Source organism: Paroedura picta, chromosome 10 (assembly GCF_049243985.1).
Source record: "Paroedura picta isolate Pp20150507F chromosome 10, Ppicta_v3.0, whole genome shotgun sequence".
NCBI lineage: Eukaryota > Metazoa > Chordata > Lepidosauria > Squamata > Gekkonidae > Paroedura > Paroedura picta.
Genome location: NC_135378.1, coordinates 23,750,509 through 23,866,242, shown reverse-complemented (window position 1 = coordinate 23,866,242; position 115,734 = coordinate 23,750,509). Strand labels below are relative to the sequence as shown.

At 45.9% G+C, this 115,734-nt stretch overlaps 1 protein-coding gene and 1 long non-coding RNA gene across 2 annotated transcripts; one reads left to right on the top strand and one right to left on the bottom strand.

The window, feature by feature from the left end:
* Window positions 1-5,795: 5,795 nt before the first annotated feature.
* NWD2 (NACHT and WD repeat domain containing 2) lies at window positions 5,796-76,384 on the bottom strand. Its single transcript, XM_077301658.1, has 7 exons — window positions 75,559-76,384; window positions 48,494-48,582; window positions 33,531-33,647; window positions 20,645-20,848; window positions 17,420-17,564; window positions 16,459-17,048; window positions 5,796-14,775 (listed from the first exon to the last, which is right to left on the bottom strand). Exons 1-7 carry the CDS (start codon window positions 75,707-75,709, stop codon window positions 10,837-10,839), a joined length of 5,235 nt encoding a protein of 1,744 aa, XP_077157773.1. The 5' UTR covers window positions 75,710-76,384; the 3' UTR covers window positions 5,796-10,836.
* LOC143819738 (uncharacterized) lies at window positions 17,042-20,692 on the top strand. The gene is made up of 3 exons (XR_013225071.1): window positions 17,042-17,305; window positions 18,866-18,947; window positions 20,126-20,692. It is a non-coding gene; the product is annotated as an uncharacterized LOC143819738 (long non-coding RNA).
* Window positions 76,385-115,734: the final 39,350 nt, after the last annotated feature.

Sequence of the window (115,734 nt, the reverse complement as noted above, 5' to 3'; positions counted from 1 at the left end):
TCTGGCATGCCTCCTCAAACGGATATGAATATGGACGTGGCATCCGTAGGGAGCCCAAGGGAGCGTGCCAGAATTGTCCAAGGCAGCTGGGGAGGCCAAGGGAGCACCCTGGCACATTGCTGCTGGAGGACCAGCTAGCAGCCACGCCACCCCCAGGGGCCCAGGCAGTACTTGCGCTGCCACCGGGGACTGAGACAGCAGTGGAGGTGGCCCAAGGGTAAACATGAATGGGGAGGGGGGGGGAAAGGAATTCTCTGTGTGTGTTTGCTTGGGACGGAGGGAGGTTGGGAAACCAACAGGTAAGGGGGGAAGCGGGAGGGAGGAAGGGAGTCTTTGTACGTGTATGTGTGTTTGCAAGGGAGAGAGGGGGCCCTGACTAAGTAGATTTTTTGAGGATTTCGGCACACATATTGTGGTTTCCTGCTCCTTTCTTTCTAAACGGTTTCTGTTTATGATTGCATGTATACAAACCTGAATGTTACTGAATTGCTTTCTATTTGTACATATTTCATATGCTCAGCAGACACTCATAAACGTGGCCATTTTAAAAAGGGACGGTCTAATAGGGTCAGCAGATTCACTTAGGCGAAAAGAAGTAAGTGCACAAGCCACGCAGGAGGGAAGTTTTGAAACCCATGGAAGAGGGGCGATGGGCAGAGGGTCAACATCAGGCGACAGATGGATGGCCTGCATGGATGCAGCTGAACATAAGGAATTCTGGAGACTGAACTAGAAAGCTCTCTGTCCAAAATGTGGCTTCATCAAAAAACTCACATGTATTCATGCCCGTCCTTATAGATGACGACTGTTATTGAGACATGAAAGTGAGCAGGATTTTCTGTTTGACTTCCCCATACTCCACCTGTGAAAACGCAGACCTATTTTGCATTGCTGCTATAGATAGTTTGGGCACTGACTTCCCTGGCAGGTGAAAGGCACTACTTCCTTTAGCTGCATCTCTGGAAAAGGCAGATGCCTGGGGAGGAAAACTGAGGCAAGGACGCCATCTAGCTTCAGGCTTTTACTGCTGTATTTCCCATAGAATCATGGAGTACCATTGAGAATGGCAAACTCGCAGCAGAACATAAGAGCCCTGCTGGATCAGGCCAATAGTCCATCTAGTCCAGCCACCTGTCTCACATAGTGGCCAAACAGTTCCTCTGGACAGCCAACAACAGGGCATGGCTGCTGAGGCCCTCATAAGAATATAAGCCCTGGTGGATCAGACCAATATCCTATCCAGGCCAGCATCCTGCCTCTCACAGTGACACGTTTGTTCCTCTGGAGGGCGAACTACAGGGAATGAAGGCTGGGGCCTTCCCCTGATGTTCCCTCCTGGCTCTGGGATTCAGAGGCTTAGTGCCTCTGAATGTGGAGGTTCCCCTCAGTCACCATGGCTAGTAGCCATTGATAAACTTATCCTCCATGAATCTGTCTAATTGCCCCTTAAAGCTGTTCCTGTGGCCATCACTGCATCCTCTGGCAGGATGCACATTTTAATGACTATCTCTGTAAGTATTTCCTTTCATCCATCCTGAACCGACTGCCCATCAGCTTCAATGGATGCCTTTGAATTCTAGTATTTTGGGAGAGGGAGAAAAATTATCTTTGTCAACTGTCTCCACCCCACCCCTCTCAAGTTCTCTCCTTTGTTGTATCTTTTCTAAACCAAAATTCCCAGACTATTCAACCTTTCCTTATAAAGAAGGTGCTCCAGCCCCCTAATCATCTTGGTTGTCCTCCATATCGAGATCTCTTATTTCAGTGCATCCCCTCCCCACCCTGGACAGAAGATGAAGTCTACAATTCCCTGCTTTATCACAGAGAACCAGCCAATGTAATGTTTGTCTTTGCTTTTGGTACATCTTGACCTACAACTCACTTCTCCATAACTCAGTTTCATAATCTCCCACAGCCAAGAGACTTACCATTATTTATATTATTTAAAACATGTGCTATATCATCTTTCTGACAAACTAGGGCTATCAAGGCAGACAACAGAACATTAAAAATCAACTGGAAATCAATTCACAGAGGCTGGGCATGTGTAAAATGCCACCAAAGCACAGCTGACTTTTCATAGGGTTTTCATGGCATGCAATTAAGTAGAGATGGCTGGCCATTGCAGTTTTCCTTTGTGGTCCCTCATCCAAGTACTGACCTCGCGTAGCTTCCGAGATCAGGCTGTACTATACCATCCAACATCCCTAATTCATGTATATAAAGAACCAATGGAAATCAACAGGAATGCCAATCGGAATGCAAATGACAAAGTAGTCTGGTGGAAGGCAACGATCAGCAGAAACATTTCACAAGACCCACCATTGGATACTCGATAATGAATGCCTTCCTGAAGTGCTGGAAGAATTTCATAAATTGTTAATATGAGGGCAAGTCAAAAAGTATTGCCACATAGTTATAGAAACCTTTATTAACCACCAGTATCGAAATGTGAAGCTATTGTTTCTCAATATATCTTCCTTATAGATCTATATACCTCTGAAGATGCTGTTTCCATCTCTCTAACTCAGGCTTTCTGAATCAGGGTTTCATGAAACCCTGGGATTTCTTGATGGCCCCAGGGTGTCTTGATGGCCCTGGAAGGGTTTCCTGAATGGGTGGGAGTTAATTAATTTTAATATATATATATTTACATTTGTTAAACACTTATTGGGTGATATGTCCATATATGGTCATGTCAACCCCCCAATGGTCAGTGATGGGCCTGGAGGGGGTGAGAAGGGGGGCACCCAGGTGGTCATGCACACAGCTCTGCTTCCCAACCCTCTTCTGCACGATCTGCTCTTTTCGGGGTTTCTCAAAGCCTGAAGAATGTTTCAGGGGTATCTCAATAGTAAAAAAGTTCAGAAAGGCTGCTCTAATCCTTCCCCGAAGAATTCTGCACTCTCCAATTTACACAACGACAAAACAGCAGTTTGTGCATCCTCGAGGGACTCCTTTTAAATGTTCTTTGAATTTTGGGAACAAAAAGAAGTCTGAAGGGGTAAGACCAGGGCTGTAGGGCAGATGGGGATAAGGTTTCCCAATTAAATTATCCTAGTCCAGCCCTTGTTGTCCTCAAAGAATGAACAGGTATATTGCAGTGATGGACAAATTATCCCCCTGTGCAACTTTCCTGGCCATTTTCTCCCCAATGCAGTTTTCAGTATTCTCCAAACTTCTTCATAATAAGCCCCCGTGACTGTCCTGTGTTTTCAAGAAAAAAAAATTGCTCAGTTTGGAACAAACCTGTGGACTGGAACCCCCATAGCAACACATTTTGACTTACCCCCTTATAATCTTTAAAACAGCTTTTTTTCAACCTTTTGACCGTGGAAGAGCCTTTGAAACAATGTTTCAGGTTTCAAGGAATCCTAGAATCTGTCAGCAGGCCACACCTACCTGCCACGTCCCCCAGAAGTGACAAGTAACCGGAAGTGACGTTAACACTCATGTTAACAGGCAGGCTCAGGGAAGACTGAGGGGGCGGGGCGACAGGAGGCAGTTTAAGGTGGGAGTAGATGGGCCGGCTCCACCCCCTCCCAGGCACAGAGACCACAAGAGCACTCACTCATGTTTGAGAGGGGACAAGGGGAGCCATGGAAGTGGCCAGCTCCCTAGTGTGTGGCCGAGTCCATTAAGGCAGGAGGGGAAAGGCTGTGGACCCCCTCTGGAGCTCCTGTGGCCCCCAGTTGGAAACCCCTGCTTTAAAATAAAACTGTATATGACAGCTGGCATGTTACAGAGAGAGGACTGCTGCAGGCCACAGGGTGAGCAGAGAAGAGCCCCTTTGCTCGCCCCAAAACCTTCTCTAACTCATAAATATCATTCGTGTTTAGCCGTGTGAACTGGGGAGCAAATAGCTGCGATAAAATTTGGGTTGGTGGATTGATTTTCAGAACCCCTTCAATGGTATTTCCTCTCTGCAACATGCCAGCATCCATATGTGGTTCTCTTTTCAAGTTTAATGTAGAAACCTCCAGAAAGGAACTCATTTTGGAATGCCAAATGCTGGGATGGATTTCACAGAGCTTCTCTGCTGAAGGCAAGTATTCCAGTGGCCGTCGTCAAGCTGCAACTCTACAGACATCAAACATCAAATATGTTTTGGGCTGATCCTGCATTGAACAGGGGGCTGGACCAGACCAGGGGTGGCCAAACTCTGTCTCTCCAGATGTCTATGGACTACAATTACCATGAGACCCTGCCAGCCTTGGAGTTCATAGTAATTGTAGTCCATGAATATCTGGAGAGCCACAGTTTGGCCACCCCTGGACTAGAGGGCTTGTATGGCCCCTTCCAGCTCTATGATTACTCTGGGGTCTTGCATCATCAGGAGATGCTCTTGAACCAAGGAAAGTCTGTTTGCATTAGAGGGAACTTAATGGGTAACTTCCATGGGATCCAACTCATTTGTTTTGTATTAGCAATTTGTCTATTATTATGCACTCGAGGGATTATTATGCTATATCACCCCTGGATTTCCTCTCAATGGAGTTCAGGCTTTTCGGGTATCTTTGAATGCTGCCCTTCCTATAGTAATGAACTAAAGATAAAGAGCAAAGGGCAGTAAAAAGTGTGCTCTCTCTCAGTTGAGACCTTGACCTTCTGTGTCCATCTGGCACCCCTGCTTTCTCTAGCACTGCAGTTTTACTAGTTGCAGCGTGGTGTATAAACGTTTCCAATGAACAAACGGTTCTGATGTAATGATAAACCATGGTTCGTCGTTACACCAATAGTTCTGTGGAATCTTTGGCCATGCCTGTTCTCTTTCTCCCTTCTCCATCTGCACATGGCATGGAAATCGTAAATTTCCGCTCTCACAAACAGCTCTGGTTTGTTCTTTCCCCACCAAACCATGATTCCACACCACGATCTAGTTCTCATTTGAGGAACATGTGGCAATTCAGTCAACAAAAGACTTAGCAACTAGTGGGCAAGGGAAGGTGGGAGAAAATGGTGACTCTGGACATCTGGTGGACGTTAAGACCGTTTATGCACTGGAGGTTTCATGCCTGGCTGCAGGCTGGAGTTTTAGTCGTGGCAGATTGCCCCACCTCTTCCTGCACCCACATAGGGGAGCATTTGGCCTGGTGCACCTCATCCGGCCCAGATTTGTGCTCCTGCACAGGAGCTGGGGCAGAGAGGTTCCCAGTGCATAACCGGTCTAAGTGGGGGCATGTGAGCAGATGCCCACCTCTTTGCAAATCTCTGTCTTCTGCTCAGTCTTGGGCTGCATCCATACACCACTGACCTTTTCCGCTCCAGGAATCTAGCCTGGCACATCGCTCATCCGGTTGCGGAGCTAATTTCTGCTTCCAGAGAACGACGGCACTAGTCTGGAGCAGTCCCAGGCCTGGCATGACACAGGCCCTCATTTGCCTCGCAAGAAATAACCCCATAGCCAGATGAGTGCTGTGCCAGGCCGGATTCCTGGTGCAGAAAAGGTCACTGTGTATTACACGATTGTTGCACTACGGTAATTCTTTACAAGCGGACTGCCTTGACCAAACAGGAAAATCCAGTTGCAAAGGTTTTTATCACACGCCAAGAGCACCATATCTGATGATGCGTGGATGAAGTTACTACGTAGAGTGTGATGGAAGCTGGAAAACTGGTTTTTGTCTGTAGTGGTTATTATTCCTACTTGCCTGGGGTTAAATGGAAACACCCCGCTCAGCAAAACTGTACAACCGAAACAGGCATGCAAATCCATTGACGTGGTGCTGTTTGTTCAGCTACACATTTTACATCAGAGGACAACTGGGATTTCCTACAATAAATACATAGAAAGCTGACATCGGCCACTATATGTGGTTTATATTTATTTATTCATACAAACAATGCATACACAAGACTGTATATTGTTTGAAGACAGCAATAGATTCCTAATTTAACAACTCTGTAACAAAAGTTAACTAAATTTAACATTTATGAAAATATAAATCTCTGCTTGGGTAATTCTTCCCCAACAATACAAAGTTTACATAAAAACATTCAGTATGATCTATTGGTTGCAAACAAGTTAGGAAAAGTCATTCAAGTCACTTGAGATATATATAGACATATATATATGTATATATTTATATATACTGGATTGGCTTTTACATAGAATATGCACACACTACAGTTATATGCTTATTTCGGTGTTCATTTTCCTGGGGAATTTGGTTGGCGAACTTCAAACTACAGATGGGCATGGCGGGCCCATTCATTGAAAACAAGATTTGCCCTAATCAGGTCTCAATGGTGGGGTGGTGAGATCCAATTTGGGACAAAGGGAGTACTTGGTGTGTGTGTGTGTGTGTGTGTCTGTGCGGGAGTGCCGGACTCCCCTGCCTCTTCCAAGGCACTTTCTGCCAGTCCACTTCAAGTACCGGAGTCCTGCTGAGGAAAAGAGAGACACTGGCACATGTACATGTGTGGGGGGAAGCTTTTGGGGGGAATGCAGCAGCCCCAATAGAGCACACTCCCTTTATTCTACAAGTCTAATCTCATTCTGTACTTTACCTTAGTTCAGGGGTGGCCAGACTCTGTCTCTCCAGATGTCCGTGGACTACAATTACCATGAGCCCCTGCCAACCTTGGAGCTTATGGTAATTGTAATCTATTGACATCCGGAGAGCCACAACGCTGGCCTTAATTCTTCCTGCCTTTTGTCTAAGGAGCCCAGGGCAGAACATGGGGTTTTCCCCTCCCTCCATTTTACCCCACAACAACACTGAGAGGTAGATTAGGCTAAGAGAAATGCAGGCCAAAAATAATAAATGAAGCTTTGTGGCAGAGTGGGGATCTGAACACCTAGTATAGGCTTTCAGGAAACCCTGGGGCTTCTTGATGGCCCTGGAAGGGTTTCCCAAATGGGTGGAAGTTATTTTTAAATATATTTTTAAGAATTGTTAAACAATTATTGGGTGACATGACCATATATGGTCATGTTGACCTGCCCCCCTCCTTCCCAAAATGACCAATGATGGTCCTGGATGGAGTGGAAAGGGGAGGGGCCCTGGGTGGGCGTGTCCACTGCTTCCCAACCATATTCTGCAAAGTGACACCACATCTGGTGTACCACAAAATGGTACGCAACTGAGGTGTGGCTGGGACTAAGCCAAATGGGTCTGCTGCTATCGCATGCAGCTGGAACCTCAAGGGTCAGTTTTCAACCACTGAAGAGAAATGAAAATGTTTTCATTCCTGTCTCTTGAAACTGGTGCCAAGGGCATGCTCGGTTTAAAACAAGTAGCAAGCAAACATCCCTGGTGCATGGTTAAGATAAAAAGTTTGCACATAAATCCACTAGCTCTGAAATCTGAAGAGTTTGGCCATGCCGTAGCTGCCTGAAAAAGCAGCACCATGCCCACGTATTGTGTCAACGTGCTGTTGTCTTTTGGGACATTAGGCTGCCACAGCATCTGGAATAACTCTTCATAAAGCACTTATTGACGGAGTAATATCCTAGGGCTGGTTTACAGATGGATGTGCATTGGTTAACTTCCCCGCTGGAGAACCAGTTATGCTCAAATTGTTTCTGTAGCTAACAGATTCTTGCCTTTACTGGAAAGTTATCCATGCTCCAGCAACAACTAGGCTGTGAGACTAAGGCGAGGTGACCTTTGGAATGGGTCTAACTTTTGTAGAAGTTAGGTATCCACTGATTTGGCCATAACAATGCTTCAGTGTTGTTGTTTTTAAAACTTTGCTGTTTTGTTTCTATGCAAAAAGTTCTGATCAGTCTGGGGTGTGGGATTCAGAAGTTCTTCCATATGGACTTGAATGCTAGTTCAGGGGACTTTCTTTAAATGTCCATGCCTCATTTCCCAAGAAGGACCATTTCTGGGGTGACACCCCGATTATGGGATTCTGTCCCAAAGCATGTTTGCCTGGGCACAAGTCATACAATCTTTTACGTATCAGACAAAGCCTGTTTATCCAGGCTTTTAAAGGGCATTAATAGCCTTTTATTGGCTTTTAACAGTGAAGCCTTCATGCTATTTGAGATTTTGATATTCTATTTTATTTGCAGTTTATTTTGCTGTCAGCAGTCTTGGCAATTTTAATCTTAAAAGGCCACACAGGAATCCCATAAACAAAATCAGTTGATGAATCAGTACATAACTTGGATTTTGATGACTCACAATTTTTGTGTGGAAAGAATTATATATTATGTCTGAATTGACAGAGTGGGTGATCTGAATATGCTAGCCCCAGAGCTTACTCTGATTATGGGTAATGAATACACATTTGTGTACCAGCCTTCAGGGTCACTGTTAATCACACTTGTGCATACTTAGACATGAGTATCCGGGCACAGAATACAATGCCGCCTGTCAAATATTAATGCTGCAGGTATGCATTTTCCACATGTTCCACTTCAGAACGCACAGGAACTTTAATGAACAGATGTGGCTCATTTGCAGTACTAAACTGAATCATACCCTTTTAAGCCCACTTCATTCACTGGGCTTCAGTTGCTTAACTCTCTTTAGCTTAGGATTCTGCTACAGCAACTTGCAGTGCTGGAGAACCCACACGGGTAGTGGTTAAGAGCCGTGGCCTCTAATCTGGAGAACTGGATTTGATTCCCCATGTCTCCACATGTAGCCACCTGGGTGACCTTGGGCTACTCGCAGTTCTCTTAAAGCTGCTCTTACAGAGCACTTCTGTCAGAGCTTTCTCAGCCCCATGTACCTCACAGGGTGTTTGTTGTGGGGAGAAGAAGGGAAGACGATTGTAAGCCGCTTTGAGGCTCCTTTAGGTAGTGAAAAGCAGGGTATAAAAACCAAACGTTCATTTGCCTTGGTGTTGCTATGGTTGACTGGACAGCAGCTCAGGCAGCGAAGGATATTTCCTGAGTTCTTTTAACTGGCCCAGGGGAGGATCGAACCTGGTGCTATCTTCAAAATAAAATTGAACCTGGTGCTATCTTCAAAATGAAACACAGACTCTACCTCTAAGCCATGGCTACTGCTGAAATTCATTCGAAAGGAGAATCACCGCCAACTGCCCACTGGGGTAAAATGAGGAGAATGTAAAGTCAGGAATTGAGGGGGAGCCAGGTTTGAATCGCTGTTCTGTCACGGAAGCTCACTGGCACGCGTCCTTAGCCTAAGATACCTCAGAGCAGGGGTAGTCAAACTGTGGCCCTCCAGATGTCCATGGACTACAATTCCCAGAAGCCCCTGCCAGCGAATGCTTCTGGGAATTGTAGTCCATGGACATCTGGAGGGCCGCAGTTTGACTACCCCTGCCTCAGAGGTTACTGTTGTGAGTACAAAATGGAGGGAAGAATAACGGCTGTAAACCACGTTGCATGCCTGTTGGGGAGAAAAGCAGGCTATAAAGATCAACATAAATAAACAAATGTGCTAGCCATACTTGACAGGCAGGACATGCATTTTGTAATTGCCAAGAGGTGTGGTCATATCCACCTTCATGTCAAATACTTCAGATTAATGGAGTTGGGGACCTGGGGTGTCAGAAAACAAGCAGCCTGTTTTATCTGGGCTAGCCAAGTCGAATTAAAAAAAACCCCACAGACTGTATTTCGCAACTTCTAACTTGCCATTGGTGATATTCTGTTTTAAAAGGCCGCAACCAGTCTAAAAGCAGGAAGTGAAGAGGCATAAATATCATTATCTGGAAGTAAGAAATTCATTACAAAGTGGAACAGTAGAGAACCCTTTGGGGCAGCCAGAATTTTCAGCATGGATGCAAACATAATGTTAGTCCCAGAGTATTTCGTCTTCTGATCTGTGTTTGACACAGGAAAGAATAGGAATGATAGTAAGGCAAACGCTACGAGATATCGAGAGCAATACACAGTACGTGTGGATGGATTCTGTTTAGTGGAATGTCCTGGGCTTTCCCGCAACAGAACTAACCAAACCCTTTGAACGTAAAAAGAGAGACCAGGGTTAAATGGTTTATCCTTAATGCCCGTTTTTTCCTTGGAATTCCCCTCCCTCCCAAAAAAACAGTACTGAAATACACCATGAAAGAGACAGAAAAATAGCACAATTAAGTTCCTTTCTTACATGACCTAGTTACGTAATTAGTACTTCACATTACTTGTATCTTTGTAACAGGAAAAAACTGTAACAAAAGTCCAGACAAACAACTTTAGTGATTTTCTGTTATAAATTGATTGACTAACTCGCAACTGCCTATCTTTAGAGGACCTGCGTTTACTGTATTTCCCACTGAATACAAGCACAAGCCGACCAAAGTTAAACATTGTTATTGCCCATTGATCTGAGAGATTGAAGCAGACGGTACTATGGAATCAATGGGACAGAAGGGCGAGACTCTGCACTGCCACCTCTTTTTAAAGAACATCAATAGTGGCCAGTACTTCTAATACGTATGGAATGCATCAAGTCTTCCAGGTTTGACATCTTGTCGTTTGCACCATTGTGTGAATAAAATTTGTTTTTGCAAGTGGGCGACAGCTCGGGGATAGCTGAGGGTTTAGGGTTTGCAGCTATCTAGGTTTAGAAATGGTTGGCCAACCTCATTCCAATATGAAATGTCACATCATCTTTTTTTTTTAAAAAAAGCAACCACCTTTAAAATATCTCCCTCCTCCCTCCCACCCAAAATTCTATAATGGCAAAAAGGAAATATGATCATATTGCTAGGAATATTTTTTTTTCATTCAAGGCTTTGGATCAAACCCTATATTTATTCTATTTTTTTTCTGTAAAAAACCCTGCAGCCCACTGAATAAATAACTATTTTAAATTTACTCCCTCCCCAATTTGTTCATACCTAAGCATCATCAAGATAAGCAGCGACCTCTTCTATGCCAAGGTGAATCAGTATCTCACTTATTTATGGTCAATTGTCAGCGGTGAATCCATGCCCTCTGCAGTCAATGGCAGAACACACTTTATCATAGCAATAGTTGTGTTTTTTGGTTGGGGTGGCTTCGCCTCCCTCGGGGTCCGTCACTGTGATGGGACTGTCCCTGGCGAACACCTCCGTGGATTCCCTCCAGATGCAGTCCACTGTCCCCTTGAAGCTATAATTATGACACTTTGGTCTAATCACTTGCGTTGTGTTGCTGAAAATCTGCCGGCTGTTTGAAGTGGCAATTTTTATTTTCAGCGCTGCATCCACTCGGTCCACGACGGTGTAAGTGCCCATGCTCCCGTCATCAAAGCCTACGATAATGTTCAAATGTCTCTGGGAAAGGGCGAGGAAAGTTGGAGTTTTGTACAGGGAACAAGCACCAATGTTTTTGCCGTCCGCCAGCCTCATCACGATTAAGATGGAGATTGCGCCATTGTCGTCGTCCTCGTCAGTAGTGCGGAAACAAATATATACCAGGTAGCGGCCGTCTCGAGACAATTTCTGCCTCCAGATGATGCCAGAAGCATGGACAACACGGAGTTTGCCACTGTGAAGGTCAAGGACATTGATATTTTCATCGCCACGAGATATGATTCCCAGCTTTCCATTGGGAGATATTTCAAAGTCTTCCAAAGTCTTTAAGAAAGTGTTAGGGAGCTGCACTCGCCTGCAGATGACTTCCTCTGTAAGACTCCAGATGTTCACAGTTTCAGTAGAAGTTATAAAGACTACGATATCAGGGCAATCTGGAATTAGCTTAATATCAACAATACTTATGCCATCATCGCAACAGTATTTCTTGGTTATACTCCCTGTCCAAAGGCTCACTGCCAACACTTTATTCTTTGTCATCCCGACTACGAAGGTGTTAGCAGTGGTTATAAATGCGTTCTGTAAGGCAACGAGAATATTGCACACTCTGTGACCTGTGGCCAGCCTCCAAACCCTTGATGCATTTTGCTCACAGAGCGAGATGACAAACTGGTCATTGTGTGTTATCAATAACTGACTGATTCTTTGTCCGCTGATGCGGAAGAGATTTTCTCCGGAACCTGTGTGCCACACGTACTGGCTGCATTTGTCATCGGATGTCACCATCAGCTCTCCAGTGGACGTCAGCACACAGTTCTCAACAATGCTCTCATGCTTAAACACAGCTTCAATGAATCCAGTGCCAAAGTTCCACTTGTGTATCACTTCAGACCCATCCAGCGTGTAAATCACTTCACCCCGGGCAGGCAAAACCAGTCTTTGTATAGGCTTGCCAGTTTTGTCAATATTCGACATAGCAGTTATGATATCTATATCCCAGATAGAAAGGACACCGCTGGTAGATAAGGATAGCAGCATGTTATGGTGGTTTGATTTAATCAATCGGACTATGTTTCCTGAGATTTCCTGTAGGCTTGCCATACACTGCCCCGTGTCCCGCCTCCAAACAAAAATAGCAGAGGTATTTTCTATAGAAGCAATGATGCAGTCCCCGTTTTTGGACAACACAGCTGATACAAAGCGCTCGTTGTGTTTGGCTCTAAATTTCTCGGCTATTTTCCACATGCTGGTATCGAGAAGCTCTATGCTAAGTGCCTTACATATTAATATTGCACTTTGGTCTTCAGCAAGCTCAAGGCTGACGAATTCACTGTCCCCTCGCTTGCAGTCAAAGTCATCTGTGAGCTGGGGATTGGTCATCTCCTCGGTGTTCCAAATCGAGAGTCCCCCCTCGTTGTCCACCATCACCATCTCCTGAGCTGTGTCCAGCACAAGAAGGAACTTCACAAACCCGCCAGAAAATTCAGAGGTCACTGTGGCCAGTTTGTCTCCGCTACCTAAATGGAATATAGAAGCAGTGTTCAAGTACTGTCCACAGAAAGCATACATTCCGTCTGGGGAACACTGGACACAAGTTACTTCGTACCAGCAGTGGAACTGATAGAGTGGCCATCCGTAAAGTAGATCTATCACCGTAATGTCTTTGCTAGCCTCTAGCCAAGAAAGAGCATGATTTACTGAGAGCGTAAATCCATTTATGAAACCACAGCCAACGCCAGCCCCACCGTGTTTTGATCCCTTAATCTCTACCTCAGACAAAAGGCAGGAATTTAGGTTATCGTAAATCAAGAGTGTGTTCTTTGTGGTGGCCACTACAAGATACTTTTCATCGCTTGTGAGCTTCATGCCTAAAATGACAGATTGAGCAGTTGTAATTTGCCGTAGGAGCTGCCGACTCTCTACATCCCAAGTACTGATGGAGCCATTTTCCAGAGCTACAATCACCATACTTGTATTAAAGGTAGGCAGGATTTCAGTGACTTGACTGCAATTGGATGATAGAGGCAGTCTCTCGGGGCTGTAAGTTACATCCATAGAAGAATGTAAGGGGACAATGGAACAATACTTAGGTCCATCTTTGTCACATTCCAGAAGAAGCTGTCTTAGTTTAGGCAAAGAACTGACCACAGGAAGCAGCCTCTGTTGCAGTTCTGCAGAGAGCGTGCCCGGATATTTTATCACTTTGTATTTTATGCCACGAAGAGTGGTTGCAAGGAACTTCAACTCTTTTTCTTGCGAGTAGCTGTAGGCCAATTCCACGTCGGCAAGAGCTTTGTCAAACTGCCCAATCTTGATCATGGTGTAAAGCCAACTGAAGTTCATAATGACGCCATATAACATGTCATCCGTTTTCCCACATCTTGTCAAATGATGCAAAAGCTCTGTCATTTTCCTGTGGTTCACAAAAAATATGTCGGGCTCCAAAGGGTTGCACTGGAACACCCAAGGCTGATCGGGGGACTGCCGGTCAAACGCTGTCTGATCCATGACATGTCTGTCATCGTCGTTCATGCTTCTGCTGTCACTGTCGAAGCAACCGTTCAGATACTGATCTTCTCCATAAAGAGATTTCCTTCTGCCACCAGACCAAACTCCAAGAAAATACTCGGCCATCACTGTGTGCATTTCATTAACTTCTTCCTTCTTGTGAAGATACATTTTTTGAGCAATCAGCTGCAGGTGCCTGTTTGCCCACACCAGGAGGGTAACATTTTTAACTTGACGCTCTACCAGGTATCCGGTTAGTCCCTCTTTCAGCCGCGCAATGTAGATGTAAGGTACCCTTAATGGATTATGTTGCCTGACACACTCATTTAGTTCCAACATAACGGTATTGTCAAGTGCCAATATATCTTCCAGTTCCATTTCACTTAAACCGGATTTGGACATGGTGATATAGCCCAGGGCTCGTGACAAAAGTCTCAGTCCGCAGCTTTTCTCTAGGGACCAAAAGGTTTGCTCTATACTATCATGAACGGTGGTACAGAGGGAGGTCTCATCAACATCTTTGTGCGATCTCCAGTTTCGGACCTCCCTGAAGGTTAAGTTCACAAACATCGGGAGAGTGCACTTAGAAAAAGCTTCGTTTACATAGATTTGTTGGCCTGATGTGACTTTTCTTTTAACTCGGAGCAACTGCTGCTTGAGAACCTGACTGCACATTTTTCTGTCCCTAGGCGTCAACTCAATGTAGTTGTCTTCATCGTGTATAAGGCACCTCAGTTTTTGCAATATTCCATGTTTGTTCGGCAGTGTTGAAATGATTATTCGCACAGAGCGGGGCAGATGGACGGGGAGCCACCACAGTTTTCTAGCATCGTCATTCTCCGACAGCTGTTCTATGGCGTCAAAGACCATAACCAGAGGTCTATGAAATGAAGACTCATTCAAAAGATTTATAAACAAGTCCCGAAGATCGTGGATTTTTTTGGGATAGCTTTGTACGAGGCATCGGTAGTTAATGGCCAACTGCTCACAAATACTTTGAAGCAGGTTCCTAAGGTCTGTGCTCATCTCGGTGGATCCTAAAAACCTTATAACTACCACAGGATCAGATTCTGGTCCCATTTCTTCCTTCAGCCAACCATAAGCCTACGAATAAAGAAACATAAATGAATGGAAGCCACAGAAACAAATGTGTTTTAAAAAATCACATTCAAGCAATCAGTGTGTTTTTTAAACTATTAAAATGTTAGCTTTAAGTGGAAAAGATATATAAACACTAACTAGCAACAGGCCTAGTACATATAACAAGGTTTTCTAAGCAGGTCAACAATGCTACATCAAATGGTTTACGATTACTAGCGTCCCTCAAGTCATTACCCTTGTCTGCCTCTTTTCGCTTCCTTCACTTATTACAAACTTCAGAAGCAGTAACAGGCCATTTCATTGGGATACTAAATCACTAAAGAAAGGTTACTACCATCAACAACATATTTGATTTCTCTTCCACTGAAACCACACTTTGCCATATGAGCCTGCCCATCAATTAAGACAATATTTTGGAGGATCTTCCCCAGGATAGTATGCTATGGAATAGCCTTATCTCTAGTGGCCTTATGGTTATAGGACTGTTTTTTACAGCCATATTCAACGGGCACCATCATTATTATTTTTAAAGCACCAAATGAATTCCATCCCATGCTTGTGGGATTTAAATGGAGGAGGGACTGTGGCTCAGTGATATAGCATCTATTTTCCATCCCTGGGTGACTGCAGTTAAAAGGATCTGGAAACAAGCACTTTGAGAGCCAGAAAAACCAGTTCTAGTCAAAGTCGACAAAAATGACCTTGGTAGAGACCAATGGCTTGACTCAGCAACTTCATGTGTTCATGCGTAATAATATTTTATCATCTCTGATATGGCATCTATAGAATTGTTGCCTGTTCAACCCTTTTGATTTGTTGTTGAATTTGATTACATATTTTTATCATGTTGCATTTTGTTACATTTTTTAAAGTTGACTTGGGAGCTTTTAAAAAAAAAAATTAAAAGACAAAGAGGTTGGATCCAACCAGCTTATCCATCACTGAAAAGGGAGGAGGGGTCCCTTTGATTACTGAAAAAAAAGGCTTTGCTGTGGATTGTGGGATCTTCATAGACAAAAGCCATGTGGATTAGGGGCTGTTTTTTTGCTTGTTTATTTATTTGATTTCTATACCACCCTTCCATATGGCTCAGAGCGGTTTACATACAACATGGGGGGATACATCGAACAAATTAATATATAACATAAACAAATACAACAACAATAATTGAAATAATACAATTTCAGTGATCTTAAACAACAATATAACAGGAACAGGAACTTAGCTAAGGCCCTTAGAGAGGATAGACTGGTTAAGGCCATGTAGGGGATGTCTGAGGGGTACCTGTGGCCGGTCTCAGGCAAATGCCTGGTGAAGGAGCTCCCTTTTGCAGGCCCTGTGGAATTTTGGGAGTTTGGACAGCACCCTGATCTTTTCAGGGAGCTTGTTCCACCAGATGGGAACCAGGACAGAAAAAGCTCTGGCCCTTGTTGAGGACTGACGTGCTTCTTTGGGGCCAGGGATCACTAGCCAGTTGGCGGTGGCAGAGCGTAATGCTCTTCTGGGGATATAGGCGGAGAGACGGTCTCTTAGGTACACTAGACCCAGACCACGGCCCAGATTGATAAATAAATTAAAAAAAAAACCCTGACTGGATCCAACCCATTTCTAAACAGACAAAGCATTTTCTAAGTTAAGATTGTGATAGCACAATACACAGAGGAGTTTGCACGAGTGTGGGTTTACCTTCTTTGCCACTTCTGCTAATAAAAAAGTTTTCCCAGTGCATGGTCCGCCGTATATGATAAGAGGGTTAATGTGGCCCATTTTCCTGGGCAGAATGTATTTGTGCATAATGTTTGTAGCATCACACTTGTACTCATAGAATGAAGAATACGTTCTACAAAGTGAGGAATGCTGAAGTATTTCATCATAGAGCCAGTCTGTCTCTATGTCAAAATTCTGCTGCACGGTTGCTTGGATGATATCAACCATGTCTTCGTAGAACTGTTTACCAAGCCCTTCGATGTAGTGGTTCTCCACTTCTTGAGTGTAGCCATATTTGATGTCGCAGTGGGTGACAGAAGTGTAGACTCTTAGATTAGAAGAAGCAACAATGGTAGGAACAAATTCATCCCTGAGTTTGATGAGTTTCTCAAGCGCTTCGGGGTCTCGCACGGATTTCCCACCAGTGTGAAGAACGTCCATGTATTTCTCCATCTCAGGGACTTTAACAAAACGTTCTATGTTGGCAATCTTCCGAATGTAGCAAACACACTTCTTTAGGAAAGCTGGGGTTTGTTTTCCTAAGGCAAAATCAAATTCATCCTCGATAGCTGGGAGGGGATAAAAAGAGTAAAAGGAAATCTAAAGTTCCTTTACACCACAGTGCCAAAGTGCTCTGGTGCATCTTAATCTGTGAACAGCCACATTGGCCTTCTCTAACCCTTCCTCAGTTTTCTGCTACAGGTCCTGGGTGCCCTGTTCTCTGAATTGCTTTCCCCTATCTCTTGGACATGCAAGAACATGATTAAGAGACCAAAACTAGGAACTGCTGCTTATCAAACGTACAGTGAATAGTTACAACGCAAATGTAAGTAAAACATTTTCCTTTTTTGAACATACTTGATTGCTCACTGATATAAGCTACAGCTGGTTATCAGTGTACAACTGTTTATAAACAGTATTCCTTCCCTGAAATGTTTACCAGAGGAAAGATATCTCTTTGCTTGGCTGTGTTTCATTTTTCCTTTTTCATACAGCATCTTCACAGCCGTCTTAAATATCATTTTAATCTCTTCGGCGATTTCCTGCCACTGGCTCTCATTCCCAGGGTTTGAAGATGCTTCCACCTTTAACAACAACAGCAACAACAGCACATTATTAAAATGAAGTTGTCAGCTTTACTTTGTATTTGCAAACAACAGGCCCATATTTAGGGAAGCAACTAACAACATATTACAACAAAACAGCTAAAACAATACAGTGAGGTTCCCCTAAAGCAGACTTCATTTACATTTTATTTTCTTTGTAGGTAATGTGACACAGAATTCTCACACAAAGTATCTGAAACACATTGGGGACAAAAATAATACCGTCTGTTATAAGGCACATCCAAGAATACACAAGGGCTGGTTTATTCATGCATGTTCCTGACTAGATAACTTGAGTGTGTTTTCAATCACAGGTATATTATGCAGACAGAATAGTGCTTTGAATCATTTGAAATGCAGAGCTTTTCAATGGAGGTAGTTGACATATTCAGCTGCTGTTGGTCAAGTGGACGATACTCAAAATTTGGGTTGATATTTGTAGAAGAACGAGCTGTGAAATCGCATCATGGAACAGTCTGTGTTAATTCAGACTACAGTGGAAGACACCACCTGAAAGCTCGCCACTTAACAAATAGCCCTCAGCGTAAAGATGCCTTGAGTAGAGATGGAGGGCGAATAATGGTGGTTAATCACTCTCAGCATTTCACAATTAAGAATACATCTGCCCGTTAAGCTCCCATTTTGACATATGTATTCCTTTCACTATGTTTCTCCTACCCTGGAATTTAACAGAAACAATGCAACCTTATTTAATTCAGCTTGTTATTGCTGTTTTATTTCTGTTTGGTTCTGGAATCTGTTAAACATCTTCATTGTGCTATATGTTAATTTACCGCTCACCGTCTGTTTCACTGAATCTGAAAAAGTGTGCATGCACATGAAAGCTTATACCTCGAACAAAACTTTGTTGATCTTAAGGATGCCAGCGACTCAAACTTTGTTCCACAGCTTCAAACCAACCTTTATTTATTTATTTATTTTTGTATTTATATACTGCCCTCCTCTGAGGCTCATGGATACCTACCTGAACTGGACAGTTATTCTTGCCCAGATAGTAAGAGAGCTGCAGCAGGAGGCTGTTTTGTGAGTGCCTGTCTAAAAACTGGAGCCATTTCTCACAACAAAAAAGAAGCATTTCCTTTGAAATCCAATGGGATTTAGTTTGGCGCTGCATGTTAAAAGCTCCCTCCCGTTTATATATGCTTTGGTGTGGGCTCCCATTCTGTGGTAAGAATGTGCCTCGTTGGTCTAGCTGAGAAAGACGATAATTCATTCTCATTTATGTCCTCTAAATTATTGGCTGTTCTGCTGAGTTCTAGGAAGGATGCCAAACTGGAATGGTGTGTATCTTTGTGTGCGTTGTGGACGCCGGCCAGCCTTGGACTGGATGACAGCTGCTAGGTACGAATGCATCCCTATCTCTCTGATCCAGCGCAGTGTCTGAACCTGCTTATTCGAGGGTGGTCAAACCCAGCCCCCTTGAACTACTTGCTGCTCTTTATTCCTGAGCCAGAACCAAGGGCAGGAGCTAAGAGGAAGCAAGGAGAGGGATGTAGACATATGGCTAGGCAGGTGCAGCATCAGATTAAAAGAGGACAGCAGAATTGTGAGATGTCTGTACGTAAGAGTACATCTGCTATGCTAACTTGTGCACTGGCTCCCGGTTAAATTCTGGATTTGCTTTAAGGTGCTGGTACTAACATTTAGGGCAGTGGTTCTCAACCTGGGGGTCGGGACCCCTTTGGGGATCGAACGACTCTTTCACAGGGGTCACGGCAGGGCGAGCAGCTTGGCTGGGGTGGATCGAGATAGAGCATTCATCTGTCTGGAGCAGCGGAAAAGAGCGAGATCGGCATGCTGGGACAAGAGGCAGAACTGAACTGAGAAACCCCGGGGGGAAAATTATTTGTATACAATCACGAGCACTGGATCTTCACTCCATTGGTCAGTTCCGGTTTAATTTCTGTGAAAGAACACTTGCATAATTCTATAGTTGGGGTCACCACAACATGAGGAACTGTATTAAAGAGTTGTGGCATTTGGAAGGTTGAGAACCACTGCTTTAGGGCCATATGGAGTCAGGGCCCGGTGTATCTGAGGGCCTGCTTGACTGACAGTGCCCCCAAAAGACGTTGAGATCATCCAGTTCGAATAAATTAGTGACCCCTGACCCAAAAGTACACCTGGCCTCAGCCAAGGCATTTTCGGCCCTGGTCTCAACCTGGTGGAATGAGCTCCTGGAAAAGCTAAGCGCAGTGACGGAACTGAGTCAGTTCCACAGGGCCTATAAGGCAGAGGTCTTCCACCAAGCATTTGGTTGGGGCAATGAACATCTGGACGACTTGGTTAACATCATCTGGGCTCCCTTTATATGGATACTCGCCTCTGAAAACCAAGACGCTCTGAGGTTTGCCGACACATTGGATGTGGTGGGTTTTATGGTGATTTTTAATAGCATGTTTTTATGTATTATATTCATGTAACAATGTTGGAAGCCACCCAGAGCCGGCATTGCTGGGAGGAGCGGGGTACAAATAGAAAAAAAATAATAAAAAAATAAAGATGCTTCTGTTCCACAGGTGTATCGCTTCAGGACGCACCAACACGTTCCCTCAAAAACCAAACCAAACAAAAAACCCCAGAGTTCTATTCACATTGCTGAATCCTTATGTGAATGGAAAATACATGAGTTGCGTCATTCCTACAAAATGGTGGCCGCTCATATTGGGAGGATTCAGCACAGGATACACTTGCATTACATGTAGTTGGAATGCCAGAATGCAACAGCTGGAAAGAGCGACTGAATGTATGGAGATACAGATTGGGCGTGAGCGTGCTGACCTAGATCCTCACCTCATTACAGGGCCGCACAAACAGACGGAGGAAGTGTCTACACACATGCCCCCTTGTTGTGACAGGAAACTCTCACAAGTTGGCAATCGCATGAAGGCTGGGTCAGCGCACTTGTCCTCAAATTCTCACTACACTCATTCAGTCAATGAGTGAAGGGGCCGAGTTTCCTAAGAGACTGTGAAACAATTGTAAACTCCCAGTATGCGGAGAACAGCTTGACCCTAGCTCGCTCATGGATAGCTTACCATAGCAGGATTGCTTTTCTGCGTTTCAGATTTCTGTTTGAGGTAATACGTTGGTGGCACTGCATTCTCGTCTCTGCAGTACCACTCTTCCAAAATCCTCGTTTCCATCTTAGCTTCAATAGCAGCATCCAGAATCATTTCAAATTCTGACGATTCCACTTCTCCTGGAATCCGGATACCTCCGTATTTTTCTCCTAAAAGGCCCTGTGGAAATGCAAGAGAGGAGAAGGTTTAATAATGCTGTTAAAGATGTACCGAGTGTCAGTCAGATACAAATAAATATGGCTGTAAACTTGTTTGGTTTCTTTCCAATTTCTGTAAAGGCATATAAACAATTATGTGTTGTATCCAGCCAATGTTTTTCCTCAGTAGCCCTACTTATTACAGCCACCATCACGTATGGCTTTTGAGAATGCAGGTCCCATCATCCCCAGCGTAGCCTTTTGGGTGGTCAAAGTCCCCACTACACCAATGGCAAAGCTAGCTGGATCCAACCCTACCATTTGCCTTAAACAACTGTATTTGTACTAACTGAGGTATCATTGGAAACCACTATGGGCACAGCTGCAACCCTGTGCACAATTATTTGGGATTATACCCCAACATACCAGAGCATACAGACATCTGATTAGATTGCTTGTAGTACACTTGAGACTGTACCCCCCTGAACACATTGACTTGAATCCAAGCAAATATGCATAGGATCTGAACCGAACGTCTGAAACGGATGTAATTTTATGAAAACTGCAAATATTAATGTAAAGGGTTTCTTTCCCTTAGTGCTAGTTTGGTGTTGCTTTAGGATGCTTTGGGCTGATCCTGCGTTGAGCAGGGGGTTGGACTAGATGGCCTGTATGGCCCCTTCCAACTCTATGATTCTGGTGTGGGATGGGACTCTTGCTTATTTAGAACTGGATTTATCAACAGCTTATGTTATTCAGCTGTTGGCTTGCAGAGTTCAAAGCTGTTATCCAGGAGTGGCCAAATGATGGCCCTAAACTGATTGGTTCATAAAAGCAAAACAGGGAAGAATGAGGAGGGGGCAGCAAGGAGACTGTAGATCAGTGTTTTTCAACATTTTTACTGTTGAGAAACCCCTAAAATATTCTTGAGGCTTCAAGAAACCCCAGACGTGGTTCCATCAAGCAGAATATGGTTAAGAAGCACAGCTGTGTACATGTCCACCTGGCTCCCCTCCCTACCCCTTCCAGGCCCATCATTGGCTATTTTGGGATGGGTGGGTTAGCATGACCATATATGGTTATATCACCCAATAAATGGTTAACACATTAATATATATATATATATATATATATATATATATATATATATATATATATATATATATATATATATATATATATATATATATATATATATATATATATATATATATATATATATATATATCCCCCTTCAAGGATCGCTGCCTTGTTGTGGCAAGGGGGCTTGCGTAGTTCAGTGAAGCTATGAGCTATACCGTGCAGGGTCACCCAAGACGGACAGGTCATAGCTGAGAGCTCTGACAAAAGGTGATCCACTGGAGAAGGAAATGGCAAACCACTCCAGTATCTTTGCCATGAAAACTCTATGGACAGTTCCAATAGGCATAACGATATGACACTGGAAGATGAGCCCCTCAGGTCGGAAGGTGTCCAATATGCTACTGGGGATGAGCAGACGGCTAGTACGAGTAGTGCCAGAATGAATGAAGCGACTGGGCCAAAGCCGAAAGGACGCTCAGTTGTGGAAGTAACTGGTGGCGAAAAGACAGTCCGATGCTGTAAAGATTTTTATTCCATAGGAACCTGGAACGTCAGATCCATGAATCAAGGTAAGCTGGACGTGGTCAAACAAGAAATGTCAAGACTGAACATCGACATTTTAGGAATCAGTGAACTAAAATGGACAGGAATGGGTGAATTTAATTCAGATGACCATCAGGTATACTACTGTGGACAAGAATCTCGCAGAAGAAATGGAGTAGCCTTCATAATCAATAAGAGAGTAGGAAAAGCAGTCTTGGGATACAATCCCCAAAATGACAGAATGATCTCAGTTCGAATCCAAGGCAAACCATTCAACATCACAGTGATCCAGGTCTATGCCCCAACCACTGCTGCTGAAGAGGATGAAGTTGATCAGTTCTATGAAGCCCTACAACACCTTCTAGAAGCAACACCAAAAAATGATGTGCTTATCATCATGGGGGATTGGAATGCTAAAGTAGGAAGCCAAAAGATAACCGGTATAACAGGCAAGTTTGGCCTTGGAGTACAAAATGAAGCAGGGCACAGGCTGGTAGAATTTTGTCAAGAGAATACAATGGTCATAGCAAACACTCTTTTCCAACAACCCAAGAGACGACTCTACACATGGACATCACCAGACGGTCAACACAGAAATCAGATTGACTATGTGCTCTGCAGCCAAAGATGGAAAAGTTCTATCCAGTCAATAAAAACAAGACCAGGAGCTGATTGTGGTTCAGATCATGAGCTTCTTGTTGCAAAATTTAGGCTTAAATTGAAGAAAGTAGGGAAAAGCACTAGGCCACTCAGGTATGAACTAAATCATATCCCCGACGAATACACAGTAGAGGTGACAAATAGATTTAAGGAATTAGATCTGATAGACAGAGTGCCTGAAGAACTATGGACGGAGGTTCGCAACATTGTACAAGAGGTAGCAACTAAAACCATCCCAAAGAAAAAGAAATGCAAGAAATCAAAATGGCTGTCTGAGGAAGCTTTACAAATAGCTAAGGAGAGAAGGGAAGTGAAAGGCAAGGGTGAAAGAGAAAGATACACCCAATTGAATGCAGAATTTCAGAGAAAAGCTAGAAGAGATAAGAATGCCTTCTTAAATGAACAGTGCAAACAAATAGAAGAAAACAATAGAATGGGGAGGACCAGAGATCTTTTCAAGAAAATTGGAGATATGAAGAGAACGTTTCATGCAAAGTTGGGTATGATAAGGGACCAAAATGGTAGGGACCTCACAGAAGCAGAAGAGATTAAACAAAGGTGGCAAAATTATACAGAACAACTATACAAGAGCGAGTTTAACATCCCTGATGACCACAGTGGGGTAGTTACTGACCTGGAGCCAGACATCCTGGAATGTGAAGTCAAATGGGCCTTAGGAAGTCTGAGCAACAATAAAGCTAGTGGTGGTGACAGCATTCCAGTTGAACTATTCAAAATCTTAAAATACGATGCAGTAAAAGTGCTACACTCAATATGCCAGCAAATTTGGAAAACTCAACAATGGCCACAGGATTGGAAAAGGTCAGTTTACATTCCAATCCCAAAGAAGGGCAATGCCAAAGAATGTTCAAACTACCGCACCATTGCACTAATTTCTCATGCTAGCAAAGTTATGCTCAAAATCCTACAAGCTAGGCTCCAGCAATATGTGGACCGAGAACTTCCAGAAGTACAGGCAGGATTTCGAAGAGTCAGAGGAACTAGAGATCAAATTGCCAACATACGCTGGATCATGGAGAAAGCTAGGGAGTACCAGAAGAACGTCTACTTCTGCTTCATTGACTATGCTAAAGCCTTTGATTGTGTGGAGCACAACAAATTGTGGCAAGTTCTTAAAGAGATGGGAATACCAGAGCATCTTATTTGTCTCTTGAGAAATTTATATGCAGGTCAAGAAGCAACAGTGAGAACTGAATATGGAATCACTGACTGGATCAAAATTGAGAAAGGAGTTCGGCAAGGCTGTATACTGTCGCCTTGCCTATTTAACTTGTATGCAGAGCACATCATGAGAAATGCGGGATTAGAGGAGTCACAAATTGGGATCAAGATTGCAGGGAGAAATATCAACAACCTCAGATATGCAGATGATACCACTCTAATGGCAGAAAGTGAAGAGGAACTAAAGAGCCTGTTGATGCGGGTGAAGGAGGAGAGTACAAAAGTTGGCTTGAAACTCAACATCAAGAAAACAAAGATCATGGCATCCGGCCCTCTCAATTCATGGCAAATAGATGGGGAAGAAATGGAGATAGTGACAGATTTTATTTTCCTGGGCTCCAAGATCACTGCAGATGGGGACTGCAGCAAAGAAATTAAAAGACGCTTGCTCCTGGGGAGGAAAGCTATGGCAAATCTAGACAGCATCCTAAAAAGCAGAGACATCACCCTGCCAACAAAAGTGCGTTTAGTCAAGGCTATGGTATTCCCAGTTGCAATGTATGGCTGCGAAAGTTGGACCTTAAGGAAGGCCGAGCGTCAAAGAATTGAGGCTTTTGAACTCTGGTGCTGGAGAAGACTCTTGCGAGTCCCTTGGACTGCAAGGTGAACAAACCGGTCAGTCCTAGAGGAGATCAACCCTGACTGCTCTTTAGAAGGCCAGATCCTGAAGATGAAACTCAAATACTTTGGCCACCTCATGAGAAGGAAGGACTCCCTGGAGAAGAGCCTAATGCTGGGAGCGATCGAGGGCAAAAGAAGAAGGGGACGACAGAGAATGAGGTGGCTGGATGGAGTCACTGAAGCAGTAGGTGCAAACTTAAATGGACTCCGGGGAATGGTGGAGGACAGGAAGGCCTGGAGGATCATTGTCCATGGGGTCGCGATGGGTCGGACACGACTATTAATTAACCTCTACCTATTTGGGAAACCCTTCCAGGGCCATCAAGAAACCCCAGGGTTTCATAAAACCTGCCATACAAGGGGCTGTGAGCTGACTTGATATGAAAGTGTCTCTCTACCACAAATGTTACACTGGTTTTATACCAATTGACTGTCATGGCATCCCCCAAGACAACTTGGATATTGTAACGTGGTAAGGGTATCAAGAACTCTCTGTCAGAACAGTGAACCAAACAGTCTCTGTAAGACCAGGGCCAGAGGACTAAGCAGAGGCCCCTAAGGGAATTTTTGCCATCAGGTTCTCATGTTTAAATATTATTTCTTAAAAATGCTTGAACTTTGCCTCTTGGTATGACATAGGCCAGAGGGAATAACAAAAAAGTAATATGAGATGTTCTGTATAAAATACAGAGTAAAATTTTCATTAAAGGAAGGAGGGGGCAGATTTTTCTGATTCCATTGGCCCGTTATAGCCCTTCCTGCCATGTTGTTTCTCAGGGTCCTCCATACCCCCCCCCCACCAGCAGAATTTTAGGGAGGTCTGTGGGCTGCAGAGGGAAGGGAGAGGCAGGAAAGTTCCGTACCACTGATGGACAATTTATGTTGGTTCCAACAATATTAAAAATAATTTAGGATCTGTAGCATTATGAAGTTTCAACTTAAAACAACACTAATGAGATCAATATTGATTTATTTCAGAGTCAATTGACACCTGCAGCAGAAGAATGTGATAACAGCTTTCCCCAGAATCACCTATATGAATGCTTTGATCTTCTAAAAAAGCTACTTATTACACGTAAAGAATGAGCACCCAAGGGAGAAGTTTAGCTTGGAATCATTTTTCTCATCTTGTTTGATTGTTACATGCAGGGAAGGCCTTTTAAATGGGGTCTACAGTCAGAGTCTGCAAAAATGGCATGAGGTTGAAATTATTCAGGATAGGAAGACACAGTGCAATCCTAAAACAATTTATACTCTGTTAAATCCATGGAAGTCAATGAACTTAGTAGGGTGTAACTCTGGTTCGGATTGCATTGTTAAGAACATGCAAAAGATTTATAGCACCAATGCATTATTTTAATGAAATGTCGAAAACCCATCCGAAAAGTATGCATAAAATAGAGGTATTTTATGCATGCACCTTCCCTGATGTGCTCAGATGATTTATATATTGAGAGCAATGGGCTCTTTGCATGCCTTCCTTAATGTCCCTTCATGTCAAATATTTAAATTTTTAGAGCATTTCACTCAAGAGGATTATTTATTTAATCTTGTCTCATTTCTTCCACCTTGCAAACATTAATCAGGCCAGAGAGCTTTATCTTCATTCCCGTTTGCTGCAAATTCTCAACCATTCTTTCTGTCATCTTCAAACACTGGTGAAATGGTGGGGAAACGCAAAAATTAGACAATGCAGAGCTGCAAAAATCCACTTGTCCCATTGGCTGTGGCAAATAAGAAGTGACAACTGGGCAGAGCAGATTTCCAAAGCTCACCAGGTCAAAGAGATATTGAGCCTCCCATTTGATATGAAATGAACAAATAATACAAGTGATGTCACAAAGAAGGAGAAAGAAATGCCTCCATAACCTCTGCGCAAGAGAGTTAAATTTGGTTAAAATAGATGAGTAGACAGCTATGTCAATGGCATATTGGTGTAGTGGTTAGAACAGCCAGTTTGGTGTAGTGGTTAGGAGTATGGGCTTCTAATGTGGTGAGCCGGGTTCGATTCTGCACTCCCCCACGTGCAGCCAGCTGGGTGACCTTGGGCTTGCCACAGCACTGATAAAGCTGTTCTGACCGAGCAGTGATATCAGGGCTCTCTCAGTCTCACCTCCCTCATAGGGTGTCTGTTGTGGGGAGAGGAAAGGGAAGGCGACTATGAGCTTTGAGACTACTCCTTCGGGTAGAGAAAAACGGCATATAAGAACCAACTCTTCTTCTTCTCTTCATATCATGCACAGTTCTTTCGTTGTGCAAAGTAGCGTGTGAACAATACCATTGGTGATTTTTGTCATAAGCTAAGTCAGTGAAGTACATGCGATATGGTGTTTAAAACTTTGCAAATGTTATTCCAGTGTAAATGTATTTTTCACATAAAGCTTTGAATTTGTTTGAAAGATTTCAAAGTGGGTTCTTCAAATGACTGACAGGTGCCCTGGGAGCCCGGCAGGCTTGTCCAGTACTTTGAAGAAGACACTTGTTTTTTTTGTGAGGGTCAATTCAACCTGGAATTTCAAAACTATATCATTTAATTTGAAACATTTTAGCTGTTCAGATTGAAATCTGGTTGGCCACGCAGCTGCTTAAATAGGATTGGGGAAAACCTGCAGATTTTGAGGGTGGGGCTAGGTGTTCTGTTGGGCTTATGGTTGAGGTCCCCAGAATAACATACAAATATTTGCTGGCCTTCCCATCCCAGTTTATTTATCGAAGTCAACTCATCAATCTACATCTTGGAGACTATATCTTGTCTATTGTCCCCCTCCTCCCTATTTTTTCTTGTTAAAGGAGGTAGTATAGGGAATCTAGTTTTTAAATCCATTCTAAATTAGTTTTCCATTTGTATGTTCTTAAGATATTGTGTTCCATCCTTAGCCTCCAGGGAAGGGCCTACTAAAAATGCAACAATAAACAAATAACTAAAAGGACAGAATGGTCTCGAAGTACAGCTTTCCCCTGCTCTGGCTGCCGGGCAGAAAGATAATAAACAAGATAACCAGTCTTCCGGGCCTTTCAAATGAAATTGTTGTTATTGTCAAAAATTCAGGTGCAGGTGAATCGAAAAAACAAAGTTTAAGCTTAAATCTTTGAAAATGCCATTTGATCAAAGTGAGCGATTGCTAGCCATGAACTTTCCTGCTGCAAGGAAGAATGGAAACCATGGTGACTCCTTGTGACAGATGGGTGACACAGATTCTTCACAAATGGAAAGGACCCTGCTGGAAGACTCCTTGGGGCTATGTTGGATAGACGGATAATGAGATGTCCTATCAACAACCATGTCCCGAAGCCAAGAGGAAACAGCTGGTTCCTTTGAAGGCGACTTGGGCAGCCTTGGGTACCGTCTGAGAGCATCTCATGTTTTGGGAGACCACGTGACAGCTCTAACAGCAACAAACAAGCTGTAACTAACATTTCTCACTTAGAAAAGAATGCACTTCATGTAAGGCAACCGGTATAGATAGTCATGATTTGAATAGTGAGGTGGGCTGTCACTTAAGAGCCAGCATGGTACAGAGGGGCCCGCTCAGCCCCACCTACCTCACAGGGCATCTCTTGAGAGATAGGCAGGGAAAGAAGTTTGTAAGCTGTTTTGGGACTCTTTTGGGTAGTGGAAAGTGGAGTATAAAAAGCCCAGTTCTTCCTTCTTAAAAAAAAGAAAAGAAAAAAAAAAGACCGGTGTTGCGAACAGCATGCATGGCTTGGCAGCATGTTGGCTTCCTTTTTAAAGTACAAATTGGTCCCTGGCATACCATCAGAACTGACACTCTCTGGTTTATTAATAGAGCAGCTAGTCTGAGCTCATCGGAGCTCGGAAGCTAAGCACGGCCGGTGATGCTTCGTTCTTGGAGGGGGACCACTAAGGAAGTCTGGGGTTGCATACAAAGGAAGGGAAAGGCAAATCACCTCTGCTCATCTCTTGAGAACCGGCGTGGTGTCGTAGTTAAGAGCGGTGGTCTCTAATCTGGAGAAGCGGGTTTGATTCCCCGCTCCTCCACATACAGCCTTGGGCCAGTCACAGCTCTCTCAGCTCCACCTCCCTCACAGGGCACCTGTTGCTTTAGGATGCTTTGGGCTGATCCTGTGTTGGGCAGGGGGTTGGACTAGATGGCCTGTATGGCCCCTTCCAACTCTATGATTCTGTGTGGAGAGGAAGGCAAAGGTGTTTGTAAGCCACTTGGAGACTCCTTTGGGTAGTAAAAGGCCGGTTATGGGGGGGGGGGAATCCAGCTCTTCTTGCCTTGAAAACCCCGTGGTCCTGGGGTTGCCTGGGGTTGTGAACTGATGGCACACAATTATTATTATAATATTATTAAAGAGGAAAAAATCTTTCTCTGTGTCTCAGCCAAGAAGCTGAATAAAGTTGGTAGCTTGGGCATACTGCAGCACAGATGGAATCCCGGGGACAGAATGCTCATCTCCAGTCAAAGCGGAGATGCTTAGCAACAGAACGACACAAAAAACCTGGGTTGGATCCAACATGGTTTTCTACTGGTTATAATGGGAGGAAGGGATCCCTGTCATTGACCACCCGAAAGGCGATGCTGGAGATTGTGAGAGCTGCATTAACAAAACCCATCTTAACAGGGGCTATAATGAGGAGGTGGGGGGGGGGATCGGGTGAGACTGTGTGGAAAAGTCGATGGGATGCAACCCACTGAATAAACCTAAGTATTATTTTAGGCTCCAAAGCCACAGAGACACAGATTGGGAACTTTCCCCCTGAAGCAGCAAGTGGCTAACCGCTAGCACCATACTTGGAATCAGGCCCATGGGACCCTTGAACTTTCACCAACAAACCTGAATCCCACCCTATCTCTTATAACAGGGATTTCTAATCAGGGTTCTGGGGAACCCTGGGGTTGTGCAGCGTTTCTCAGAAGTCCAGATGACCGCTGACATCATTAGGCGTCACTGGAGCTACTTCCCCTGTTGCTGTACAGGCCTCGTCTCTTTCTCCACAATGGGAATGGGAAATGGATTGATTGGCTGGCTGGTTCCAGCATCTTACTTCTGCGCCCACTTCTATGAAGGGGCATGGCACCAATTCCAGGGTTCCCCGAAGCCTGAAAAATACTTCAGGGGTTCCTCCACAGTCAAAAGATTGAAAAAGGCTGCCTTATAGACTAGACTTGTGCTTTCAACTAAGGGCCAAACTGGGTTTTACAAGGAATTCTGTGATTCTTTCCTACAGCTGAGTGGTGAGAGGACAGTCAACCATAAGGGTTTGTAGCCATGGTTGTTCTTCATCTCAGATCCCCAACCAGTTCTTAAAAAAAAAAGTATGGAGGAAAACTTATGGGGGTCCTATAACTTATTACCCACCACTGAAGGGTTAATCAGCATTTCCCTACCCACAGTCGCCTGTTCAGACTCACAGTCTGGTCTCTCTCTCTCTCTCTCTCTCTCAGAGGAAACTATCACCCTGACACCTTTTGAGTCTAGTTTAGCCCTGTGATACTGCCTTCTTCAATATGCTTTTGCTGCTATGAATAAAGAGGGGTAAAAAAAATCTGTTACTGCTTTCAAATAATTCTCCGGGCCTTGGAGAGCCAGAAATAAAATCACAAACAAGCCCTGCACAGAACTGTATTAACTGCTTATTGGAATCTTTGGACAGCGAAGATTCCTACTGTTTCTGATCGCCGTGTTCTCGGCGTGATTTTAATTGCCTACGGCCGTGTCCAAGACACCAGCTAACAGATCTGAGAACAGAATTTTTTTCCTTAAGAGAAAATATGAAATGCCTCCACCAGAGGCTGTGTCTTAAAGAAATACTTTCAAGATGCCATTGTTACCATTTTTTTGAGGAAAAAACCCCCACTGTGATTCAGCACTCACGTCGGCTTTCTGAACACTCAGTTTCTTCTTTGAAAGCCAAAATGCGATTGGAAAATTGTTAGCAATGAGCTGCGATTCAATTCCCAGGAATAACCAGCAATTAAGAGCGAACTGCAGGTCTAAATAACAGAGAAACTGCCAACAAGTGACAAAGACCATTCATATATTTTTCTTTCAGATCGAAAAGTGCAGGAAACGGAGACACAGACGCACCCAAAACATCCCTGTGAAGATGTACATGGAGATAAGGTGCACAGGCCACCTTTACCCATTCACTGACAGACTGACTGTTAACAATTATTTTAAGATCAAAAGCAGAGTGAAGTTTCTGCTGGGCACAAAGGGGAGCTCCTCTTTCTTTGCTCTTCCAGCCCACTTTCTCCCTGGCCTCTCTTCCTCCCACTTTCTCTCCCATCTCTCACTCTCTTAGAGATTTGAGGGTGCAGCCTGTAGGTGAGGCTCGGAGAAGGAAAGGACCTTGAGAAGATGCAAGGCCATGCCATAGGCTTTCCAAAGCAGCCATTTCCCCCAGAAGTGGAATAAATGGTTTTAATCAATCAGTCAATCAATCAATCAATCAATCAAAGTAAGTCAGTGATTTGTGTGAACTGTAAAATCAGAGTCCATATTTAAGACCAACAAAGGTTTATTCTGGGCGTGAGCTTTTGAGTGCAAGCCCTCTTCGTCAAACTAAGTGGAGACTGGAGATCAGTTGTGATTCCGGGAGATGCCTATCCTGGAGACTGGCACCCAAGTCTCTCCACCTCCTTGCATTTTCCCGTCTTTCTTGCACACTTCCGCAGCTGCCTTGCATCACCCTATCTCTCTTGTCTCACTTTCTCACCCTCCCCTAATACATGCGTTATGAGGAAGCGTCATTGCCCCAATACAAGATGTGAATTCCCAAACCTCCCCTAGCATGAGAAGGATTCGCGGCCCTTTCCTGATGCCCTGCTGCATCCAAGGTGTGCCCACCACACTTTTTAATCACATTTCTTTAAAAATTAGGAATGATAACCCAAATAGAGAGTCACAACATGTGTACACAATGAATATTCCTTGCTGTGCAATTAAGTAGTCAAGCCAGAGGTGACTTCTTGAACTGCTTCTTTTGCCTTTCCACTAAGTGATTTATGGCTAAACAAGTGTGGGCTTTGGGGGAGATGAAGCTCATTCCCTTTCCCGGGTCCTCCTCCCCATGCTGTCCCTGCCTGTGTGCCCTGCTTCCCCTTTCTGCCCCCTCCCAAATATTCTCCTTTCCCTGACTCCTCAGATTCATTTAAAAGGACAGTATAGGATCAGCCTTCTGCATGCCAAGCAGGTACACTATGACGGAGTTACTCACAGTGCAAACCTAAGAAGAAGAGTTGGTTCTTATATGCCGCTTTGTCTCTACGTGAAGGAGTTTCAAAGCGGCTTACAATTGCCTTCCTTCTCCCCAAAACAGACACCCTGTGAGGTGGGTGAGGCTGAGAGAGCCCTGAGATTACTGAAGTAGAAGAAGAGTTGGTTCTTATATGCCGATTTTCTCTACCCGAAGGAGTCTCAAAGCATCTTACGGTCGCCTTCCCTTTCCTCTCCCCACAACAGACAACCTGTGAGGTGGGTGAGGCTGAGAGAGCCCAGATATTATTGCTCAGTCAGAACAGCTTTATCAGTGCTATGGTGAGCCCAAGGCCACCCAGCTGGCTGCATGTGGGGGAGAATCAAACCCGGCTCGCCAGATTAGAAGACCGCACTCCTAACCACTACACCAAGCAGAGTTACCCCCTTCTAAGCCCATTGGCTTCACTACGTACGTGTCCATCTTTTAACTGCAGCCTCAGAGTACGCTTTGAACAGAACTTGCATAGTGTGGTACCTAAAACAATGGATTGTGTGCCAGTCAAGTCTGAGGTTAAATGCCACCGGGCAAAAAGAAGCAGAAGCAGAAAACAGGCGCTCAGGGGCTCTGCATCTGCTGGCTGTTACCTTTGTCCTCATTCAGAACTGACAGCCCTTTAGCCTTTGGACAAGCCATGATGCCCTCAACCTCAGCATCACAATACAGAGATGATAATAACACTGGAAGTTTGCCAGGACAGCTAATGGCGTGTGTGCAAAGTGCCGTCAGATCGCAGCTGACTTATGGCAGCCTCAGCAAGGCGCTTTCAGGGCAAATGAGAAGCAGGGGGGTTATTGCTAATATTACACAGAGTGATTAAAATAGTGGTGGTTGAAGAGCGGCAGACTTTAATCTGGGAACAGGGCTTGATTCTCTCCTCCTCCTCCACATGTAGCCAGCTCGGTACTTTGGGATCGTCCCAGTTCTTTGAGATCTGTTCTCCCAGAGCAGTTCTCTTAGAGGTCTCTCAGCCACACCTATGTCACAGGGTGTTTATTATGGGGGAAGGCCTCTGCCTCTATAGCCTATTGGTCCTCCAGAGGAAGTGGTCGGCCACTGTGTGATGCAAGGTGGTCTCCCTTCCAAAGATTGGCCTTGCTTAGCTTCCGAGATCAAGCCATTCCATGCCAACTGCCCTCCCAGGGCAGCTAACGAGCTATACAAATTATCACTCCATGTCTTGAGGATGTAGGACCACAGCAGTAAAACAGGAGAACTGTTTTACTCAAAAAGAAAACACACACACACAGGTATGTCCAGGAGAGAAGACCTATAACTGCATGGTAGTTTCTAGGTTAATTAGGAAAAGCATTATTTTTATACCCACAACAAAACATGGACCTGCAGATGTTTTCAAGCAGTCTTCTAAGAGCTTCATGCGCATTTTCTGGAGCTCCGGGTTGTCCCATTCTTCCGGTTCCATTCCCCAGTACAGGTCGATTACCTGGAAATCCAACATACAGCACTGTTGTTAAAGTGTCTCAGCATTTAACACCTTAATACAGAACAATGAAAGAGTCGGTGAACAGAACAGTTCCACAAACATACGAGCTACCATGACCTCTACATACGTGGGGGACTTGTCATTCGGCAGTGCGATACGAATGAGCCGTCGGAGGCTTAAAATAGATTATGCATTTTAAATCTTGCAAGGCTGAATTGTTTAGGCTGGCCTTCGGAGGGCATGTTTGGACTGTTTTAATATTTTAATGTAAATATTTGATGTTTGTTTTGATATTGTTTTTGCCCTACTGGGTTCATTGTTGTGTGTTGCCATGCCACTCTTTGGGTGAGTGGTGATTAAAAAGAAAATTCTAACAAATAAACACACCGAAAAATAAATGTAGTTCTACGGCTGCACCAAACGGGAAGTGTGAATGTGGCAGAAAGGTACCTGAAAAGAGATGCATTGTTATTTTTTTATATTACATAGTAATTCAGTACCCTATTGAGTGATAATGGGAAGCCTGGGCCAGCTTCAGCTTCCTTTCGCATGCATTCGGAGTGTGGTCCAATGGTTAGAGTGGTGGACTCAGTCAGGGAGATTTGGGTTCAAATCCCCTTGCTGACAAGGAACTTTGGCCAAGTCACTCTCTTTTAGCCTAACCTACTCCACAGGATCCTGAAGATGGTAAAAGGAAGGAGAGTAGAATAATGTAAGCTGCTGTAGGTCCCTCTTGAGGGAATGGTAGGGTACGTAGTAAATAAATAAGTGCATCTAGGTTTGTTACTGAACTGTTGGTAGCCTGGCTTTATGTTCGTGTCAGCTGTCATAACATTTACTGCAGTGTTACAGTCAGTCACATTCATAAACAGAGCAGGAAAACACGAATCATGGATAAACAGCCAAACCTAGAAGTGCTTATCAAAGAAATCTCATCTGACTGGGACAACTCCGGTTTGCATTTTTGTGGCTGCCAAGAGGAACGGGTCAGAATCTGAGAGAAGAAAAACCAGCTTCTTTGTTTCTGAGGAAAAATTTAAGCCCTTCAGACACAATGCAAGAAGTCTGATTCTAAGCTCCATGTAAAACGATGTAAATTGACAACCTCTAGGTCAGTGGTTCTCAATCTGGGGGTCAGGACAGCCCTTTCACAGGGGTTGCGGCAGGGCGAGCAGCTTGGCTGGCGGGGGAAGCCATCCACACAACAGCCTTGCGGGGTTGATCGAGATAGAGAGTTTGTCTGTCTGGAGCAGTGGAAAAGAACAAGATCGTCATGGTGGGCCAAGAGGCAGAACTGAACTGAGAAATCCCGGGGGGAAAAAATTATATACAACCATGAACAATGGATCTTCATGCCATTGGTCAGTTTTGGTTTAATTTCTGTGAAAGAACACTTGCATAATGTTATGGTTGGGGGTCACTACAACATGAGGAACTGTATTGAAGGGTCGCGGCATTAGGATGGTTGAGAACAAATGCTCTAGGTGGCATCTGGAGACACCCTGCTATTACTCTCCACACATCAGAGATCAGTTCCCCTGGAGAAAATAGCTGCTTTGCAGGATGGACTCTATTGCACCGTACTCTTGTGAGGTCACTCTCCTCAACCAACTCCATCCTTCTCAGGGTCCACTCCCAAATCTGCAGGGATTTCCCAACCCAGGGCTGGCAAACCTAATGTCATGCCTTGGGTGTGCACAGACCTGTGTTTGATAACTTAATAGGTACAGAGGGCATGCTATGAGGTAGGTGTGGTGAAGAGAGTTCTGTCAGAGAACTGTGACTGGCTCAAGGTCATCCAGCTGGTTGCATGTGGAAGAGGGGAGAATCAACACTGACTCTCCAGATTAGAGGCCATTGCTCTTAACCACTATAGTAAAGGTAAAGGTATCCCCTGTGCAAGCACCGGGTCATGTCTGACCCTTGGGGTGACGCCCTCCAGCATTTTCATGGCAGACTCAGTATGGGGTGGTTTGCCAGTGCCTTCCCCAGTCATTACAGTTTTACCCCCCAGCAAGCTGGGTACTCATTTTACCGACCTCGGAAGGATGGAAGGCTGAGTCAACCTTGAGCCGGCTGCTGGGATTGAACTCCCAGCCTCATGGGCAGAGCTTTTAGATTGCATGTCTGCTGTCTTACCACTCTGGGCCACAAGAGGCCATTATACCAAGTTTCTAATTTCTCATGTGCGAGACAGCTCTTCTCTACTACATTTTCTGTTTGTAGGCATGGTATCGAGGATGTGGAATCATGTCAGATCTCAGAAGCTAAGCAAGGTCACTACTTGGATGGGAGATCACCAATGAATTCTTTGCAGAGGAAGAAGGTAAAGCATATAGCTCTTCAGTGAAGGAGTCACTTCTTCAATTGTGCCCGAAGCGGCCCCTTTACTGAAGAGCTATTGCCAATGTGATATGCGTTACCTTTAGAATTGAAATTAATACTGGGGATGTTAAATCTTTATATTAAGACCACAATTGCAACCACTGAAGAAGCACTAGAAAGCGGGATTGAATATCTGGGACCCCATTCTGGTTGCAAAATTATTTAAATAAACTAGGACTGCATTTAATAAATCTCAAGAAGATACCACTTTTTGCCTATTGGTTTTGTTTGCTTTTGGATGTATTTCTACGAGAAACCAACAGTGTTTCTTTACAAAGATTAACCGGGCCTGACCCGTCTTAGGTTCTGAGATCTGGCAAGATCGGGCTAATGTGGGTCACCCCAGCCCGGACTAAAAGGGCCTAACTCCATTGTATGTTTTTCACAGGTCCTTCTGCACAATCAAACATGTCTTGCAAACACTGTGCTTAGAATTTAGTCCCAGGCACACATGGGTCCACTATGAATTGGGACCATTTGTGCGAAAAGAGGAGTTTCTGCCTCCCTCTGCCACAATGGCTTTTCTGGTCTTCAACGCCCTGTGGGGTTTATTTGCCCCCTTGGGGAAACCAGCAGAGTGCTCACAACATGTCTTTGAAAGTAAGAAGAAGAATTGGTTTGTATACCCTGTTTTTCTCCTACTCATAGGAGTCCCAGAGCAGCTGACAATCGCCTTCCCTTCCTCTCCTCACAACTGACACCCTCTGAGGTAGGTGGGGCCGAGAGAGCTCTGAGAGAACTGTGACTGACCCAAGGTCACCCAGGTTTCATATTGAGGAGTAGGGAAACACAGTTCTCCAGATTAGAGTTCACTGATTTTAACTACTACACCAAATTGGCTCTTGGGAACCACAAGGGCCTTGGGAACAACAAAACTAAATAAAGAAAAGTCAGCTCTCTCCCCCCCCCCCTTAATCAGTAAGGTTGCCAAATCTAGGTTGGGAAATATCTGGAGTTTGGGGAAGTGGACTCTGGGGAGGGAAGGGCTTGAGGAGGGGCAGGCCCTCAAGTAGGTATAATGCCACTGAGGCCACCCTCCAAAGCAGCCCTTTTCCCCAGAGGGATCTATCTGTCATCTGGAGATCAGTTCTAATGCTGGGATATCTTCAGGCTGCACCTAGAGGCTGGCGACCCAAATAATCAGCAACCCGAACTATATTCTCCCAAGCAGACGATCCATAGGATCAGATAGTCTTCATAAAGACACTCCTTTTTTGGCTACTTGATATTTCATTGCTTTACCAGCAAAAAGTCGCGATGAATATAAAATGGCAGATGGTCTGCTCCTCAGAGTTCCCTTGGAGCCTCGGAATCCAGTTTGAATAATGTTAATAAGATGCAAGGCAGTGCCGGGGGGGGGGGGAGGAGAAACCTGCTAAGTTTATTTAAAGAGATTAAGTGATACAGTGCGGTTTCGCTTCATATTTTAACTCAGAGGGGAACAACAGGCATTATTGCAAGGCAGTATTTCAAGAAGCAACGTCTAGAGAAGCAGCCTTGGCCAATCACTCACTTTCCCACTGTTATTTGTCAATGTTCAGAGACAATATGGGGTCCACATCTTGAGACTGCCAAAAAAAACCCTCGCCTCAAACAGTGACAGAGTTGGCCAAATGGTTATAAGTGCCTTATTTATTTATTTGATTTATTTGATTTATATCCTGCCCTTCACTTAGCGCCTCAGGGTGGCTAATAACACAGTTAAAATACATCTTAACGACAATAAAAAAACTCATAAAGTCATAACTGGATTGTATTTGTATTGTATTTTATCGGGGAGAGAGCATCTTGTCGTCTTATGTTTTTATCTTGTTGTGAACTGCCATGATCCGGCTGGTCCGGGAGTTGGCAGCATACAAATTTAATAAACAAACAAACAAATAAAAATATAAAACTGAGACTACTTATGAGGCTAGCGTTAATTGACCTCTAGTCACCGAAATGGCCGCCCAATGCTTATAGCAGCAACTCCTGGTAGAATGTTGAAGAGAAGAGAGTGACCAGTCATCAAGTCTCAGAATTCTACACTAGCTCAGCCTCCGAACAGTTTTCAAGGAAAGCCCCTATTAGGGCATGGTGCAGCAGTTTTAAGGCATAGATCATTGGGCGACATCTGACTGAACCGCAAACAGACGCAGTTGATGCACCAGCCAAAGCTGGTTGTTTTTTTATTCCCTGCTTTTCATTACCTGAAGGAGTCCCAAAGTGGTCTTCCCTTCCTCTGAACCACCATACCCACATGGTTTTCTAAGGTGATCGGTTTGTCAAGTAGCACTCCCAAGATGCAAACCTGGCTTTCAAGGGCGAGTATAGCCCCATTTGAGATCTCAGGTCCCAGGTCTGCCTTTCCAGTAACCCAGAGAACCTATATCTTGCCAGGAATAAATGTCAGCTTCTTCACCCTCATCCAGCTCACTGCTGACTCCAAGCACTGGTTCAGAACATCAGCAGCAACCTTGGGATTAGGTGGGAAAGAAATGAGGAGCTGGGTGTCTTCTGCATATTGATGACACCACAGCCCATACCTGGTGACCTCTCCCAATGGCTTCACACAGAGCTATCCATGTTATTTACAATAGTGAGGCAGAAAGAGAAGCTAGGAGCCCTGGACAGCTCAGACGCTAATTCTTATATTGGCAAGAAAACCCAATGAGGGTCAGGCAGGCAGGGAGAGCAGGGTGTTGCTGGGCAGAGACTTGGGTGGTCACAGGGGCCTCGATGCCTTGCAGAACCCAACATGACGGTACCTGAGGGTCAGCAGGGCTGTTCTGCCCCTCCCAGTGCATTCTCAGTTTACTTTCCTGTACTTTCCCTGAAGAGAGCCTCTTGTGGCGCAGAGTGGTAATGCAGCAGACATGCAATCTAAAAGCTCTGCCCATGTGGCTGGGAGTTCAATCCCAGCAGCCGGCTCAAGGTTGACTCAGCCTTCCATCCTTCCGAGGTCGGTAAAATGAGTACCCAACTTGCTGGGGGGTAAACGGTAATGACTGGGGAAGGCACTGGCAAACCACCCCGTATTGAGTCTGCCATGAAAACGCTAGAGGGCGTCACCCCAAGGGTCAGACATGACTCAGTGCTTGCACAGGGGATACCTTTTTTACTTTCCCTGAGGTTAAAATCAACATCGTATTTTAAAGAAACACTTCCCTAAGTAGACACAAAAACAAGCCTATCAGGAAGCTTACAAAGTAAACCTCTTCTGAAGAAAATAGATTCAGTGATATTGCTACACACCTGGCAACTACCCCAGACAATGAAGCAAGCAGCAGCTTCAAGGACCTGAACCGATCATGTAATAATGGCCCTGTTAACCGTGAACACAGAGAACCGCTACAATGAAAGTGCTTCTCAAGGATAATCATGCATTGATATTCTGGGTTCACCGTTTTCTCAAAGAAGTAGATGGAATGCCGAGTCCTCAAAGGAAAAGATGCCTAGGATTTTATCAGTTCTCCGACAATGCATTGTGGGCTGTTTGCAGTGAGAACACAGCACTACCAACGATCAAATGTAAGAAATAAAACCATCCTTTGGCTTCTGCCGTGGCTGTGCCCCTTGCCCAGAAAGCATACAATTATTATAATATTGATAACAGAGAGGAACAAGAAAGTAACAAGAAAATATTGGCGCTTCCCCTCCCTCTCAGAGAGAACTCCACTGTTTTGCCAGCTGTGGCCATGCATGCACGGGTAGTCCATGCCAGCAATCAGAAGACAAACAGTGTTCCCTCTTTGTATGGGACGGTGAACCCACCCAAACACCCAGGATGTCCAGCTTCGCCAACTATTGCTGCCAATTCATGCTGAAATTCACCTCCCTAGCTTTGTCCTTCTCCAAGTTTTTATGGTCCGGAGAACATAAGCCTCAGTAGAAGAAGAGTTGGCTCTTATATGCCGCTTTTCTCTACCTGAAGGAGTCTCAAAGCAGCTTACAGTCGCCTTCCCTTTCCTCTCCCCACAACAGACACCCTATGAGGTAGGTGAGGCTGAGAGATACCTGATATTACTGAAGAAGAAGAAGAGTTGGTTCTTATATGCTGCTTTTCTCTACCCAAAGGAGTCTCAAAGCAGCTTATATTCGCCTTCCCTTTCCTGTCCCCACAGCAGACACCCTGTGAGGCAGGGAAGGCTGAGAGAGCCCTGATATCACTGCTCGGTCAGAACAGCTTTCTCAGTGCTGTGGCGAGCCCAAGGCCACCCAGCTGGTTGCATGTGGGGGAGCGAAGAATCAAACCCAGCTTGCCAATTAGAAGTCTGCACTCCTAACCACTACACCAAGCTGGCCAGTGTTAAACTGCCAACCTCAAGTTCCTGCCACTTGGGGCTTATCTCAGAAAACTAAGGCCTTTCCCACACTGGCCCCAGCATCTCCTGCTCCCTGAGAAGCTCTGGCAACCAGATGCACTGCTTGTTGGTATATGCAACGATTGACTCTGGAGCCTCCCCCTGTTACATGGATGCCAATTCTGCCAAGCAACATCAGGCATATTAAAGGCACAGTTGGCATTTGTGTTGGGCCCCATCACTCAGGAAACTCAACCTCTTGGTTTCCACATATAGCACCATCAAGAGCAGCTCTGCTTTGACATCACCTCCATGCTCTACTCCGTGATACATTTTGGGAATGTCCTGCTTGGAAGTGCATGATCCAGTGATCGAGTGGAGCAAGTTGGATCTACGCTTCATGAAGCACGCGCTAAACTTTTGGGAGCCAGCCCAAACCTGCCAGTTCTATCAGCAAAATATGTGGAGTACCCTGAGCTTCAAGGTTGGGTGGCAAACAAATGAACAAACACGTCTTCCAGGAGAAGGGAGAAGATCAGTTGACCCAGTGCACCCTTGCCTACTGGCCAGGTATACTCCCTGTCAGAACCTGAGCTGGAGGTCTATAGGGACTTCCTAGCCAACAATTGGCAGAGGCTTCATTCATCCATCCACATCCCTGACCTTGGTCCCTGTCTTGTTTGTGAAAGGTAAATCTTGGAAATTATTCATGTGTAATCACTCCTGGGCAATCATTCAAATCTCCGTCAGGGACCACTATCCACAGTCCCTGATTCTGGAGCTTCTGGATCGGTCGCAGGAGGCCTGGAAGTACACAAAGCTGGATCTTTGTGGGCATACGTTCCAGGGATGAATGGAAGACTGTGTTTGGTACCCGGTATGACAAATATGAGTATTTGGTCATTCAATTTGGCCTGAGTAAACTCATGGCAGGGGAGGAGCTCAAAGAAGTGAGCAGAGCCTCATGAAAGCTCCTCTCCTGCCACAAATTTGAAGCCTTTAAGGAGCTGCTAAAAACTTGCTCTTGTCTACTGATGCGGTCCCTTAACTAGATTGTTGCAAGCTTGTGTCTTTATTTTGCTTCATGTACAGTGCCTTAATGGTTATTGTAGACAGTCCAGAAATAACAGCATGGGGTGGGGGTGGGGGGGAAACAAATGCTGAACCATCTCGGCAAAAGCACAAAGCTGTTTCCCTTCTCCGTTGCATAATTCTACATTTCTTTTTCCGCTTCCACCAAACAAATGGAAGTCATTCATGCAGCAACACGAAAGGAAGATTTGACTGGTCATATTCATGACACGGTTTCCACCGTAGTTTCAGTAACATTAATGGGTAGCGGTAGCCTGAGTGGTGCCAGCTGCCCTGAGGAGACCTCCCCGAATATTCAGGCTTATGTCCACATCTAATCTTGGGTGAAAATCAAGGTTGATTGCTCTCCTTTTTTTATTTTTGGAGCTAGGGAAATCCTCTGGGACTGCATCTAAGCAACAATTCCCCCCTGTGTTTTAAATCAGGCTTGGGCATGAATTCCATACTTAGCATGTCAGAGAAAACGAATTCTTCATTCACTTTTAGGGGTATATAAAGAAAGAGCCTCTTATGGCACAGAGTGGTATGGCAGCAGATATGCAGTCTGAAACTCTGCCCATGAGGTTGGGAGTTCGATCCCAGCAGCCAGCTCAAGGTTGACTCAGCCTTCCATCCTTCTGAGGTCGGTAAAATGAGTACCCAGCTTGCTGGGGAGTAAACAGTAATAACTGGGGAAGGCACTGGCAAACCACCCCGTATTGAGTCTGCCATGAAAACGCTAGAGGGCATCACCCCAAGGGTCAGACATGACCCGGTGCTTGCACAGGGGATACCTTTACCTTTACCTTTTAAAGAAACCACAACAGTTCTTTGTTGTGAAGTATCCTAGAGAGGGGGGCAATTTGGGCTGGAAAAAGGGTTTCTTTGCCTTGAAAGTCCTGCCTGCCATTATTTTTTAATCTCAACTAGCATGTCTAAGTCCAGCTATGGATAAAATCAGAGTCCAGTAGCACCTTTAAGACAAACAAAGCTCACGCCTTGAATAAATCTTTGTTGGTCTTAAAGGTGGTGCTGGACTCTGATTTTATTGTGCTACTTCAGACCAACATGGCTACTCCATTTGAATCCAGCTATGAATGTTAGCAGTAGAAAACTAATTGGTAAGGGAAGATTTGCGAGCTATTTTGCGGACAAAATCTCGTCTCTCCGCCACAGTTAATACAGTAAATGAACTGGAGGCCTGTTGGCCGCCTTTGGAGGTGACGTTTGATGGCTTCAGACGGCTCTCTTTATCCGAAGTGGACAAGTTGCTAGGCTCAGTTAGGGCGACCACTTGCCCCCTTGACCCCTGTCCATCATGGCTCCTCAAAGGAGGCGGCCAGAAGATAGGAGGCCAGCTCAGGGACATTATCAACCTCTCCTTGGAGTCCGGGGAGTTCCCTGAGCAGCTGAAGGGGGCAGTGGTTCACCCTCTCCTGAAGAAATCTATGCTGGATCCGCAGGACCCCGCCAGCTATCGCCCAGTGTCGCACTTGGCATTCCTGGGCAAGATGGTTGAAAGGGCCGCGGCAGACCAGCTCCTGGCATTCTTGGAAGAAACTTCGGCATTCGATCCATATCAGTCTGGCTTTCGACCTGGCCACGGGGTGGAGACGGTGCTGGTCGCCCTGTTGGATGACCTCCGTCGCCAGCTGGATAAGGGTGGGTCGGCAGTGCTGGTTCTTCTGGACCTGTCGGCCGCTTTTGACATCGTGGACCACGAGCTGTTGGTCCACCGCCTTGCCGGCATGGGGATACGGGGCACAGCGTTACGCTGGATACGCTCCTTTCTCCAGGACCGGACCCAGAGGGTTGCAGTGGGAGATGAGTTCTCGCGTTCCTATAGACTCCCTTGTGGGGTCCCTCAGGGTGCGGTCCTCTCCCCCACATTATTCAACATCTTTATGCGCCCTCTGGCCCAGCTGGTACGGAGTTTTGGACTGGGTTGCCACCAGTACGCTGATTATTATTATTATTATTATTATTATTATTATTATTATTATTATTATTATTATTATTATTATTATTATTATTATTATTTATTTGATTTGTATGACCGCCGCTCTCGGAAACCGGCTCGCGGCGGTTCACAATGTTTTAAAACAAATACAATATATTAACCATTAAAATTCCCCATTAAAACCCCATTAAAATAATGACTGAGTCACAATGATGGCGATTAAAAAACTATTCCCATACAGGCCCACTGGATGAGCAGAAGGGAACGGATGGATAATTGGGTATAGGGTGGAACAATCTGGGGAACCAGGTCAGTCTAGTACTGGCCTCCCCCCTCCGGGGAGAGGGGTCCGATCTTAGCCCCGGGCCATCACCCGGCCTTAGACAAACGCCTGGCGGAAGAGCTCCGTTTTGCAGGCTCTGCGGAACTCAGAGAGCTCCGACAGGGCCCGCAGCTCTTCAGGGAGCTCGTTCCACCAGGTAGGGGCCAGGACCGAAAAGGCCCTGGCCCTTGTCGAGGCCAGGCGTGCCTCCCGGGGTCCTGGGATCATCAGCAGATTCTTACCCGCAGAGCGAAGTATCCTGCGGGGGGCATAAGGAGATAGGCGGTCCCTCAAGTATGCAGGACCCAAGCCGCGTATAGTCTTGAAGGTTAATACCAAAACCTTGAACCTAATCCGGAAACAAACTGGCAACCAGTGCAGCTGCCTCAGCAGAGGCTGAACATGGGACCTCCAAGATGATTTAGTGAGGACCCGTGCAGCTGCATTCTGTACCAGCTGTAACTTCCGGGTTAGAGACAAGGGTAGGCCCGCGTAGAGCGAGTTACAGAAGTCTAATCTAGAAGTAACCGTTGCATGGATCACAGTGGCCAGGTGTTCCGGGGGCAGGTAGGGCGCTAGTAGCCGAGCTTGGCGTAGATGGAGAAACGCCGTCCGAGCTACCTTAGTGACCTGGGCCTCCATGGAAAGTGAGGTATCCAGAATCACTCCCAAATTCCTGGCTTGGGGCACAGATGACAATTGTACCCCGTCCAGGCAGGGAAGACGCACTTCCTGTTCCTGCTCCCTTCGGCCTAGCCAAAGGACCTCCGTCTTGGAGGGGTTGAGTCTCAGGCGGCTCCTCCTGATCCATCCAGCCACTGCTTCCAAACAACTGGCGAATTTTTCTGGGGGGAGATCTGGCCGGCCATCCATCAAGAGATAGAGCTGGGTATCATCAGCGTACTGATGACACCCAAGCCCATAACTCCGTACCAGCTGAGCCAGGGGACGCATATAGATGTTAAATAACGTGGGGGAGAGCACCGCTCCCTGTGGCACCCCACATGGGAGTGCAAAGGAGTCGGATAATGATGACACCCAGCTCTATCTCCTCATGGACGGCCGCCCGGACTCCCCCCTGGAACCATTCGCCAGATGTTTGGAAGCAGTGACAGAATGGTTCGAGCAGAGTCGCCTGAAACTCAACCCCTCCAAGACGGAGGTCCTGTGGCTGGGACGTAGGGGGCAGGACCAGGAAGCGCGCTTACCCACCCTGGCAGGGACGCAACTCACCATCACGTCCCAGGCCAGGAACTTGGGTGTGGCCATTGATGCCTCCCTGACTTTGGAGGCGCAGGTCAAAAAAGTAGTGGGCCAGGCGTTTTTCCACCTTCGCCAGGCCCGACTATTAGCGCTCTACCTGTCCCCCGAACACTTAGCCACAGTGATCCATGCAATGGTCACCTCCAGAATAGATTTCTGTAACTCGCTCTACGCGGGCCTTCCCTTGTCCTTGATCCGGAAACTTCAGCTAGTGCAAAACGCAGCTGCTAGGGTCCTTACAGGCACATCTTGGAGGGCCCACATCCAGCCCGTGCTGAGGCAGCTGCACTGGTTGCCAATTGCTGCCCGGATCCGGTTCAAGGTTCTGGTTCTAACCTTCAAGGCTTTACGCGAGTTGGGACCCACATACCTGAGGGACCACCTATCGCCCTATGCCCCTCGCAGGGCCTTGCGCTCTGCAGGTGAAAACCTGTTGGTCGTTCCCGGCCCTAGGGAAGCACGCCTGGCCTCGACCAGGGCCAGGGCCTTTTCAGTCCTGGCCCCGACCTGGTGGAATGAGCTCCCGGGAGAGCTGCGGGCCCTGCGGGATCTTTCAACATTCCGCAGGGCCTGCAAGACGGAGCTCTTCCGCCAGGTTTATGGTTGAGGCCGGGGCTGATAATAGATCTATGCCTCCCCCGGGGACTCGGGTTCTGGACCCGAAGCAAAACATCATCAGGACCTCCTCTCCACCCGCTAGTAGTGGGAGGGAGGGGGGGGGGTTGAGCTGCCATTCTTGCCATGCCGGCAATATTGGCAATGTTATTATTGTTTTATGGGGTTTTAATGGGGAACTGCGATATTGTTACCCGCCACGAGCCGCAAGGGAGTGGTGGGCTATAAATCTAATAATAATAATAATAATAATAATAATTTAAATAATCGCTCTCCCCATCTCCTAAGAAAGTTTTGTACTATGGCTGTTCCAGATCACGCCACTGCTTTTGGCTTTCCCCCACTGCAAACCTTCCCTTCCGTACTGGGGTCAAGTACAAAGGGGTTAGGGTTAAAATAAAGCGACAACAACAAAATCCCTTTTCCCCCAGTGATGGCTGGGCTCCCAGAATTCATATAATATTAAAGCATCAGGACTGATATGAAACCAAATAATCTTTTGTGTGTGTATGTGTGTGACTGTAATGGAAGCAGGAGTGTGTGTGTTGAGAATTAATTGCTTAGTCTGAAGTGACAAGGAAAGGGCGTTATCATGGGTGATGTCCTGCTAACAAGACAGGAGCATTCTGGAGTTAGAGGACAAAAACCAGCTCCATTCCACACCTGTTAGATAAAGCACTTTCAATACACTTTGGAAGTAGATTTGCCAGTTCTGCACAAGGCAATCCAGCAGCAAAAGCACATTGGAAGAGCATTATCCAATGTGGGCGGAACGAGCCCTCGTTCTTTCCAACTGATGTCAACAAAGTTACAGGTTTTTCAAACGTTCACCTAAAGTGCTCATTATGATGCTACATTTCACACCAATAAGGTGGAGAAGATTATGCTAATATTTTCCCTCCCACAGAAACCATATAATGTGCCTAGTGACGTCTTAGCAACGGGGAAGAGATAATGACATCCAGAGCATTTACTAATCAACTTATATTTTCTTTATTTTGTCTCCTATGAGAATTGTATCCTTTATCATATTCAATAGGATTGGATTTCTTTGTTTGATTTGTACAATCCATGGATCCCAATGTAATGGAGCTCTCTTGCTTTGGAAACTATTCCCAAGAGAAGGCGCTATTTGTTTCCTGCACAGAGTAATAAACTTTGAGCCATTTCCAACCTTGGCGTGGTTTTTGGCTGCATTTTCATTCTGGACACTTGAATCCTGAGATTTTGGGGACAAAATTGGGATTCTGTCAGGTAGATCTGCCACCACCAAAGGAAGATACCACAGACTGTTATCTGTACTGGCTCCTTTCCCTTTCCTCCTGGCCACCTCTGGCTGGCCAGTGAAGCAGATGTGCACATACTCGCATGTGGGACCAAGAGGATTTTGCCTCAACTTGTCCTCCTTCCCTTCTCTGTCTGGGCTGTTCCTTCAATGCTGACATAAAAACACATAAAAACTGCCAAGCTGCCTGAGAGTGAGTGATCCAAGCCCAATAAATCGAGAGAGTATTGCATTGTTTACTACACATAAATTCTAAAAAAAATAGATCTATAAGGAAGAAAAATTTATGCAGAATACTGGTAAAAGAACATGAATGGTAGCTGGTAATTAATCTTACAAAAGCATCATTTTTCAATGTCTGCATCTCTTTTGGTCACACTCCTGTTGAAGCAGCAGGCTGATGGAAAACTCTAATGGGCAAATGGATCTGTATTTAACACGGGATCACCATCTCGGCATGAAGGTGCAATAAATGTGAGTCGGAGCTAGTCAGCTTTTCCGCTGGTGAAATGAGGACAAAGGCATCCCCACCGACCATCAGAAAGACTCCTGTGAAATGGGTGAGGAAGGCTGTAATCAGGAGAGGAACTTTGCAGGGCTGAGGGGGAAAGGGGGAAAGAGGGGGAAAGCCACTTGGATTTAACTCAACACAAGTCCCTTCTTTGTCCAAACTATTAATAACTTGGCAGGTGTGGTCTCAGATTGTTCACCTGTTTTATTCAATGATGCTTTAATGTGATGTACACCACCCCGAGACGGCTGAGCCAAGAGGGGCGGTCCTACAAAGCCAACTGTAACTCAGTCAATCTATCAACAACTGCCTACCCTTCCTCTCTCCACAACAGCTATCTTGTGAGGTGCGTGAGGTTGAGAGAACTGTGACTAGCCCAAGGTCCCCCAACTGGCTGCATGTGGAGGAATGGGGAATCAAACCTGGTTCTCTTGACTGGAGGCCATCGCTTTTAACCACTACACCTCGCTGCTCTCAGGGCACAACCAGGCTAAAGTTACCCACTAAGTTCCACCCAAGTTGAAATCTTATGGCATGATCCTTCCCAACAAGGACAGTTTTGGGACTGGATAGGCACATCGGTCCTCTTCCTTCCCTTTCTCCATTCGGCCCATCACAACTCATGAACAACAGCAGGCATGCCATGATTTGCAAGCCCCCCTTCTCTTTCCTAAATTTAACCTTACTTCCCAAATGACTTCTGTGGGAGAGTCACCTGGCTGGCTTGCTCTAGACGCAGGGGTGGCTAAACTGTAGCTCTCCAGATGTTCATGGACTATAATTCCCACGAGTCCTTGCCAGCTGGCAAGGGTCATGGGAATTGTAGTCCATGGACATCTGGAGAGCTACAGTTTGCCCATCCTTGCATATGCACCAACCGAACCTCTCTTGCATGTAACAGCTGGCTTGCTGTTATGTATGTTTGGTTATTTGCTGGCTAAGTAAGGGAGAAAAGACCTCACTGAACCCAATGAGTACCCTCCCTATAGCTCCTGGATGGTTTGCATTGTGACCTTAATTCTTGCAAAAAAAAAAAAAAAACCTGCATAAAATTACATAACAACAGCCCTGGGTATCACTTTAACTGAATCTATTGCATCTAGTAGGTTTACAAGCATCATCATTTAAATACTTAACAAGAAAAACGTTACCTGAAATTCTAGGCCGTAGTTCTCCCTGCAGAATTCCCGCAGCTTAGGAAACACATGTTCGCGTAATGCACTTCTTTCCGCTACAGTGTCTGCACATTGGGGGAGGAAAAGGAAAAAAACCCCACCGTTAGCAATATTTGTGACAACTATATATATTTAAATAACGGCGTAGGCTTATGCGGGAGGGAACACTGATTTTAAAACCATGAGCAGAAGCTTACTGTGGCAATCAGAATTCTGTGCTCCAGGGAACAACTTGTCAAGCTGAAATGCATGTTGTGACATTTAACAATATTCAGTTTAATACTCCCTTCAACAATTCAGCCCTGCTCCGAATAAGGCTTTTACGGCTTCAGAGTCTGCGACATCACTAGAAGGAGAAGATAAGGCACGGAGAAGGCTGGCTGCAGCCCAGAAGGAAGGAACATTTCAGCTGGATTCCTACCGCAACATCACACACAGGACCGATTGACACATTACGCACATGACTATGTGAAGCATGAATAAGCAGGAACAAATTTGTTTTCGGTAACTTGCGGAGCATGCATGCTTCAAACTGCTGCATGAACAGGTTCCTTTTATATTTGCTGGAATTTAAAAAGGAAGGCTATTCAGGTGGGCATTCAGGTTCCTACCTAGCTGCTTACCATGAGGGGTAAGGACAAGAGACAACCAAGGATGCAGTCTGATCATAGTCTTACATGAGGTCATAAATCAACATAGGCCTCCAGGAGATATAGTCAGCCAAGCTCCAATGATACTTTCCCCATGTGCAACTGAGCTCCTATCCCAGTGTAGAACCAGCACTTTGTTGTCAATAGCTGTGAATTCAATAAGTTCAGTTAAGAGGCCTCGTAATTTTTCAGATGTGAAACAGTGTGGTACAGCCTGATCTTGTCAGATCTTGGAAGCTCAATAGGACTGGTACATGGAGGCCACCAAGGAAGAAGAAGAAGTGCTGGATTTTTGTACCCCGCTTTATACCACCCAACGGAGTCTCTAAGCGGTGTACAATGGCCTACCCTTCCTCTCCTCGCAACAGACATCTTGTGAGGTAGGTAAGGCTGATGTGGAAATGAGGACCCCCAAGATGCACCTAGAGGTTTGTCTAGGATGAACACAGCTGCATACACCACACAATGCTTCTCCCTCCTTGTTTTCGCTGATGTACAAGAGAAGGCACCTCTTCTGGATGGCCAGTGTTAGCTCCATCTCTTCAGACCTCTGGAACGAAGCAGGGCTCACCCTGGCTGGTATTTGGATGGGAGACCACCAAGGAATACCAGGCTTCTGACCCAGAGGCAGGCGATGGCAAACCACCTCTGAACATCTCTTGCCTTGATCTCTTGGGTCACCAGAAGTCAACTGTGACTTGACAACACTTTCCATCACCGCTAAAGCAGGCACCATGGCAAACTGGAGATGGTTTCCCACACACAAACCAGGATTCTAATGAAACAAGTTTAGAATTGTGGGGTTGTGTGTCCCTGGCTGAACAGACTAGCCATGGTGAACTAGCACTTGATGCAAGGTATCCCAAACCCCAAAGTTTTTAATTCTGCTCCAGGGTGGAAGGGAGTGGGAGCATGCAAAGGAGAACAAAGTATTTGTTTGATGTTTGTGATCATCCCAGGTGCTGTGACACCTAAAGACAGCCACAGTGTAATGGTGTCAGCACACTGGGAGAGTTGTCCTAGATATGATGAAGAGGCAGAACTCGGGATGAAGCTGCTGTTTTGAGCAGCAGCCTCACATTCCTTGTGATAGTTATTAAATTTACTAGCCATAAAGCCAGTTGCATCTCTGAATACAATGGGCTCTAGGCCCTCTCCTGCTCCAGGCAAGCCAGCTGAGGCCTGGAGAGGCCTCAGTGAGCATTTTTGGCGTGGGGGGAGGAAGCTCTGGTGGGGACCCCACTCCTCCTGTTGCTGCCCCGAAAAGGCTCACGGAGGCCTCCGCAGGCCTCAGCAGGTGTGTTCAGGGGGGGGGGGACAGGAAGCTTACAGGGACCCTGCTCTTCCCGCCACTGCCCTGAAAAGGCTTGCTGAAGCCTCCACAGGCCTTGGCAGGTGTGTTCAGCATGGTTTACAATAAAAGAATAAAAACAACATAACCCTTAAATAGCAAAAAATAAAATAAAATAAATAACCCCAACACATTAAAAGATGGCTATTCATTAGAGTTAGCTCCCCATCTCCCCATCTCCCCCCCCCCCCCGGGTCCAGCTGCAGTCAGGAGCTCTTTCTTTAGGTCCTGATCTCACTAGTTCTAGGGGATCCTCTGATGGTAACTCTGGGACCTCAGGCCGACCTCAACCATACGCCTGGTGGAAGAGCTCTGTCTTGCAGGCCCTGTGGAAAGCTGATAACTCCTGCAGGGCCCTCAGCTCTTCCGGGAACTCATTCCACCAGGCTGGGGGTAGGGCCAAAAAAGCCCTGGCCCTGGTTGAGGCCAGGTGAATGTCCCGGGGACCCAGGACAAGTGTTGGATTGCACTGACTTGGAGATCCCAATCACAGATACCAAGCATGGTCTACCCTGGTTAGCACTGAGATGGGAGGCCTCCAAGAAAGTCCAGGGCTGCTACGCAGAGGTATGCAATGGCAAGCCACTTCTCTCTTGCCTTGAACACCCTATGGGATCACCATAAATCAGCTGTGACCTGATGGCTCTTTCCACCACCTCTGCTGTATTAAACATGTTTTATTTTAAACTACCTGGAAAATATTTCTGAAAGGTGGTAAATACACTTTAAAAATATAAGAGCGTTGGACAACATCCAACATTTATGAGTAAAGTTCAACAAACATACCCCAAGGCCATGTGTCTTATCAATCCACTGCTGTTTCCATGGTCACCTGTTACCATGTACCTACTTTTGCAGAGAATATTCTCATGGGCTAAAGTTGAACATCTTAAGTAGAAGATTTTCTGGAGATCTGCTGTTAGTCAGAGCAGAACGGACCAATGTTTTGACTCCCTGACTGATTCCACAGTTATAGTTTGCCCGTGTGTTTTCACCATATTGGATTCTAAATGTCAACTCTGAATTTGCGCCTGGCATGCTACATTTGTGGTTTTTCCCGTCACAGGTCAGGAAACAAATTGCCACGTGTGTTTTGCATTTTCATTGGGAGAGTGGGCAGTCCCACATCCTGTCATCCCATCCCCTCCCCTTTTTTGGTCTGATCATGTGCAATAACGCACTCATGCTGTAATGCAATCATTTTTTTTAAATCCCATGGTGCTCAAATAACTCGAGAAAGGGAGGAAACCAGGGTATAAAAAAGCCTCTTTCCCCTCACGTCTCTTCTTTATAGAAACATTTGTTGAACTTGGACTGTGGTTTTTGGCTACTGTTTTGACACAGAGTGTAGGACTGTATGGGCCGTTGGCCTGATCCAACATGGCTTTTCTTACGGCAGTGAGTGAGCACATCTAAGGATTCCAACCCAACCCCATTCACTCATCACATCTGCTGCAGCTTTTGTGCCTGGAAATGGAAGGACACATAATTAAGATGGAAATGTCTACTTAGGCTGGATGACAGATAACCCAGTTTTATTACATAAAATCTAAACTGCCTTTTAACAGCATGAAATTTATGAGATTAGCCTACCGTTAAAAAACAAAGCACTGTCAGAGGTTAAATTTTTATACTTCTGCAGATGAAAAGTTTAACATCAGAGTTATTTTCTGGCTGCCCAAAATGGAAATGGAACAAAAAAAGTATTTTTAAATCGTGCTAATGAAACTCCGAGACATTGAGATCTGTCAAAATGGAAAACGGAGCTAAAAATCTCTCGAGTTTTGAGAACTCCATACAGATAATGGCTTGGATCCACCAGAAGGCAGCTGTCTATGGCTCTCCAAAATGTTTCTCGAAATGTTGCTTGTGAGTGAAAAGGAATCCACAGCAACAGTCTGCCATGGAGCAAAAGAATCAGTCAACATCACCTCCTTTTACATACATGGAATTCCTCTGGTGGATCTCGGCCAATCCCTTTTCATCTCAAACTTCTGACCTATATCTTACACTCTTTGTTGACCCAAAGCAAAACAGCAGCCAAGAAATCTGAAGGAGATTGACACTGGGAAGGTCAGCCATGAAGGAGGAAAGAGTTTTAAGCGTAGGGATATGTTGCTGGCAAACGTTTTGCAGCGGGTTGGAATAGATGATCCTGGAGGTCCCTTCCAACTCTATGATTCTGTGTTAATTAATGCCATAGTATTCCCCACTACTGACAGGAAGAAAGGTGAGTCCTTTGAAATCGAGGAGAGCTTTACAAGTTGGATGGGAGTTTTACAAATACCATGGAATGCCAAAAAGACAAATAGGTGAGTTCAAATCAAATCTGAACTCACCCTATAAGCTAAAACATAATTGTAATCTGCTTTGAGACTTTTTAAGGTAGAGAAAAGAGCAATATAATACCCAATTCTTTTTTTTCCCCATTGGGATAGACTATCAGTCTTCCACAGAGCATTCTACTCTCTGCTTGATAGAATAGTCTTTTGTATACTTCCAGGTTTTTTATTGCTCCTTTTCCCCGGCCATCCTTAGATACATACTGCCCCAAACTAGGTAAAATGAGTGACAGTGTGAGTTGGAGGACTAGATCCGGGTCTTGTATTTCATGTGCAGAGGGCAGTGCTCCGTTGACCTGGCAAGAGCAGAAGTGTGGGCCCCACCAAGCACATAGACATGCTAGCATTACTCACTCCCCCGTGGAGTGTGACCCGAAAAAGGTGCAGCCAAAGCCAGGAGCATTAGGAAGAGCTCTACAAGGGGTTCCTTATTTGGCTGAGTTCTTTGTGCTGACGGCAGGCTTTTATTATTCTGTTATACTCTAGCGGTGTTCTTGCAGCATGTTAGAGCATAGGCATGCACATATGGAGCCAGGAGGTCCTTGGATTGTCTGGCAGCCAGGCAAGAGATGTTTGGAGGTGGTTTGCTGTTGCCAGCCTCCGTGTCATGACCTCTGTTATTCCCTGGAAGACCTACCACCCTGCTTAGACTGGGCTTGTCTGGGCTACCCAGGTCAGGATAACATGGGAATTGTAGCAAGGGGATTCCTGTTGTAGCTTGTGGCAGATGTCTCTTAAGAACTGTCGCCTCCATTCTATGCTGCCAAATAGCACCCCGAGCACAGAATATCTGAAGTGCATTCCCTAATTGATTTCCCTCTGTTTGCCGGGCAGGGAATATGCATTTTAAAATGTACTTTTTGCATCCCTTCAAAGTAAGAACAACAGAGACACAACAAATTAAGCCTGAAAATTACAAGCACAGTACACCCTGGTTGATTGCAGCGAAAGGTCTTAAACAGCAAAGTCTACAAGGAACGGAATTATTGTAATCAAAATTAATGTGTAAAGAAAAATTCAGGCATAGTAAAAAAGAAAAGAAAAGAAAAGCAGAAGAGTGCAACAAATAAATCACTTGAATTAATGAACTTCAAGGTAGTCATTTGGTTCTTACTGTGCTGAAGAAATTATATTTTGGAATCATTCTGCACAGCGTATTAGCGTCTGCTTTTATAATAAGTTCATTATTAATATTCTTCCCCTCTCCCGGCACTAACAAGCTAAAGAAGAAACAGCCATCATTTAGGTTATGTAATAACGGGGTGGTGACAGGTGAAAATTTGTAGAGATGAAACCCTTTCTGCAATTTTGGGGAGTAGTTTGACCTGAATGGGGAAAAGCTGCCTGTTAGGAGGAGAGAAATTGGTTTTTGCATCCCGATTTTCACTATCCAAAGGAATCCTAGAGCAGCTTATACACACCTTTCTCTTTCTCTCCCTCTGTGAGGAAGGCAGGGCTGAGAGAGCTCTGAGAGAACTGCTCTGCAAGAACAGTTTTATGAGAACTGGGTCGAGTCCAAGGTCACCCAGGTGGCTGCATGGGGAAGAGTGGGGAAGCAAACCCAGTTCTCCAGATCAGAGGCTGCCACTCCTAAACACTACACCACTACACCAAGTTGGTTCCCAATGGTTATCCTCTGTGGTACCAATAACCACCCTCATTGCCAGAATAATTTTAAAATGTTTGCGACTGTTGTTTTTAATGGTGAGTGAAAATATATAAAAATATAAATGTCTGCACATTGCTTAAAATGTTAAAAGGCAGGCAGCTCACCTGAGGTATCATGAGGTCTAAATTCTGAAAAGTCATCCTGGAATACAAGTCTCTCCTGCAACGCAGAATGGGTTCTCGGGCCGGCATTCTGTCTTCAAAGGTACCATCAGGGCAGCAAGAGGGTGAGGAAAGTCATTTCTGATTTTGGACTAAGGCAGGGGTGACCAAACTTTGGCTCTCCAGATGTCCATGGGCTACAATTCCCATGAGACCCTGCCAGAATATAGTCCTTGGACACCAGGAGAGCCACAGTGTGGCCACCTCTGGTGTAGAGGGAGTTGTGTGACCTTGGGCCAATCACATACTCTCAACAGAATTGTTATGAAAAGGCACTGGAGGTGAGGGAATCATGTAAGCCTCTTTGGTTCAAAGTTTGGGTACCCAAGGTTGGGTGGGAGATAACAATTTTTTTTACAATACAGATTAAACCGAAATATATGTATCTATTACAACATGCACTGAAACTAAATACTCTTAACGTGGTAAATATTTGAACTAAAAAGTTCTGAATCTATATAACCTAATACTTAGCCATGTAACCATTGAACCATTAACACACCATTAACAAACCTTGAACCATTAACACGGGACCAATAATTCAATGTGACAATGCTGATAACCTTAAACCACCTTAAAACAGGACCTCAGTGGTCAATTTTTCGTAGATACAGGCACGCTAGAATATTCGATCCAAGGCAGGTTATAAGGCCTTCCTGATATTCTTTGAGGCAAAAGAACGGAGTTGTATGAAGAGTATCTTAAACTTTTAAGAACACAGAGGTTCAATAGTCCTTTCTGACCATGGCTATCATATTTCTTTGAGTCTGCATATATATATATTTATTCTGACAGTTCCCAATGGGGACAAAATGAAGTAAATTGACCATTAAGTGAAATAGGTCGATTCCCAACAGGAAAATTCAGAGCACCATGTGTGCTACTACTGTAGAGCTAATCTTGGGCTTTATTGTAGTTGCATTTTCCTCACATGGAAGATTATCATAACAATACCCCCCCATTCTCTATATGTTTTGTTCCCTCTAGTGGTCACTTCAATATTACACCAGGTTATGTCCTTGAAGATTTAAAGTCCAGGGTTTTATGTTAGACATAAACCAGTGTAATATTGAATGGATCAACGGAAGCAGCGAAACATGCGTGGAACAGAAATGAAAACAGCCCTTTGTCTTGCTTGATTTCATTTATGTTCTAATTTATAGCTGTGCAGATATTACATAAAGAAAAACTTGGCTTGTGTCCCTCATCCTTATCTCACAAGGAAACTGACCATCTGTCCTTGAACATTCTGCTACCCAGGGATATGAAAAGAGCAAAATAATATCAGCCCTAATTGTATATAACAATGGCTGGATCTGCACAGAACACATCAGCTACACATGTGGAAAATGTGCTTCTGTTCACAGTCTGCCTTGCTGCATATGGGGATTTATATGCCCAGGTTATTTCAGACATTTCTTGATTTTATGGATCTCTGTATTTAACTGTGAATAAAATATATTTTATTTTGTATATAAAAGAGGAATGCAATTTATTACGGGGTATATAATTTATTACAGTAATCTTTGGGAAAAACACAATCTACTGCATGCATTTTTGTCTGTGAAGAAATGGATGAAATGTTAAATACAATTTCTTTTAGTGATTATAGATACATCAAATGTTCAGGAGAAGGTAAAACCTTAAGAGTCTCCAGTCCCTGCTTCAGTTCATGAATGACCTAATTATAAGTACCTTTTTTTAGTTGACTCTAGCTGCTGCCACTGGTAAATGTATTAGTTTAACTCCCTTCTATCTTCCATCTGTCTAGCTTTTCATTTTCATAACACTGGATACCTAAAAGGCAACTGCAGGTTTGCAATAAACAACTTAAAACTGCACTTAGAGTGATCAGGAAGGATCACCTCTAAGCAACCTAGAAAAGATTTCATTTAAAATATTTTAAATATTTAAATATTTAAATATTTCATTTAAAATAACATTTTCTGGACAAGCTAAGTGAGTGCTGAATGGGACCTACCAAGCTCAAGAAGAGGCAAAGTTAAGCAGATAGGAACATTAATGATTTATATATCACCACATCTTACTCCTGTATAGATTTAATCTACTAAGAAGTTCTACTGAGTTCAGCAGAATTTACTTTCAGGTATGGGCTGATCTGACCAGACAGGAGACTGTCTTATATTTGGAAGTCTCTGGGTGCCTGTAACAGACAGGTATTAGGTATGATTTACTGAAAGCCAACTTTTGATTCTCTGAGCCACAGCTTTCAAACGCTCTCAAGGTTCCTAGACAAACCTCTTCTCTTGACTTCCTCCTTCAGTGTCACATGATTTGCAAAGCTTCAAGCGGTTCTCAGGACCATCCAGAGTTTCATCACTCAAGACCTTTCCAAGATAGCCCTGCCCTCTGCACTACTTCCAAGGCTACCCACAGTAGCAAAAAGAAACAAGGGACATACTTCACTGTCTCTTCTCTTTGACTTGCTGTTTTTCTCCCTAGCCACTACGAGAATACTGAAGGTACCGGAGCCAACTCTGCCTGTCTGTGTAGACTATAGCAACTGTAAGAACTGAAGCTGCCTTGCATAAAGGTAAAGGTAAAGGTATCCCCTGTGCAAAGCACCGAGTCATGTCTGACCCTTGGGGTGACGCCCTCTAGCGTTTTCATGGCAGACTCAATACGGGGTGGTTTGCCAGTGCCTTCCCCAGTCATTACCGTTTACCCCCTAGCAAGCTGGGTACTCATTTTACCGACCTCGGAAGGATGGAAGGCTGAGTCAACCTTGAGCCGGCTGCTGGGATTGAACTCCCAGCCTCATGGGCAAAGTTTTCAGACAGCTGCCTTACCACCCTGCGCCACAAGAGGCTCTTGCTGCCTTGCATATGGAGGCTCAATCACACAGTATTTAGCTGTATTTTGTGGCCTTGAAGCATAAAATGCTCCACAGTATGCTCACAGTCATGTGCAGCATTCTTAGTTGTCTCTACTGGCTAGTGGTTTTTCTAAGAGTTTCTTTTTATGCAGGCAAAGGTTCTTTGAACAAATTGATCTGTTGTAGTTCAAGGGCTGGATCGAGGCGGCTTTCACATTCAATTTCACTTAATTCATCTCCTTATATCCCCAGGCCATCTTCCAAGGGCTTTGTACATGGATCTGTTCTAATGCCCAGCATAGCCTTTTTGGAGGCCCCCCTCCCAACCCTTATCAGCAGCAGCTGGCTCACACCCAACATCCTGTCCATCGTCTACAAACATGAAGGCCAAATCATGGACCGGAATGGTTTCCTGGGCTATGCTGAAGCAAGAAAAGGGTTAATTTACTCAAAGATTCAACTTCCAAAGGAAGCATTTTATTATGAACAATATTTACCCCAGTACCTTTTACGTGGTTAGTTCTTCATCTGGGGAATATTTTAAAATGCAATCTCACAGATGCCAGTATTAACATGGCACACTGCTCACATTGGGTGTGCATGCAAACACACCAAACTTACAGGCGTGTAGCCAGGTTGGTCTGAAGCAGCAGAACCAAGTATGAGCTCAGGGACATCTTTAAAACCAATAAAATTTTATTTAAGGTACAAGCTTTCCTTTTGCCTCAAACTTCTTCAGGGGGGATAATAGAATTATATTTTCCCTTCTGCAGTGTGAAGGTCCCCTAACACTACAGCACTGCAGGACCCGTAGTAAGTGCTACATGGGCTATTACAGTAAACCCTGTCTGGATAAGATATAGAGATAGATAAGGGAGGTCTCGAGTAGACAAATAAGGGAGAAGCTGCCTATTGATTATCAGGTCCTTCTTTGTCTCCGAGGGGTAAGAGGATGTAAATAAGCCATCCATGTGAATACCACTGACATCCCTTAGGGCAGTGGTCCCCAACCTGCGGGCCGTGGCCCGGTGCCGGGCGCGAAGGCCATGGCGCCGGGCCGCGGCTCCCTCTCCCCGCCCCCCCCACAGTAAAAAACTTCCCAGGTCGCAAGCTTGCGGGCCGGGAAGCTTCTTACTGTGGGAGGGCGGGGAGAGGGAATCAGGGCCGGGCCGCATATCGCGCATGTGCGGCCCGTGCAGGTGCGGCCCGCGGGCGCAGCCCGATGCGCATGCGCGGCCCGTGCGGGCGCGGCACGCGAGCGTGGTCCGCGCGGGCGCAGCCCGATGCCCTGCCGGTCCCCAGCCTCAGAAAGGTTGGGGACCACTGCCTTAGGGCAGTGGTCGCCAACCTTTTTATCACCGGGGTGTGGTCAATGCTTGACAATTTTACTGAGGCCCAGGGAGAGGGTAGTCTTTTGTCACTGCCACCTGAGTCCCTGCTTCGCTTGCTTTCCCGCCAGCACCCCTGATGTCCCACCGCCCTCTGGCGGGCGCTGCCAGCAGCAGCTGCACAGTACCATGCTGAGGGGGGAGCCCCAGCCATGGCAGCCACCGGAGAGCACCAAAGATGAGCTGGCGGCAGAGTGGCAGGGCAGACCCTGAGGCAACAGCCAGGGAAGAGGACGAGGAGGAGCCACGGCCCAGTACTAACTGATCCATGGACTGGTACCGGTTCCCGGACTGGGGGCTGGGGACCACTGCCTTAGGGGACTTGCACACAGGAAAGAAGAATTAGGCCCCATGGATGATTGATGACTGCAGCGGCAACGGACGACAAACTGTGAAGTTCCCTCCAAGTTGATGCTAATATGAACTATTTCCGGATTTATGGAAATCCAAGAATGATTGACTCTGCCCTTTGATCTGATCCTACATTATCCTCCCTTAATTAAGTCCACAGAAAAGAGGGTAAGGTGGCTATCTTAAACTTTTGCCTACAGTATGGAAAATGTCTCTAACAATGTTCATTGAATGAAACAATAAGAGTTCTTGTATCCTGGACTGCATGAACCGAAATATCTTGCTTGAGCTGTTATGTAGCAGAAGGCCTGGGAGAATCACAATGTATTTACTGTATTGCATTCTCTCCTTCCTCCAAGGAGCTCACAGCAGGGTACCAGGTTCCTCTCCCCAGCCACCTTACTTTTGCAAACCGGTCCGCTCTGTGAATTAGATTAGGCTGAATGTGTGTGACTGGCACAAGGTGTTCCAGCAAACTTGCATGGTGGAGCAGAGATTTGAACCATGGTGGAAATGCTGGTTTTTGGAACCCTACCTTTTACTACCCAAAGGAGCCTCCGAGTGGCTTAGGACTGCCTTCCCCTCCCCACAACAGACACCCTGGGAGGTAGGTGAGGCTGAGAGAGCTCAGAGAGAACTGTGACTGGTCCAGGTCACCCAGCTGGCTGCATGTGGTGGTGTGGGGAATCAAACCTGGTTCTCGAGATTAGAGGCTGCCGGTCTTAACCATTACACCATTACACCTCAACCATGTTCATCTAGAACGGCAGTGGCCAAATGGTGGCTTTCCGGATGTCCCTGGACTACAATTCCCATGAGTCCCTGCCTGGCTTTGAATAAAAGTCGCTTGGCTGAAGTGGCTACAAAAGGGACCAAGTTTCCTTCTGTAATGTTGACTTACTACCCTTACTTGGTGCTCTCAAGTGCCGCTGTGGCAGAGTTTCCAAGAACAAAACCCTCCGCGTCTCTTTCCAGGCCTCAGAAAACCTCATTAAGCTATCAAAAAGGGGGACTAGGCAGTTCTTCAGAAACAACACTCTTTTGTAGGTGAGGAAAAGAGATAGAAGCAAGAGCGGCCAATAGAGTCTGTCTGTGTGCTCTTTCGCTCCCTTAACACCACGTCTCCCCATTAAAAACTGGGGCTTTGTGCTGAGAAGATTACCTCGGGGCACAAAATCAATATCTATAAAAAGGAGAGATTGGAAGTGCACGAGCCCCCTCTGATCAGTACAGGCTCAGGCAGGCGCTGCTAGCCTTCATAGACTTTTCTCCTATTTATGGAGCCCCTGGGGAGGAAATTTCAAAGGATCTAGAGTCAATCCGTCAGTTCTGCATCTTCCATTATATGTCATGCGGGAGTGTGGAAATTGGCACTCGGGATTTAATTACTGTTTTTTAAAAGCTACGTTAAACCAGCCAAAACAACAACAGAATCCCGACTCTGACGATAAGCAGATAAATACGTTTAAAGACCCAAGTACTAAAGATTCGAGCATTTCCTCCCATTCTAATGGCTAGACAATATCTCAAACTAGGGTAAAACTGCTGTTTTGCCCTTGCAAGAAGCTCAGGCCTTTTAATAGAGGCCCGAAAGTTAGAAATTTGATCCAGCCTTTTCTGACATGGAAAGTCAGATCTAAAAATGAGAAAATAAAAGAGCTCTGCTAAAACCAGACCCTCAGGGAGGTGGGTTGGAAGACTGAGACCCTTTCATTTTCTTGGACCTTTCAGAGGCTTTTACAGCACCATTGTTCATAGTCTTCTTCTGGACCACCTTTCAGAATTGGAACTGGAAGGTACCATTTTGCGGTGGGTTCAGGTCCTGCATGGAAGGTAGTCTTCAGAAGGATATGCTAGAGAGATCTGTGGCTTGGTTCCTTGACCTCTGTAGTCCTTCCAAGTTCCAGCTTGTCCCCCCTGCTTTTTAGTAGCTTCATGAAGGTGCTGGGAGAAGTCACCTGGAGATTTGGGCTGGACTGTAAAGCAATATGCAGATGCTACTCAGCTCATGCTACCGGCGGATCCCAGGGAGGATGTAGAAACTCAAACAGTGCCTGGAGGCAGGTTGGGGAGGACTGAGGGCTAACAAGCTAAACTGAATCCTGACAAAACTGAGGTGCTATTGGGTGTGGCTCCTATCCCAGTCCTACCGCTTCACGTGAGCAAAATGTATTCAAGCCATTCATTTATTGCAACATTGATTCCTCGCTTTTCTTTTGCCCTTAAATTTGAAGGTTTTCTTCAGTCTAAGGAGTTTACCTCTTACTTATGTGGCTTTTCCACTCAAGCAGAGCCACTTAAACTGGGAGAAAGTTACTTAGAACTGTTGGATCAGCCCCACAATGTGGCAGAAAGAGTTCCATAAGATACTTTCTGATGATGAGAGTTGCACTCCCACTAAAGCCGGACAGGGGGCAGCCTGAGAAAGGACATTCTGGGTTGTGGCACCAACATTACGGCTTTTCCACCCTCGGAAGATTTGTCTGTCCTCCTCTAATATTGTCTTCTACTGAAAGGTGAAGAGTTTTGTTTGTTTGGCATTCCCTCACTGCCCTTCCTCTTGGTGAATGTAATTTATTCATGTGTGTACTTATAAAGTTGTTTTCATGCTTTTAAGTGTTTGTTGCCTTGGGAACCCTAAGCAGGGCTGAAAGACAGCATTAAAGGCTTTAAATAATTTTGATTAATTAATTATCTGCTTCAAGAATTGAATGGGGGCATTGTAAAATAGATTTTCTACCCATTTCTCCATGTAAAGATCAGTGGGATGAAGACTAACCGTGCTGTCCTGTGAAGACTTACTACAGTCTAAATTTACTGAAAACAATTGACTTGGACTGGAGGAACTCTAAATAGGGTTGTGTTGTAAATGCCCAGGACTTTCAAAAGAAGACCCTGAGCAAAACAGCCTTTCCATCTGAGATGGAAAGTAATTTTCCATGTGGCTTGGTTGACAAAGTCAGCCATTAATATTCATGCCTTGTTTCAATACTACATAATGCTTGACCTCAAAAGTCAGGCATTTCCCCCCACATGTATTCTAAACAGACAAACAGAACTTTCATCAATATGCCGAACACAGAACCGGTTTTAAGAGACTGTAAGTGAAGGCCTGAACATCTTTTTAAATGTTTAAGCTCATTTTAAATTAAGTCATTTTTAAAACAAGCCACTTAAGGATGACCAGTTTTTAAATACGCACACAGAATTGAAGTTTTAAACATCTGTTCAATTTAATATTTTAAACCATCAGTTTTTATTTGATATAATAGGTTGGATGGCTGGTTGGGGAACAATAAGCCCACCTTTACATGCCACAGATGTAGCTGCAGTTCTTTGTAGTTATTCCCTCTCCCCATTGTCTGCATGGCCACATTTCCACAGCAGAGGAGGAGAAAGAACAACAATGCTAGGAAAGAAACAGAAGAGGATCCATGGCTTCTTGCTGTATTAAGAAACTGTAAGGACACTTGTGCAGAGCAAGAAGTTGACAGGGCTCTACCTGTCCCCTGAGAGGTGCAACCCAAGAGCACATGAAGCACAAAGACACTGAGAGAAAGGGAGCTCCACTGTACTGGTGTTGGGGCAACTTACTGGCAGCAGGGCATGCTTTGAGGCCAGCTCCGCTACCACCCAGCAAACTTCTGCAACTAGCAGGAAGTTGGAGCTGGAGAGATCATGCCTTATTAGCTTTTCCTGGCTGAGAGCTCCCTCCTCATTGGGGCTAAACTGCCAGGGCTGAGGGCCCTCCTGATTGGGGCTAAACTATCCTGGCAGAGGGCCATGACGTACTCATGAGTAAATATTGCCAGGGCAGGGGCCATTACTTACTCAATTTGGTGGACATGGGGCTGGGTGTGAGCCGCCTCCTGGCACAGCCTCTGCATGCCTTCTGGAGGTGGGGGGCTGTGGAAGTGATTTATAATAGTCTTCCCTTCCTCTCCCCACAACAGAAACCCTGTGAGGCTGAGAAAGCATGGTTTCTACCAGGACTGCGACTAATCCAAGGTCACCCAGGATATGGGGGAGCAGGGAATCAAATCCAGCTCACACATAAGAGGCTGCTCTTAACCACTACACCAAGCTGTACAAATTGCCATTGCCTTAAAGAGATGTAGCTAGAGCACAGGGAAAAGCAGCTGTTGCAGGAAGATGGTGTAAGTTTTTGTTTGACTTGCTCATTGACTGTTCTGAAAAGCCAATGGCTTCTCAGAGAAATTGAAGGAGGGAGACACTCAGGTATTTCCTACATGTAGAGCTGATTGTGTAGTTAATAAGGTTTGCCATTTGAGAAGCGAAGAATGCTTTTTTCTATGTTCTCTCTCTCTCCCCCTCTGTGTGTGTGTGCAGTGGGGTGTGCAATACAGTCACCCGTCTCCATCCCAAGCAGCCCTTTTCTCCAGGGGAACTGATATCTGCAGTCTGGAGAGGAGCTTTCATTCTGTGAATTCTCCAGGTCCCACCTGAAGGCTGGCACCCCTGACCACTGGTAGGGATGCTAGCCTCCAGCTGGGACCTGGAGATTCCACTTCTGCGGTTTCTCAAAACCTCAAGAATGTTTCAGGGGTTTCTTAATGGTAAAAAGATTGAGAAAAGCTGACATAGAGGCAGTAATTGAGAAGCCCTCTGTAAGTTCTTTGCCATCCAATGTTTTCATGTTTGATTGTAACATACACCTGTTTATTTACTCTGATGACATTGAATTTAGCTAAATAAATGTACTGGCTGAAAAGTGTTTAGTTCTTTAAGCAAATTTGGCTATCAATTAAATATTTTCATTAAAGGAAGAAACTGTGACAAGTTTATGAATTATTTGATATTTATTGTTATTAGCATCTACTGCCTCCCAGCATTTCTCTTTGTTTCCTACCTGGGGCCTGGCATCCCTACAACTTCATGGAATCCAAAGCAAGGGTTTTTCTCCAGGGGGACTGCTCTCTGTTGCCTGGAAATGACCTGCAATTCGAGCAAATTCCCAGGTCCCAACCTCTCCCATCCTGCAACCTTTCTGACACAGAGTTTCCCCCTCCCAAGCAAGCCCTTTCATCTTCAGAAGCCGGAGATGAGTTGTTGTTGTAGTAGAGTCCATATCTCTATAGTCCAATTCCAGGAGATTTCCAGGCCGCAGCTGGAGGTTGGTGACCCCTAGGTCAGGAATATTCCTTGAGGTTTGGAGGCAGGGCCTCAAGAATCCAAGGGTGGGCAGGAGCTTTTGCCATGTAGCCAGCCCCCAGGAAGGCCACAGTGCAGGTGTTCATTCTAGTACCCGTTGTATTCCTGGGTACAATGGGCTTTGCCTCTAGTCTAGAATAAATTCTCTCTAGAACCCTCAGCCTTTCCAGTCAATGTCACTTGCATCACATCTATATTTCCTTTTGTTTACAGATCCATGATAGAGTTTTCAGCCCTGCAGCAGCAAATTTGGAGGGTGGTGCCTGGGAAAGGACACAGTATCACTTCTCAAGGAATTTTCCTTAATCTCTGGGGCTGAAAACACAGAGACTAGTGGAAAAAGAGAAGCCTTTCTCCACTTTTTTACCATTGAGAAATCCCTGAAACAGCCTTCAGGCTTTGAGAAGCCCCAGAAGTGGCACAACTGTGCAGAATACGGTTGGGAAGCAGAGCTGTAGACATGGCCACCGGGGCCCCTCCCCTTCCCACCCCCTCCAGGCCCACCATTGACCATTGGGGAGGGGGTAGAATGACATGGCCATAAATGTTCATATCACCTGATAAATGTTTAGCAAATTTAAGAAATATATTTAAAAAATAATTAACTCCCACCCATTCAGGAAACCTTCCAGGGCCATCAAGAATTCTGGGGCTTCACAGAACCCTGGTTGAGAAAGTGTCATCACTGACCCCATTTTCACTCGCTCTTCAAATTATTGGGGGTAATGATGGGGGATTGCCTGCTGCCAACATGTAAATGACATGCCTACATCACCAACATTTCCTCTACTTATTGTTTACGGTAGAAGAATGTCAGGGGAGGACCGGCTGGAAAGAGCTTGGGAACACCACCATCCAGGATAAACATATACCGTTAAAAAGATTAAACCCAAATCACAAATTGCAGATGGGCTCCTGAACCTGAGCGCTTTACTGCTCTGCTATCATATGCCTTTATCAGAGAGACAAAACAGTTTCTCCCCTTGCCGAAAGGAAAAAAAAATTGCACATTTAATTCTTGTTTCCGGTTACTCATGGACAATATTGTGCTCTGTTCAATTATGCACTGAAACACAAACTCATCTAGTGCTATAGAAATATTGATTGGATCATTTCCCCCCCCTCTCTCTATGCAACACAAGCTATGTCGTTTGTTATAGCTACCTCCATCCTCCCCGAAGTTCCCTAGTAAATATTTCACTGCAATTTGCACTGAAGGGACGAGAATAAAATGCTAATTGAACATAGCACTACAGCAACGACTAACGATGGCTCTGCACGAACTTGCTGTTCGGCTCGCTGTTTATCACTCGTCTAGACCAGGGTTAGTCAACCTGTGGTCCTCCAGATGTCCATGGACTACAATTCCCATGAGCCCCTGCCAGCACTCGCTGGCAGGGGTTCCTGGGAATTGTAGTCCATGGATATCTGGAGGGCCGCAGTTTGACTACCCCTAATGTAGGTCCTCCAGATGTCCATGGACTACAATTCCCATGAGCCCCTGCCAGCATTTGCTGGCAGGGGATCATGGGAATCGTAGTCCATGGACATCTGTCAGGCCGCAGTTTGACTACCCCTGATATAGACAAAGATTAACAAGTACCCTTATAAAACTGATGTTTACCAGTGCAACCCTAAACAGACTCACATTGTTCGAAGCCAACTGGGGCCCATGGGCTTAGAAAGGTACAATTTATGCTTCGGATTGTACTAGGACGCTTTGAAAATACAGGAACACCCTTTCATTCTGTGACATCTGAAAAGCACCTGGGGAAACATATTGTCCTTTCTTAAGTTTTTCAGAATGTTGACTCATCATCACCTGTCGGAGTACAATTTGCGTGGTCTTTGGCTATATGGCAATACTGGAAACCCTTACTGTTAGGTAGATACAATCTATATCACACCCAAGAAGGTATGGCAGAAACTTTTTCTCAATACATATTGCTAGGGCAGTCAGATTCCTTGGTCCGAAAGGGGATCACCCCAATTTTAGGACATACTTTGCTCCCCCCACAACCCCACACCTCGTTGAAATTGGAAGAATGCCGCAAATTAACGCAATATGCTGACACTGTCCAGAAATTATGTCAACACGAGGGGGAGGGGGAAGCAAATTCTACCATAAAGTTTATGCCTAAAAACCAAAGCATCACTTGCTGGTGTGTCAACATCACTTCCTGGTGACATCAGGACATTGCATTAATAAGCAGCACTCATCCCCCCCTCCTGCATCCCAACCCCCACCTTCCGCCAACAGCTACGAGGGACCGGGCAATCCTACACATGACCAAGCAAGCTCATGGTAAGAACCTTACCTCATGAGAGACTCAGTGATCATCTATATTGGCCCTAAATGGCCACCTGCAGTAATAGGAGTGGACAGTAGAGTTGATTTTATAGAATGAATTTCACATGCACACAAGAAGATGCCTTATAATTAGTTTTGCAATTCTCTACTCTGACGTGCACCAGCTCTCCCAGGTCTCAGGTAGATTTTCCACATCATCTATGATCTGATTCCGTCAGTTGGGATTGAACTTGGGACAGGGTTGGCAACCCTGAGAAAGTCCTAGAGATGCCAGCGGGTGGAGCCCAAGGAAGGTGGAGCTGGGGGAGGGGATGTACTACAAAGGAGCCCACCCTTGAAAGCCACCACTTTCTCCAGGGGAACTAATCTCTGTAGTCTGGAGTTCCCAGTGTAATTCTGGGAGAACTCCAGGTCCCACCTGGAACCATCACTTGAGACCTTCTGCATACCAAACAGTTGCTTCACTACTGAGCCACAGACCCACCCTCTTTTCAAGTTATTTTGCCTGAAAATACAAAAAAAGGACCAGAGTTTAGTAACTGAGCATGTTTCGATACAGGAGGTCCCCTGGTTCAATCCCCAGTGAAAAGGACCTTGGACAGCAGAACTAGGAAAGATCTTTTTTTCACGCCTTGGGTAGCTGCTGCCTGTGAGATTATACTCTACTGGGCTGATAACATAAGGCAGTTTCATAGGTTCCGTTCCACGCACTGAGTTTATTGACGTTCTCAACTGGCTCATAATTTCAGAAGCGTTCTTTGTAATTACAATAACTTTCACCTTTAAAGGAATCTTAATTATACAGAACAATTTGGAAATTATGAACCAATTGTAAGCTTCAACCGAGGTTAAGGAAGAAAAAAATCCAGAGAGCTGTCTTGTCATTCAAGCCCAAGAATTTGTCGCTGATTTGGCAGGCAGATTTTGCAACACATCTGAGCAGACTATTATTCTTGGCAAAGTACTGAATTATGATTTTTTTAAAAAACACTTTAATGCCAGCGTCTTAAAACCAATGCCCCCCAGTCCATCTGAAATTAGTTGTAATTAAATCTGATTGAAACAAATGGAATATGTTAGCTGTGACTAATTCATATCCTGCTGCTTTCAAGAGGACTGCTGACGTGCTCAGGAAAAAAGTTCCACAATGGTATCCTGGGGGATGTTAAAATCGCAAGCCTAACTCCAGTGTGTCCTGAGGTCCAAGATTGCTACCCAATTTGGCTATGAGAGGAGAAGACATCGTGTCTCACAGTACCCAAACACCCAGTGCCTGAAAACATGCCCTTAGAAGAGATGGTAAAATCTAACATTAATAAGTGCTATTAGTCATTCATTTTACTTGCCTAATATTCTGCCTCACTGGGGTATACTTTTTAACCCTCAGAATCTCTCTCTCTCCGGTGGGAGAAAGATTTATCCAGATTATCTGGACGAGTCGTCAGGTTACTGGAATGATCTCTGTTTCTCCAGAGCACTTGAAAATGCCGCTCTGGAACAGTATTTCTTGGGGAGGGGGCTTCATGGGGTATTTGGGTAACCTAATACATGGACACACACAAACACGCAGAATAAAGCAGCCCAGTGGCAAAATCAATAGATTTTCAGGGTAGTTTTGTATTCAGTGTGCTTTGCTGTGGACAGAAACAAAACAATGCATAGTAAGTGCGTGTACTCTGGGGATAGCAAATATTCTAATAGCAAAGTGAGGATACTTAAATTGGTGGACTAAGGCCTCGCTGTCTGAAGGCAGATTCTTCAGCAAACTTGAAGAAACCCCAGGTTTACAGAAAACTCTGACAAACTTGGGGGACACACAAAAAAGAAGGTTTGAACCCCCCTCCCCCCAATAGTAGAGCACTGATTGTGCAAGCAGAGGCAAAGTTTCCTCTCCTCCATCGTTGATAGGCCACTGAGGTAGCAAAGGTAGGGTCAAGCAGGTTGGCAGGGGAGCTGCCACCACTACTGTGAAGCCAAGGTTGGGCAGATCTGGGTGGAATGACTGCTGCTGAGGTAGCAAGCAGGGGGGTGGGGGTGGCAGCAGTTGAGGTCCAGTGGGCTGGAGGGGGGGTACATGGCAGTCACAAATTTGGAATCAGGCTGGGGAATGATTCCTCTGGATCTTCCTGGGTCCCTGCTTGCTATCTATTAATGTGCAGATGACAATGCCCTAAGAGAACACGCTAGAGACACTTCTCAGTGTTTTGACACAAAAATAACAGGGCGACCTGTATAGAGGTTCAACCCTCACTGTTAGCAGAGCCAGCTTGGTGTAGTGGTGAAGAGCACCTAGACCAGGGGTAGTCAAACTGCAGCCCTCCAGATGTCTATGGACTACAATTCCCAGGAGCCCCTGCCAGCTTTCGCTGGCAGGGGCTCATGGGAACTGTAGTCCATGGACATCTGGAGGGCCGCAGTTTGACTACCCCTGACCTAGACAGTTGGGTTTGACTCCCCACTCCTCCACATGCAGCCAGCTGGGTGATTTTGGGCCAGTTACAGTTCTCTCAGAGCTCCCTCAGGCCCACCTCCCTCACAGGGTGTCTGTTATGGGGAGAGAAAGAGAAAGGTGTTTGTAAGCTGCTCTTGGATTCCTTTTGATAACGAGAAGTGAGATGCAAAAACCGTTATATCTGTTATGGAGAGAGGAAGGGTAGGTGATGGTAGGTCACTTTGAGATTCCTTTGGGTAGTAAAAAGTTGAGCACAGGTCTCATCTATTAGATATGACGGACTTTAGCAGGACTGAGGACAGAATATCTGAATATTAACTGCTGGTCATCCTAATTTATAATCTGGCAAATTAATATGGAAACACATGGTGTTTGATATGTATTATGCTACTGACTCATCTATTACATTCACAAATGCATTCAGAGGGCTCTACATATATATGAGTTGGTTATGATCGACAACAAGAACGCAGAAACATTTCCTGACATGTTCAGAGAATTTAAATTTGGTAAACAGCTCCTTATCATTGGGATTCCAAACTTGCGATATCTGCATTGAAAATCTAATTGCCTCTAAATCTGCTGTCACGGAATGGTACGTCTGTCTGCAGGAGGTGGGGGTAGCATTTATTTGCTTCTTTCACGTATTTCATTTATACCCCACTTTTCTCCCCAATGGAGATCCGAGATGGCACACCACTTTCTCCCTTTCATCTCTGCCACTGCCCTGAGAGGTAGGTCAGGCTGAGAGAGTGGGGCTGGCCTGCAAGGTCCATGACAGAGAGGGGATGGGAACCTGGGCCTCCCAGTTCCTAGTCTGACAATTGATCCACCGCAAGCTCAGGCTGTCAGCTTAGGTTTCAAGTCAAGATTGCAATAAAACACTAAAGGCTCTGACCATTCATTGCTTCATCACTGCTGTTACTGCTATTGAGAAATGAGAAACGTCAGCTGAAATGAGAGAAGATTCAAAGTGGTCAGAGGTGGTGAAGGCTTCCATCTGGAAAGGGAACCTGCCCTTACGAATTTAAAATCCCATCTGGAAAGACCACAGCTCACTGGTACAGCATGTGGTTTGTATGGAGCAAGTCCAGGGTGCCCTCCAGGCTGGGAAACCACTTTGGACTCGGGCAGCTGAGGCCAGTCTGAGTGAACCACCCTTTTTCAACCTTTTGACCATGGAGGAGCCCCTGAAATAATTCTTCAGGCTCCGAGGAGCCCAGGAAGTGGTGTCAGCTGGTCACGCCTCCCTGCCACACTTCCAGAAATCACATGACCACCTGCATTCACAGGCAGGCTCAAGGAGGATTGAGATGGAGACACATGGAATCCCTGGAGTAGACACCAGAACACACTGAGGAGCTGCATGCTCCGCAGCGTACCGAGTCCCCATGCAGGACACATTTCAGCGGGAGACCCGGTGCTTCACTGAAAGGAGAACCCCCGGGAAACACAGTAACGGCAGGTAGGTTACGCCACGCGGGGTGGTGGTGGGCAATCTCACCATTCTAAACAATCTCACCTTCCTGCAAACTAAACCAACAATGCCCAACGGTGCCAAGACATGCCGTGAAGCCATTCAAGGCATTGTTTGTCCCCTGCAGGCCTCTGTAGGATGGGGACAGGCCCTGTTGGCCCCTGCAGCACTGAAAGGGAACATGGAAGAATCCCTTAGCACAGAGCTTCTGGGGCCCGATTTGCACCAGGCCCAGCAGGGAGGAAGTCTGGGGTCACTGTCATATAGATGCTAACCTGGCCTTTACCGCTTGTGAGGAATCAGCCATTGATAAGCAGATGGGCCAATGGCTTGCCACATTACAAGGCAGCTCTGTAAACTCATACGACACCATTTCTGTAAAGGAAATTCTAGACAAGTCCATGTGCCGATCATCATAAGCAACTATCTCAAAGGGAACAAAACAGCTCTGTTTAAAAGTGCTGCTAATGTTAAGAAATCTGTCTCTTTTAAAACAAGCCCTACTTCCATGCTCCATGGTCTACAAGGAATCACTAAGGAGGAGGGGAAATAAACAATGGGGTCCTTTCCCCTCTCTCTGCAGCGTCAGTCAGCTGCTCTACTTAGCACAATGTAGAGTATCAGACTGGGATCTGGAAGGCGCAGGGTGGAATGCCCTCTCTGTCGTAAATGTTCACTGCATGGACTTTGGGCCAGTTGTGTACCCTCTTTCGGCTGAACCTACTTCACAGGGCCGTTGTGAGGATACAAGGGAATAGAGATTCATAGTTTTCTGCATGCCAGCAAAGAAGTACTCTGAAACCTCCTAACTTCTGTGCAGTCTTGTCTCACACAGGCCCATTGAATCTGACTTTGAACAGATTTAATTCTGAACAGCTTTTGTTCTGAGAGTAACCTTTTTGGGAGCTGTTGCAACAGAAAGGCAGTGTGTGCATTAAAAAAAAAAACAGCCAAGTACATAAACTATACATATGCCTTAATCTGTAGCCACTGGCTCTGGTCCTAAACTACTACGACTACTACTATTACTACCACCCCCACCACCTCCACCATTATTACCATTACTACCATTATTATTATTATTATTATTATTATTAGTAGTAGTAGTAGTAGTAGTAGTAGAATGCTTTAATTTATAGGCTGCCCCTCTCTGCAAGCAGGCTTGGGGCAGCTTACAGTATATCAACAGTTAAAATCATCTTTAAAACATACTTTAAAAACTAATATCCATGGCTGTCCCATCTGCACCCTATCTTCTTAGGCCTTTCTGTTAATAACTATTCAGACACCATGGCAGGAAAGTCTCTTAAAATGTAGGGAGTAGTTGGCATAACTGGGCGGGGGGGGGGGATGAGATGCGAGAACCAGAGGGAGGCTCACAGTACCCTCCCCCCTTATTCTGACCCCAACTATATGCTTTGCGGAAGAGCATTGTTTTGGCCACATGTAAATGCATTTGGCCACACATAGATGCATTTGAATTGAAGCAACTGATGCGACCAGTGAAAAGGCAGACGATGCAACAAGTGAATTCTTTCATCAATTGGCTGGATCCTTTTTGTTGTATTGTTTAACATTTCTCTATATAGCACACTCACTACGATGCTGCCATGCTTTCTTTGTGAGAAAAGATCACACACTTTGCAAAAAGAACTCGGATCCTTTTAAGTGACCCTTTAAAGTCAGTTTCTATGGCCCTTATCTGTTCCACTTAATATTTCTGTTAAGGGCTAGGAGGAGGAGCATGGTCTTAACATGGCGCTTAACACCCACTCAGGGCATCTGTCCCGCCCCTGAGTGCCTCCTCCTCCAACCGGCTTACCTGTCTGTCCAGCGGCCAGCCAATCACCTTCCCTCCCCCTGACCACCCCCTCCTCCTTCCACTTCCCTCTGAGGGTTGGAGGCTGCAGATCCCTGCAACATGAGAGCTGCCCCTGCCAATGAGTTCCCTACCTGGGGGGCTCCAGCCCCTTGGACTTGGGGCTCCATGGGAGGGTGCCTCGCTCTCAGATGATCGAGCCACCCGGCCACGGCCTCAGCTGAGGACACACAGCCCTAACAGCTGCCTGCAGCCTTTCCAGGTCCCGGGGCGAGGGAGAGGTCATCCGCAAAGTTTTTCCACTCCCCCCCCCCAATCTAGCACCCGTTGTTTCCCTGAGTGCAATGGTCTTGGCCCTAGTTTGAGAACGTTTCCTCACAAATCGATGAAACAAGTTACCCCATGAAAGTTTTCTGGTCCAGAATTAGGGGAGGAATCAAGTTCTCATCCAGGTACACCTAAACTCTGTAATCTCCGTTGATTGTTTACCTCTTGTGACAATGGACAGCGCAATCTGCATACATTGACCAGCATTGCCTCACTCTAGATTTCAGACTTGCCTCTAAAATTAAAACCCTCACCTCTTCTCAGTTCTCATAAGAAAGCCAGCTGCTGTGCAGGTCCCCTTACTCAATGGCTATCGCCATTTCTATCACCGCCAGTAAACCAATACAGTGCAGACTTCGAATTAAAATGAAGGGAACTCTTTCTCCCCTTCACCTTTCTAACGAAAAACAACACAGAAATCTGTCAAGTGTGTTTCTCCCTGTGCGGCAAAACAAAAACCCAGCTTTCTTTCACTCAAACTTCTGCTAACCAACGACAGGAATTATGTTTGTGACGTGTCAAGCTGCTCCTTTATGGCAGTTCTCGCCAGCCTGTGTGGGAACGGATCCTTGGGACCTGGTGCCTTAGTCCTTTCCCGGGCTGTATTCCCACAGAGCGATGGAACGTACAGAACGATTTGGCAGGACCCTGGGAAGCGCTATGTGTAGATGTGTGTTTTCAAATGACTAGTTGACAGTGATACTGAGAAGAAAAGAGGAAAGGGGTGGGGAGGCTTTTTAGTGACACAGGATGTCTCTGAAGCAGTCATGAGAGCACCCAGTAGGACAGCTGAGGTCTTTGGGCTGCTTCAGAAGCAAAAATTGCTCAAGCTGACCCCCACACATGTGTCCACAGGGCTGCAGGTTCAATGCACCGATGTCCCTCCTGCAGGAGCCGAGGAGGTTTCGCCCAAAGAGCTGTGAGCATCTCCCTCTCACCCTCCGTGTCTCTTCTTCTAAGTAGTCGGCTAAACGCCAGCGCTTCCTGGGACACCACGTACCGCAGCCGTCAAGCTCCCAGTTTTTACAGGACTTGGAGTCTCCTCTCCTGCTGCGTCTCAGCCTAGGAGAACGAAGGAAGCGATACGAAAACAGGCGAGGAGGAATGCCTCCTGCCGGCAGCCAAACTGGCAGGCATTATCCTTTGGAGTGCTTTTCAGCCAAGACTGAAGTGAAACAGGGAGGGCAGCAGCCAGGCATTTCCCAAGGGGAAGAAATTGGGAATGCGAAACAAACCGCTTACTTATTCACGCTATTACATTTGGTTTGGATAACAAGGGGTCGCAACGGTCGCTCCATCTCCCTCCCGTGAACAATGCTCGGTTTAGGGGAAAGGAAGGGGCTTCAAGAGGATATGTGCCTGCTTGAAACAATATCCCGAGTGCCAGATGTAATGCCCAAAAGTTACTGCATTCTTCTTTTATAAGACGCATAAAGATATACCATAGTAAATCAGTCACATACTGAAGTCTCCAGGGCAGGGGTAGTCAAACTGCGGCCCTCCAGACGTCCATGGACTACAATTCCCATGAGCCCCTGCCAGCTGGCAGGGGCTCATGGGAATTGTAGTCCATGGACGTCTGGAGGGCCGCAGTTTGACTACCCCTGCTCCAGGGGAAACAGACTCCAGATCTAATGACTGCCTTAGAGAGGTTGTCTGTCTCACGGACTGACCAGGGTGGCAACGACAGAATTGCAATGATTATGACACTTCCTAATAAGCTAGATGTCTTATATTCTATGCCCCTATGGCCCCAGGAACCACGGATTTCTAGAGGCCCCTTTAATTTCTAGAGACCTTTGTGAGGGTGGTTTCTCCATGACTCTCTCTACACACAAGACCCCAAAGCTTAAGGGATTTCCAGACCATCCAGAAACCTGGAACTTGGAAGTACATAGTTCTTTGCGCTCTAATTTCTGTCACTTTCTAAAAGGGGGCTTGGAGTTAAGCCCTTTTAAGTAGAGAGGCACTGGTGAGACATGTTAAGGTTCGGGGCATCCAGAAAGATGACACTGGTCACACATGTAGCCTGTGATGCTCCAACTACTAGATAATAAAACCAGAGACTCTGTTAATGGCAAAAACCAACAGGAGTCCTCTGGGGCTTAAAAAGCAAAGGAAATTGCATTACAGCATCAGCTTTCATGAAGGAGAAAGGCCTTGGCAGGCGTTCCTCTCGTCCCGAAAGCTTCAGCTGGAATAAAAACGGGAAGGAGCCCAAGACTCCCATTCCTAGCAAAGACTAAACATGTGGACGTTTTTTTTTTGCATCTAAAAGTCAATACTTGGGACAGGGAAGTTTTACCAGAAGATGCTAGAGGCCAGGAATCCAACACGGGGCAACACACACACACACTCCGGCCAGGTATCCTACCCAACGATGGTCTGCAAGAGAACAAGCAAGGATTTTCGGGTACGTCTAGAGGATCCCGAATCCCAACCTGCCTTGACTGGCAGTACCAGTTATGCATCCCCCAAGAGGTTCAGCCGCTTCCAGACCACGCAGAACTCCGCAGCCCGGCCGGCCGCCAGACGACCGCCAGACCTGCAAGCGCGCCGTCCTACGAGGACAGAATTCGAATCGTGCGGCGCGCCGACGACTGGGAAGCCGGATCCGGCATTGTCGGCGCGCTCATCCGCCAACCCCACGCCCCAGCCCGCCAGCCCTGCGGCGCCGAGGCCGGACTCGTCCTTGCCGCCGCGTCTCCCCCCGCCCGGCCGCCGGCCGGCCTTACCTTCGGGGTTGGCGCTGATGAAGACCCGCACGCTCCTCCCGCTGGGCGCCAAGTGCGCCGGCAGCGCCGCCAGGTTCCCGCAGAACGCCGCCCTGCGCAGCGCCGAGTCCCGCGAGCACGGCAGCCGGCTGGCCGCTCCCGCCGGCCACATCGCTCTCGCCGCCGCCGCCGCCGCCGTCTTCCTGCCCTCTTCCCCGGCCGTCCTTCGGCAGAAGGGCGCCGCGGCTCCCCCGCCGCCGCGGCTCCTCCTCTCGCTCGCTCGCTCTGTCGCTCGCTCGCTCTCTTTCCCCCGCCGGCTCACCTTCGCCGCTCGCCGGCCTCCGCCATGCGGCTGGGGCTCCCCCTCGGCGCGGCTTGCCGCTAGGGCAGGGAAGCGCGGGCGCGCCTCAGGCGGCGTTGCCCACAAGGGACGGCCGCGGCATGCTCGCCGCCTCCTCCTCCTCCGCGCCAAGTGCCCGGGAGGCGGGGGGGGGGGGGGTCGGGCGGCGCCTCCTCCTCAGGGGGCCTGGCGGGGCCACGCGCCTCTGGCCATGCTCGCTCCGGCGCCGCTGCGGAGAGTCCCGCTCTCGCCCTGGGCCGGCGGCGCTCTTGCGCGGAGGGGTCACGGAGGGACACGGCGGCCGCTGGCGAGAGCCAGACCGGCTTCACGGGGCCGGCGCCCGCGTCTCCAGCCGCTTCGACCGCCGCGGCTGCGATTGGTGCCTGGCCACAGCCGGGCCGAGCAGGGGCGCCTCCACCCAAATCTCTCCCTCGGTCGGTCTGTCTGTCTGTCTGTCCGAGCCCAAAAGGCGTCGCGCAAGAGAAGCCCTCGCAGGCGCTCGCTTCATGTGGCCGCGCTGGATTCCCCAGCCCCGACGGACCCCGAGAGACTTTTATAGCCCCGCCGGGCTCTTTCCAGGAGCGAGTTCAGAGGGACACCCCCTTCCCTCCCCCCCCCCCCCGCGGGGCACGTTTTGTCTCCTCTTGCCCGGCGGGATTGGGGAGGGGGGGGGGAGAGCTGAAAGGTGATTTATTCATCAAGGCGCACCGCCCGGGGGGGGGGGGGAGAATGAAAAGGCGGAGGGAGGAAGGAAGGGCGAGCTTTGCCAGGAGGGGATCTGTGCCGCGGGAAGCGCCCATGAAATATTCAGAAAGGTTGGGCTGTCTGGCCGGACGGAGGCCACCAGCGCTGTCGCCACCTCCCGGACCCTGGTGCCCTCCCGTCGCCTTCCTTTTTTTGCTTGGCTCAGTCCATAGGCAGAACCACTCAGGTGCTCCCTTCCAAGGGGTGGGGGGCACCTCCCCCGACCCCATCTGTCAGCAGTTAAGGCCAAGGGAAGAGGGGTCCTGCCAGGAATAGGGATGCCTTCCTCCAGGTGGGACTTGGGGTTCCCTGGGAATTATAACTGGCCTCCAGACTAAAGAGGTCAGTTCCTCTGGAGGAACTGGCTGCTTTGCAGGGCAGACTCCACTGAGGTCCCTTCCGGTCCCAAAGCCTGCCCACTCCCAGCTTCACCCCTCCCCAAAGTCTCCAGGTATTTTCCAAACAAGAGTTGGCAACCCTAGCCAGGAAAGAAGGCCTCTGCAGCTGCAGGAGGCAGATTTTTGGATTGGGCTGCAGGGCTTGACTTCCCCTCCAAAGGGAGTGACTGCAAGCCCTGACACCGAATCAGAGTGTGTGTGTGTGGCGGGGGGGGGGGGGGGGAGCATGCATGGAGCATGAAACTGCTGGAATCTTTGGGCATTGACTTCTTTTTTAAACATAACAGCCCCCCAAAACATGTCTCAGAAGTTCAAACTTAGCAAGGAACAACAATAACAGCTGTATTGGTTGGGATGCGTTTTCTGGGCTGTGTGGCTCTCCAAGCGTTTTTAGAGTGTGGGCGGGACCAGGAGGGTCATCTTGCCATGTCCTGCCTCATAAGGTCCAGCCAGTTATTGGGGAGACATCAAGGACTAAAGCTACCAGACCATGGCTACACAGCCCAGAAAAGCCACTGCAGCCAGTTGACTCCAGCCATGAAAGCCTTCGACAAAAGGCTGGATTCTTTCCTCTCTGATGGAGAGTACTATCAAGGGTGACCCCCAGTAGGGTTTCAGGCAAGGGACGTTCAGAGGTGTTTTGCCATTGCTTGCCTCTTGTGTCACACCCCTGGTATTGCTTGGAGGCCCAAATGTTTTCTTTAAGGTATGATCTTTGGTGTGCATGCATCTGCAAGTGTAAGGGAAGACTGGCAACATTAAATGTCTAGTGAATGAGCAAGTCTAGAGTTGAGCAAAAAGATGTTCAGAAACAAGCATTATTCTTAATCATAACAACCCGCGACCATTTTAGTGCTTGACATAGGCCCATATGTTTTTGTTAAACTTCCTTACATTCAAGAAGAAATGATGAGAGTGGAAAGCTCAGTTAATTCCAGCCTTTATCGCTAGAAGAAAATGCCTCTTTTCTTGGCGGGATTGTATCAGGGAAGCCTTTCTCAACTCCTTTAGCACTGGGATACCCTTGAAACATTCGCCAGCCCTCAAGAAACCCCAAGTGGTGCGATCCTGCAGAATGTGGTTGGGAAACGTAGCCCACCCGTGGCTTCTCATCTTCCCACCACCTGATAAATATTTAACAAATATTTAAAAATATATAAAACATTAACTCCCACCCATTCAGGAAACCAATCCGGGGCCATCAAGAAAACTCAGGCTCTCATGAAACCCTGATTGAGAAAGACTGGTTTAGGGCAAGGGTCCCCAGCATGGTGCCCTCCAAGTGTTTTTAGAGTGTGGGCGGGACTAGGAGTGTCACTTGCCCATCAGGGCTTCTAATTGGCCTCAAGACATTCCAGCCTTTGGCAACCCTCTCCGTCTGCGGAACTCCCTCTAAACCCCCTAAAATCCTAAGAAAAACACTCTAGTGACCACCAGGGCAGGTTTGACTTGATTGACATGGATATGCAGTGAAGAAAAAAAATACCAACCGATGTATGACAAGGAAAATAACTGCTTCCAGTCTGGCTGCCAGGCAAAGGCGTTCATAGGTGGTTTGCCATTTCCTGGTTTGGCGCCATGACCCCTGGTATTCCTTGGAGGAGCAACCCCCTCCCCCAAATCCTTGGAGGCCTCCCATCCAAACACTAGCCAGGGCTGGTCCTGCTTTGCTTCTGAGTTCTGACTGGATTGGGCTTGTCTGGGCCATTTTTGGGTCGAGACCCACAGGTTGGGAAATAGTGCTATAGGCTGTACTGGGGTGGCCAACCAGTACAGATATCCATGGACTATACCATGAAGCCACAGGCCACCCCTGAACTATACCCATATACCCATTGATAAATATTGCTGTTATTTTGCAAGATGTTCCCGAAGCCACCAGCCTGCCGCATTTGACCATGGCCTAATTGTATCTTCAAACTCTAGCATCTCACCACCTTTAACTTGTTCGTAAATCGTTTTGAGTTCATTGTCTTTAGGAAATCTTCTCCATAAAGGATTAATAATTCAATAGCTCATTCAAACAAAGCCTATCTCTGCCTATCCCTTCAAGAGATGCTTTAGCTTCCTTTAGTGACTCCTGGTCTGCAACCGGGGGGGGGGGGGGATAATCTTGTTTGAGCCTCATGATGGGTACAAAATGAAGCAGGGCCAACCTTTACTTAGCTTGGTAGACTTGTGGCAAATGATCAGATGTCGGCCGGCCTTTTTACTTCCCTTTATTAGATTGTCGCTTTCAGCAGGCTGCTGGTGTTGACAGTTGTTATCAGGAGCAGGTCTGATTCCCAGTGTTCGACCTCGCTGGAGAGGAGTTTCTCAGTGAACCCAGAACCACATGATAGATTGGGAAGCCTTGCCTGAGAGCCAGCTTGGTCACTGATGGGATGCAGATTTAATCTCATGTAGGATATGCACATTCCATATGCTTTTGCAGCTGGATTTTCCTGTGCAGAACAGGGAAATATGCTTCTGAAGAGCGCTGAAAGTGCATTAATCATTGTGTGCAGAATGGGTAGCTGTCATCGTTAAAAGCAGTGGCCTCTAATCTGGAGAACCGGGTTTGATTCCTGACTCCTCCACATGCAGCCAGCTGGGTGACCTTGGGCCATTCACAGTTCTCTCAGAAGAAGAAGGGCTGTTTTTTGTACCACATTTTTTTTAAGAAGAAGAAGAAGAAGAGTTGGTTCTTAAATGCCACTTTTCCCTACCTGAAGGAGGCTCAAAGCGGCTTACAGTCGCCTTCCCATTCCTCTCCCCGATTAACTCCCCGATGGAGTCTCAAATTGCCTTCCCTTCCTCTCCCCACAACAATCACCCTATGAGGTAGGTGGGGCTGAGAGCTCTGAGAGAACTCTGTCCTGAAGTCCCCCAGCTGGCTACATGTAGAAGAGGCGTGGGGAATCAAACCTGGTTCTCTAGATTAGAGGCCACTGGCTCGCACAGTCACAGGGTCAGCAGGAGGGAGCACAGTTGCAGGTGGACAGTGTGACTGATGGGGTGTGGATTCTTAGTCACTGTGACAATATTGCTGTGTCTCACCTAGACTAATTCCACATCCCACCAGTGGTCCAGGTAGCACCAGTTCAGAACCATTGCCATAGAACATGCTTTGGAAACCCCTGTTATAGATGACCCCTTGCCTTGAATGGAAAGACCTGCAAGTCAAGAGCGGCTGATGTAAATTGCGAGCTGCCCTTGCTGACATCTGCTGAACCCACTTCAAACTCTGACTCATCACCTTCCACGTCAACAAGCCACTGAAATGAAGTTTAGAATAGCTGATCACAGACCTGATGTAAATTAATAGTGTTTTTTAATCTCATACTGTTTCCCATTGAGAATTGAGCTATGTGAGGGAGAGAATACATCTGCTTATTATTATTTTTGGCTGCCAGTTGAATTCCAGATCAGATTCAAGGTGCTGGTTCTAATCTTTAAGGTCTTGCATGGTCTGAGCCCTGTGTGCATAATGGGTTGCCTCTCCCAGACGAACTCTAAGATCTACAAATGTGAATATGCTGGTGGTCCCTGGCCCTAAAGAAGTGCAAATGGCCTTGACCAGGACTGGGGCATTTTTGGCCCTGGCTCCAGCCTGGTATGCTGCTGGCAGAGACATGGGCCCCGATGGAGCGATCCCACTACCGCAGGGACAGCAAAATGGTGCTATTCCATTGGGCATCCATTGAAACCAGGGCACACAGATGAATTGTACACCCACCTAAAACACCCCATGCTACCCAGATATATTGAGGTGGAGTATTGGTGACCGAGTTTTAATAATTTATTGTATGGCCTTTATAGTCTGATTTTAACTTTGTTGTAAAATACATTGTAAACAGTTCCAACTCTGGTAACATGCTTTTAACTAACCCTAATATTTAGGCTGTGATAATTGCTACTAACTAGGAATATTCCTGACTTTCCAACTCCAAAAGATAACATTTTCATCAGTTCTTTTAAAAGGGTGCAAAAGAGGACAGACACCAAAAAAAGGACATGTCATCTCAAAAGAGGACACCTGGAAACCCTAAGTGAGAGGGAACAGCATTGTATAGCCCAGAGGTGGCAAAATTGGTGCTCCAAATGTTCATGAACTACTGCTGTCAGGGGCTCATAGGAATTGGAGTCCATGGATGTCTGGAGAGCCACAGTTTGGCTACCCCTGGTATAACCCAATCTCATCAGATTTCAGAAGCTAAGTAGGGTTGGTACTTGGGGTGGGAGACCACCAAGGAAGATAGAGGAAGGCAGTTGCAAGCTACCTCTGTTTCTCGCTTGTCTTGAAAGGCCCTTGCTGGGATTGCTGCAAGTCATTTGTGACTTAACGGTGCTCCACACACACAAAACTTACTGAATCCAGAAGAGGCATAATAGCCTTTCTACTCCCAGCCCTGGATGCTGAAATGCAAATGTGGAAATTTCACCCTTTCATTTCGAAGTCCCAGTCTGCTCTGCCAGCTGGCAGGGGTACAAGCACAGCTATTTCATCTTCAGCTTTAAAGAAAATCTGCCTTATCTTCTGTAACGGCAGCAGTCTTGGTAAAATGTCAGATGGAGTTGTTTCTTTTCTCTTCTTTAAAGAAACGAGGCTGTCTAAAAAATTCCCCGAGAAGCCAGATAAGGAAAAACCTCCTATTTCCCTCAAGTTCTAAGTGTAGGTGTTTAAATTGTATCATTACTGCTTGTAGTCATCCCTTGTTGGCTTTGGCCTCTCTTTGTTCTCGTTGTTAGTACCACACTGTTTTCTGGGAGAAGTAGCCCGGTGTAGTAGTTTCATCCAGCAGAGAAAGGGAAGCTGATTCTAAGCTGCTTTAAGGCAGGGGTAGTCAACCTGTGGTCCTCCAGATGTCCATGGACTACAATTCCCATGAGCCCCTGCCAGCATTTGCTGGCAGGGGCTCATGAGAATTGTAGTCCATGGACATCTGGAGGACCACAGGTTGACTACCCCTGCTTTAAGGTATATGAGGGAGACCACTCAGTAGCAGGATAAGCAAACCAAGAATGAAAAACAGTGAGATCATTTCCACAGTCACTAAAATCTTTGCGGCAGCACGCATAAAGCTCCTCAGAAGGTACTTTAACGGTAAAATCTTGTGATTCGGGTGCAGCGCCGAATGTGGCTATTTGCTACAGGTTTTGTGAATCTCAAGAAAATGCAATTTCCCTCCCTCCCCGGTAGGAAATTCGCAGTAACCTAAAGTGGAAGCTTAAAAGTCATACTGGCTTCCTCCACTGTTTCCCACCTCAAAATGATGATGTTTGAGTTCCGATCAATGTTGTGTCTCTGCCCGCCCTCCTCCACTCCTTGTTGCATTACAAAATTTTTTGAACATGATTTCATTACAACACAGTTCCAAAGTAGCACAAGCACAACACACACAAATGGCCTCTCCATCTCTGCTTCCAGCAAGATTGAATGCTCAACCGTAGCGATCCCCAGCCTGTGGGCCGCGGACCACATGTGGTCCTTTGACTAATTGGAGGTGGGCCCCGAAGGATACCTTCTTCCCCCCCCCCCAGCCCTTTACTTCATCCCCCCCCGGCCCTTTACAACACACTTCAGGTGTCATTGTCTCCCATCACTCATCTCATTGCAGAGAAACAAGCTCAGGGTTCCTATTGATTTGTCATTGTCATGAGTTAAAATTTCCATGAAAATAAAATGTTCCTTATGTTCATTGTTGTGGCGTGTCTGTATCTTATTTTGAAGGGATGTTTAAACATTACCATAGCAATCAGCGTTAGGGCAGTGGTTGAGAGTAAACTACACCTCCCACCGGGCCTCAGTAAAAGGCATTGAGTGGTCCCCGGCGTTGAGTGGTCCCCGGTGATAAAAAGGTTGGGGGCCACTGCTCAACATAACACTCTTTGTAAATTTCATGCAGGGAAATGAAGCCTTGGTCAATTTCATGCAGGGAGAATAGGAATGTTGTTAATTTCATCTAGCAGCTTCCCTTGGCTTTCTCCAAGTAACAAAAAAAAGTTGCCTTTGAGTTACAATGTAGGAACATCCTAATGTAATAATTGAGGTGTTTGTTTTTTTTAAATAACATACACTGCATTGGGAGGAGACAATTGATGGCACAGAATGCTTGACTGAGGTGGCATTCTCAAAGGTGCAAGCAGGCAATATTTCAAAGGTGCAAGTAGGCAAAGCTGTTTTTTAATTTGCATTGGTCCCAAGAAGGCTGGGTGGGGGAGCTGCACAGCATATGGAAAAGGGTAGTGCTTGAGCACCTTTTCCACAGAAGGGGGAGGAAGGGAGGGCGGAGGGAAGATGGCAATGTGGATGGCATTACTGCACATCCTCAGATTTTTTTGAAAGGGAAGGGAGGTCAGGCAGGATACCAACTCTCCCAACAGAAGTGTAAAATGCAAGCCGCAAATAGACTCCTGGACAACATCAGAGAAAACCACAAATGTAGAATGTCCGGTTCAAAATTGGGGTTGGCATCCAGAAGTCAATGCAGCAAGAATACGCCAGCAAATAACAACTGTGGAAACGGCCAGAGTGTAGGCTTCCAAGTCAGCTGTGATAGGAGTTACTTGCTTATTCAAAACAAAGCCTAGAATGGCTGTTAAATTCGCTTTTTGATAAACTTCCTCAGCAGCCAATTTCCAAAATGTAGCATTAAAGACAAATTTCATAGTAATCTTATAGGGGACCTTGTCTACTAAAAGAATACCAGCTATAAAGCGACTTTTGGTCTTCCCCTTGGGCCACTGACATTTCTCTCAGAGGTTTCTCAGCCCCACCTATATCACAGAGTGTCTGCTGTGGGGAAAGAAAGGGTAAAGGTAAAGGTAAAGGTATCCCCCTGTGCAAGCACCGAGTCATGTCTGACCCTTGGGGTGACGCCCTCTAGCGTTTTCTTGGCAGACTCAATATGGGGTGGTTTGCCAGTGCCTTCCCCAGTCATTACCGTTTACCCCCCAGCAAGCTGGGTACTCATTTTACTGACCTCGGAAGGATGGAAGGCTGAGTCAACCTTGAGCCGGCTGCTGGGATTGAACTCCCAGCCTCATGGGCAAAGCTGTCAGACGGCTGCCTTACCACTCTGCGCCACAAGAGGCTCAAAGAAAGGGTATGTGATAGTAAATTGCTTTGAGAACATTTTGGGTAGTAAAAAGCAGAGTGCAAAAATTCAATTCTTCGTCATCTTTGTTCTCCAACTGTCCATATGTAAGGCCTGATTGTACCAAAGTTAAGCCCTCTGAAGTTCCATTGACTTTAGCAGGAAGGTTATGCATGTTGTTAGTACAGTATGCAGACAGAAGATATATGTGCAGTAGACACACAGTGGTGTGAATATGCTGCAGTTCAAACCCAGATTTTAATTAAAATAGCCTGGGCCTAAGACACCTTTCTCCTGCCATCTCTCACTACTAGAAACTCCTGGCTTAGTCATGCTTCATCAGCCTTGAGGTGTTCTTTGAGAAAGGAGATAGGTGTGCAGATGATGGTGACCCTCCGGATATTATACACCTGGACTTTCAAAAATCTGTTGACAAAGTGTCTCACCACAGTAAACTTTAGCTGTTATAGGATAAGACAATGGGTTCTCTTCTGGATTAAGAATTTGTTAAATGACAGGAAGCCAAGAGCAGGCATCAATGGACAGTACTCACAATGGAGGGAAGTTAGTGTGAGGTGTGTGCGTGTATCCCACAAGGATCAGTATTGGGGCTGGTGCTATTTAATTTATTCAGTAATGATCTGGAACTAGGGGGCAGTAGTGTAGTAGCCAAGTTTTCCGGTGACACAAAATGATTTAGGATGGGGAAAAAACCCATGGCTGGCTGTAAAGAGCTCGAGAAGAACAGACACAATCTGGATGGATGGGTGACAATTAAGTTCAGTGTTGTTAAGTTATTGGGACAGGGAAAGAAAAATCCCAACTTCAAGTATAGGCTGATGGGGTCTGAACTTGCTGAGATTTTGAGGGAAACAGATCTTGTAGCAGATAGCGCAATGGAAATGTTGGGGTGATAAAAACATGTACAAAATGGCTGTGCTTGTGCTTTTCTGAACAAACATTAGATTCACATGAGGGAGCCACAGTCTGTTTCTGCTGAGACTCAAGAAATGCTCATCAGTGCAGCTGAGGACAACATAGAACAAGGACAACATAGAACAAGGACAATAAAATCAGAGTCCGGTAGCACCTTTAAGACCAACAAAGATTTATTCAAGACGTGAGCTTTCGACTGCAAGCACTCCTTTGAGTGTGCTCAAAGGAGCAGGAAGTCCCCAACTGAGCCAATCAAAACATAGGAGACTATTTGAAACAAATATCAGGAAACCCCTATTCTCTTCTGACGCTCCCTGTAGACTATTTTCACCTGCGTTTGTATCATGCACACCACAGATTTTGCATATTCCAACAGTTTCCAGGGGAGGAGGGTCTGTGTATGGAGACAGCCTGCTGGGTATCATGGTGCTTTGGGAGGCATCTGAGCATCCTAAATTGCATTGCTGGGAAGGGCAGAGCCTCAAAGGAAAACCACTCTTAGGGAACCAGATGGCAATTTGTAAGATACACTGATTAAGGACAGGAGGGAATCCTTGAGTAATGCTTTGATGGACAGATACTGGGCAAGGGAAGATTTCTCCCTTGGACAACTGTTCTTGTGCAGTAAGTATGATTCAGTCTCGTCCGCCTTCTGAAGGATCTCTGCCTTTCATCATGGTCTTGGCCAGAAAGCTATTCCTCTGTTACACATAGGCAGAAAAGCTTATCTCAGCACTAACACGGAAGCAAAGGGAGATTAAACAAATGGAAGTAGGCTCATAATAATTTAAATCAACGGGACTTCAAAGTACTTGACTCTGGCTAAATTGTGCCTTTAGCTGGTAAGCTTCTCGGAGTAAGGACCTCCACATTTCCTTGTACCTTGAGGCCATACGATACTAATTACTTATATTACTACTGAGGGTGACAATCGCTTCACCTCCGTTCACTCTTCCCTTAACGGCCCCGGAACAAATGCAATTTCTAGCTATTCTAGTTTTTTTAATTAATTGATTTTTTTACACTGATTTAAAAAAAGAAAAAGAAAAAAGAGAAAGACGCCCAAGAGCAGATAGCTTAAACCCATTGCTTTACTTTTGTTGCCTCTCCAGCTCTCCAGATTGGAAACCATAAACTCCACATCACGCTCAGTTCATGCTGTATGTTTCCTCCTATTCAAATTGAAATTCAATCCACATTTACTTTCTTTAATCTCCAAAACCACAAGCCATCTGATCCTTTTCTCCCTCTCTTTCCTGCAAGACATCCATGAGAGGTTTCCAATATGTCATAAAGGAAGTAATTGTCTTTCCTCTGACCAATGCTGTTAGTTTAGCTGTTTTTGCCCCAACTTGACTATCCAGTCTTCCATTGTAGGTCAGTTTGTGGTCTTCCAGTTCTGGTCACATAAGAGTCTGGCAGCCATTATCAGATTACATAAACAAAATACCATGGCTGTTGTCTATCACAGTGGTTCCCAACCTTTTTTTGGCTGGGGACCGGCAGGGCAACTGCCCCGCCCGCGCAGCGCGCATGCGCGACCACACCCGAGCATTGCGCATGCACGGACAAAAGGGCAGCGCATGCGTGATTTAGGCCGTGCAGCGCGGCCCTGATTCCCTCTCCCCCCTCCTGCAGTAAGAAGCTTCCCGGGCCGCATGCTTGCGGCCTGGGAAGTTTTTTACTGCGGGGGGGGGGGGGCGGGGAGAGGGAACCGCAGCCCGGCGCCCTGGCCTTCGCGGCCTGGCACCGGGCTGCGGACCGCAGGTTGGGGACCACTGGTCTATCACATCCAACGAAAATGCTGCTGGCCTCATTTCTATGTAAATGTTTCAAAATGTTTTATGTAAACCGCCCAGAGCCGTAGGGAAGGGCGGTATAAAAATCTAAATCTAAATAAATAAATAAAATAAATAAATAAATTTGTATATTAACCTTTAAAATCTTTTGCATGCAGGTGTATATTTGTATTCCAAATTTCCATCATTTTCTAGAGATTCTAAATGGGTCTCTTGCTTATTATCCACCCCTCCCCCCAAGCCAGCTGCATTGCGTTTGTTCACAAAGATCCCATGATCCACGAGCATAATCTTTCTTGGTTACCAAAGGGGATCCATTCTTGTAGGACCCACCCACCCACCAGCTTGGTGTAGTGGTTAAGAGCTTCTAATCTGGTGAGCCGGGTTCGATTCCTCACTCCTCCACATGCAGTCAGCTGGGTGAACTTGGGCTAGCCACAGTCCTGATAGAGCTGTTCTCACAGAGCAGTAATAGAAGAAGAAGAAGAGTTGGTTTTTATATGCCGCTTTTCTCTACCTGAAGGAGTCTCAAAGTGGTTTACAGTCGTCTTCCCTTTCCTCTCCCCAGAGCTTTCTCAGCCCCACCTACCTCACAGGGTGTTTGTTGTGGGGGAGGAAGGGAAGGTGATTGTAAGCCATTTTGAGACTCCTTTGGGTAGTGGAAAGCAGGTTATAAAAGCCAACCTAACGATATGTCATCTCATCTTGGGTCAGGATGGCCATTTTATAACTGGGAAAACAGGCTGAAATAAAGCGAGTCACCCAAAGCTGCACCATGAGTCCGTGGTAGTAGTGGCAATCGAAATCAGATTGGCCCAGTTCTCACCCCTCCGGAATGATCCAGCGGCCCTAGCTTTCATTCATGGCCTGATCTCAAGGAAAGCAATAAGGAGCAGAACAATTAGAATAAAAGGAAGCTCACGAAATTTCTTCACGTATCGCTTCTAAGCTTCTGCGTCTCTGCCACGGCATGCAATTATTATGGCAAGGAATCTCCAAACAGAGTTTGAGATGGCAATTAGAAGCCGCCAGATCTAGGGAGCACATAACATGCCTGCAGTCAAGCTAATAGAAGACCATCTGTTATGGAGAATAGCATCAGCATTTCCTTCAGTTTCCCTGAGCTGCACTGCCAGTACGGTTGGTAATTAGGGCTGCAAGCTGAAGCACACTGACTTTAAAGTCACCTCCTTTGAAACAAACGGTAGCTACTTCCAAGAAAATCTGATTTAGGACTGGGGTGTAAACACGAGACAGGATAGGCAGTACCCCGTCACCAAAGTGGAAGAAGACAGGCAAGATTCACCTTTGACCGAATGAAGGACATTGGTTATTACAATTCAAATTCAACACCGTCAGGAGGCAGACTGAATCAAGCTATTGGTGCATCCAGGCTAATTGACAAGCGGCTTTCCGGGATAAAGGTTTTTCACATCATCCCCGAATAGGATCTACGGAGGCCAGTCCTCAGGTGAGACCTGGGGATCCCCTGGAATTATAGCTCATCTCCAGGCCAAAGAGGTCAGTTCCTTTGGAGAAAATCAATGCTTTAGAGCAGACTTTCTCAGCCAGGGTTTCGTGAAACCCTGGGGGTTTTTGGCAGCCTTGGAAGGGTTTCCTGAGTGGGTGGGAGTTAATCAATTTTAAATATATTTTAAAAAATTTGTTAAAAATGTATAGGGTGATATGCCCACCCAGGTGCCCTCTCCTTCCCACCCCCTCCTGGCCCACCATTGACCATTTTTTGGGGAGGTCAACATGACCATATATGGTCATATATGGTCATGTTGACCCCCCCCCCAAATGGTCAATGATGGGCCAGGAGGGGGTGGGAAGGAGAGGGACTCTGGGTGGACATGTACACAGATCTGCTTCCAGCCATATTCTGCATGATCACCCAACTTCTGGGATTTCTCAATGTTAAAAAAGTTGAGAAAGGCTGCTTTAGAGGTTGGACTCTGTAGCATTATACTCCATTGAGGTCCCTCTCTGCCCCAAATCCTGCCCACTCCCGGCCTTACCCCCAACGTCTAAACGCAGAGCTGGCACCTCTACTAGAACCCTTCAAACTGGAGATGCTGGGGATTGAACCTGGGAACTTCTGCATGCAAAGTAGATGCTCTACTGCTGAGTCATGATTCTTCTACCAGGTCAGCATTAGGGACTAGCACATTGGGGCCTTAGAGGGTAATAATTCCAATTGTATTGGGGTCACCACCTGTGTTGGGGACAGAGAGGTTGCCTTTGGGTTGCTAGTAGCTAGCATTCCATTGCCGAAGAACAAAAAAATATTTTAAAACAATTCTGTGTGCCTTTATATAGTCTATCATTACTGAAATAACTGATCCAGGATTCATCTAAGGCTAGAACACTACGTACGATTATCTGAGGGCAAGTTCCCTTTAAGCCAGTGGCGTCTCCTTCCACGTAAAGATGCTTAAGACCACTCTGTAAATCAGAGAAGGGAGATAAATAGCGTTAATACACTTCCTGTGATAGGATTTAGACGGAACACTTCTTGCGATGCATAATTCAGGGAATTTCAAAAGGTACATGATTATTACACTGAATTATTTACACAGCAATGGCGTTAACTGCTTGGGATCCACCAAGCCTGCAGGGGATTCCGACGAAACAGCTGTCCATATCTTTGCACTCATTTAGCATGTCGGTTTGCGGGATCTTCCCCCTCCCCCCCCCACCCCCACATTGCTAGCTCATGACTGGCTGCTGCAGCTGTGCCAAGAAAGCTGTACACCTGTTCCAAATCTAGAACAAAGTACTTAATCTCAAAGACAAGCACTGACATCAACCAGGGAATTTCACTGTGTGTGTCGTTCTCCCCCCAACTCCCCCCCCCCACAGTAGCAGAAGTGATAAACAGAAGGATTTCTGACTCAAGTCTACTGTACCTAATAGAGATTGCTCTAAGCCAATGGAGCACGCCGTACTGCCTCACGGTATGCCATCCTGGATATGTTCTATAACTGCGGTTGTGCCTGAATTGTGTCCTGCAAAGGTATGAAGGAAGGCTGAAAATATGAGAACACTGAATAAATACTTCCCTCTGTTACCAGTGCCCAAGGGTTGGCTCACTTGCTGAAGACATCTGGATAGATAAAGCTGCAAAGGGTGAATTATTTATGCAGACAAGGAGCCCCCGATCTTTTCAAGATTATAGGCACCTTGGCAATATTCATCGGGGATGGGCGCAACTACAAAATGGCAGCTGCAGGAGGTGGAGCCAGCTCCTGCCCAATAACCAGAATATAGGGCCTATGCAAGACCTATACAGAGAGGAACCTAGTCTTCTTGGCCTGGCCTCAACCAAATGCCTGGTGAAAGAGCTCCATTTTACAGGCCCTGCGGAACTGTGATAGCAACACCAGGGCCCTCAGTTCTTTCTGGAGGTCATTCTATCAGGTTGGGACCTGCACCGAAAAGGCCCTGGCCCTGGCCCTGGTCAAGGCCAGGCATGCCTCCCAGGGACCAGGGACAACCAACAGATTCAAACCCATGGAATGGAGGGCACTGCAGGGGGAATAAGGAGACAAGTGGTCCTTCAGACAAGTGAGGAAGAGGCCATGAATGGCCTTGAAGGAAAGAACCAAAACCTTAAGCCCATGTGACTTCAGCAAAGCCACCACAGAGCAGAGAGAAGAACAGAAACCACTCTGTCCTCCTGACTCTTCCCCTGATTCTTCCTTCCTGACTCTTCTCCCCCCCCCCCCCCCACAGAAGTAACCCCTCCAGGGTTTAGGAGTAACCTTGGTTGAGAATGACTCGTCTAATAGTACCTCTTCAATATTTCCGGCAGAAGACCCCTAATTTACAGTGAGACTTTGTCACTGAAATTGAAAACTGATTGTAAATCAATACAAACAGCAGGAAAGAGTATCTAATAATCAGTGTAGGGATTAGGACTGCAGAGATCTGAAGCCAAGCAGGAACGTGAAAGAGCTGAAACCGATCATATGGATTAGCGTGACACATAAACAATACATCTAGTCCAGCATCCTGTTTCTCAGAGCGGCATCTCAGAGTGACTCCTACTTCCTAAAATGGTAAACTGCAAATGGTATTTTAGCTGGAATTCTATCCACATCTAACAATGATTTCTTTTCTTTTTTTAAAATCTGGATCTTATCTGCAGCACGAGGCCAAGAAGCTTGTTTTAAAAATAGTTTCTGCTGAGAAGGTTTCTGCTAAAAAGGTTGCCCTGGAAAATGTGTTCTGTTCTTGAGGTTGTAAGAGGTGGCATGCAATTCCACAGCTCTCCTGATAGCCAGCATCAAGGAAATGATCAGATTAAAGAACTACCAAAAACGAATGATGTGGTCTCTGCAGTCTTATATACCTGTACCTGTTAAGGACCTTCACATCTTCATTCATCCTTTAATTTCCAAACCTATTGTATATGTCCTACATCTTTTTCATCGTGGACCTCAATGGATACAAATCTGACAAAGTTGAGAGGGTGTGGAGGAAAGTGATGAGGATGATTCAGGGTTTGAAGATCAAGCCCTACGAGGAAAGGCTGAAGGACTTGGGAACGCTCATCCTGGAGAAGAGGAGGTGGAGAGGGGACATGGACCCACAGTAATGGGGTTAAACAATGTCTAGAATGGTATTGGTTCGATATTAGAGATTTTTTTCACAGTCAGAGTAGTTCAGCAGTGGAATCCACTGCCTAAGGAGGTGTTGAGCTCCCCTTCGCTGGCAGTCTTTAAGCAATGGCTGGACAAATATTAATACTGGGTGTTTTTGGCTGATCCTGCATTGTGCAGCGGGTTGGACTAGGTGGCCTGGGCTGATTATGCACTTTGTTTTTTCCATTGTCGATCCTGTGGAATATAGATAGATTTGAACTTGGGTCTTCCTCACTCTCCCAAATTGAAACAGAAAGTGTTCTGCGCTTGATTGGGGAAGCTTATGGCAGGGAGGGGAGCCAAGTGCAGCAGAAGGTTCTTTCTTTTCCTAAACCAAGGTCGGCAGGGGGGGGGACTGAAAAAAGCAGAGGAGAGGGAAATAAATCAAAGAAGCAACTCTCTGCTGAGAGAAGTGTGGGCTTCTGGAAAGCAGTCACTTTAAAACAGGGAGAGAAGCCTTGCAACTGGGAACCAGGAAGTGTTTGAACTGATGCCCTGGCCAATCAGGGAAGACTGCTTGCTACATCAGCGTTGGAGGCATGGATGGAGAAGATAATTTGCAAAAAGCAGAAAATCTACACTTATACTGGTGGCTTTAAAAGCCACATCTTCAAATATAGCAATTTATATCTGCTCCTGGATATTGCGGGGGAAAGGTAGGGTCACCGTGGATCAATCATGCATGTTGCAGAGGGAAAGTTTAAACTGCCCAGAATCAAAATGTAAATTGAATTCAGTGCAGAGGGGAGCGCTTTATTCAGGCTGGGAGTGAATAAAAAGCAAAGTGAAGACTTGACCCTGGTTGGCCCCTTCCAACTCCATGATTCTATGATTTTGAGGAAGCGTGCATGGACATGAAAGCTTATAGCCAGAATAAAACTTTGTTGGCCTCAAAGGTGCTGCAGGACTCAAACTTTATTTATGCCTCTAGTTTGTGGTGAAAGAGACTGTTTAATTAACATGGTCCCTTTTTTTTTTCTTGGGCTAGCTTGGAGCACCTTATCAGCTATTCTAGGCATAGCTGGAAAGAGTCCAGTTACATGTGAAGGAAATGAAACCTTTGCATTGCCCGCCGTTCAGAATCCAGCTCTTTGCTGATCGGCTCCTTCCACACTTATTATTTATAACCCTTCTGTGATGGTTGTCTGGGTCCTTCAAAGAGATTAATGTGTTTGTTCTTCGGCTTCCTTTCTCCTTCATCAGTTGTGCAGACGAAACCACAGCATTCTTCAACATGGAATGATTTGTCCAAGGAAGTTCATGGGGAACCTGCGCCTCCTGTTCCCATACGTAAATATTTCCTTTCCTTTTGCTGTCCAGAGGGCTGTTTTAGGATGGCTGATTTCCAGTTATGGTTGAGGGACAAAGATGGCAGTCATCGGCAACTGAATGCTACCACAGCCTAGGCCACAACAACTAGTAAGTGGCGTTCACTCGGACTGAGAGCAGGACAACAGACAGTGAAGAACAGGAGTAGTCAACCTGTGGTCCTCCAGATGTCCATGGACTACAATTCCATCTGGAGGACCGCAGGTTGACTACCCCTGGTGAAGAAGACAGCCTGGAGAGAGAGAGAGCTGAATGGTTTTCAGCAATAACAAGAGGCTCTTCCATTTTACCAGTCTCTAGAGCAGACTGGGTTTCTTGACAGCTCTGGAACAAATGTGTGGGGTTAATTAATTCTTTACATATATTTTAACATTTATTGGGTGACATGATCATATATGGTCATGTCAACCCCTCTCCCTTCCCAAAATGGCCAATGATGGGCCTGGAGAGGGTGGGAAGGGGAGGGACCCTGGATGGGCATGTCCACAACTCTGCTTCCCAACCATATTCTGCATGATTGTGCCACTTCTGGGGTTTCTCAGAGCCTAAAGAATATTCCAGGGGGTTTCTCAATGGTAAAAAAGTTGTGAAAGGCTGCCCTGGAGATCAGTGTAATCCTACCTCAAATATACGTGTCACAATTTCCTCTAAGAAACGATGGAAGGTATGGCTTTCACAGGACAGGCAGCCGGCTCAACTGCTCAAACAGTACTCCCTGCCAGATAATCCAATGAGCAAAGTGCTACGGTTGTACCGCTGTCACTGAAAGGTTAAGTTGTTGCAGCTACAAACGAAAACAGGTCTGCTGAAAACTGCCGTGGAGTACAAAAGCCAATTAAATTTTTTTTTTTGTCAATGAAATGTTAGTTTGCACAAGAAGAGCTGTTTTTTTGGGGGACCCTGTTCTTTACTTCCTGAAGGAGGCTTAGAGCAGCTACCCTTCCTCTCCCCACAATAGACACCCTGGGAGGTACCTGGGGCTGAGAGAGTTCTGAGAGAACTGGAGGGAAATGGGCTGGGAGCATGCACAAAGGAGCATGAAGTCTCCAACTGAGCTAATGGGGACACAGGAGAAGAATATTTGGCTGCATTGACTGCAGAGAAAAGGACACACAGTAATGGGTTTAAACTACAATGATATAGGCTAGATATCAGGAAAAAGTTTTTCACAGTTCGAGTAGATCAGCAGTGGAATAAGCTGCCTAAGGAGATGGTGAGCTCCCCCTCACTGGCAGTCTTCAAGCAAAGGTTGGATACACACTTTTCTTGGATGCTTTAGGATGCTTAGGGCTGATCCTGCATTGAGCAGGAGGTTGGACTAGATGGCCTGTATGGCCCCTTCCAACTCTATGATTCTATGATTCTAATATTTGAAAAGATAACTAAGTTCCTAATCTAAACATGCTAATGAAACGTTTGCCTCCTGTAGGGTATTCTTCTTAGGCTGTTAAATCATGCACACTACAAATCTTTCACATTTCAACATAATCTACCTGATGGAGTTATTGCAGGGCTAAAATGGAGGAGGAGATAGATGTAATCTGCTTCAGGTTCCCATTGGGGAGACAGAAAATAACTCAACAAGAGACACCCGGATGCCAAAATCTCATGGGTCCCCTACTGTAGCTATAGGAGTCAATTCCATGCTCCAAAGCAACCGTTTTCCCCAGGGGGAAGAGATCTTGATTGTCTGGAGATCCATTGTCTTTGCAGGAAATCTCCAGATACCCCCCCCCCCCCGAGACAACAGGGATTTTCAATGGTAATAAAGTGGAGAGCCTCTTGTGGAGCAGAGTGGTAAGGCAGCAGACATACAGTCTGAAAGCTTTGCCTATGAGGCTGGGAGTTCGATCCCAGCAGCCGGCTCAAGGTTGACTCAGCCTTCCATCCTTCTGAGGTCGGTAAAATGAGTACCCAGCTTGCTGGGGGGTAAACGGTAATGACTGGGGAAGGCACTGGCAAACCACCCCGTATTGAGTCTACCAAGAAAACGCTAGAGGGCGTCACCCCAAGGGTCAGACATGACCTGGTGCTTGCAGAGGGGATACCTTTACCTTTACCTTTAAAGTTGAGAAAGGCTGCCCTGGAGATCAGTGTAATCCTACCTCAGGGATCCTCAATCTTTTTGAGCCTGTGGATAGATTTAGGATTTGTACATGGCATGGTGGGCACACCTACAAAATGGCTGCCAAAAATGGTTCCCACAGGAGGCGGAACCAGCCATAAAATGGCTGCCACAGCCTAGATCCTCGTGCTGTGCACATCCTTGTACTCTGGAAGCAGCTGCCACCAAGCCTTCCTAACCAAAAGACCTGCTCACTTCCCCAAAATATTTGGTGGGTGCCCTGGCACACTGCAGATCTTGCGTATTCTTACAATGACATCATTATATCCTTGGCCTCCTTGTTCGACTCCCAGAGCTGACCTCTGTATGAAACAAGATGCTGAACTAGGTGGACCATTGGTCTGATCCATCAGGGATCTTTTTACATTCTTATGCATAGGGGTAGTCAAACTGCGGCCCTCCAGATGTCCATGGACTACAATTCCCACGAGCCCCTGCCAGCATTTTCTGGCAGGGGCTCATGGGAATTGTAGTCCATGGACATCTGGAGGGCCACAGTTTGACTATCCCTATCCTTTTCTTATGAGCCTCTTGTGACGCAGAGTGGTAAGGCAGCCGTCTGAAAGCTTTGCCCATGAGGCTGGGAGTTCAATCCCAGCAGCCGGCTCAAGGTTGACTCGGCCTTCCATCCTTCCGAGGTCGGTAAAATGAGTACCCAGCTTGCTGGGGGGTAAACGGTAATGACTGGGGAAGGCACTGGCAAACCACCCCGGATTGAGTCTGCCATGAAAACGCTAGAGGGCGTCACCCCAAGGGTCAGACATGACTCGGTGCTTGCACAGGGGGTACCTTTACCTTTACGCTTTTCTTTGTGTGTGTGTGTGCCTGTGAGCATGGGAGGAATAATTGTGTTTGTAGATCTGTTGATCAGGTAGAGGGGTGTAGTGCTGTGATAAGATCCAGTTTGGCACGCTGATCTGTAGGTAGTGCCAAAGTTACTTCCAGGCACCCACGGGAAGTAAGTGGCTCAAATGAAGTGGGAGTTAACTAAAGCCTATCTCTAGGGCAGAGAGATCTGCAGCATTTTACAATTAAAAGGCCATGCAATGTTAAAATTCAGAGCTAGATATAAGAAAGAGCCAGCCTAAGAAAGCCCATTTACAAAAGTGAAACTATTACTCAGAACAGACCTGTTCATTAATAATCCATACAGTACATTGCAGAGCTGCGTGGAGATTTTCTTGAGGCAAGCTAATCGTGGTACACCTCACTAAACGCTGGGCTGATGAGAGGAAAGAGACTAAGGGGCTACAATCAGTGGGCCAGGCTGGCCTGTTCTTATGAGATTTTAGTAGCTAAGAAGCCTTGGCCCCAGTTAGTACTGGATGAGAGACCACTGCGGAAGCAGAGGGTCACTATGCCCGGATAGGCAGTGACAAACCTCTTGAGTTTGTTTCTTGTCTTGAAAACCCTGTTGGGAAATGCAAGATTTGCATTGTGCATGATTGAGCAGAATATAGTGGCCTGCAGGGGGCATCGGAGAAGATGTGTATATTTAGCATAGGCAGGATAGGAACTTCCTGATTATTTTCAAATTGACTCCTCCAGTGTCCTGATTGGCTCAACAGGAGAACTTCCTGTTTTTTGAGTGTACTTCCTCCCTGCTTGCCTCCAGAACAGTTGTTGAGAATAATGACTTCAGCAAGCGAAATGGTTCTCTTTCTTTCTTTCTTTCTTTCTTTCTTTCTTTCTTTCTTTCTTTCTTTCTTTCTTTCTTTCTTTCTTTCTTTCTTTCTTTCTTTCTTTCTTCCTTCCTTCCTTCCTTCCTTCCTTCCTTCCTTCCTTCCTTCCTTCCTTCCTTCCTTCCTTCCTTCCTTCCTTCCTTCCTTTCTATTTTATTCTTTAAGTAGCCTGGTGCTCCGCCCTCTCTACATATTCAAGCTCTGCCAACAAACCAGGTAGGCTGCCATTGAGTCACCTGCAACTTGATGGGTCTTTCCATCATCACCTGGTCCCCCAAGTCACGGGGTTTAATTTCCATATGACGGTTAGGTTGGATCCGGGTGATGTTTGGCAAGGGCTTAGAAGGAATCCTTGCTTGTGGGCCCAAGGTGACTCTTGACAGTCCTGAGCAGATGTATACAAGTGAGTGAAAAATCTAGCCAGACGACCCACTCGGTTGCCCATCTTAGCAACAGCTGCTGCTGGAGAGACCTCTTTAGTATCTCAGATGTGTCCTGAACACTATGGCTGCCTATTTGTCAGGGCTTTCGTAGAAAGGTAGGAAACCTTACAGCGCACAACTGTCCCTTGTTCATCAGGGGAGCGGAAGTAATGTTCTATTTCTGGTCCTTACTCTCTTTTTTTTTCTTTAAAAAAAGAGAAGCACAATGACAGCTAATGATTAATGGAGCCCTTCTACAATGCTGTCAGCAGGTAGCCAATCGAAGTGTGGGGGACACCTAAAGAACTGAAGGGAAGAGGCGAGAGAGGCAGCCATTTGTTAGCGTTGATAAGGGAAGATTTCTGGCTGCGGCGGGGAAGATTTGTCTTCATGACTCTTAAGATATGCTGCAGTGCATCTTTTAAAAAAGAAATAACCAGATTAAAAAAAAAATACAGAAATCTGCGGTCTAATTTGCAGCCCTAGCCAGGAACTGAGCTCAGATTGCAGCAGGGCATATCTGGTAGGGGAAGGTGTCATATCTCAGTGGCAGAGAACTTGCTTTGCAGAAGGACCCAAGTTCAGCCCCTGTAGGGATGCCAGCTCTGGGCTGGGAAATACCCTTGGGGGTGGAGCTAGGGATTGGAAGGGTTTGGGGCAGGGAGGGACTCCAGTGGAGTATAATGCTGTGGAGTTCACCTGCCCAAACAGCCATTTTCTCCAGAGGAACTGATCCCTGTTGCCTGGAGTTGAGCTGTAAAACCGGGGGATCCCCAGGTCCCACTTGGGGACTGGCATCCATAAACCCCAGCCATCTTTTGATAAAGGATCTGTTTTCTCCACTTATGTGGGCCCATTAGGCAGAGTTGGCTTTCGTGTGGTGGGCCTTTGAGGGATGGTGTTGCGTAGTTGTCAGAGTGTTGGACTGGAACATGGAATTTCTTGGTTCAAACTCAACCACGGAAGCCTGTCAGGCTTCATAACCCTCACAACCTCTTAGTCTAATGTACTTAGTGGTCCCTAACCTTTTTATCACTGGGGACTGGTCAACACTTGACAATTTTACTGAGGCCCCGGGAGGGGGGGTAGTCCTCTCCTCTCAACCACTGCCCTAACGGTCTCTCTGGCCACTATAGTAACATTTAAACATCCCTTCAAAATAAGATACAGATACACCACAAAAACGAATATAAAGAACATTATATTTTCAAGAAAATTTTAACTCGCGATAAAGACAAATCGATGGTAGCCCTGAGCTTGTTTCCCTGCAATGACACAATCCCATCTGGGAGTGATGGGAGACAATGACACCCGAAGTGTGTTGCTCATGTCCAGTCTACTCCTTTGTTTAGTTTTGGTTGATGTCACTGCAGAAAACCCTGCTTCACACAGATAGGATGTCGGCGGCAGAGTGGCAGGACAGCCCCTGAGGCAGCAGCTGGGGAGGAGGACAAGGAGGATCTGCGGCCCAGTACCAACTGATCTACGGACTGTTACAATTAATAAAACGCACACGCACACAAAGAACAATTGTTCACATGTGTGATAGACAGCACTTTAAGACAAGCCTCAAAGTGCTGGAATTTCAGGGAACCAGGAAGTGAAGTGTTAATTCTTCACTGTGGTATAGAGTTTGAGTGACAGGCTGCTTCAAGGGCTCTAATCAGCCAGCAACAGCTGTAAGTACAGTGATATGAGAACTGTATGCTGAGGGAATTGAGTTTTTCTGATAGTGACCTTAGATGTTAAAACATCTACTCTGAGGAAAATTTAGTCAGAAGACACAGCTTTGACTAAATAGTCTGAATTCAGCCTAAGTTGAAAGCAGTTCTACACAGACAAGAGAACTGGGGATAGCGTTTGGCAAAGGGAATTGGGAAGTGGACTGGGACTCCTAATGAGACAAAAGGAAAGGGGAGAAATATTCTAGGGAAAGACAAACAATCCCCCCCCCCCAGTGAAAACAGGAAATTACTCTGAGGACTTCCATAGTCTGGTGTGGAAAGGTACTGCTATGGACACATCAGAAGTTAGAGTGAAACAGGTGTTTCTAAGGAAGGGAGATGGGATAATGGCAGAGGATACCAGTCTTCAACAAAGCCAGGGAAGTTCAAAATAAAAATTCTGTTTAGGAATACACAGAAGTAAAAGCCTTTCTCTAGTAAGAAGAAACTAAAGCAACAGTTTCCAGAACTTTCAAAATCCTGTACTTAAGTTCTGAAAACTGAACTACTACTGAATTTCTACAACAAAGTTTTAACTTCACATTCCATTTTACCTCTCCCTGTGTGTTTAATAAAACCTTTTCTTTGGTTTGCCTTTACCACTGTCTCAAGTACCATTCAAACAAGGTTTAGAAAAGAGAACTCCTACATCTTCCCTTATTGTTCCAGAGCTGAGTTACAAGCCAAATTATCTGTCTGTGACAGGGTGGAATAACTAGCTTTATTATCTACAATAAAGAAACCATGCTACTTGGGCAGCTTAGTCAGTGAGGGAACAGTATTTTATTTTTTAGGGGGAAAATTTTACCTGAGTGTGGGGGACTGTGTAGGGGCTTCTTCATAACATGTTTCTAGCAGACAGTTCAATTTATATCAGTATGCCGACAGGTGAAATGTTTTTAGTAACCTCTTCCAAGGAAGTAAAGAGAAATAGTGTGGGAGATGGCTTTATAGTGAGATGCTTAAAATACTAGATGTAGCATCAGGTCCTCCATAGGAATTCCACTTATTTCAAGTGATTAGAGAACTGGGAGGACAGGTGGGGGTAGAAAATGAAGTGCACGAAAAAGGACAATATTTTCCTAAATGGTAACAATGTGTTTATGGAGAAACTCTGGGTTTTGAACTATATCATGTGACAGCAAAGTTCTAATCTGTGGCCTTAGGTCTGCATTTGGTCACACTTGTGGGTCACTCACTACTGTTATTACTGCAGTCAACAGGTCAATGAGCATGTTCATGTGAATTGGCTCGGATAAGAATTCCAGGCAGCCGCGAATGGCCCATCTCCGCACTTGCCTGCAACACAGCAAAGCAACTGCAGTCATTATCTCCAAACAATCACTCACCTCATCACCTGTCTCCTCCATCAGTTCTCAGCCTGAAGCAATTCTGCACATGAAAATGGTGGCGGTGGTGATGGGGGGGGGGGATGACATGTCTCTTGATTGGTCAGGTTGTTTTTTTCCCCAGCAGTTCCAGGGCTTTTGTTATTTACAGCTTTCCCCAAATGATGCCGGCTGCTCTTTTGACACATTCTTTCCAGCAAAACACAGTCCGGAAAGGAAACTGGTGCGTTGGAGATGAGAGAAAGGCTTGTTAAGATGGATGGCTGACATCTTAAAGGCATTCCGAAATAGAAGTAAGTCATTGAATGTAATCTGCATGAGAAAGGAAATGTCTAGGGCAGCTAAGGATAAGTTCCAGCTTGGAACATGAGACTCTGTTTCACTTTTTTTATCATTCATATTATGTGTTACAACAAACATTGGATTTAGCAATGGATATTCATAGGGTTGAGAAACTCCTGGAGATTTGGGGATGGATTCTGGGGAGGAGAGGGAACACAGTGAGTTATAATGCCATAGAGTTCACCCTCCCAAATATCCATTTCCTCCATGGGGATTGTAATTCCAGGGGATCCCCAGGTTCCACCTAGAGGCTGGCATCTTTGGCTATTCATAATATCTTCCTGGAATGTTAACATTCATAATAATGTTTTAATCTCAAAATCCACCAGAGTTTGGACATCTGCCTTAACAAGATTGTGTTTATTTTTACCATTTCAACTTTTCCAGCTTTCTCCTTCCCTTATCCTCTTTCCCCTCCTAAAAATGGCTTTGGTACCACTGGTGGAAGGCTACTTACAGAGCAATCCTAAACAGAGTGACCCCTTTCTAGGTGTAACTAGAAGAGCGTAAGATCGCACTATTAGGCCGCTTAAACAAACTTATGCCAGCTACTATCAGAGAAGCCAAGCAAAAACACACATTTGAACATATTTAAACAATATTTAACACATCGGTCAGGTTATAAAAATGTCAAAAGTAGAAAAAATGCAGTCTTCTGGATTGTTTTAGAATTTTTTTCTTAAAAAATGCAGAAATTACAAGGACCAACAGTGACAAACTAGAACTTAAAATGTGCAATAAGAAAATAGATTGGTTTTGTATAAATTGTATCTTCCCAGCTCCAAACGGAGGGTCACCCATTTCAGAACAGATCCTTTCCCTTGGAGACGGTTCATGCAAGTGTTTGGAGAAACAAGAATCTGACAATATTTTTCATGTGCTAAACAGGCAACCTAACAGGGCTATACGTATGGAAGTCCTGTCACATGCAAGAAGAGCGGGCCCTGTGGGATTTCTCAGCTTTCCAGAGGGCCTGCAAGATGGAGCTCTCCCACCAGGCATATGGTTGAGGCCAGGGTGGGTCCTGGAGTTACCATTGGAGGATCCCTTAGTATTGGTGAAATCAGGACCCTCGCTCCCAATAAGAGAGAGTTCTTGGCCCCCAGTTGGACAGAAGGAGAGGGTGGGGATTAGAACTCCATATCACAATCTTTTAATGTTCAATGTTTAATATTTTAAGGGGTTTTTAGGGGGTTGTACTGGTTTTTAGAGGACAGGAAGGCCTGGAGGATCATTGTCCATGCGGTCTTGATGGATCGGACATGACTTCGCAATTAACAACAACAACAAGAACTGTTTTTTATTGTTTTATTGTGAACTGCTGCAAGTTCGAATGTAGAGCAGTTATGAAAATGAATAAACAAACATTGCTTCCACTACTATGCTGTTTTTAAAAGGGCCAGCAAGTCGAGAGCCACATCTGGAGAGCCACAATTTGGCCACCCCTGCTTTAGGCTCCATTCAGATTCTTAGGTGAGAAGAATCCTGACTTGGATCTCATCAGATCTCAGGAAGCAAAGCAAGTTCAGTCCTGCTTAAGACCTCCAAGGAAGTCCATAGTTGCTTTGCAGAGGCAGGAATGACAACCTACCTATTCACCTGTTGTCATGGCAACCATAGATGATTGCCATAAGTTGCTTGCAGCTTGACAGCACTTCTCACTACTAAGAGAAAAGATCTCTTGGTTGTGTGGAGGAAAGGCAAGAGAGTCAGGTTGGTGTATTGGTTAGGAGTATCGACTTCTAATCTGGTGAGCTGGGTTTGATTCCGTGCTCCCCCACATGAAACCAGCTGTGGTTGACCCTGGGCTCACCACAGCACTGATAAAGCTGTTATGACTGAGCAGTAATATGAGGGCTCTCTCAGCCTCACCTACCTCACAGGGTGTCTGTTGCAGGGAGAAAAAAGGGAAGGCGATTATAAGCCACTTTGAGACTCCTTCGGGTAGAGAAAAGTGGCATATAAGAACCAACTCTTCTTCTTCTAATACCAAAGACACTCCCCCATTATGCTTTGTTCAAGGCCTACTACTAGTAAAGGAAGGGATACCTCTCTTCTTCTCCATCAAAGAAGGTCACTGGGCCCATGCTGGAGTCTGGTATACAGAGGAGGGGATCCACTACCCTTGAGACGGTGTTTTGATTTTCACTTGACCCAACCAAATGGAGTCTATCCCAGAAGTGGAGTCCAGATGACTAGATGATTTCTGGACCCTAACTGAGGATGCTAACCCATCCATAATTGTGATCATCACAGTATGTGTGGAATGGGTAAACAGATCTGGAAGGAAGTTTGGTGCCTTAGACTAATCAGGGCAAGTTTTGTGATGGAAATATTCTTTTAAATCCCTGGGAGCAAATAAATATATAATGACCAAGTGGAATACAGACTACACAATACAGGAACAATGAGAGCCTGTTTTCAGATGAATTATAAATGAGACACCCAATAATTTCGACAGATGCTACCTTCAGGCTGCAGTGACACATTTCATAATTCCGTTGTACATTGTTTGTCTCTAAATAAGTGCTACACTGAACATCTGCACAGGAGTTATCCATCTGTTTTTGCTTTGATGACCCGAATGGATGCCAAAAGGTAGAGATAGATCCGTGTTTACTGCCTTGCTCTGCTTCCTGCTACCTTCCATTTAAATTACAATCATTTCAAATAATTTGTTTGGTGATTTAGCAGTGGAAACATGGGATTAAAAAGCTGAAATGGAGCCATGTTGAAAAGCCACAGGCCACTTTGCATAAGAAACTTACAAAAAATCCCCAAACAAACAGTGGGCATTTCCATACCCGTTAAGTGTAGTGTAATGTTTGCCAAAAGAAGTCGTTATAGTCTGGCCTCTCCATATGACATCACCAACATCCAACGTCTAGGCAGTAACTGGCTCACTACATCCTCCATTTTAAAGTGGGGAAATGCATAGAGTAAATTCACCAACCTATTTAGTGAGAGCTACAGGAGAGCAACCAGTAGGCAACCAGCAGAGGGAAGGTATGGAGGCTCAAACACACTAGTCGCCTGCCTCATCCTGTCCTCGCACCCGCTTCTCTCTCCATTGTTCCCAGGGATGGGAATGTCTTTTTAAAAATGGCTAACTTCCTGGAGCAACGAATAGGCAGACAAGTGTGCAGGCTATGCCCAAAATAAAATATATTCTTTTTCAAATTTTAACACAAAGTGTGCCTCTCTAAAATTTTCTCCCCACCCCCAAAAAATCAGGAATGACGTTCATTTGTAAAAGTATCAAAGGACTCGTGATCCCATAAGGAATCGTGTTCAAAAGGCACTATGCACCTATGATTCTATGCATAGGTGTTTCAACAGAGAAGTATGAATTTTAAAAAATTAATAGCGGGTATTTAGCCCCCTAATTAATAGCGGGTATTTAGACAGCCAGTTGCAAAATATTAGGAAACGGCTAGGTGATGGAGGCAGCTGTTTTTGTTTGGGTGATTCCTGCAGACACACAGGTTCTTCTTCTGAAACACACCTTGTTCCCATGAGATGGAGGAATTCCAGGGCTGTGGAAAAGATGCTTTAGAGAAAAAGAAAATGGGCACCAAGAAAGTCGGTGGGCATCTTGGTACCCGCTGGAATCATGTGGGGGGGGGGGGCGCGGATCACTGCTTTAAATTCTCAGTAACACTTTGTTGAACGGCAAAGCTGTTTGATGTCAACAAGAGTTTGTAGCCATGCCAACCTATAGATGTGGATTCTTCTAAATGGAAAGGAAATAATTGATGAATTCTTTCTCTAAATAGAAAATGGCAACGAGCGAGTGTCATGGACGGAGAAGAATACACTGAACACTTCAGAATTTTGCCTTTAAGTCTCAATATTTGGAGTACTCTTTTCAAGGGGTGCAGCAGGGTCTCTCTTTGATGACTGGTTGTAAGATAATACTTAAAATAATGACATCTATATTCTTGGAAAAACCACATCATTTATCCTTTTCTTCAGTTGACGCATCATGGGCTTGATCTGTCAGATTCAGTTACCGCACTGGGGTTTAAAGTAAAAGGATGCGTCACATGCTTCAGCTAGGGGGGGTTAAATGAAAGAGATTCTCCCTATTGTCATTTCCCATTTTTTGTGTGCAAAAATGCAATCACACACACACACACACACACACACACACCCCATCTGGTTTTTGTGAGTTTTAGAGCACAATTAAGTATTAGACATCGGACTCTGGGGTCTCATTGAAGCCTGGGGAGTCCTATGGATTCTTGTGAAACAGAAATATTTTGCATTTCAAGTTATAGTTCTGTGGATACTAGGATATTTGGGCCTTAGAATTTTCGAGGAGGGAAATCAGGTCACACTTTTGAAACAAGAGTGCCTGAGAGCCAGTTTGGCATAGTCGTTAAGAGCGGTGGCCTCTAATCTGGAGACCCGGTTTTGATTCCCCATTCCTCCAACTCCTCATGTGGCCTGCTAGTCACAGTTCTCTCAGAGCTCTCTCAGCCCCTTTCCACCTCACAGGGTGTCTGTTGTGGGGAGAGGAAGGTTGTACACTGCTTTGAGACTCCTTTGGGTGGTAAAAAGTAGGATAGCAGGAGAGGAAACAGGGGGAGGGGCTAGGGACTACTTAGAGCCAGCCTCCTGCCTCTTTCTCTCCCCCCCACCCCAGCCACCCTCCCCTCACAAGCCCTGGATCCCTTTCCTTCCCAAAGCTCACAGTTTTAGACAGAAAAACAGAACCTCCCAATAGTGCTGCAGGAAAGGAACATTCTCCAAGGAGCATAAATACTAACTAGCAGGCTTGGTGAGGACTGTGGGCAGGGGAGAGGACAGTAGGCAGTTGAAGTTGGGAATAGGTATGCAGGCTCTACCTCTTCCCAGATGGGGAAACCTCTGGAGGACTAAACCACTCATACTTGAGGGTAAGGAGAAATGAGGGAACTAGCCAGTTCCCAAGCCTAGCTAAGGCTGCAAAGGAAATGCCGGGGATCCCTTTTAAACTCCCCCACCCCCACTGGACTACTAGCTGGGAAACATTGGCTTATAGCCTCAGTGGAAATCTGCTCTATGCACATACTTCAAAGCACCTGTACACATGTATCTCGAGGAAGTCTGGAGTGTCACATTTTGCCATTGCAGTGTGTGTCTGGTGTGTGTGTAGGGTGGGGGAGCAGAAACTTTAAAGTCTGACAGAACATTTCAGTGTCTTGCCATGCCGCAGGAAAAATCTTCAAGGGACGAGAGCCTTGCCCAAACGTGACCTTTCCTAGCACAGCACAAACACCCTGAGCCATTTGTTTTCAAATGTCTTGGGTTCTGAGGCAGTTAGAAAACAGAATCTGGGGCCAGGCCACTGTGACTCACTGAGGGGTCAACGGTGCAGTCATGTGCTAGTTGGTCAGCTTTTTCTAAAAAAAAATTGCTGAGGGGAGAAAGACTCTCTCTGTGTGCTTCACTTGTTACTGTTATTTTAAAACAAAATGTGAAAAATGTTTGTGTATTAAAGAATAACCCACTCTACGCTCTCTCAGAGCAGCTCAAACTCATTTTAAAACCCGTCAAAAATAAAAGCATAAAGAACTATGGTTCAGACTAATACAACTGATGGCAGCACACTGAAAATATACAGATAAATCAAAGATAGCAATACACATTCTTTGAATCAGAGTGTTTTTGGGGGTCATTATCTTTGTTAAGAGCAAATAAAGATTAAAAAATGGCATTTCAGGTTATAGGTACCACGACTGAAAAAAGGTCCTTCTCCTTCATCATCTTTCTATCCTCAGAAGGAGCAGTTATTTGGACTTCTGGATGACCATGGCCAGTCACAGTTCTCTCCGAGTTCTCTCAGTCACGCCTACTTCACAGGGTGTCATTGGGAAAGGAAGGGTATAGACCAGCCTTTTTCAACCGTTTGACTATGGAGGAGCCCCTGAAATAATTTTTCAGGCTTCAAGGGCCCATGGAAGTGATATCAGCTGGCCATGCCACCCTGCCACACCCCCCAGAAGTGATATCACCACTCACACCTTTCACCCTCCTTGCACTCCCTCCCATGCCTTTACTACTACTACAGCAGCTGTGCCTTATGTTGGCTTGAAAGAATGGCAGGAGCTGAGAAGGCAGTCCAGACCACCCATATCACAACCCAAACAATCCCCCCCTTGATTTTACACCTATGGCCTAATCACTGAACTCTTGGGTGGAGGCGGCCAGTTCCCTAGCCTTTGGCCAAGTCCATTTAGGCAATCTTAAGGCTGCAGAACCCCTCTGGGGCTCCCACAGTCCCCCAGGGATCCACAGACCCCACGTCGGGAATCCCTGGTCGCCCATGTTGTGCATTGCTGGGGAACTAACTGCATGAACTTTTGGGTGCCTGATAAAAAGCGTGGGTCAGAAACCAACCATCCCCCACAACTTCCTTGGTCTAAGCTGGTAGATTTGCCTTCCTTTCCAAGACATCTTTCAGCATCGATAGCCCTCTCTGAAAATATGACGAAGAGCAGAGGTGCCAAGGGGAACACGCAGGGATCAGAAGACATTATCCAGCTGCTTAATGATCTTTCAACATAAGCCCGAGATTTATTAAAAGTGAAAGGAGAACTAGGTCAGGGTGACCTTGAACTTTGAATTCAAATATGAACTGAGATCTGATGAAGAGCCACGTGGCTTTTTTACCCGCCAGCACATCCGATTTGACCTTTCGTCCTCATGGGCTATTTTTTTCCTTGGCATGAGCACATTTCTAGAGAGACGCACTCGTATCAAAGACTTCTGGTGTCATCTGCAGAGGACATATTTGGCTCAGAACTGCAAATATGTTTTGGTCAACTGGGATGTTTTTTGCACGAGAAAATAATAATTTAGCATAAACACAATAGGATTTCATTTCAGCACCTTGTCGTGCGGGGAAATTGTACAGCTTCGGTATCATCTGTACATCTGGGCGCATTATTTAAAAACAGCTTTGATGTGCCTTAAATCCATCTTGTGCTATTGGCAAAACCTGAAAATAGATTGCAGCCTCTCTCTTCCTGGGTGGTTGTTTTGAAACTCAGGGTGTAGCTAGGAAATGCATGGTGAGCAGAGGAAGTGGGAAGCTCCTTCACACTCATCAAAGGACTGCACATCCCTCGGAGGGTCGCGTTGCATGAATTTGAAGTAAGACTGTCAGCTTAAATCAGGGTTTATTTATTTAGTTATTTTTATGAGCGCCCCTCTTGGCATAGCTGTCTCCGGGTGGTTTACAACAATTCAAGATAACACTAGGCATTCAAAACCAATAATAACATTTAAACCCATTTAAAGATTCTCATTCACTGTAGCTGCCAGTCTTTGCTGTTCAAATTGACTCGTTTCCTTTCTTGGTTCTAGGGTGGGAATTTTGCAGAGGAGGGTGTCCTATTACTCATTTGCCCCAAACAAAGGCCTAGTGCAGTGGTCCTCAACCTGGGGGTTGGGACCCCTTTGGGGGTCAAACGACCTGTTCACAGGGGTTGTGGCAGGGTGAGCAGGTTGGCCGGGGGCGGGGGGGGGGTGCTGCCACTTGCCTCCTGAAGGCGCTCACCAATTAATATACAATTTATAACCAATTTATATACAATCATGAACAATGGATCTTCATGCCATTGGTCAGTTTTGGTTTCATTTCTATGAAAGAACACTTGCATAATTTTATGGCTGGGGGTCACCACAACATGAGGAACTGTATTAAAGGGTCATGGCATTAGGAAGGTTGAGAATCACTGGCCTAGTGGAACAATTCAGTCTTGCCGGCTCTTCGGAACTCTGAAAATTCCTGTACGGCCTGTAGTTCTTCCAGGAGCTCATTCCACCAAGTAGGGGCCAGAAGTGAGAAGGCCCTGGCCCTGGCCCTGGTTAAGGCTAAGTGTACATCTCTTTGGCCGGGGATCACCAGCTTGTTCGTGTTGGTGGAGTAAAGTGCTCTTTAAGGGATGTAGCCAGTTCCCCAAGAGCATGGTACCAAGGTATCATACAGTACCACGAAGTCTATGTTTGCCCCAGGGCCATGGGTTACTTCTTCATGACTCTGTCCATGAAAGCGATCAGCTGTAGAAGTCATGGTTAAATCCAACTTAGGAGAAGGGTGTTCTACCAAAAGATGAACTTTCTCAAATGCCTCCTGAAATCTCCTTCAACCAGGTTTGGACTTCTTTTCATTTATAATAACAGTGTCATTCATTATGAATTGCTTCTCTGACCATGAATAATTCATTCTGATTCATAATAAATTATAATTAAAATTTTATAATTTTAGAGTGCAAGTCATTCCCCTACCCCACCCTGCCCCCCAATCTGCTGATGCTTTCAGAAATTTCAGGGAACATTTTTAGTTTGGCATGATGCTTCTCGAGTGCCCCCTTGTTCTTCTGGCCTTGCTTGATTTAAAACATTGTCCTTTGTGCTAACAGGCTGTGCAAGTAAACTCCACTCCCTTGTGACTTCTGCATAGGTTGAATCCAGACTGAATTTTCCCACAAATAAAAACCACACATTATGCACAAATCACTCTTCCTGTTTCAGAGCCCAAATTTGATAGTCCCATGGAGGAGAAGTCTATCAATGGCTGCTAGCCATGGTGACTGAGGGGAACCTCCACATTCAGAGGCACTAAGCCTCTGAATCCCAAACAGGGTTCCCTGCTCTGGGTTGCAGCTCCAGCTTTGGAGATTCTGGGGGTGAAGCTTGGGGAGGGAGGGGTTTGTGGAGGGAAGGGACCACAGCAGGGTATAATGCAAGAGAATCCATCCTAAGCAGCCATTTTCTCCGGGGGAACTGATCTTGGTTGTCTGGAGAACAGCCGCAATAGCAGGAGGTCTCCAGGAGCCGCCTGGAGGTTGGTAACTCTAGCCTGATAGCTTAAGAGGCGTTGATTGATAATCTATGGTTACCTAAAGCTACTGAAATGTATCCTATCCCTGTTTGGTTGACTGGGGTAGATGGAAACAGTGTTTTTGTTGGCTTGGGTATGGCTAGAGAAAGAGACCAAAGTGTCATGACCTGGTACTGGGCCGTGAAGCCCTCAGTACTGGACAATAGCCACCCCATGACCAAAAAATCTCAGAATTAAAATAATAAATAATAAATATAAAAGTATTTATTTGCTGTTGAGCATTTTATTAGATTACAGTTTTAAAATTTGTGTAGGTTTTATAGCTTGCTTAGAGCTGCATTGCAAATACCGTAATTGCCGGCGTATAAGACAGCTGGGCATATAAGACGACCCCCCCAACATTTCCACTCAAAATATAGAGTTTGTTACATTACATTACAGCACTATGGGCCACTAAGGGCAGCTATGTCTATCCCAACTGAAGTGCACCCGGCGAATAGGACGACCCCCCCCCCCAATTGGAGGCATGTTTTTCAGGGGGGAAAAGTAGTCTTATACGCCAGCAAATACTGTATATCTGAAATTTAATAAATAAAATACATTTAAAACATTTAAAGCATAACCCTCCCTCCCAAACTGGTGGGACAGCACTCAGAGAAAACCAAAAATCATGTTTAGATCTTTCATTAAAAAAAAACACAACACACCACTACCCTTCTGTGTTTCAATTATTATATCTCATATTTTCCTATTTCTCTGTGCCATTTCCCCAGTATCATTTAGCCAGGCCATACGCTGCGTGAAACTAAACAAAACGCACATCAATACAGATCCATTAACGATTGCAAACAAAGATCCCGTTCTCCTCATTTTCAAAGGAAATCACTTCCTCTCCCCTCACACCAGTCGGGAAGAATCTTTCTAATGAGGCGTGGCATGAAAAAGGACCTGCTTAATGACAGTTGCTTCAACTGCTGCAAAGAGAAAAATGCAGCGGGGGGGGGGGGGGGGGAGGAAGAAGAGAAGGAGGAGGGGACGGTCTGTACTTCTGTGAGAAGCCAGCTGTTGATTCAGTACAAATCCCTTAACTGTTGAACTGAGTATCAAAACCTCTGTATTCACACCTTTTCTAATATGGAAAAAAGTACACAAAACTTGCAGTTTTGGATGCTTTAGGATGCTTAGGGCTGATCCTGTGTTGAGCAGGGGGTTGGACTAGATGGCCTGTATGGCCCCTTCCAACTCTATGATTCTATGATTCTATGAATTATGGGGAGGGGGGACATCTTCAGTACAGTCACCAGGTTCCAGGTGGGACCTGAGGGCCCCGTGGAATTGCAACTCACCAGAAGACTACAGAGATCAGTTTCTATAGAGAAAATGTACCCCACTGAAGCCTCTGTCCTCCTCGGGCTACATTAGGGTTGCCAGCCCTGAGTTGGAAAATATCTGGAGACTTTGGTGGTGGAGCATGGAGTGGGTGATTTGGGGAGACGGGGACATCTCAGCGGAGTATAATGGAGTCCACCCTCCCAAGCAGTGGATTTCTCCAGGGGAACTGATTTCTGTCGCCTGAGGACTGGCATCCCTGGGCTCCATCCCCAAATCTCTGGAAGCTTCCCCATCCTGGAGCTGGCAACCTTACCCCCCACTCCTGCCAGTAGCCAGGGGAGGTCAGGCACCTCTCAGCCTACAATTTCAACCGAAGTTTAACCTCCTGTTTCAATCCAATGCTGCACTTTGGTTTATTCTCTAAACTGCTGGTGGGATGTGTGGAAAGGAGGAAATAGGAATAGGAGTTGGTTTTTATATCCCGCTTTTTCCTCTCCAAAGTGACTTACAATCATCTTCCCTTCCTCTCCCCATGATAGACACCCTGGGAGGCAGGTGGGGCTGAGAGAGCTCTGAAAGAACTGTGATTAGCTCAAGGTCAAGGTCATCAAGCTGGCTGCATGTAGAGGAGTGGGGAATCAAACCTGCTCTTACCCACAACACCTCGCTGGCTCTCTTGGGCTCACCACAACACTGATAAAGCTGTTGTTACTGAGCAGTAATATTAGGGTTCCTGCAGCCTCACCTCCCTCACAGGGTGTCTGTTGTGGGGAGAGGAAAGGGAAGGTGATTGTAAGCTGCTTTGAGACTCCTTCAGGTAGAGAAAAGCGGCATATAAGAACCAACTCTCTTCTTCTTCTTCTTCTTCTTCTTCTTCTTCTTCTTCTTCTTCTTCTTCTTCTTCTTCACTCAAAAGCCAAAAAAAGTAATCAGAACATTTGAGTCTCTTCCAAACATGAAAATTAAGAAAGAATTTCGAGTGAAAAGATCAAACGAGGACAATATCTCAATCCATTTGCAATCTAAGCGGCTGCACACAGAGATCTCACAAAACACCCCGGTTGCAATAATAGAACCAATTTATTATAAAAAGCCAGCAAGTAGTTAGTGGACAATTCATATCAAATTAGGGAATGTAATCCCTGCAGGGAGAGATTGCTTTGGAAGTATTACCTAATCGTATGTTCCCAAAGTACTAATATACAAAGCTCTAAATGTCTATAGTGCATTGCTTAAGGGCGATCATTATATTGTCTGATTTTTTCCCCTCTGTGTCATTGTACTCGATGCCATGTCTAAAGGCTGTTCTTTTCCATGCCGGTGGCACAATCCTGTCCCCCCAAATTTGTAACATTTAAAAATCCCCCCCCCCCAGTCCCCAAGGCTTAAGAGCAACCAAGAAACTTTTGAACTCCCAACAGACGAACTAAAGGCCTCAAATGTACATTTCTCCATGGATAGACAAATTCACCCGTTTGTTCTTTCTGACTGAATTAATTAAGGCAAGAGATACAGTGGTTTCCCTGCAGTTGGACCTTGTAGTTATCAGCCCTAAAAATGGGTGGTACAAGGACCAACCCCACCCTGTTCAGTCAGAAGCCCTACCATCGATACCATGAGAGAGGGAGCTGAACAGATGGATCCTGGGGAGTCCAGAGATGGAATCCGGGCTCTGCCCTGGCCTCAACCATATGCCTGGTGGAAGAGCTCCATCTTGCAGTCCCTGAGGAAAGCTGGTAATTCTGGCAGGGCCCTCAGCTCTTCTGGGAGCTCATTCCACCAGGTTGAAGCCAGGATCAAAAAGGTCCTGGCTCGGGTCGAGGCCAGATGAACATCCTGGGGGCCCGGGACAACCAGTAGATTCATGCCCGCAGAGTGAAGAGCCCTGTGGGGGCATAAGCAACCAAGCGGTCCCACAGGTAAGCAGGACCCAGGCCGCGTATGGTCAAAGGCACTCACCATTTTTTTCAGGTGCCATGCACTGGTGCTTATGGAATAGCAACATCGTTCTGTCTGCTTTGTAGCTACTACCAATGTCCTTGAACTACAGGTTTTGATATGATAAAAGTGAGAAGACAATCTCCTCTCCACTTATTTCCTCGATACTATTCATGATTTCATAAACCGTCCTCATGCCTCTTCTAGCAGTCTTTATTTCTAAAGAGCTGTGAAAACTTCAGCCTTTTCTCCAATGGAAGGTGTTCTATTCCCTTGCTCCTTTCCTGAACCCTTTTCTGTTCCTTTGCATCCCAAAATGGACTACTGGGAAACATGTGCCATACTGATTTCACATGCCACTATTCCGTAGCATTATAGAAAGGCATAACTGTATGTAAATTATGATATTAACATTGGTGGTGGAATGCATCATTGAGCTGTAGATGACATAGCAATGTTTTCAAGGCAAAAAGTATTATTATCGTATAATAATAAGAATAACAATACTACTACTGATAATAATATTTATAAATCGCCCCTTCCTAATAGACTTGGGGCTTGCCTTTATTAATTAATTAATTTATTTGTGTGATTTATTTACCGCCTTTCTCAGCATAGCTGGCTTGGAGCCATTTCCAGCATTCCATCTTGTCCACCTCTGTGTGGCAACTGTGTATCTAAGGGATTGCCTCCCCCAATATACCCCCAGGTGAACTCTAAGATCTACATCTGGTGGTCCCTGGTCCTAGCCTGATAGAATATGTGGCTGGCAGAGCTCAAAGTTCTGCAGGGCCTGCAAAATGGTGTTATTCCACCAAGCAGATGGCTGAGACCAGGATGCACAGAAGAACTGTACATCCCCCCCCCCCCATGCCCATGCCACCCAGATATACTGAGACAAAGCATTGGGATAGAGTTTTTACTATTATGTATTGTTATAGTTTTTATGTTTTGATTTTAACATTTTGTAGAAATGTATGTTGAAGTCCACCCTGAGCATGGATGCAGAGGGGGGTGGCTAATAACTCGAACAACAACAACTTGGACTTCCATGGTAGTCTGCCATCCAAACACTAACCAGAGTTAGTGTTCTGAGATCAGATGAGACCAGGGTGGGTCATCCAAGTCATGGCCACAATAGCATTATGATGTCCCATAGTGAGATGGATCCAGATGGAAGGGAATGGCTGGACCTCACAAAATGTGTTTGTTTCTTTCCATGCCACATGTGAATACCAGATCAGATTTAAGGTGATGGTGCTACCTTCAAGGTCATATGTGGTCAGGGACCTGCATACCTCAAGAGCTGTCTGTTTGTCTGTACTCCCAAAGAGCAATTCGCTCTATATAGTACAACAAACTAGTAATTCCTGGCCCCAAAGAAATCCATTTGGCCTCAACCAGAGCCAGAACCTTCTCCTCCATGGCCCCAATCTGGCAGAATGAGCTCTCCAATGGAACTCAAACAGTTCTGTAGGGCTTGCTAAATGGAGCTCTTCTGCCAGGCTTTTGGATAAAACCAGCAACAAGGACCCCAAATCCAACTCAATCTCCAGGAAACTGCAACACCGATGACCAAATATCCCCCCATCTGTTAGGCCATTCTTAGTGACCTGTCATACACTGTTTACTAGTTACACCTCCTTGTCTCAAATGGTTGCAAATGTCATAGTGTATTTTCTAGTTTTCATGTTTCATGTACACTGCCCCAAAATACCAGGTGAAGGGCAGTATAGAAGCCAAATGAATGAATAATGAGCAGATCAGGAAGCGCACGTACCCTCTCTGGCCGGGACATAACTTAATATCACGTCTCAGGTCACGAACATGGGGGTAACCATTGATGCCTCACTAACACTCGAGGCACAGGTTAAGCAGGTAGCTGGCCAGGCATTTTTCCACCTTCGCCAAGCCCAGCTACTAGCGTCCTATCTGTCCTCTGAACACCTAGCCACAGTGATCCATGCGATGGTCACCTCCAGATTAGATTTCTGTAACTCGCTCTACACTGGCCTGCCTCTGGGCTTGATCCGGAAACTGCAACTGGTCCAAAACGTGGCTGCTAGGGTCCTCACAGCTACACCGTGGAGGACCCATATCCAGCCAGTCCTGAGGCAGCTGCGCTGGTTACCGGTTATATTCCGGATCAGGTTCAAGGTTCTGGTTTTGACCTTCAAGGCCATCTGTGGTCTGGGCCCAGCATATATGAGGGACCGCCTTTTGCCCTATATCCCCTGCAGGGCTTTATGCTCGGTGGGGGCCAATTTGTTGATTATCCCTGGCCCTAAGGAAGCCCGCCTGGCCTCTACAAGGGCCAGGGCCTTTTCGGTCCTGGCCCCGACCTGGTGGAATGAGCTCCCAGAAGAGCTGAGGGCCCTGCGGGAATTACCAGCATTCTGCAGGGCCTGTAAAACGGAGCTCTTCCGCCAGGCCTACGGTGAGGCCGGGTGCTGAGGAGGATCAGGCCCCCTCCCCCCATGAAATCTGGCGGTAGTGAGTGAGTGCTAGCTCCCTCCACCTCCCTGTAGCTGAGGCGGTAGAGACTTGATGATTAGTATTGCCATCTATTGTTGTATTGTCATTGTTGATTAATTGGTTGTTAATTATTGTAATTTTATGCTATTGTTATGGATTTTAAGGGAGGGGTTTTTATGCGAGCCTCCTCGAGCCTTCGGGGGGAGGCGGGATAGAAATAAAATAAAATAATAATAATAATAATAAAAAAATAAATAAATAAACAAACAAACCAAGGAGCAACTGCAGGGAAAGCAGTGGTCTTGAACCAGAGAGATTTGATTTCAAATCCCCATTTGGTTGTGGGACTCACGGGATGACTGATCCAGCTGCTGTCCCTCAATTAAACCTGCCTCTCAGGGCTGTTGCGATCATCAAACATCAAATGAAACCTAAGTTCCTTGGAGACGAAGCTGGTGATGAATAGGATCAGTGACAAAACAGATGGTAAGTGGTCAAAGGGTTTGTTGCAAACACATTTGAATGGTACGCAGCATGGAAAGTGTCCAAGCCCCCTGAACTGCATGTAAAGGTAAAGGTAAAGGTAAAGATAAAGGTATCCCCTGTGCAAGCACCGAGTCATGTCTGACCCCTGGGGTGACGCCCTCTAGCGTTTTCATGGCAGACTCAATATGGGGTGGTTTGCCAGTGACTTCCCCAGT

Excerpts from the sequence above, each read along its gene's own strand:
- NWD2 (XM_077301658.1), bottom strand. The coding sequence starts at position 75,709 with ATGTGGCCGGCGGGAGCGGCCAGCCGGCTGCCGTGCTCGCGGGACTCG. Across the intron at positions 20,849-33,530 it reads CTGCAGGTCCATGTTTTGTT|GGCCTTTTAGGAGAAAAATA; the intron begins GTGGGTATAAAA and ends GCATTTCCACAG. Across the intron at positions 17,049-17,419 it reads AAAGAGATATCTTTCCTCTG|CTATCGAGGATGAATTTGAT; the intron begins GTAAACATTTCA and ends ATCCCCTCCCAG.